The 144,179-nt window shown below is 43.3% G+C and overlaps 3 protein-coding genes, 1 long non-coding RNA gene, 1 other non-coding gene and 2 pseudogenes across 9 annotated transcripts; 1 reads left to right on the top strand and 6 right to left on the bottom strand.

The window, feature by feature from the left end:
* Positions 1 to 6,645: 6,645 nt before the first annotated feature.
* LOC129528951 (testis-expressed protein 264-like) lies at positions 6,646 to 10,666 on the bottom strand. 3 transcript variants are annotated; one of them, XR_010131925.1, is made up of 4 exons: positions 10,415 to 10,666; positions 8,390 to 8,463; positions 7,099 to 7,224; positions 6,646 to 6,699 (listed from the first exon to the last, which is right to left on the bottom strand). XR_010131925.1 is itself a non-coding variant. In XM_055372319.1 (3 exons), exons 2-3 carry the CDS (start codon positions 8,400 to 8,402, stop codon positions 6,965 to 6,967), a joined length of 273 nt encoding a protein of 90 aa, XP_055228294.1. In that variant the 5' UTR covers positions 8,403 to 8,463; positions 10,415 to 10,666; the 3' UTR covers positions 6,646 to 6,964. The 3 variants fall into 3 exon arrangements, 1 of the variants encoding a protein (XP_055228294.1); XM_055372319.1 differs by having other exon boundaries at positions 6,646 to 7,224; XR_010131924.1 differs by lacking the exon at positions 8,390 to 8,463 and having other exon boundaries at positions 6,646 to 7,224.
* Positions 10,667 to 11,624: 958 nt separating this feature from the next.
* LOC101148789 (golgin subfamily A member 2-like) lies at positions 11,625 to 18,896 on the bottom strand (annotated as a pseudogene).
* A 9,017-nt stretch (positions 18,897 to 27,913) lies between these two features.
* LOC129528949 (large ribosomal subunit protein eL34-like) lies at positions 27,914 to 123,089 on the top strand. Of its 3 annotated transcripts, none has more exons than XM_055372317.1 (3): positions 27,914 to 28,001; positions 28,861 to 28,999; positions 121,362 to 123,089. In XM_055372317.1, exon 3 carries the CDS (start codon positions 122,526 to 122,528, stop codon positions 122,874 to 122,876), a length of 351 nt encoding a protein of 116 aa, XP_055228292.1. In that variant the 5' UTR covers positions 27,914 to 28,001; positions 28,861 to 28,999; positions 121,362 to 122,525; the 3' UTR covers positions 122,877 to 123,089. The 3 variants fall into 3 exon arrangements, with proteins under 3 accessions (XP_055228292.1, XP_055228291.1, XP_055228290.1); XM_055372316.1 differs by lacking the exon at positions 27,914 to 28,001 and adding an exon at positions 28,433 to 28,588; XM_055372315.2 differs by lacking the exons at positions 27,914 to 28,001; positions 28,861 to 28,999 and adding an exon at positions 90,780 to 90,922.
* Positions 43,264 to 43,961, bottom strand: LOC129528948 (endogenous retrovirus group K member 5 Env polyprotein-like). The gene has a single exon (XM_063701178.1). It carries the CDS (start codon positions 43,959 to 43,961, stop codon positions 43,329 to 43,331), a length of 633 nt encoding a protein of 210 aa, XP_063557248.1. The 3' UTR covers positions 43,264 to 43,328.
* LOC129528784 (endogenous retrovirus group K member 8 Gag polyprotein-like) lies at positions 44,432 to 47,169 on the bottom strand (annotated as a pseudogene).
* LOC115931670 (U6 spliceosomal RNA) lies at positions 68,248 to 68,354 on the bottom strand. The gene has a single exon (XR_004068118.1). It is a non-coding gene; the product is annotated as a U6 spliceosomal RNA (small nuclear RNA).
* On the bottom strand, positions 81,703 to 90,634 carry LOC109024115 (uncharacterized). Its single transcript, XR_002003561.3, has 3 exons — positions 90,349 to 90,634; positions 89,768 to 90,047; positions 81,703 to 81,842 (listed from the first exon to the last, which is right to left on the bottom strand). It is a non-coding gene; the product is annotated as an uncharacterized lncRNA (long non-coding RNA).
* Positions 123,090 to 144,179: the final 21,090 nt, after the last annotated feature.

Below are 144,179 nucleotides of genomic sequence, written 5' to 3'. Positions count from 1 at the left end.
AAAAGAGAAATAAGGAAAACCGATAGGCAGCTATACTGACTTAACAATTGTTCTGCTTGCTTTTTTTCAAAAACGTGACATGAAACACAAGTAAAAATAAATATGTCACAGAAAGAGCCAGTTGTTCAGTCTCTGGACCAGGAATTCCGGCCCTGCTGAGAGGAGGGAAGCCCATGATCACCCCAGCAGCTGGATCGCCAAGCCACAGATGCTCCTCAAAGCCACGCACAGGTCCCAGTCCTCAGGGGCATCCTGAGGAAAGAAGACGGAAAACCAAAGCCAGTTGCCTGGACCCTGGGGCTACCTCATCATCCCCCACTCCTCCTGGTAGCCTTCTGGCCTTAGTGATTAATCATTTGTGGCACCCCCGCCTTTGCCCACTTGGACCCTCTTTCCCTGACCTCTCTGAAGAGGGTACAAGGAAAAAACCTGTCTTGGGCAGACTGGGGGGATTCTTCCAGTGAGTCCCCAGCCCACCCTGAGTAACACAACCAGCTAACAGTCATTTTACACCCAGGTGCACATGAGCACAGCACACACATAACTCTCTCTCTCACACACACACACACCACACACACACACACATGCACGCATACCACACACACACACACACACACACACACACACACACACACAGCTGGACTGAGCTGTCTTCCAGGGAGGGTCCTGGGTCTGTTCACAGTATGAGGTCCTCTCTCTTTTGAATATCATCCCAGTAGTGGTGGCAGAGAGAACCCAAACCTCCCCAAGCCCCTGCATTGCAGACTCTGTAGCTGGCCTGGCTACCCCTCCCCAGCACACTGGATTACTATGTCCAATAGACCTGCAAAAGGGAAAGGAGCACACTCAGGCCCCTGAAGAGCAAAGAAGGTGGACACTGTCTGCTCAGGACACTCTTCGTTGTAAGACTCGGGTATTCATAAAAGGCCCAGGGCCAAGCTAGTGGCACAGAACAGACATTAAGGGGGTCACTGCTGAATACACAGGGCAGAAGAGAAGAATATACATGGCAGCAGGGAAACAGAGTCTGAAGGTGACCAATGGAGAGCACAGCATTCTCAAACAGTCCTTGAGGTGCTGATTCCAGGGAGCAGTCAGCAGAGGGCCAGAATATCTCGTGGGGGTCCTTTTGGGGAGGGATGACTTCTCTTAGGAGTTTTGGTGGGGAAAGAGCCACTGAGCTCGGTGCACAGAAGGCCACGGTTCAGAGGGAGACACTGGTCTTCTGAGAAATCAAAAAAGAAAGTGGGAAGCAGGAAGTTATATCCAGAACACTAGTAAAAAGGAATGAAAAGCCCCCAGAGACCTTCCCCCATGGGATGAGGACTCAATTTCAGAGCAATACCGGGCTTGAATTGACTGACACAGAGGCCCTTTCTCTGCTGACAGCTTTGGGAGTGATGGTCCCACCCAGGCCGCTTAAGTTTGGCTAAGTGTTTCAACCAGTCTGCACATCTTTACCCCAGCTCTTTGCTGTCTCCTCCTGGATTGGGAAATTTCATATTTAGCTGTGATCACAAGTATATAGAGACTCCACCCACTAATTCCTAGGGAAGAGGGCTCCAAGCACCAGAGAGAATCATCCCTAAATCAAGAGATGATGAGATAGAGGCTTAAGAAGCATAACTCAGGGCCGGGTGCGGTGGCTCACGCTTGTAATCCCAGACTTTGGTAGGCCGAGATGTGCAGATCATGAGGTCAAGAGATCAAGACCATCCTGGCCAACATGGTGAAACCCTGTCTCTACTAAAAATACAAAAATTAGCTGGGCATGCTGGGGCACACCTGTAGTACCAGTTACTCAGGAGGCTGAGGGGGGAGAATCGCTTGAACCCCTGAATCAGAGGTTGCAGTGAGCCTAGATTTTGTCACTATACTCCAGCCTGGCGATAGAGTGAGACTCCCTCTTAAACAAAAAAAAAAAAAAAAGAAAGAAAGAAAAGAAAAGAAAAAAAGCGTAACTCAGAGGGGTGAGGACTTCACAGATATCCAATCTAAAGAAAATCATAAGACCCACCATGGTTCATTGCCTTTCTTAAATAGCTACTTTGTCCCTGTTCAGTTTTTATCTACAAATATATTAAGAAAAGGAAATCAAGCATCACTACAAATGGCAAACCTGAATCATTAAGTAGTACTGCGTTCCCCAGGCTGAGAACTTGGCTAAACCAGATGGATGGGGCTTGAGAGGCCCTTGAAAAAATTCCATGGAAGACAATAGCGAGGGGAAATTCCTCAGTCAGATCCTCTGCATTCCCGCACCTGGCCCCACATTTTTTGTTTTGTTTTTTTTGTGTGTGAGTGTTTTTTTTAATAAAAGCAAAAACCAGGGACCTGGTAGCACTCCAATTTCCCATGATCCCACCTCCACCCCTCTACACAATAGAAACTGCATGTATAAGAGAAAGCTTTCTCTAGTCAGGTGAGTCTCCCAGAATGATGGCCTCTGCTGAGTAGAAGCAAGACCCAGTCCCTGGAACATGGGTAGCGAGTGGCCATGTGGTGCCTCTCAGAATACCCATTTCCTCTCTGGCAATTTCACAAGTCTATGCCTCCAGTGACTGGTTTCAGTTCCCTGCTGAGAAGGTTTTCTGGATTCTTACCCCAGAGTCTGCTATGGCCCTCCAGTGATGGAACCAGGCTGGTCAGAGGGCTGCAGGAGCTAGTATAGGGATGACCTGACTAAGCTGCCTTCTGGGCTAGGAAGAGGCAAGTCCAGCATCTGCCCAGTAAGGAGGGAGCCAAGGTGAGGTGGTAAAGCTCTAAAGTCAGACTAACTTTCTTCATCATAAAGAACCATCTGGTAAAGCCTTGGGGTATGGGGAGTGGGGGATGCAGAGGGAGTGGGGACCCTAATAGGAATAGGAAGACAGCCAGTGTTTGTACTTAAGGACTAGATGCCTCTTCCCTGGCATTGGCAATAAGGGGAGACCCAGAATGACTAATGTGTTCTTTTAAGAAAAAACCCAAACTTATGACTCCTACAGAGAAAGGGCTTCTCCATGGTCCTTTGAAGATGGAGGCAGCAGACTCCAGGCCCATGTGGGTCATCCGAAGACATTTCCTAACAAGAAATCAAAAGTCCCTCAACGCAGCAACCACCTATCCACAGCTTCACTCTTCAGCATAGACAGCCAGCCTCTAAGATCATCCCAGGAGGACACAGCTCCAAATCTGGGCTTCCTGACTTCTCAATTGTAAACTCTGATCCCAACTTTCAGTTTCTGTGGAATGAGTCTCACCTCCCACTAACTATCCAGTCTCAGGATTCCTTGATCTTTCTGAAAAGCAATCTCTCAAAAATATAGTTGTTTAATCCAAACCTTGATCAAACAAACTCTTTCCCTCATCAATATCCATCCACCCAGGATTGTTTTTCACCAGTAGCTATGGAGTCTGGGATATCTGAAAACATCTCTATCTCCTACTCTCTTTTCCCCTAACCTCCCCGCACCCCACCCCCAAACAAACAAGACACATGAAAAGCCCAAGTAAGAAGTAATTGCCCATAAGAAATAAATTAACATGGAGCTCTCTAAAGGGGAAGGAAAGGAACAGGAAAGACACCAGGATAGGCAGCTGGGGGCTCAGGTCCCACCGGTGAAAAACGTCTTTTCCAGCCACAGCTCCAGGGCCTCCCCCTCCCAGCCTCTGCACACAGACAACCTTCCACGCTGCTCACAGAGAGCCACGGGGGTTAAGAGACACAGATTGGTAATGCCCATTTTCTCTCATGATTTCCCCCAAATTCTCAAACAAATGTGGCTCTTAAAACCAGGGACTTGAGTTAGCTGGGCCTTCTCTTCCCCCAGCCAGAAGGAAACTCGTAATTTCCATGGTTCTTCACCTGGGCTCACCCTGCTGTTCACACTAATAGGTGCCATGAACCACCAAACTCTGATTTCCATTAGAAGAAAAATTTATTTCAGTTTCCCCCTTTGTTCCTCCCTCCCTCCCCTCCCACCTTTACTCCTGCTGTTACAAACATACATCAACACACACAGACTCACAAACACACAAGCCTGGTCAGCTTCCTTCCACCCCCTAAAAAGACCCCACTTCACCTGGGATCACAGTTTTCCTCCCCTGCCCACCCTCCTTCTCTCACTCGCTCTTCCCTCTTCCTCCCTTCCCTCCCCTCCCCAGGCCAAGCTAAATCACTCAGTAAGGCAGGTCTCTTTGGAAAGAATGATCCTAGAGACAGAAATGGGATGTGAGCTTTTGCACTTTGATGGGCGAGCGAGCAAGCAAGCAGACAGCATGAGCAAGGCAGGGAGTGGGAGAGGCTGCGCAGTTCTCCAGCCCTGCTTTTGGCCTCCGATTTCCTGCTGTTGCTGCCCTGTTGGGCTTTTTTTTTTTTTTTTTTTTTGCCTCTTTTGTTAAACAGCAACACAGCTCTGCCACCATGGCCAACCACCCTCCTTTGTCCCCTTTGTGTTCTCTCCTGCCAAGTTTCCTATTCTGCAGAAGTCCAAATCATTGCCTTCCAGCTTGGTGGGCAACCTCCTGGGGACCCCGATTGAAGAGCAGAGGAGCTCCCCAGCTATTTCCCAGTGACCTCTATCACATCATCGTCCCTATTCTCATCATCACTGGAGCCGAACCCCACTTCAGCAACCTCATGAGAGTGAAATAGAGGCACCTGGAATGGAAGGAGGCCACCAGCTGGGTAGCCTGCCCATGGGGACATGTAGCCTGGGTAGATAGACATGCCCCATGAAAGGTTGCTTGGCACGACAGGGGAAGGAAAAGGTGCAAACATCCTCAGCTCAGTCAGGAGTCACTGTGAGAATGGAAGTGGAGAGCTGGGTGGTTTCCCTGGCACAGAAGGGCTGAGCATGAAGGAGGGGCTGCTGGCAGTGACGGAAGTAGCTTAGAAGAGGAATGGACAGGGCCTGCTGGCTGGCACCAGAGGGTCAGTAGTCACTGGAAACACCAGGTGGGCACCTGCCAGCAAATTGGACAGCTGGCAGTAAGAGGGGGCACTGCCCATAAACAGAGTGTTGTCCCCAGCTTAGGAGGTGAAGGGGTGGTGAGATTATGATGTAAGGAGACAGGTGGCTTGGCAAACCCTCCAGAGACTGGACACCTGTGTTCATGCAGCTGCACAGGGGCTGGCAGATAGCCCTTCCTGGACCACCAGCAGGCTGACTCCTGGGCAGAAGATGGTATGGTCAACTTCCACTTGTGGCCCCTTCAGTCCAGCACTGGGTGCCTATGACCACAGAACTGCCAGTCACCCAGAGGGAACTATGGAGGCAATGACCACCGAGTCCAGGCTCAGTTCTGAGAGCTGTCCTGGGAACAGCAGTGCAGTCCACAAGGTGGGCCGGGGGCCAGGCAGGGCAGCATTGGTACTTGGGGAACTCTGATGGGATTCCCAGGCAGCAGCCACATCTGCCCACTGCTGAAGCTCACTGATGATCTCCAGGCTGTTGGGAGAGATGGGCCTGGGCAGCCCTGCAGGGTCAGGGTCTTTGGGTGATGAAGCACTTGTCTGACGTTGCTTGTGGACTGACGAGAAGATACCTGGGAACCTGGAGACAAAATGTAGGTAACAGAGAACCAGAATGTCCAGGGAGCAGAGGGTAGAGGAGAAAATTCCATTAAAAAATTCCCGACCTGTGGTCCCCGAAATTCTGTTAGTCTGATGTATAACAACATTTCCCAGTCAACCTTTTCCAGTCACAAAGAAAAAAATTATTTGAAATGTCTATCCATGACAAGGCAGTCCCCCAATGTGTAAAATGATACCAAAGTGAATCCTATGAGATAAGGAATATAAAACGCTAAGACATCATTCTTAAAACTGGTCGGACTTTTTCTTGCAGTAAGAGACAGTGATCTGGGTGGGAGAGAGAGGAAAATAAAACTAAAAAGCAGTTCCTTCTGATTTAAAAACAAAACAAAATCCATAGCTATGAAAGACAGCTGAGACAAACAGGAAGTCTGAATTTCAGCCTGAATACTAGGTAATTCTGTGGAATTGTTAGCTTTTTCTAAGTGTAATAATGATATTGCGGCTAGAACAGAATATTCTTAATTTTAAAGGAGGCATGTTGAAGTACTTAGAGATAAAATGACATGATGTCTTCGACTTACAAATGACTCAGATAATAGAAAGGGAGGGAGAGAAAGAAGAAGGCTTATGAAAACTGGTAATCATTACGTCTAGGTGCAGGGTACATGGGTGCTCATGGTGCTGTTTTTCAACTTCTCTCTATGTATGAAAATTTAAAATTTCTATAATACAAAGCTAGGAACGAGAGCATTGCAGCTCTCATGTCTCAGTGCTGGGAGGATACATGAGAACCACTTCCACTGAGGGGAGCTTGGCGAGAGTTCTTAACCCTGTTCATGGCCACACATACACCCTTAGACCTGGCAATCCCACTTTAAGGAACATATCCTAGAGATATAACCACCTCTGTGAAAAAGTGCTGCAGTGGAGGGCGGCTGGCCGCTGGGGGTCACCGAGCAGGACGTGGAGGATCTCCACGACCCCTCCTCCCCCACCCCAGTACTTGGCATGGTCCCTCCTTTCCTTGTCCTGGGGAGAGGAGGCTCCTTCCTACTCCCGGCCTGTCTATACAGGGGTCCCCACAAAGGTGAAACTGTCAAACAAATACGCAGCCCAAATCCAGGTGAAACAAGTAAGTCATTGGCTTTATTCTGGGTCCTGGAAGCTCCAGTGATGGTCTGAAAAAGAGATACAACAGGAGTGGCGGCCCACAGGGCTGGTGCAGGAAATAGTCTTTGGCTGCTTTGGCCCTGGGAGCCTAAAGGACAGTGAGGAGAAGGCTTCACAAGAGGCCTAGAGCAGGGGGAGTCAGGTCCCCTGGGAACCCCTCGCCCCCAGGAGAAGGAGGAAGATGGCTGGAGAGTCTGCTCGGTTCCGCAGCACTGCCCCGCAGGAGGGGGCTGGTCATGGGTTACTCCTTGCCCTTCTCCGGGTACTGGGCTCTCAGGGCCACTTGGTAGCCCCCAGGGGCTCAGTCTCAGGGTCCAGCCGTGGTTCCTCCAAGGGCCCCTCACCCTCCAGGTCCAGCTCCTCAAAAGAGGAGCCGCTGGCGCCTGACTCTCTGTAGCCGCACTCACTGCAGGTGTCACTATCCTCCCAGCCGCGGCCGCTCTCCCCAGGTGACATGGTAGCAAATGAAGTCTCCCGGCTGCCAGGGCTCACCTCCAAGCTTCCAGAACTCGTGTCACTCATCATGTCAGTTCCTATGGCCAGGAAAAGGGAGCCCAGGTTAGCCAGGTCCACTCCGCCTTCTCCTCCAGGAAAAGGCAGCTCTGCACACACAGCACAGTCATGAAGAATGCAGCCACCCAGTCCCAGGGCACTCACTGCAGCTGCCTTCTGCCCTGATGGGGCAGTGGGAAAAAGGCAGAGGGAAGGCCAGGCACGGTGATTCACGCCTGTAATCCCAGCACTTTGGGAGAGCTTCCATTTCCATTCCCATCGCCCTGTCCCTTTTCCCAGCCTGCTCTGGTGAACAAAGTTGCAAGGATCCTCCAAGTGTTCCAAGCTCCACTCCCACAGACTCTACTGTCCTGTTCCCTGACCCCAGTCACACTGACCATGCCCTCTGCCCAGCCCTTGCTGCCCCAGGCTGTCCATGGCCTACCTGGCCCCACCGAGGCAGGGGGCACAGGGCAGCTGGTCAAATACTGCCAGCAGGCTGATGTCCCCAAACATATCCACCAGCCCAGCCCTTTCTGAACTCCAGACCACACATCCCATTGCCCACTCCACACCCCTAACTTGGATGTCTCTCAGGCAGCTCCCCTGAGATAGCCCAATAACATGGCTTCCCCCCAAAACCAGGGCCTCCCTCAGTTCCCCACACATCAGTGAAAAGCATCACTACATGCTTGCCCACCTGCCCAGGCCAGAGAGAAGTGGAGCCCGCTGTGACTCCCTCACTGCCTCTCCCCACAACAGCCAATCCACCTGAAGTCCGTGAGTTCTGTTCCAAAAGTGCCTGTAAATCTCCACCCTTGTCTGCGTCTCTACGGCCACTGGGCCTGCCCAAGCCACTGCCACTCACACAGGGATTCATGACAGCCTCCTAAGCACCTCTACCTCGCCCCAGTTCTGTGGTCCAGCCCCTTCCTGCCTGGGAATGGGACAGCCCACCTTGCATACACAGCTGCTCCAACTGTGTTATTTTCCTGGTTGGAACACTGCAGTGACTTCCTGCTGCATTTAGACCAAAGCTCTGCCTAGAATGTTCTTACCTCTTCTCCAAAGGCTCCTCTAGGACTCTGCCTTGAGGTGATCTCCCCTGAGAGGTTGTCCCTGATCATTCTGTTCAAGTCAGTTCCCTGACTTTTCTCACCCTCTCCTTCTCTAGCACATGTCCCATTTTTGTCTGACATTGATTACCTGTCTTCACCATCTCATTGTAAATGCCTGTTTCATGCACCAAAGTTTCATTCACATTGTGCCCATTATAGCACCTGGCACACAGAAAATAAACAAGTTAAATGAATGAATCAACAGTCACTTCCAAGCCCCAATGGGTCATTTCCTTGGTTTCCAGGTTTACAAAACATTTAGAGGAGGAGGGATGCGTAAAAGGGCAAGTTTTAAAAAAATCTCTGTAGACACACAGACCTCTGTCAGACAACCTGGTGGCTGGCTCTCCTTCCTCCAGGAAGGTTGTGCTGCTAGCATGGCCAGTGACCAGGTTAGGAAGTAAAGGAGAAGGGCCTGCCATTGCTGCCCCAGCCCTGGGCTCAGGGAGCAGGTGCATAGCAGAGGCAGGGCCAAGGGCAACACGTGATTACCTGGGGACTGCCCAGCCACGGGGAGCCTCAGGTCCTTGCTTTGCAGGCCTCTAGCAGTGGGAGAGAAAAGTGGACTGTCCTTCCATCTGAGCCAGGAGTGTGGGATTAGCACTAAGGATGTCTTTGGTCAAAGCCAGAGCCAAACCAACCAGACCAGGTTCATGAACAAGCTCTCCATGCTCTTGGGAGATGCTCTGGCTCCCATAAGGTCTTGGGCATCTGAAAGAGATGCCAACAACCTTGGCCCATCTTCCTGGCTCCACAGGTACCTGTTCCATGAGGGCCCCAGAGTGCTGCTCTCCCCAAACCACCTCTTCCTCCCACTCTGGGCAATCCTACTCAGCTCCACCCAAGGGACCTGGCTGTCCCCAACACACACACTCCAGGCCTGTGCATCAACTTGATGTAGGTGTCCAAGGCAGAATGGATATGGCAGGCAGCCACCCAGAGGGACAGCATGGTGGTGTAGGGGAAGGTGGCTGTCACCAGGTGGCTGGGTGCCTGGAAGGAGAACGCCTTGAAGTCAAATTTCTGGTAGATGTGGATGAGCTCAGGGGAGGGAGATTCCTCACCTTCACTCAGGAGGCTGCCCAGGACACAACAGCACTTGTCAAGAGGAACCGGGGAAAGGAAAGCATGTGCATGAGAGCTGATCAAAGGAAGGAGGCCCTGAGACCAGGACACAGCTGGCCGTTTTCCTACTGGAACCCACCTGTGCCCCCACCCGTGGCATCCTACTGCAGGACTCTCGGCCATTCCTTTATTTATTCCTTCCACAAACATGCCACACCCTCTGGAGAACCAGGGATTCTAGTGAGGGGTTAGACTCATTCTTTGCCCTCCAGGAGGCCAGGAGTAGGAAGGACAGAGAAGACCTGTGAACCATCACCCTCCACATGTCCACTGACAGCACCGCTGAGGAGGCGCTTCCATCTCCTGATGAGACCTTCTGTCAGCCCCACTCCCCAGGGCAGGACTGCAGGGGAACTGACCCTGCAGCCTGGGCCCAGCACATCCCTATTAGCTCACGTTCCTCCTATCTCCTGAAGAAGAGCAGGCTTCACGGGCAGAGAAATTATGGCAGGAAAGGGAGCAAAATGGAGGAGTGGGAATAAAGAGCTCAGAACCCTGCAAGGTGCTGCCGGAGGAAAGCAGGAACATATGTGTGTGTTTACACATGTGCTTGCAGGGTCAGGACCTGGCAAGTGGTGGTGGAGGGGCTGCAGGAGGCACCTGTCAGGACATGGGATGGGGATCGCTGACCTCAGGGCTGCTGATGAATTTCTGTGAAGAGATCACCCTCCCCATCCCTCAGGGAGGTCAGCGACCATCCCGAGTCTCTAGAGTTCTCCAAACCATGACCCACCCAGGAAACTATCCACTTCCTAAGTCCCTTCCTGGCTAAAAGCCGAGACTGCTGGCTCCCTCCAAGTCTCCAGGCTGCTAGTACCTGTGCTTCCCACTCTGCTCCCTCCCGACCTAACTTCCCTCCTCTGGCTCCCAGAAACCCCAGCCAGGCAGGGCTCTTGTGTGAACCTCCAGCACTTCCTAGGATGGACCCAAGGCCGCAAGGCCCAGCACTCACTTCTCCTCCTGGCATCAAGGACCCACTTTGTCTCACCTGCTACCTGTTTCCCATGTCAGCTTTCCAGGTGCCCAGGTGTGTTCCAGCCTTCCAGCTGGGCCCTCAGGGGATATAATCCTGAATCCAGGAGATTCAGCACAGACCTTGTACCCTCAATCCTGGGTTTCGCTCACTTTAAAGGCTTGTTTCTCCCCTATGAAGGGCCTACTGACCCCTAAGTTTATTAAGTTTTTCTTTTAAAAAAATTTTTTTTGCCAGTAGTTCATGTTCATAGGGATGAGCTCCAGGTTTAAACAGGCTACTCCCTCCACCTCCACTTACTCCCTCCCCAGCCCCCCTGCTCAGCACTGTGATATCATCATTCCCTGTTCTCACCTCTGCCCTCCCATTATGGCCCTTTCCACGCTCCCTCCGAGATCCCCTGGGGATTCTCAGCACTCAGCCTCCTCTATTCTGGCCAACCCAGCCCTTCCTTTTAGTCACAGTTTGCCTTGTACATGGTCACCTACTCCAGGATCTTGCCTGAGCAGACCCCAATGGTCACCCTCAGCTGTCTGCAGCTCTGGACCCCTTGCTGCCCCCTTGAATCCTACGGCATCCAAACCTGGCTCAGAGCTTTCATGGTTGTCGGAAGCGGTGAAAAGTTCACATGCTTTCCAAGGAACTCTTTTCCCGGAAAGACTCTGGAGCTTAGCTGGCTCATCCTGCAAGCCAGCTCTGGCCACTAGGAGCAGAGCCATGAGCGCAGCCTGGAGGGAGCCTGTGGGGCACCTGCACTCTGGAGGGAGGGATGCAACAGGCCACCAGGCACAGGCAGGTAAGGTAGACAGGGGGATGGGACTGAAGTTGCCTGGGCTGGACGGAAGGCACAGAACAGGCTACCAGGCACAGGCAGGTGAGGCAGGCAGGGGGATGAGACTGAAGTTGCCTGGGCTGGATGAAAGTCAGTGCCCTTGGGTGCTGGCACCCTGCCTTCCCAGCCACCGAGAGATCAGGCTTCTGAGCCTGTTGGCCATTAGGGCCAGACTGTCCCCCATGGGTGCCATTCTACCTGTGGAATCCCCCAGGTGTCACCAGGCAGCATGCAGGTAACAGGCCTGGAAGGTCCCCAGCAGCCCAGCTCGACATGCTCAGACATTCTGGGGCCCCCATTCAGTGGCACAAACCCCAGGACCCAGTGAGGGAAACAGGATACGCCAGGCCAAGCAGTATGGCTAAATCCATTTACTTTAAGGGTAAAGGGGTGACTGCAAAGGGGTGGGAGGGACATGGGGGGGCGGAGCCTCCCACCCCCCTTCTCCTGGCTTTGCTGAAGGCAACTGGCTTTCAGATGAGGGTGATCTTCACCTGGTGGTTTTTGTCAGCCTGGTAGGAAAACAGAATGCAGGGGATGCTGGCCAAGCCTGGGCGCTCCTGAGGGTTCTGCATCTCACCAAACAGCTGCACGATCTGCTGTGCAGTGGGGTTGTCGAGGGGAGAACCCTCCCCGGCCTCTCCTTGCGCAGGCTCCACGCTGCTGGTGAGGGTCACCTGGCAAAGATCTTTGGAGAGAGGGAGGAGGGCTCTGAGCACACTGCCAGCCTCCCTTGCTCTTGCCTGCCCAACCCGCCTGAGGGCACTACTCATCACCCTGCTTGTCGGCAGCCCTGAGCTCCGGGGGACTGGGGCCCCTGGAGCTGGCTCATGAGCAGGGCTCTGGGCAGCTGCCAGGAATCTGCCATGGCCCTTGGTCCTGTCGCCCACAAGCCGCAACACCAGCTCCTGCAGCTCCAGCAGCTTCACCTGGAGGAGAGGGTGTTCAGCTGCCATGCCTGAACCTGCACCCTCCTCGCAGCTCCCCCCCGGGCAGAGAAGCTCCACGCCCTGCCTTCATCTCCTCCTTGTCCTGGGCTAGCCTGTGGATGTGCTCCTCCTCCTCTCGGTGCTGCTCCTTCAGTGCTGCCCCCTGGCTGAGAGAGGGCGGTGTAGACTCCTGCGAGAGGACAGGGCTCAGACGCTGGGTTCCCTTCACCCACTGGGCAGCTCCCCTGGCAGCTCCCCTGCCGTGCCCTGGCCTCCGCCTCACCGATGGTGTCTGTCTCTCCAGAGAGCTGTATGCAGCGATGTTCCAGCTCCTCCACCTGCTCTTTCAGGTCCACCTTTTCCTGCATCGGCTGCATAAAGCAGCTCTGGAGCCAAAAGAATGGGGTCACATCTCGGCAGTGAACTGCCTCGCTCGCACCCTTCTTGGCCCATGCCAAGGGAGAGACTCACTCACCTGCAGTTTCTCCATGGCCCCCTGCAGGGCCCGGTGGGTCCCCCCCCCCACAGAATCCATCCCAGTCCCTGGGGCTGGGGCTGCTGCCTCTGGCTGCTTCTGGGCCCAGGCCAGCAGGTGAGCCAGGCACTGGCAGCGCAGCCTTTGCTCCTTCAGCTGCCCACGGAGCCGAGCCTGCTCACCGTCTGCACTGGCTACAGCTGATGTTAAAAATGCCACCTGCAGGCAAGAGGTGTGCATTCTTCTTGGGGGATATACAGGACCAACGGGGCAGGGAGGTGGAGAGGAGCCCTTCGCTTGGGGCCTCAGAGTGTGCACCTGTTGGTCACAGGTCAAATGGTATCTGACCACTGGCTCCCAGGAAAGGGGTGAGGATCCAGAGAAATAAGAAAGCAGGAAACCAAAAGCATAAGAGGGTCTGGGAGGGACCACAGAGGGAGGGGGCAAAGGTGGGGCAGGGGGAGTAGGCTCACCATGGACTCCTGGCTTTCCAGGTCCTGCAGGATGCTCGGCATGGGCCGAGGCGCCTCCTCCTCCTTCTCCTTCTCCTCCTTCTTCTTTTTCTTCTTCTTCTCCTCCTCATCCTCATCCTCATCCTCATCCTCCTCCCCCTCTCCCCTCCTTCTCCCCCACCCCCCGTCCAGTCTACCTCCTAGGGCGCAGAGCTAAAGGGGTCTTCACGCGACCCAACAAGGGAAGTAGGGTGGGCCCACCTCTGCCTCAACCGTCACTGTATAACCCTGGGCCAGTCCCTCCCCAGAGGGGAATGAGCAGCTGTAATTTATTTTTATCTTTTTTTGAGAACCAAAGTCGCACTATGTTGCCCAAGCTCAGTTCCACTACTGCCCGGCAGGGGAGTTCTGACCTGCTTCATTTCTGACTTGGGCCAGTTCACCCATCCTTAGGCAACCTGGTGGCCCCTCTACTCCCAGGTCACCGTTTTGATGCCGAACTTAATGCAGAAACCCGGTCGGCATAGTGACCAGCTGTTCTAAACTCCTCACTCCTATGCTGCTAACAGTCCCCCCTTCCTCCTGGGCTCCCTCCTCTTCCTCTGAGTGGTCTCCCGTACCTTCCTCAGGGAGAGCCATGAGGCTCAGCTGGGCCTGTAGCTGCTGGTTCTCTGGCTGGCAGCTTCCAGGTGCTCCTAAGAGGCGGGGAAAGAGAGTTGAAGGCACAGAGGCTGCCAGGTCGTCCCCCTTGGGACCCGGCCTCAGCAACTCCCACACCTGGGTCTCCCGCAACTCTTGGTGGGCCATCTCGGCCATCGCTTTGCCCTAAGCTTCCTGCTGCTGCAGCTGGTCCATGAGCTGGGTCTGCAGCAGTAACTGCCTGTGCAGCGCCTCCATCTCAGAGCTCAGCTGCTGACAAGCGGCCATGTACTGCTGCAGGGGACCCAGGGACTGGTCTTGCTGCTGCTGCAGACTCTGAGCCTCTTGGCTCTTCATCTCTACCTGCAGGAAGACCTGCAGGTGGTGGCCTGCTTTCAAATTCTGGGCCTATGAATAGGGTACCTAGGGAACTGCAGGGCTGTGTCTCCTGCCCACGCCCGTGGCCCCTTGCTCCAGGCCTGAGTGACTGCCTAGAGCCCCATGCCTCCTTCCCTGCATGAAATCTCACACTCTTCTTCCCACCACTTAAACTGTAGGCCACAGAATGGTGGAAAAGCAGGAGCCAGCCATCATCTGCTAAGTGTCTGACATGCCTAATTCTCTCCACGTATTATCTCATTTAATCCTTGGCACCTCTGCGAAGAAGATGCTAACTTCATTGCAGCTGGAGAGCCCAGAACTTGGTGTCTGCCTCCCATGGCACCGGGAAGGGTGAAGTCAGGTTAGAAAAATCATCCCCACCTCCCCACAGCCATTGGAGCAGGGCTCTGGCTCACAGGTGCCCTCAGAAGTGCCATTTCACGTGAGGGCTACACGGCCCCATTTGACAGGTGGGAAAACAAAGGCCCAAAGGGCTAGGGAGGAGGGCTGGCTCCCCAGGTGGGGCCGTGCACCAGCTTTATGAAGCCACTCTGTAGCTCGGCCAGCTGTTCCTTGACCTCACAGGTCTGGGAGAGCACGCGGCTGACAGCGGTGTGGTCTCCATGGTCTACAGGATTTGTCTCTGTGCCTCCACTTGCTTCCCCCAGAGCTCAGCTGCCCGCTCCAGCTCCAGCAGCCTCTCCTCCTGCTCCCGGTTCAGGCAACTCAAGCCCTCATTGTCCTGTACCTGGGCTTGGAGCTGTCCTGCCAGACTCTCCAGCTCCTCCCTCAGGTGCTCAGCCTCCTCTTGTAGCTGCTGCTCCACCTCGGAGGGCCTTGCTGGGGGTGCCAGGGCTGGGAGTTCAGCTGAGGAAAAAAAGCAGACAATAAGGGCCTCTGGAATCTTAAAAAAAATCTTCCTCTTGGTCCACAGCTCCTCTCAGGCTCCACAAACTTGGTCTCCCTGCTAATGATTCCCCACACCTGGATGGTAGCCAATCTTCTAAGCCACTTACAGATACAGACATGTGTGGGTGGCTGACAATGGGCACTCCTCCCTCTTTGCTGACTGGGAAACTAAGGCTCATGGAGATTACCAGACTTGTCATCTCCTGGCACATACCTCTTTTCCTCTGCCTCAAAGTCCTTCCATCCACCCACCTCCCTAGGACATTCTAACCCACCCTCCATGGCCCTCTGATGTTAGCCCTCCTACCAGGTCACCCCGGCCTCAGCTTACTCAACTGTTTTCTCAATTCCACCAAGCTTGTCTCCAGCTCCTGTAACCGATTCATAATACACTCCTTCTCCTCCCTCAGTGTGTGCATCTGCACAAAGCACAGGGGGAAAGGGCCCTGGAGAGGGGTGCTGCTGGCTGGACAGGCTACCATCTCCCTCTCTGCCCCCTCCTCCACAAAGCCCAGACTCATGACCACCCCTCCCATTTTACAGATGCCCAGAAAGATCTAAAGTGGGGGCTGAAGTGTCAGGTCTCACCTGCTCCGACATCTGATTCATCCTCTGCTGCCATGTGGCTCTCTCTCCTTTAAGAATCTCAGCAAATGTATCTCTCTCCAGTTGTATTTGTCTACATGCCTCCATTACCTGCAAGAATGGGTGCGGAAGTTAGGAAGGACTGTCACTGGTCCTCACCTGCTCCTAGCCACCTGGGGTCATCTTCCTTCACATCCCTCCCTCTGCAAAGCCTCACTGCCCCAGGTGTGCTTCCAGCTGTGCTCGCTCCTCCATGGCCTGTCATAACTGCTGGTTAGCATCAGGGGCTTCACACCGGCTTGAAAACTGGATGGTGAAGAGTGAGAAGTTTAGGTCTGGGGACCCCGGGCTGTTCCACACAGTGCCCCTTAAAAGGGCTAGGGCTAGGCTCAATTTACAGCTCGGTCAATAAAGATCTCTACTGTCAAGTTAGTTTGCTTTAGAAATAAAAACTTAAATAATTTTAAAAAGATCTCAGGCTGGGTATGGTGGCTCATGCCTGTAATGTTAACACTTTGGGAAGCTGAGGCGGGTGGACCACCTGAGCTCAGGAGTTCAAGATCAGACTGGCCAAAATGGTGAAACCCTGTCTCTACTAAAAATACAAAAATTAGCCAGGTGTGGTGGCAGGTGCCTGTAATCCCAGCTACCCAGGAGGCTGAGACAGGAGAATTGCTTGAACTTGTGAAGTGGATGTTGCAGTGAGCTGAGATCACACCACTACACTCCAGCCTGGGCGAGAGAGTGAGACTTTGTCTCTAAGAAAAAAAGCCCCAAATTCCATATGCCTGCTCTTAAAGTTATTCCCAAATTACCTCTAACTTTTAAGATATGTCTCACTTTCTCCAAGATAATAAAAGATGTGGGTGAAGGAAAAAAACCCAATCAATCAAACAGGTGAAGAAGCAGACATAAACAGTCAGAAGGGAAATGGCAGCAACATAAAATAAGCCAGAGGCAAAGTATCCCCCCAACCAGAGGAGCCTCAGGGGCATGCACAGCTGGAGAGCATCTGGAAATGTAGGGTGTGAGGGTGGGGCCCTCCTGGAGCTCCTGTCTTCTGGACTCCTGGGGCTTGGGTGAGGAGGCTCTTCCGTCTCTGAGTTGGCACTGTGGGTGTCAGGCTATGCTTGGCAGAGGGAGGAAGGAGAATCCACAGGAGGCCAAAAGGGTAGAACAAGGGCAGGTGGACAAAGACAGAAGAGGCTTAGAGAGAGGCAAGAGATTCAGGGGAAGAGGAAGAGGTGGCTTCAGGGAAGCGAAATGTTGAAGAAGAGCAGAGGAGATCAAGACCAGGGCCTGTGCCTTCCAAACGGCTGCCTGCTGCCTTGCCAGGGGCAGAAACAAATAGATGGAAAAGTCCCCTGAGTGGTGCAGTCACACAGGGTGGAGTCACCTGACAAAGCTGCTCTGAATACTCTCATTGGACCCCTCTCCTCAGGCCCAGGATATGGGGATAAATCTGGTAGAGCACTAGACCTCCACCTCCATTTTAAAAACCAGACTTTTGAGTAAGGGTTCGCTTCAACATAGGAGGCTCCAGCTAAAAAACAAGTCTGAAAGACACTGATCTTATCCAGTGTCATCTTACAGAGGAGTTAAAGAGGCCAAGGGGAAGAAGTGATTTTTCTGTGGTCACCCAGCATGCTGGAGGCAAAGATGAGCTCAAAAGTTAGATCTTCTCCCAATCTTAGTGCTTGGGGCTCTCCTCATCGCACCCTTGGGCCCTTTCAGTCACTCCAAAAGAGACAGCCTGATGGCAAGTGGCTGTTCCCATTAGCCTGGCTTTCCCTTGAGACTGGGGATGAGGAAAATGAAACAGCAACTACCATTTCCTGGGTGTCCTGGGTGTTTACGGCAGGCCCTGTACTTGGCATTAACATAAAAATAATAACAAATCTCATTTAAGCTTCACAAGTGAAAGTCAAACAATACCACCCTTATTTTACAGATGTGAAAAGAGAGGCCCAAAGAGCTCAAGCAATTTGCCTTACATCATATCCCTAGCAGATGGAGAGATAGGATTCAAACCCAGAATTCTTAACCAGGACCCAACAGTTCTTCCACAATCTTAACAAGTACCCTCTACTTTCCTTGGGCCCCCTGTCCCCAGGAGCCTGGCCAACTAAGACTCACATCTCCAGGTGAGTGGCAACCACCAGAAGTGGTTGTCTCGGGGTTACTGCAATTTTTAATTTTCTTTTTCTCTCCTGTAGGAACACCAGGGCTGTTCCTCCACTGATAGTCTCTCAACTGTGGAAAAGAAAAGCAGGAATTCTCATGAGAAGTCCCTACAGTCACATCTGCCTTTACAGTTTTTACAGAACTTTCTTTTATGCCATCTGATTTATTGCCACAAACAACTGTACAAGGTGTTGTCTTAATGACTTAATGACTGAGAGGGATTGATACCACGGCTTTAAAAAGGCAATAATTGAACTTGAACTCTGTCTTCTGACTCCAAGCTCTGGGGTTGTGCCACAAATCAGCAGCTGCCAGGGCCCAATACCAGAGGCAGAGGTAGAAAAACAGACACTAAGTAGGCAGGAACTGGGTACTGTGTGGTTTAGAGTCACACATCATCACATGTCTGTTAGTGTAGGAAGTGCAGCAGCCCCTCTCAAACTCTTACATCAATGAGTCCTCATGGCAGAAGGCAGCCTTTCTGTTACATCTGGGAATTGAACAGAAAGAGGACAACCCAAGCCTCTTTTCAGAGTGAATTTTGGTATACTCTTAGAAATCTATGGGACTGTCATCCCTAAGTCCATGAACGTTTTTTCTCTGTCAAGAGAATCAAGGGAAACTGATGCTTCAGAAAGATGCCCCATATTACCCTGTGGCACTCAAAGTCACCTAGGTTGAGATATGAGGAAGATTCAAGTGTCAAGTTCAGTTTCCCAAGATCTGTTTCATGGTAAATAAGCAAATCTCACTCCAGGCAGGATCTGGGCTGTTGAGGGGAGGGGCTCACTGACAAGACTTTGGTAGAGGGAGCCCAGAGGCAGCTGGGGGCCCAGCCCAGTGAGCCTCGGGAGTGGCATGAGCTCTGGCCGCGGTCCTGCCATCAGACGGCACCCGGGGCTGGGTCGTTGGGCTGCCACCAGACGATTGTACCTTTTTCTTTGCTGCTGCCAATTTGCTCGTCGGGTTTCTTCCGACATGGCAGGGCGGGAAGGGAGGTGGGGTTGGGGCCACATCAGCTCTATCCCAGTTACCACTGTGGAACAAGTCCTGTCTGCCACCGCGCAGCTGTGAGACTGACCAGAGGAGGTGTAACCAGGGCCAACTAGAGCGGGGGGGGGGGGGGGGGGGCGTGGCCTCCATGCTCCAAGCCCATTGGTCGATGAGAAAGATGACAGAAAAAGGAAGCGCAGCCAGGCAACAGCGCACCCAGGGGGATGTGAGGCGTCACAAGGAAAGCTGAGCAGGCAGTTGAGGCCCCGCCCACTCTGGCAAGAGGGGCGTGGCCGCTGACTCCGGGATCGGGCGAGGGGCGGGGCCGCAGGCTCCAGTGGGAGGAAAGGGGCGGGGCCGCCGGCTTTAAGGGTGAGAGAGGGGCGGTGCCTCCTGCTCCAGGGGCAGAACGGCGGGCGGACTTTCTCTGGGTGAAGTCGAAGCTTCCTGGGCTACCCTCATGCTCTGAGTCAGAGTTCCTTTACAGGTGGACCTGAGAGGTGACTCACCAACTCCTGCCCTGGACCCTCCTGCGCCACTGAACCCCCTGATCTGGGGGCCTCGGAACCTAGGGCTCAGGAAGTGGGTGAGGAACGGACTCAACAGTTTCTTTCCTGACTCCTCACAGCCCTGCCCCAGACCTTCCCTTCCCAGAAATCACCTCCAAGGACCCCTAGCCAATGTTCCAGACACGCACCCCTCTCGGAACGTCCCATTCCTAGAGGGTACCTACCCTGATTCCGGGAGAGCATCTGCCCCCTTTCCAGCTAGATCCAGTCCCGGGAGCTCCTGCTTCCCAGCTCCTCCTCCTCCCGCACCCCACAGCACCCCTTCTCAGGGCGGCCGTGGATCCCATCAGGCTTTCCCCTCGGATCCTCTCCAGGATGAACCAGGACTTACCCGAGGTTACCAAGTGAACTTCTGGGAAAAGTCCAATTCTCAGATGCTAGATGTCTTCCAAAAATGAAGCGAATTTGTAACTTAGTAGCTGAGTCAAGTATTCCTGTTAGATGGCCAACATTAATTTTTTATTTTATTTTAGTATTTTTAAGTGGCAACTCTAGTGTGTAAGAAAAGGAATGCGACAGCTGAATTTGTAGAAAGCGTCTCTGACTCTCTTGGGCTCTGTCATAAGCCCTGGAACGAAATAAAAGTCTAGTGAATACAGGGAAGCCCCCTTCTTTTTCTCCATATTTACCCCTCACCTTAACCACAATTTCACATAATTAACCACATTTAAGGTGGTTGATAATAAAGTGGCAATGTACAGGATTCTTTTTAACCCTGAATTAGCAATCCAAAAATTAGAATTTGTTGCATTCCTAGAACTAAGTTTAGGGTTCCTGAGCAGGTACTCAAGCAGACACAAAGACAAAACTTCCATTTTATTTCAGAAGAACCTCCATAATCCCGTGAGTCAGTTCCCTTAGTAAATTATCTTGTCTATCTATCTATCTGTCTCCTATTGGTACTGTTTCTTTGGAGAACCCTAATACACACACTCTTTTTTCCTGGCTCTTTGAGTATAAGATGATTGGCCAGGATTAAGAATGTAGCCTCCTGGGAGGTAGCAGTGAGCTGAGATAGCGCCACTGCACTCCAGCCTGGGTGAAAGAGGAGACTCTGTCAAAAAAAAAAAAAAAAAAAAAAGAATGTAGCCTCCTGTAGCCACTAGCTCATTCCTTCTTTAATGAGTCCCCCCACCCTCCCAGAGCACCACACTTTTTGTCAATTGATCATTTGCCTTGATATACTTGAGAAATGTCATTGTCATGCATGAAACACCTCCATATACAATAGTATGTATACTAAAAATAACTCTTCTTCCTCTTCCATTCAAAAAAGAAGAATTCTAATATAATGGTTATATATAAGGAACATTTTGAATCTGAGTTTACTTTTAAATTATCTTAAACATTCACAAAGTGCAATACTTTATTTTTTATAACAGATTATTGGTGAGGCACCCTTACCACAAAATAGGACAGTCCATTGTGTCCTATCTAACCCAAAGATTAAAATAAAATAAATATATCTCAGCAAAAAGAACTATAGACAATGAATGCTGTTTGTCAGGAAGATACAAGTTCATATAAGGAAGTTTTTTTTTTTTCCTGATTATTTTACTCCAGGGTAAAATAATTTTCTCAACCAAAATCAGTTTCTACTGGAATACAGTTTGTCATGTTTAAGTCATGGCAGCTGAGCCAGGACTATATTCTTCACTACATCAAGCAAGATGAATGAGCTCCAGAAATACTTTAAAGCAGGAATTTGAAGTTTGGGTAGGATGGCTACCATTTAAGTCATATTCAAGCTGCTCCTTTATGAGACTTGCAAGGCCCTTTGGAATCTGACTTCTACATCCTTCCTTTCCAACCTCATTCCTCATCAGTTCCCCAACCTCACTCCTCATCAATTCCCCAACCTCACTCCTCATCAATTCCCCACTTCCCTCCTCTAACAACCTTCATCCATCCACATCATGCACTTCAGCTATTCTGAACTTCCCTCCTGAAACCAGCCACTCACAGAGCAACACTATTCAAATCCTGGCCCAACTTGTGTAACCCAAGGCAGGTTTCCAAACTCTCTATGTCCCAGTTTCCTCATCCTCATTCCTCAATTTGGAACAGTAACATCCAAGTCATAGGGCCACTTGGAAGTAATAAGATATATCTTTCTGTATTACTTTCTTCCTTCTAAATTTGTGGTTTCCAAATGCAACTTTCCACAGACCAATTACTTTAAATACATTTCATTATATAAGCCTCTTCCTTGTGTTATATTATATGCTCCCGTTCCATGAAGGTTGAATATAATTCAGGGTTTGATAGTGTCTCAAGTTTATTAAAACAGGACTTAATTTTTACATAATACAGTCTTCTCTGAAAACCAGACTGTTTTCAAATAGCTGTGTGTGGTCAGTGAGCCAGGCCCAGGAGCTAAGAACCACACAGGATGGATTATTTTCCTTAGGGCTGTTATATCTGCCTTGAGCCATGGAGAATCCACAAACACTTGCCCAGCTGAGACTCTATCCACCTTGCATCAAGGCCTTGCACATAGTAGGTACTCAAGAAATATTTTTTCTTAATTAGCCCTGAGGTAATTTTACAAATGCTTCAATTGTCTTATGGTTTTGCTCATTCTGTTCAAAATCTGTGCTTCTCAAACTTTAATTGCATACAATATACATCACCTAAAAATCTTGCTAAAAAGCAGATTCTATTTCAGTGGTGCAGGGTGTGGCCTGAGATTCTGCATTCCTTACAAGCTCCTAAGTGATGTATGTACTCTTGGTCCATGATACACACGATGAGTAGCAAAGTTATAAATCTTATTTCAAAACACATTAATGTTTATATCGTTGTCCTCCTGGAGCACCCTGTACCTTCCCTAACTTAACCATACTATTTATAATCTTGTATTTATTTTTCGATATACCTTTCTAAACTATAATCTCTCTGGTGACAGGCACTAAATATACCTGGTTTCCTGTTGTATTCTCAGTGCCTAACAGATAATTAACACTCAATAAATACTTCTTGAATGTCAATTGACCAAATGAATGAATATATACCAAAGACATACTTTTATACTCACCCTTGATCACATGCAAACACTCCCCTGCTACCTATTCATAAAAATTTCACCATAGCTTTGGGAATTTTTCAAGGTCAGAGTAAAATTTATCATTATGATCATGGCTAACATTTATTGAGTACATTATGCATTCACTCGCTGAGTTCGCACTACAGCCATATAAGGTAAAATTATTATAATTCCCATTTTATTTATTTAGTATGGTTTTTGACATTTTTTAAGTTGACAAATAATAATTGTACATATTCATGGGGTACATAGTAATGTTTTATTACATACAATGTATAGAGATCAGATTGGGGAAATTAGGATATCCAACATCTCCAACAGCCATCATCTCTCTGTGTTGGGAGCATTTAATATCCTCCTTCTAGCTATTTGAAACACATATTATTGTTAACTGTAGTCACCCTACTGTGGTATAGAACCCTAGCACTGATTTGCCCTATCTAGCTATAATTTTGTATCCTTTAACACAGGGATCCCCAACCTCCTGGCCATGGACCAGTCCCTGTCTATGGCCTATTAGGAACCGGCCACACAGCAGGAGGTGAGCAGGGGGCGGGAGAGTGAGTGAAGCTTCATCTATGTTCACAGCTGCTCCCCATTGCCCGCATTCCCACCTGAGCTCTACCTCCTGTCAGATCAGCTGCAGCTTTAGATTCTTGTAGGAGTGTGAACCCTATTGTGAACTGCACATAGGAGGGGTCCAGGTTATGTGCTCTTTATGAGAATCTAACTAACGCCTGATGAGTTGAAGTGAAACAGTTTCATCCCAAAACCATCCCCATCCCCATCCAAGGAAAATTTGTCTTCCACAAAACCAGTCCCAGGTGCCAAAAAGGTTGAGGATGGCTGCTTTAACATATCTCTCCCTCTCACTTCCTTCCCCTTAATTCCCATTTTAAAGGTGGAAATAGAGGCACAGAAATGCCAAGTATCTTATCCAAGTTGACATAGCTAGTAAATGCCACTGCTAGGAGTCAGGCTCCACAGTCCATTCAGCTAACGTCTACACCATGAAGATGAAAAAACTGAGTCACTCTGTGACTTAGTCAAATTCTTTAACCTTAATGCACTTTAAATCTGCAGAACAGAGATTAGATCCCATTCTAAAGAGTACCCTGCCGAATTCCATATCTAGTCGTCACTCAGGCATTCTCAGATTCAGTTCTCTTCTTGAGCAACCCCACAGGTTTATGTCACAAAGTAATGTGTAATGTTGCTGGGATACAAATGTGATTGACAAACTCTGTGCAAGGCTGGTCCACCAGAATAGGATGCTGGCTGGTACAGGAAGGGCAACGAATGAGGAACCCAACATCTCCATGAGCATGTAGCTTTATGTTCCTCCCCTCTTGGTGCACATTGAAATTCCAGAAAAATGGTGTGCCACAGTAGTATTCTCAAATTTGGAATTTGTAAAGGTTGTCAGATGTACCCCAGACAAATGTCAAGAACCCACTCTATGTTCCTGTTCCTGGGTGACATTCTCTGCTATGGTCACTCACCTGAATTATAAACTTTTCCACAACTAAGGAAAAGCAGATATTATATGCATTTAAACATATCATCTCTATTTACAGAGTGATAATGCATAGCAATTTTTATGAAGGGAACAAAATAATACAACTACATAAGAGGCGAGTTGCTATGGTAACAATTTCTCGGCTTAAATTTAGAGAGGCAATGCCTTCCACTACTGAAAGATTCTCTCAGCTTTTAACAGCAAGTATTATGTATTATTTTATATATTGGGCCTGGTTTTTGTCTTATACTAGATAAGTTTCCATGTTACCTTACTAAATAGGAAATGCTATATCATTTCATAAAATAAGTCATATTGGATATTTAATCATTAAATGGTAATCTCATTGGGTGGTGCATCCTCAATGACAAATAAAAATTATGACCAAATTTATCACCCAGAATGTTAATAGATGGTCATACATAGCTTGAAACAACTGTGTGGTTCTATCAATACTTTCAATTGTCTGTAAATGTTATTTATTTCCAGAAAACAATTTCCTAAATTAATAGAGAAAAGTTAACGCATAAAACTCTGTATTTCACACCAAGATAATTTTTGAACCCACAGTGTTTTCTTACATATCATTGGCAGATCCCCTTCCTGCTTTCCCATTCAGTGATGGATGTATTATACTAAAAAAAGCTTTCCTAATCAGTGGCAAATACTTTCCAGATTTCCTGCAAACAGGAAAGATAGTAAATTTTGTTATACTTTAACAATACTTCCTCCAACCACTTTTAGCCACTGACCCAGAGAACTACAATTTCAGAACCATAATAACAGCAGTAATAATAATATCACCCATTAAGCTCTTGCTTAGTATCAGGTCTGGTTCTAAGCACTTCACATGGGACACCAAATATACAAACTTAGCACAACCAAGGGAATCTAGAGACAGTATGCATTTAAAGATCTCATATTTGTTTATAAAAAAGAGATAAGACCGGGTGCGGTGGCTCATGCCTGTAATCCCAGCACTTTGGGAGGCCAAGGCGGGGGGATCACGAGGTCAAGAGATCGAGACCATCCTGGCCAACATGGTGAAACCCCATCTCTACTAAAAATACAAAAATTAGCTGGGCATGGTGGCGCTCACCTGTAGTCCCAGCTACTCGGGAGGCTGAGGCAGGAGAATCGCTTGAACCCGGGAGGCAGAGGTTGCAGTGAGCTGAGAGCATGCCACTGCACTCCAGCCTGGTGACCGAGCAGACTCTGTCTAAAAAAAAAAAAAAGTAAAAATAATAATAATAATAATATGTAGCATTGACTATAAGGGTTTCTCTTTTAATCCTTACAACAACCCTATGAGCTTGCTTGCTAATGGATACTTTGGATACTGTACAAATCAGCTTCCATGTCCTGTAAGTCCTCCCTGATTTGTACAGATTAAGAAACCCAGTCATTTTCACTCAGGTGTCATAGTTTATGAAATGAAATAAACAATACACTGAATGTAAATGTATTAATAAGATTCAAGAATAAATGGCTGCTACCAAATAAAGACAGAAAATTGGCAAGTGAAACATGTCATAAACATTCAATGCTCCAAATCACAAATGCACAAGATACCAACATTTCCTGTAATAATACATTAAAGCATAATTTCTGCTTTTTGTCTTTGAAGTATTCCTGGTGTTGTGCATTTATACTTTATGTAAACGATGACATTATGAATACTCTGCTTATACCTGAGGAAGCCTAGAACTTAAATATTTCATATACATCAGAGGAACATAGTGCTGCCAGTTGTTACTGAGATCTCATTTTCTTTTTGTAAAAAGGTAGATGAGTAAATCATAGTGATAAAAAAGCGGCCAGGCACAGTGGCTCACACCTGTAATCCCAGCACTTTGGGAGGCCAAGGCGGGTGGATCACAAGGTCAGGAGTTTGAGACTAGCCTGGGCAACATGGTGAAACCTCATCTCTACTAAAAATTAGCTGAGTGTGATGGCATGTGCCTGTAATCCCAGCTACTTGGGAGGCTGAGGAAGGAGAATTGCTTGAACCTGGGAGGCAGAGGTTGCAGTGAGCCAAGATCGCGCCATTGCACTCCAGCCTGGGTGACAGAGCAAGACTCTGTCTCCAAAAAAAAAAAAAAAATTAAAGGCTTTGCTTATGATTTGGATAGTTTGTTATAATATAATGCATTGGTGTATGAAAGGAAATCAAATTATTTAACTGACTAGATTTTCTATTCGTCGTGACTATTTCCAGTAAGCACCCCCACAAACTGTTTATACAGTATTAGTGAGAGGATATAGTGAAAGAGCAATAAAATAAACTTATCATTGCACTTACTAAACACCTGAAGCGCCCCAATGTGAGGAACTTTCAGTGATAAATGATTCACTGTATCCACAGCATTTTCAAAATAGCTGATAGACTGTGTCACCTCACAGTTAGACTATTATGGCACTTAGTTTTTCCTAATTCTTCTCCAGGCTTCAGTTTTAAAAAAAGTAGTCAGTTCTGTTTAACCCTGTGAAGAGGCAGACTGGGGATAGAATGGATTTTCTAGGCTTTTAAGTAGATAAAAAGAGACACGTTTAACTATTCCAGGTGTATGTTTTACCTCAATCATTCCTCATACCCTATAAGCCCTGATAGTGAGGCCCATTCAGCCAAAAAGATATTATTTGAAGTCTTTTGTACATAGGTAAATTGTTTTCTGCAGTCAAATTCCAAAGAGCTTTGCAAGATTTCAGCTACTCAGGTAAGCCAAGAGTAACTACTACTTTTTGTAAGTTCCAATAATCTTTCTGGCCCTATGGGAGCATTTAATTTATGAGTTAGGCCTTAAATACCCTAAGGAAATGGAAATGAGTAATTTATTTATTTCACTAGTATTGGTTCAGATCACTCATTATGTTAATTGTAATAATTCTCCCTGGAGGCAGGGAAGAGGCAGCCTCATTAGTAATACTGCCCAGACAAGGGCAAGAGGCTCTGCTGCCTGCGCGGGGACTGACTGCCAGGCAGCTGGCATCTGACACCTGACCAGAGGCCCGTGCATTGGTCCTGAACACACTAGCCACTGACACCGCTGTTTAATTGGCTTAAATGGGCTTGTTTATTTTTCATTATTCTGTTTATTGAAGTAGAAGTGGAAATCGGCCTTCAAAGACCAGCCTCTCAGCATCTCCTTCCTTGGCTCTCCTGACCTTCAGGCAGTGCAGCTACCCGAACTGAGTTAAAAATGGACTGTCAAGCTGGCTTTAATTTCTCTTGCTCTGCCTGCAAATGTCCTCCCACTGATCTGCTTCTCACACCTTTCATACCCCTCTGCTGTTGTTTCTTTAATAAGAGTTTTATGCCAGGACAGCTGAAACTGCCTTTCAAGACTGTAACCTGCAGGTCCTTCTACAGGTGATCCTAGAGGAGCTGGGAGCCAGCACCAGAATCTCTGCGCTAGGCACAACCTCCCCTCCAGGCATCCCTAACCCACCCCAAGCTCACTGGGAATTCCCACTCTGAACAGACCGTGTCCTATTGGCAAACCGCAGCAGGAAAACCGTGGTTTAGTCACTTTGGAAGAAATAAGATTTGGCTTCTTGCTCATGGGTTGTGCGGGCACGTTGCCTCTTTCCAGAACTCCTCTGTGCCTCCGAGTGTTCCTGCGCGGGACCACGCGGGAGTCCTCACAGGGATTCTCTCCAGCAGAATACAACGCTCTTTATCTTCCTTCTCTGAAACCTCTTCAAAACATCCCAAATCCAAGATCCTCCCCACAAGGCTCGCCAGAAACTTCTGCCTCCAGAAATGGCAATGGCTCCCAATGATGCACGGATGGAAGAAGTACTAAGGTCCCACTCACGGTTTTGCTTCGCTTCTTGGCCAACTCCCTCTCAATTCAAGCTCCCCACACTCTGGGGCAAGGTCTAATGAGAAGAGCGCCAGACTCGCCCTTCCTGCGGAGAAAACGCTTTAGTCACACGCGGAAGAGCAGGAAGGATGCGGGGAGCAAGGGAGTGCAAGGGGTGAATAAATGCTGGGAGTGCTTCGATGCGGGAAGGAAAGCTAGACCTGACCTGGCGTACAGGAGAGGAGGACCCAGAAACCCTGGGAGGCGGAGTAGAGTTGACCAGGTTAGAGGCTGGAATAAGTGCATCAATGATGCCCAGTGAACGCTGCAACAGATTGAAGCCACGTGTTCACGACGACACAGCAGAGCCTCGGGTTATGGAAACACACACACATCGCTGGAAGCTTCCCGCTGCCTGCCGGGGGCAGCCTGGGTGTGGAAGCGCGCGCTCGGGGAGGGTCGGGTGGCACTGGAGCATCAGGGTCAGGCTTGGGCCAGTCGGGCCCCGGAATTGCGGTCACAGTGATCGGGGCCTACCCTGGAAACAGCAGGTGTCTGCCCTACGGCAGGCTCATCCTCAACACCCAGGGCAGCCTCGGGACCGCTGGAAGTGTCGGGGTTGAAAGGGTCCCTACTCCAGAGGGGAGGAGAGGGGAGGGCGGCGCAGGGCGGGGAGAGGGAGCTGGACCTTGAAAGTGCTCGCTGCCCCCCGGGAGACCTGCTGCAACGTAGAGCCGGCGCTGGTGGGCGGAGTGAGCAGGGGCCGCTGGCTGCGGGGTCTGCAGGTCCCCGAGCCCCAGGAGAGGGGATCCTGAGAGACCTGCCCGTGTGTCCTTGCAGCGGGCGCTTGGCCCCGCGGGCTCCCGGCAGGTGAGCGAAGCTGCGGCCTCGGCGGGGGCAGCGCGGCCAGGGCAGCTCCGCGGGGCCAGTGGCTTCCCAGTTTGCGACCTGTGGAGAGAGTTTCAGGTTGTGGCTGCAGCTGGAGGCGCCGCTCCCAGGGTTTGTCAACTTGCGCTGCAGAGGCCGATGCCTCCCCTTTGGAAAAGGAGCTCCTCCCCTCTTTCGCTCCCGACGCTGGCATTTTAGGAGCCTCTGCACGACCCTGCTTTACAAATCCGTCCCTTCTGGCCTCTTTTTTCCAGCGCCCAGGAAAGGCCGTTTCGCCCTGCGAGGGACACAGAGCCGTTGACCGTGGTTGCAACTGGCAGTTGGCGCAGTAAGGACCCAGCCAGCGTTTCAGATTTGCTGGGCTGTGGCTGTCACCCAGGGAGCTGCTAAGGGGTGAGTGTCCCCGCTGCCCGCCCTCTCCCCCCAAAGGTCTGGGCCCTCGGTCTATGGGGTTGGCGGGCCTGCGACCTCCTCCCTTCCTCCATGTAGAGGGTGCCACAAAATCCATCTGAGGACACTCCTTTCCAAATTTCCTAACATCTTCTGTCCATGATAGAAACAAAAGCAGCAAAAGTACAATACCCTAGGGCTATCTCTCTAGTCTGGTGCCAGTAGGCTCTGTGGGATGAAGTTCCTTATCTTACGTGATTGTGAGGAACACAGTTCTGTGTATTTTAGCAAATGTATTTGTCCCTGGAATCAACATCACCCCTTCCCCCGAATTCCCACGCACCCACGTGCGTCTGTTCCTCAGTCTCCCCTGACCCCAGGGAGCTGCTCATCTGATTTTTACCACTCCAAGTTCGTGTCGCCTTTTGGTAACTGCAATCATACAGTAGGTAGTCTTTTGTATCTGATTTCTTTCTCGAAATGCAGCGGGATAATTTAGGAATCAGAGAGACCGAGGGGTTGAGGAGGATTTATTATTATTATTATTATTATTATTATTATTATTATTATTATTATTATTTAGGTGCACCAGCCCAGTCAGATTAACATCTAAAAAGACTGAGCCCCAAACAAAGAGTCAGGTTACCTTTTAAGCATTTCGTGGGGTCGGGGGAGATCTGTGCAGGGGGAAGCATATTACAGAAGCGAGAAACAAAGACAGTTCTTCAACTGAGACATGCATTGCATCATTTCTTACTTTTCAAGGAAAAACATGTTTTATGACTTGAGTTTATCTGCCTAGTGACCTTGCAGCTGCACAGCTAGAGAAACAGGGTCTTCACAATGTCTGGGAAAGGGAGAGATAAGGCTCACTAGCCACAGGCTGAAAAACAGACAGTTAATTTTTAAACGACTCCACCTCTTTTTCTTCCTCAGGGGGAATTGGGTTTTCTTACATACAACTGAGTTTTTACTTACACATTCTTTAATTTATTTTAATTCCTGTTTCAGCAGCCTAATGTTTTTGAGCTCCTTTTATGTTACTGCTTAAATCAGTGTGTTCATGTTTATTACTGAGTAGGATTTCAGTCATGGATACACCCATTATTCATTTTTAGTGTGAGAAGGAAACTGTTGAACAGCAGCAGTGCTGGACTTGCTGTCACTGCCTATTTTATTTCATTTTATTTTGAGATGGAGTCTCACTCTGTCGCCAGGCTGGAGTGCAGTGGTGCAATCTTGGCTCACTGCAACCTCCGCCTCCTGTATTCTAGCCATTCTCCTGCCTCTGCCTCCTGAGTAGCTGGGATTACAGGTGCCACCACTGTGCCCGGCTAATTTTTGTATTTTTAGTAGAGACGGGGTTTCACCATCTTGGCCAGGCTGGTCTTGAACTGCTGACCTCATGATCCGCCCACCTCGACCTCCCAAAGTGCTGGGATTAGAGGTGTGAGCCACTGCGCCCGGCTGTCACTGGCTATTTTAAACAGCAGTTTCTAAGTGAACACACTGCTCTGCCACTAAGGACTGTAAGAGCGTACATAAATTGCCCAAGCATTTCGTGTTTTCCTCCTCTCCAGGTGATGTGGTTGATCACCTGATTTATAGGCCAGAACTCTAAAAGTCCCTATCTTCAATACACATTGAACATGGAGCCCTTATTCTTTGGAATGCATTTCTTTCATTTAGTTGTAACATGTTTAAAAATGACCTAAGTGCCGAGGCGGGTGGAACACTTGAGGTTGGGAGTTCAAGACCACCCTGCCCAACGTGGTGAAACCCCATCTCTACTAAAAATACAAAAATTAGCCAGGCGTGGTGGCGGGTGCCTGTAATCCCAGCTACTTGGGAGGCTGAGGCAGAAGAATCGCTTGAACCTGGGAGGCGGAGGTTGCAGTGAGCTGAGATTGTGCCACTGCACTCCTGCCTGGGTGACAAGAGCGAGACTCCGTCTTCCAAAAAAAAAAAAAAAAAAAAATGACCTAAGCGAATACATGAAGTGGAGAGGAAAGCACAATAGGTGCTGAGGTGGAACAGGCTTAGGGAGCCACAGGGCGTGTGACTGTGTGTGGGGTGGCATCCTGCCACGTGGTAGGGTTGAGGGGCAGGTGACCAAATGCAGAGCTTTTCCTTTGGGCCAATCTAATTTTATTGCCCTAGGATTCGTTTGTTTTGCTTGGCTAAGAAAATCATCTCAGCCAGTTATAAATATCCTCATGAACCTCAACGATCTTCTGTGCACAATTTTCAATCAAAGAAGTTAAAGTTAAAATTGAGATCTACAGGTCACTCCAGTAAAGACTTTTTTAAAAAAGACACAAATTTGATGGATCTTTAATATAACTCTTCAAGCTCATGGACTCATTTAAGAACAATAGCAAAAATTTTTTATTTTACAATACATATATTCCTACAGTTAAAAAGTAACAGCGTTTTAGTCCAAAAAAGAAGTTATAATGATTTTTATTCCAGAAGTAATGCATGATTTCTGTAAAACAAAATTAGAAAGCACCCAGAAGCAAGTAGTCAAGAAAGAAAAAAAAATCACCAGTAATCTAAGATAATCACAAGTAGATTTTTGATGCACGGTCCTTATAATCGTGTGTGTGTTTTGTGTACACATATAAATTTAAAGAAAAATGGTTATATCCTATCCACTCTATTTATCTAAACCTTTATTTCATACATGAACTTTCAGTCATGAGATGCTAAATGATTCGCTGTATTACTTAGCTAGTTAACAGCAAATTGAGGTCAGCTGACTGAAACAAATCCTAGGAACAGGCAGGCATGGTAGAGAGAGTAACCAATGTTGATATCTTGGTGTGTTTTTTTCTATTTCAAAATTATTTTTTATTTTATCTAAAAAGAAAACTCCATTTCCTACAGATTTTGACTACTGGGATTATATTGTTTCTGAACTCAACCTCAACGAGGTAATATTTGAGAAATCAATGTACCCGAATTTGTTTAAAATGCTGGAGAACTGTCTGTCCAAATGAAAGCAAATCAAACTTGATTGCTCAAAAATCCTTGTGCAAATAGTTTGAAAGGAGACCTCAGAAATGCCTTGCAGAGGAGAATTTAGTAAAAAAAAAATGCTAATTGACTCTAACAAAATAGAAAGTCAGTCATCAATTTTAATAACTCTCTAATGTTAGTAGTCTAAGGTGTGAGCATGCCTCAGAACTAGAACCAGTTCATGCTATACTAAGAAATAAATATTTTCTAAATGATGATATGGTGTTATTAGGTTACATTCAAATGAGGAAGACTCATATTGCTTCAATTATAATTATCATCATCAAGTCATTCACCACAAAAATATCTGGAATTGATTCATACAGATACTTACATTAGTTGCCAAACAGTCACTCATTTAGATAGTCAGCTGCATTAAAGAAAAAATATATATTATAAAGATTACCTTAATTACTGGAAACACATGCTAGGGTATTTCTGCTTTCATGAAACAAATAGCCAATAAAAAGTTTCCAGATTTTGGAAGGCCCAACACACTATGATATTGTAGTCAATAGAGAAAATAAGCCCCTGGTGTTTCCTTCTGTATCATAATTATGTTGCATTTTAATTATTATTGTAATAAATCATTAAACAGGTGCTTTAGGTTTTGCTGTGATGGTAGAATTGATTTTCACATTGCTTTGCTGGCCCATGAACATGACCTCATCCCTCATCAGTGTAGCTCTAACCTTGAGATGTCTCTTCATTTCCTTTTTTTTTTTTTTTTTTTGAGATGGAGTCTCACTCTGTTGCCCAGGCTGGAGTGCAGTGGCACAATCTTGGCTCACTGCAACCTCCACCTTCCAAGTCCAAGCGATTCTTCTGCCTCAGCCTCCTGAGTAGCTGGGATTACAGGTGCGCACCACCACACCTGGCTAATTTTTGTATTTTAGTAGAGACAGGGTTTCACCATGTTGGTCAGGCTGGTCTCAAACTCATGACTTTGTGATCCATCTGCCTCGGCCTCCCAAAGTGCCGGAATTATAGGCCCGAGCCACTGTGCCCAGCCCATTTCCTTTTAGTAACTAGAGTCTAAATCTCTCAGACACATTCTGGAATCCAATGCTCTATATGTATAATGGGTTACAAGCTCTATTAGGATGTAATAAGATTTTAGCCACATTCCGCACAGCACTTTAGGGTACTGCTGCTTCATGAGATTTTTTCTCTGAAGTAACCTTTCAAAGTCAGCCACAAAAGCTCTTATTCTAGATCATGCTGGCATCTGATCTTTGTAAACTTACAAGAAAAAAATAGGAAAAAGGTAGATGCTAAGGGAGACACAGTTATCTATTTCAAAATGAAGCTCTACCCACAAGCTACGGAGACATCATGACCTATAAATTTCAGAGCTGTGTTGATTCTAACAGTTACCCACAGCTATTATGATTTCCTCCCATCACTAAAACTGTCATTGCTAAGATAATCGCTCCAGTTAGAGAAGGTAGAAGATTTAACAAGTAACTAATATGTAAAGGGCAGGGAAGAGAAGGGGAGAGGTTGGTATGATCCCTGGCCTTTCACACTGTTAATATGCCAGGTGATAAAATGTCTCATTCACTTGGAAACTCTGTCACTAGTCAGGCACTCCTTACAGTGTTTGTTCTCATATGTGTCCTCATATTTTTTCTTTTACATTGGCTCTGAGAAATGGCTTATGTACAATCTAATCATGTGAAAATAAGTGTTAATGACAGTATTATCAGATGATAACTGGGCTTCATTAACGTGTCTCATTATGATTCTCAGTCGCTTGTGGAAGATTGTGAAGAAAGGACCTTGGGTATTCTAGATTAAATTTGACTGTAGCAGTTATGGAGCCCATATCCAGAGAGAAAGGAAGATATCAGAGACACCCTTAAGCTCTTTCTCTAACCTTTGCTTCCCCAAACCTAAACATCCATCAATCACTTCTTAAAATTCACCATATACCAGCCGGGTGCAGTGGCTCACGCCTGTAATCCCAGCACTTTGGGAGGCCAAGGTGGGCAGATCACGAGGTCAAGAGATCAAGACCATGCTGGCCAACATGGTGAAACCCCATCTCTACTAAAAAAAATACAAAAAAATTAGCTGGGCATGGTGGTATGCACCTGTAGTCCCAGCTACTCGGGAGGCTGAGGCAGGAAAAATTACTTGAACCTGAGAGGCAGAGGTTGCAGTGAGCCGAGATTGCGCCATTGCACCCCAGCCTGGCAACAAAGTGAGATTCCATCTCAAAAAAAAAAAAACAAAAAATTCACCATATACCTTCAGCATAATAAAAATAGTATAAGTCCTGATATGACAAATAATATGTAAGATCATTTTAATTATAATTGCTGATATATTCTGGTATAAGTAAACAGGTGTTTATGTCCAAAACATTACAACCTTAATTATCCATAAGCAGGTTCAAATCGTTTAGAGAGGATACATTTATGTAAAGGTTTGAACATGTTAAACTTTGGTTCAGCTATACTATTCTTAATATAGGGTAGTATTGTCAATCTATCACCCAGATTCCATTTCAATTATTTTTAATTTTTATATATCTACCCCCCATTCTATGTAAATTTATGGAATGTTTTAATATTTGAGAGCACAAATCTACTGTCACAGTTATTTAATCTTTTGCAATTTTTTCTTAATTATTATTTTATTTTTTAAATTGACATATAATAATTGTACATATTTATGGGGTATGTAGTGATGTTTGGATACATACAATGAATAGTTAAGAGATTAATTAGCATATGCATCATGTCAAACATTTATCATTTCTTTGTGATGGGAACATTCAATATACTCCTTCTAGCAATTTGAAGCTATATATTATTGTCAACTATAGTCATCTCACAGTGCTATAGAACACTAGAACTTATTTCTCCTGTCTAGCTGTAGTTTTGTATTTTTTAACAAATCTCTCCTTATCCATCTCTCACCCACCTCTCCAGCCTCTAGTATCCTCTGTTCTACTTTTTCCTTCCATGAGATCTTCTATTTTTTAGCATCCACATACGGTGAGAACATGCACTATTTAACTTTCTGTTCTTAGCTTATTTTGCTTAACATAATGTCCTCTGGATTCATCCTGGCTGCTTCTTATGGTTTGTATTTGAAATATATATGTGTGCACGTGTGTATGTGTGCACATATGTGTAGGTGTGTGCCTGTGTGTGTATTACGTAGCAAATATTAGGTAAACAACTAAATAATTGTAAATAAGACTAAATCTTATGGAGTATGTAGTGATGTTTGGATATATGCAATGAATAGTTATGTTACAAAATAAGCATAAGACATATCTGTCCCACACTTTTATATCTTTAGCATTTTGAGAAATAGTGTTGATGTCAGGCCCAATACTTTGTTCAATTGTAACTGAACCAGCAAAGATGTCATGATGCCATAATGGATCCACTCTAAATACGATGTTAAATGGAATATATCATTATATTTTAAAAGTAAGGACTAGTTTGAGATTTATATTTAAGTTTCTGAGTATCTGTGCTTGCATTCTTATATCTAATAGAGTATTTAATTGTCTTACACTTAACATTCTTAAGGCCTAGGGCAAGAATAATAATAAAAACCTATATAGTACATGTTTAAATATTTAAAAGTTATAAATCATGTTAACAAACTGTTAAGTATGCTTTGTTCTCCCACTTTGACACATGTAGCTTCCTAATGAAATTCAAGTTTAGAGCTGGAATTCTTGGGCCCTCAAAGTCCAGTACCAGAATATAAGGGCATGGGGAGAGCTGGTCCCCCAATGTGGTCTCACACCATGACAGGCCTTGTGTGTACACATTTTGGGTACCTCTGTGGATGTGTCCAAGCTCTGTCTACCACTGTACCTCTGGTAAACAGCTTTGCATTGGCCCACAGGGCCTCTAGTTGTGCGCTCTCTATACATGGCTCACCATGAAAGACAGAACTGGAGGAGAGAAACATGAACCCTGGAAGCCATATCCAAGCCCTTTGAAGAGAGAATTCTAAGTCTTTATGTCCCACAGCATTATCTAAAAGGTGGTAGGTGGGGGTGAGTAATTTATAAAGGAAAAAGGTATAATTGACTCACAGTTCAGCATGGCTGGGGAGGCCTCAGGAAACTTAGTCATAGCAGAAGGTGAAGGGGAAGCAAGCCACCTTCTTCACAGAGTGGCAGGACAGAGTCAGTGAGTGCAAGCAGGGGAAATGCCAGATGCCCATAAAACCATCAGATCTTGTGAGAACTCACTCAATATCACAAGAACAGCATGGGAGAAACCACCCACCTGATCCAGTTACCTCCACCTGGTCCCGCCCTTGACATGTGGGATTATGGGAATTATAATTCGAGGTGAGATTTGTTTGGGGACACAGTGTCAAACCATATCAATGTCAAAGGATTTTCAGCTATGTTTTAAATTTGCCTCAGTATACAACTTTATGTTAACAACTGAGGATCAGGAATGAACACACATAATTGATTTCCCTGGATTTTTCAAGGGAGAAATCTTGGTAAGAAAAGTGAGATGAGAAATGCAATCTTTGAGAGGCAGTAGTCTGTACTAGGAAAGGCTTTTTGTAGTGGGGATCGATGGATCCATATCTTGTATTCTATGCTTGAGATTTTTGACTTTGAGAATCAGTTTTCCTGTGAGGGCTAATAAAACCCTTCAATCTCCATGGTAGGCAGGAAAGCCAATGAGATAACACAGAGACCAATACATGGCTTCTATTAACATGCCAGATCATCAAGGCAAACCTAAGGCAAGAAAACAAATCAAAAGGCAATAGTCACTTGATACTTAGTCTTGATTTAGCTTAATGAATCATAGGTTCCCTTTCTAGAAGGGAAACTATGACAATCCGATGGCATTGTAAAGTTCAATTTTGTGAGAAGCCCTGTGATGGTCAATTGCAAATGTGTCACTGTTTTAAAGACCTAGGTCACCCTTCAGGCAAATCATGTATTATAAGCACATTTCAGATTTATCTAGAGCATAAAGCATAGCAAAATAACAGCAAACATTTATTAAGAGCTTATTATGTGCCGGGTATTATGCTAAGTACTTTGTATGGATTTAATCATAACGACCGTATTATTATCTACTTGTTAGCATGGGGAAAATGAAGTTTATAGAGATTACATACTTGATGAAGATCTGGAAGCTCATAAGAAATGAGCTGGAATTTGAATCCACCCTTGTATACGTTATACTGCCTAATGACACAAAACTTAGCCTGTTTGATAGCTTTTTTAGGATTATGCTAACATAACATCAAATTAAATTCTGATCTAGTCTAATTAATTTAATTCAATATATATGTATTGGACACTCTTCAATCTAACCGAACTAATATTTAGTGAGAGGTTAATATAAACTAGGCATTGGTGTATAGATTTGACAAGATGAAAATTTCGCCTTCAAGTAGATCCCACAGTTATCAGCAGAGAAAAACATACAAATAACTGTAATATTGAGTGGTATATTCCAACCTAGTTTTAAACATTGTATTGGTGTATTTCTAAGGAAGTTAGAAAAACAAACCAGACACAAAATCTGCCCACAAGTGCTTGTAATTTACTTGAAGAATTTAATTCTAACACAGTTTCATCAGGTAATTCAGGTAACTATTCACTCTAGGCCCAGATTTATGGTAATTGATAATTATTGATAATTTCTTTAGATTTGTTGATATTCTACTTGATGAAACATTCAAATTTTACTTTATGTAAATGTGGCCAAAAGTGTCAGAAAATAACCAATTGTGCTTTTTATAGAAAAACAATGAACAACGCTTGACTAAAGCCACCACACAGAGTGACTGTCATTATGGGTAGGTTGTCTTTGAATTTTAAGGTATTAATCACAGAAGAGGAAACTCAGTCCTGAGAATTGCCTGTTGGGTGGTTAATCATTTCTGTTAGTTACATTTTGACTAATCATCCATCCATCCATCCATCCATCCATTTATCCATCCATCACATCCATCCATCCATCCATCCATTTATCCATCCATCCATCCATCCATCCATTTATCCATCCATCCATCCAGCCAGCCAGCCAGCTAATATCCCATCCCACTCCACAGGAATATGGTGGGCATCTTAATATTAGCTGTAAGCTGAAGCTGGCTCATATAGGCTTGTGAGGGACGATTGTTAAATTTCTGAAAACTTTACATGCTTTCCATACAACCATTAAAAAACTAAACTTTATAAACTTAAATAAATTATATTAAAAATAAAGTTAATAGATACACAAAACTCATCATTTCCTAATAATTTTACTATATTTTGGTATTATCTGTGCTCTTAAGGTTATTCACATTTACTGTATCTGTATGATGAAGTTACTATAATAATGGTGTCTTACTTTGCATCTCTTCTCAACTCCACATTCTGTGATGTCATGTTAGTAGCTTGAAATAAACTGTAATGGGACTATTTATACCTCAGGAATTAGCAAACACACTTCAGTGTATGTCATAGAGTAAAAACAGCTGGAGCAAGTGTTTTAAGTAATGGAGATCTTTGAAAGTACCGCTTAGTTCTTTATTTATTTTGTAATGCATACCTTTTACTTTACTAAACATTTTAAATAAACCAAGTACATTTAATAATTTTAAAAAGTAAATTATCTCTGGTGGTTTTATAATTTTTACAAAAACCCAGTCTGATACACAGTCATACTCTGTGTGGCAATCCCTTTAACTCTTAACTGTTTCTTCTGGTAGTTGTTTTAACATTTAGAAACAATATTCTTACATTGCTTTTATTTGAATTACCAATTCTGGACATTATATATTAATTTCCTATTACAATAAATGAAAACATTGCTCTTTCAAATTCCATTCTTTTCTTCATACCATCTTCCTAAAGTCAGTGACCTCAGTATTTTTAGTTAAATCTATCATTGCTCATCTTATTATTACTATATGTATTTTGGTAATGGTAGGTGCAACTAGTGTATGCCAAATCATTTTTCCATTTTATAAAGCATTTTTTCCCTAAATTTAATAATTGAGTCCTTGTATAATGTTTTTAGTTGCATAATTCTCTCTACCAATGTATGTTAGCCATTATCACTGTTGTTTCTCTTGTTTTCCATATATCCTTAATTATATTGGAATGTTTAATCATATCATTTATTTTAACAATTAGTTCAATATACATTAACCATTATCACTGTTGTTGATTCTCTTATTGTTTTCCATATATCCTTAATTGTATCGGAATGTTTTATCATATCATCTATTTTAACAATTCCTGAAGTCCTCCTTCCTGAAATCTTCCACCCTTCTCCAATTTGTGCTGGTTTCTCTCTAGCCTTGCTGCACTGGTGTCATCCTAGGACATATTTAGGCTTTGTAGTTGGAGCTATTATGTTTGGAAAACATGTCTTCCTCTTTCTTAGTTTAAGCCATTGCTTTACTGTATTACATCTACCAGTAGTTTTCTAAGAAAGTGTACGTAGGAGATAGATTTTATGAGACATCGAAATACTTCATTCTACCACATTTGATTCCAGAAATTGAAATTGAAATTATTTTCTCCTGGAATTTTGAAAGCACTTCTTTGTATTTTAGCAGCCCATGTTGTTATTAGAATATCTGTTGTCTGGTACCTTTGAATTTGACCTACTTTCGTGTGTGTGTGTGTATATGTGTGTGTGTTTTAATTCCATGACCTGGACATTTATTGAGCATTTTCATTTTCCTTTAATTTTATCATGGTACCTTGACTTTATCTTCCAACCATGGTATTATTATTATTTTTTAATTTCAGGAACCATATTTTAAAATTTCTAAAGGGCTTTATAAGTCACTTTGTTGTAAATGACTCATGTGCTACATTTACTTATATTTTACTCTATGTCCACTCTGAGAGTCTTTGTATTATAATAGGTGATTTCTATACCATTTATTTATTAATATAATATATACGGATAATTAAATTTGACCTTTTATTTTATATTATGCTCTTTACTTTTCATTCATTTTGCTAAACACTTGATGGGATTCTTCAATCTGCACATGATGCCTCCAAAAAATACTGCATGATATTCAAGTTTGTTAATTTCATAATCTAAGAACTCAATCTTCTTTTATTTCTCCGTAGTTCTTCCACCAACCCTACAGTCTTGGAATAATACTGAATTTATATTGTATATATTTAATAAATACTGTTTATTTGACATTCCACCGTGTGTTTGCTATATAGAGACTGTCAGGAACCTAATTTATTTAATTTCCTCAAGTACACGGTGTTATTAGACATTATTAAAATATTTACTGAATAAATCAATGGTAGGATTACCTCATCCAGAGAATAGAACCTATTGCTCCAAATTAAATTTTACTTGTGTAATATATGGTGGAAATACATTAGAAAACCCTACCTCTTAGGCTGTAACATTATGATCTAGGAGAAAGGTAGTTGTAGGCCCTTCTTGAGTTATATTTTTTTGAAAGGAGATGCTATTCTCACTTACCATCGTATTATTATTTTTCTTTGGGACTACTTCTCCGATTTATAATAGAGGTCAGTGAGGGAAAATAGTCTTTCCCTTATAGAAATTTATTTTATGATCAAAATCAATAGAGTCTATCTGTTCAATAAAAATAAGATGCCTACAAAAAAAACCCAAAAAATATCCATTACACAATTTTCATTCTTATTACTAGATTTCTTTCAAACAAGAGATGGTTAAATAACACAGCTTAAAATATATCCTAAGACTTCCCAATTTAGTCCTATTTTGCTTTTTTTTCAGGCTTCCTTTAATTAGCCTGACGGAGCAAATTTGAAATCATAAGTCTCATAGGAGCCTGAGCCAAGTTCCCAGCTCATCAATGTCAGTATTTTTGAATTTCTCACAGTGTTCTTTAAATGTAATACAGGTCTGTATATCAAACTTTTTAGAAGGAAGAGATCTAACACAGTTCACATTTAGATTTTAGTGGATTCAAAATAATGTGCTGTGTAGAGTTTATTAAGGCTTTTTACGTGAAAGTGATTAGCACTTGTAACTAGGTAAATACTTGGCAAAGTTCTACACAATTATCTCCAGGATTGATCTAGAGAATTTTACTTGTCTATCATTTTCTTCTTTCACATTCCTTCCTTCATGTTTAAATGAGAAGAGACCAATTAACCCCTGACTCAGTCATCGACAATGTTTCCTTCACTTTTCCTTGTTTTCCTGAGACTGGGTGTAGTCTGACTGAGTAATAAGGCAATACAGGGAAGTTGGCAAGGAGGTAAGGGTAAGGTGAGTGGGTTGCATGTATGCCAGTCCTCAAAAGACTCATCAATAGCCCGTGCCAGGCTGGGCATATCATTTATTATGGATTTAAATGGACATTACATGAAGGGTGGGTTGCCCCTCCACACCTGTGGATGTTTCTCGTTAGGTGGAAGGAGAGACTTGGAAAAGAAAAAGACACAGAGACAAAGTATAGAGAAAGAAATAAGGGTGCCCAGGGGACCAGCGTTCAGCATACGGAGGATCCCACCAGCCTCTGAGTTCCCTTAGTATTTATTCATCATTATTGGGTGTTTCTCGGAGAGGGGGATGTGGCAGGGTCATAGGATAATAGTGGAGAGAAGGTCAGCAGGTAAACACGTGAACAAAGGTCTCTGCATCATAGACAAGGTAAAGAATTAAGTGCTGTGCTTTAGATATGTATATACATAAACATCTCAATGCCTTAAAGAGCAGTATTCCTGCCGGCATGTCCCACCTCTAGCCCTAAGGCTGTTTTCCCCTATCTCAGTAGATGGAACATACAATCCGGTTTTATACTGAGACATTCCATTGCCCAGGGACAGGTAGGAGACAGATGCCTTCCTCTTGTCTCAACTGCAAAGAGACATTCTTTCCTCTTATACTAATCCTCCTCATCACAGACCCTTTATGGGTGTCAGGCTGGGGGATGGTCAGGTCTTTCCCTTCCCATGAGGCCATATTTCAGACTATCACATGGGGAGAAACCTTGGACAATACCTGGCTTTCCTAGGCAGAGGCCCCTGCGGCCTTCCCCAGTGTTTGTGTCCCTGGGTACTTGAGATTAGGGAGTGGCAATGACTCTTAAGGAGCATGCTGCCTTCAAGCATCTGTTTAACAAAGCACATCCTGCACAGCCCTTAATCCATTTAACCCTGAGATGACACAGCACATGTCTCAGGGAGCACAGGGTTGGGGGTAGGGTTACAGATTAATAGCATCTCAAGGCAGAAGAATTTTTCTTAGTACAGAACAAAATGGAGTCTCCTATGTCTACTTCTTTCTACACAGACACAGTAGCAATCTGATCTCTCTTTCTTTTCCCTACATTTCCCCCTTTTCTTTTCGACAAAACCGCCATCGTCATCATGGCCCGTTCTTGATGGTCGCTGTCTCTTCGGAGCTGTTGGGTACACCTGCAGACTAACAACAGACAAAACAGCCACACAAGGATTAATATGAGATTTATAATCGTAGTACTTCCAATGGTCTTAACCCAAGTGACAGGGTTAAGATTTGCGAGGCCAGCAGCAACTCCTGCGATTGCCTCAGTTCCCGGCACCAAATTTAAATGGGCTTTTGATGTTTTGAAAATTTGTTCTTTTAATTTGGAAATGTCTAAAGTGAGATTATCTTCTCCTCCCTGTAGATGGCATCTAACCATGTCCCAGTGATGCTCAGACTCATTATAAATTTGGGGTGTAATACAAAAATATGAGATATTCTAGTCACATCGTAACTGGAAATGATGTTCTAAGCTCATGAGTCTGTCTCCCATCCAAATGACAGTTTGTCTAAGATCATTAATTTGACTTGCCAATTTTTGATCAATACCAGATTGTGAATTCCACAATCTTGTAGAATTCTTTTGCCACATTAACAAAGTTTACTGACTGAACAGAAGAGTGCAGCGCAACTCCTGCCACAGCAGCCGTAGCTGTGACTGCAATTAATCCCATAGTCACTGCAATTAAAGTAAAAATGAATCTTTTGGATCTATTTAAAATGCCTTTTAATACTACAGTCAAAATATGGATGGATGGCGAGGCCGCCCATGGTCGGTCCATGGACACAGGGATCCACACGCCCTCTCTTGTTCTCACCAGCAGAATACGGTGCTGCCAATTAAAAGTTGAATCAATGCAAGTAAACAATCTACAGTTTTCACAGGTTATAGTTTGAGAGTCTGGTTTAATAACTATATTTCCTACAACTAGCATATAAGGGGGCTTTATGCAACTTTGTAAAGGAACCGTTAGACTGGAATTTAGGTCGATAGTATAAAATGGCTTACGATCTCTTGTTTCTAAAGTTTGATTTCCAGATCAAATCCTAATGTGGTATGAGGCTACAGTAAGCCTCCATAATTTTGGATGTTCATGACCAGAAATATTTAAACTTTCTGTTAAGTTGCTATCAACAGCTGGACTCACTTGTGCACCGGGACACGACTGAGTTTGCCCTGAGCAACTGTGGTAGAATTGACCTCGAGATGCCCAATCTATAATAGTTCTGAATTCATTGTTTTGTAATATTACTGAACTATTGGCCACACATTCTTCCCAAACTAAAACTTCTGTATTTTTTGATCCTTTGGGAATTTCCTCGGGGCAAGGTTGCCCTTTAGGTCTAAATTTTAATGATCTTTGATAAGAAAAGTCTTGTAAATTATTTACCCGTGGCCTGAGTGACATCCCGCTTACCATGTGATAAGTGAATCTACTGATGGGACTGACAGTAGGTACTTCTACCAACCAATTTTGGACTGCAGGCATTAAGCATCCTGGTGCTCTCCCTAGGCAAATAGGAGGATAACGGTACCAAGTGGAAATATTTATCATCATCCCTTCTTCCTCAGGTTTGGCAGGGCAGTGATCATCTGTGGGGCCATGTACCCATACACTATCATTAACATATACTTCAATAGGATGATCCATCCATGTGAGTGGTGTTTCCATCTCCATGGAGGCACTTTTCTTTGCATCTCCAATGGGTTCATTGTAGAACTTCAAATGTCTAGTGGGTATCCAAACAGGAAGCTGATTTTCTCCTCGTGAAACATAAGCAAAACCTCTCCCCCACGTTATCACCTTCCCTATTTCCCATGTCTTATTTTTATTATCTTTCCACCAAATCAGTTTTCCTTCATGTGGGCTGTTCTTTTTACCAGTAAGATGTTGTTCTGCAGAAGTAGTAGTCTGATTTCTATAAATGTTTAAAAAATTTAAAGTATAGAGTGCTAGATTAAGTTGCATCTGAGGAGTGGTACACTCCTTACTGTCTCCCCCTTCTTTTTGTTTAACTGAGTTTTGAGTGTTCTATTAGTTCTTTCAACTATGGCCTGTCCTTGGGAATTATAGGGAATTCCTGTTGTATGTGAAATTTTCCACTGATTTAAGAATTTTTGGAAAGCTTTACTACAATATCCTCATCCATTGTCAGTTTTAATTTTTTCTGGAGCTCCCATTACAGCAAAACAAGATAATAAATGTTTTTTAACATGGGAAGTACTTTCTTGATTATCTGGCTCTAAAAAATGTAAAATCCTAGTACTTTGATACACTTCTGAGGCTGTGCCTATGCTGACAAGCCCCGTAACAGCCTTTTGTTTAGGCCAATTTTTTGGCCACTGATTTAAAGCAATGATGGAGACATCTGGTCCAGTGTCTACTAATCCTTCAAACTGTTTTCCTTGAATGATGGCCTTACACACAGGTCTGTTCTCTGAGACCTGACTTGCCCAATATGCAGCCTTTCCTGTCAGATCAGTGCTTCCAAACCCTCCTGTTCTTTTTATCTCACTATTTCCAACCTTAATATAAGGCAAGAGTAATAATTGAGCAATCCTGTCTCCTGAACTGGCACTGCAAGGAATTGAAGAGCTAATGATCAATTGAATTTCACCTTTATAGTCTGAATCAACCACACCAGTATGAATTTGAACTCCCTTTGGATTTAGACTTGATCTTCCCAAGATTAGTCCTACAGTCCCCTCAGGCAGCGGGTCATATACCCCTGTGGGGATTTTTTGTGGGGGCTCCCCTGGAAGCAGAGAGACTGCTTGTATAGTACATAAATCTACTGCTGCACTGCCACTTGTGGTGGGGGACAATTGTTGTGTTGTGGTAACTGGCTTATTCCCTGAGGTACTAGGGACAGTGGGGGTTGTTGTCCCTGAAAACCCTTGAGGAACAAAGGGCTGAATTGGGAATGCCCCAGTTTGTTGTGGGGCCTGAGGCTAGCCCCTTTGCTTGTTTCCCGACAATGGTTGCTCATTTCTATCAAATTTAGAAAGACATTGACTAGCCCAATGTTTTCCTTTTTTACATGTTGGACATAAGTCAGGTGGCTTTTTACCTGTTGTCGTAGTAGCTTGAATAGTTATATTCTGTTTATTTGAGACTGGGCAATTCCTTTTTAAATGACCAATTTGACCACAATTATAACATTTCCCTCCAAATGTTCTAACTTGTCCTCCTAAAACAACTCCTTTATTGCTTGAGCCATAAGCATAGCTTTATGCATACCTCTTCCAGTTCCATCACAGGCTTTTACATACTCTGAGATTACATCTGATCCTGTGGGAACCTTTCCTTTTAATGGCTTAATGGCTGATTGACACTCAGGATTGGTGTCTTCATATGCCATCAACTCCACTATGACCTTACGGGCATTTTCATCAGCAATTGACTTTTGAGCAACATCTTGTAGCCTTGCCACAAAATCAGGGTAGGGCTCTTTTGAACCTTGTCTTACTGTATTAAATGAGGGGCAGGCAGTTCCTGGGTCTTGGATTTTTTCCCAGGCTCTAAGGCAGGTAGCTCTAACTTGCTCAATGGCCTCATTTTGCATTAATGCTTGTTGACTAATAGTGCTCCAATTTTGACCTATTCCTAATAGTTGATCTGCATCTATGTTAACTGGAGGATTGGCAGCCCTATTTCTTTGGACATGTTCTTGTGCCCCATCAATCCACCAAGTCTTAAATTGTAAAAATTGAGAGGGTGAGAGAGACGATTTTGCCAGAATCTCCCAATCATAAGGAATGAGTCTATGTCCATGAGCAATGGAATCTAATAATGTCCTCATATAAGGAGAGTTGGGTCCATACTGTTTTACTCCCTCTTTCGTATCTTTTAGCATTTTTATCGAAAAAGACTTGGATCTGGCCTCAACTGTGAGAGGCTCTCCCTCTCGGGCTCCTTCTCCAGGTGGTTCTAACATTACTGGGAATTGCCATGCCTCAATATCTCCTTCCTTTCTTGACTTTTCAATAATTTCATGTAATTCACTACCCTGTCTACTAGGTGGTGCCGTAGGATTAAGTCTCCTAGTGGGCGGCTGAGGGTATGGCACCCTGCCCTGTGGTGCTGGGAGCGTTCCTGGATATCCATACTGACTTTCTGGGGGTGGCCGATACTGAAGTTCGGCTGGCGGCCAGTATTGATAAGCTGCTGGTGGTTGGGTCTTATTTTCTCTAAACTGCGTTTGAGGTTGTAATGTTACAGGCATCTGACCTGCTGGAAGAGGACATGGCCCTCGTGGTTTAGACTCTGATGACCCCACTAATTCTGAACCTTTTCCTTCTAATTTTAACGTTTCAGGATATATCACCTCCTGTAATTGATTATAGTCAACACTTTGTGTTGACTGAGCCATTACTGGCTCTGCTACATATTCGCAATGTAAACTTTCTGTTTCTCTCTGAGATTTTCTCCCTGTCTTTTCTTTACAATCTATTACACAGCTTCCAGGGGCATCAGAAACTGAAACGCTATCTTCTTCTGTTTGAAATGGTTCTAAAGCTGCTTTAATAATGGCCCAATCATTCCATACTGTAAGTGGGATGATATTACCCTTCCTACCTGCTTGTTTTAGTTCTTTGCCAATTCTTTTCTAATCTTTTAGATCTAAAGTTCCTTGTTCTGGAAACCATGGGCAAAATTGTTCTATTGTTTGAAATAGCTTGATTAGATTTTTTGTGGATACTCTAACTCCCCCTCTTTTTAAAAGAATTTTAATAAAGCTGAGATAAGAGGCATATTTACTTTTAGTTTTACTTTTAGTTTGCCCCATTGTCACCCTAGTTTCTGAGCGCACGAGCTTACCATAAGGCTGACTGTAGATGTACTCAGGATCTCTCATGGACTTGTCCTCAATAACCACACTCGAGCCTACCTTCACTCTAGAGAAAAGCCCCCACGTTGGGCACCAGATGAAGGGGTGGGTTGCCCCTCCATGCCTGTGGGTGTTTCTCGTTAGGTGGAACGAGAGACTTGGAAAAGAAAAAGACACAGAGACAAAGTATAGAGAAAGAAATAAGGGGGCCCAGGGGAGCAGCATTCAGCATACGGAGGATACCGCCAGCCTCTGAGTTCCCTTGGTATTTATTGATCATTCTTGGGTGTTTTTTGGAAAGGGGGATGTGGCAGGGTCATAGGATAATAGTGGAGAGAAGGTCAGCAGATAAACACGTGAACAAAGGTCTCTGCATCATAGACAAGGTAAAGAATTAAGTGCTGTGCTTTAGATATGTATACACATAAACATCTCAATGCCTTAAAGAGCAGTATTGTTGCTCGCATGTCCCAACTCCAGCCCTAAGGCTGTTTTCCCCTATCTCAGTAGATGGAACATACAATCGGGTTTTATACCGAGACATTCCATTGCCCAGGGACGGGCAGGAGACAGATGCCTTCCTCTTGTCTCAACTGCAAAGAGACATTCTTTCCTCTTATACTAATCCTACTTAGCACAGAACTTTCATGGGTGTCAGGCTGGGGGATGGTCAGGTCTTTCCCTTCCCATGAGGCCATATTTCAGACTATCACACGGGGAGAAACCTTGGACAATACCTGGCTTTCCTAGGCAGAGGTCCCTGCAGCCTTCCCCAGTGTTTGTGTCCCTGGGTACTTGAGATTAGGGAGTGGTGATGACTCTTAAGGAGCATGCTGCCTTCAAGCATCTGTTTAACAAAGCACATCTTGCACCGCCCTTAATCCATTTAACTCTGAGTTGACACAGCACGTTTCAGAGACCACGGGGTTGGGGATAAGGTTATAGATTAACAGCATCTCAAGGCAGAAGAATTTTTCTTAGTTTCATGCGCGTCCATGTGAAGAGACCACCAAACAGGCTTTGTGTGAGCAACATGGCTGTTTATTTCACCTGGGTGCAGGCGGGCTGAGTCCGAAAACAGTCAGCGAAGGGAGATAAGGGTGGGGCCATTTTATAGGATTTGGGTAGGTAAAGGAAAATTACAGTCAAAGGGGGTTTGTTCTCTGGCGGGTAGGAGTGGGGGTCGCAAGGTGCTCAGCGGGCAGGAGTAGGGGTCGCAAGGTGCTCAGTGGGGGTGCTTTTTGAGCCAGGATGAGCCAGGAAAAGGACTTTCACAAGGTAATGTCATCAGTTAAGGCAAGGACCGGCCATTTACACTTCTTTTGTGGTGGAATGTCATCAGTTAAGGTGGGGCAGGGCATATTCACTTCTTTTGTGATTCTTTAGTTACTTCAGGCCATCTGGGTGTATACGTGCAAGTCATAGGGTATGCGATGGCTTGGCTTGGGCTCAGAGGCCTGATATTCCTGCCTTCTTATATTAATAAGAAAAATAAAATAGTGTTGAAGTGTTGGGGTGGTGAAAATTTTTGGGGGGTGGTATGGAGAAAGAATGGGTGGTGTTTCTCAGGGCTGCTTCAAGCTGGATTGGGGCGGCGTGGGAACCTAGAGTGGGAAAGATTAAGCTGAAGGGAGGTCTTGTGGTAAGGGGTGATATGTGGGGATGTTAGAAGAAACATTTGTCATATAGAATGACTGGTGATGGCCTGGGTACGGTTTTGTATGAATTGAAAAACTAAATGGAATAAGAGAAGGAGAAAAACAGGTATAAAAGGACTAAGAATTGGGAGGACCTAGGACATCTAATTAGAGAGTGCCTAAGGAGATTCGGCATAGTCCTGCCAGCAAAGATTATTTATTTACTTCAAGAGTTAAGAGTGGCAGTTTGGGGATAGCACCAGGAGATATCAGCTTTGATGGCTTGGAAAAACAGTGTAAACCGGCGGTGTAAACAAGAGTAGGGCATTTATAAGTAGTTGAGAATGGAGAATAGGAGTATGACCGGACAGAAGATAGTAGGGATGACTAGTTTTTTGGGGCTTGGCCTAAGTGGTGGGGTGACTTTGTAAAGCCCTGTTGCAAAAAGTAGGGTAAGGACGAACAGACCTAATAGAATGAAGGGATGTATTAGGCTCATAAGGGTTATTACTGTTCTTCAGAAATACAAGTGAGTTTAAGGGAAGTGGGGGAGAGTACTTGTGACTTCCAGGAGGAAGAGGAGGGATTAGGCTGGCTGTCCGATGGACACAGCTTTATTCTGGAATGGTGAACCCAGTGGGGAGGATCCTGCAGGTGGACGGCAGTCGGGGTACTATAGATGACTAAGTAGGGTCCGGTCCATCGAGGTTGTAGAGTTTGAGGGGTCAGATTCTTAACAAGAACTGATCATCCAGCTAGGTTGTCTTCATATGGCTGGGGATCTGGAGTAGGCAAGAGAAGATTAGCAGCCTGGCAAATTTCCTGTCTAGCCTGCTGGAGTACTGGAAGATAGTCGCCTAGAGGGCTGGTGTCTGGGATGAGGTTGGGGCCAAGCAAGAAAGTGCGTCCATATAAAAGTTCAAATGGACTGTACCCTGTAGCATCTCGAGGACAGGCTCTGATTCTGAGAAAAGCAAGAGGTAAAAGTACTGTCTAATCCTTTTTAAGTTGGAGGCTGAGCTTGGTGAGGTGTGCCTTTAAAAGACCATTAGTCCGTTCTACCTTTCCTGAAGATTGAGGACGGTAAGGGGTATGAAGGTTCCGCTGAATACCAAGAGCCTGAGAAACTGCTTGGGTGATTTGGCTAGTAAAGGCTGGTCCGTTATCAGACTGTATAGAGGTGGGAAGGCCAAACCAGGGAATTATGTCTGACAGAAGGGAAGAAATGACCACGGTGGCCTTCTCAGACCCCGTGGGGAAGGCCTCTACCCATCCAGTGAAAGTGTCTACCCAAACTAAGAGATATTTTAGTTTTCTGACTCGAGGCATGTGAGTAAAGTCAATTTCCCAGTCCTGGGCAGGAGCAAATCCCCGAGCTTGATGTGTAGGAAAGGGAGGAGGCCTGAACAATCCCTGAGGGGTAGTAGAATAGCAGATGGAACACTGAGAAGTGATCTCCTTGAGGATAGATTTCCATGATGGAAAGGAAATGAGAGGTTCTAAGAGACGGTCTAGTGGCTTGTAACCTACATGGAAGAGGTTATGAAATGACGACAGAATAGAATGGGGCTGTGAGGCTGGAAGAAGATATTTTCCTTGGTCTAAGAACCATTTGCCTTGTGTGGGAAGAGATTGATAGGTGGAAGTTTCAGTGGGGGAGTAGGTGGGAGTGACTGAAGTGAAGGAGAAAAACTGGCCATGAGGGACAGAAACTGGAGAGCTAGCTGCTTGTCTAGCCAGCTTATCAGCATAAGCATTGCCTAGAGCAATGGGATCTGATGCCTTTTGATGCCCCTTGCAGTGAATGACCCCAGCTTCTTTTGGAAGTAAAGCGGCTTTGAGCAGAGTTTTTATTAAAGAGGCATTAGTGATGGAGGACCCTTGTGTAGTGAGGAAACCTCTTTCAGCCCATATGACTGCATGGTGGTGCAGAATATGAAAGGCATATTTAGAATCAGTATAGATATTGATGCATAGTCCTTTTGCAAGAGTGAGGGCTTGAGTTAAGGCAACTAGTTCAGCTTGCTGAGAGGTAGTGGAGGGAGGCAGAGCGGTAGCCTCAATGATAGGTGTGGAAGATACTATAGCATAGCCTGCCTTTGCTGGTGACTGGCGATTAGGCCTGGTGGAACTGCCATCAATAAATCAAGCGTGATCAGGGTGAGGAACAGGAAAGAAGGAAATTTGGGGAAATGGGGTGAATGTCAGGTGGATCAGAGAGATACAGTCATGGGGGTCAGGTGTGGTATCAGGAATATGGTGGGAGGCCGGATTGAAGTCCAGGCGAGGAACGATGGTAATTGTGGAAGACTCAACAAAGAGTGAGTATAGCTGAAGGAGCCGGGGAGCAGAAAGTATATGCATCAGGTATGAGGAAGAAAATAGATTTTGGAAGTTATGAGAACTGTAGAGACTGAGTTGAGCACAGTTTGTGATTTTGAGGGCCTCTAAAAGTATTAAAGCAGCGGCAGCTGCTGCACACAGACATGAGGGCTAGGCTAAAACAGTAAGGTCAAGTTGTTTGGACAGAAAGGTACAGGGTGTGGTCCTGGCTCTTGTGTAAGAATTCTGACCACGCTAACCATGCCTAGGAAGGAAAGGAGTTGTTGTTTTATAGAAGGTGCTGGGGTTTGAGAGATCAGTCAGACACGATTGGCAGGGAGAGCACGTGTGTTTTTATGAGAATTATGCCAAGATAGGTAACAGATGAGGAAGAAATTTGGGCTTGATTGAAGTAATGGGGGCTGTCTGTGAAGCTTTGCAGCAGTACAGCCTTGGTAATTTGCTGAGCCTAATGGGTGTGTTATGCCTAGATCATTAGTTCCCCAAAGAAGACCACCAGAGTCCAGAGTCAAAGCCAAGCGGCAAGGATCTTTACTACAAGTTCGAACCTGGTCCCTCCATTCCACAGCATACAAGAGGGCCCTGAACAATGCGAGTGTTTGCTTTTTATAGCCTGAGAGTTACAGGGGAACAAAGGAATTCTTTTGGTTCCCGCTTTTTCAGTAAAACTTTGAACGGCTGTCTCCTTATCGGAGACTTTCCTGGTGGTGTTTGTACTGGGCTCAGGAAGTTTGAGAGATATATGGCGATATGTGGTGAGATGGGAGGATGGGATGTGTTTGTACTGGGCTTGTTTGTTTTGAGCCTGGGGCTGAGGAATGTGCCCAGCTCCTTTCAGGTGTCAGGGTCAGTCTAAGTGAAAGCAAAGAGAGGCTGGGACGAGGGGTGCAGGGGAATAGTGAAAAAAGCATCTTTAAGATCAAGCATGGAATAGTGAGTTGTGGAGGAAGGTATTGAGGACAAAAGAGTGTACGGGTTGGGCACCACAGGGTGGATAGGCAAAACAATTTGGTTGATAAGGCGCAGATCCTGAACTAACTTGTAAGGCTTGTCTGGTTTTAGGACAGGTAAAATGGGGGAATTGTAAGGAGAGTTTATAGGGTTTAAAAGGCCATGCTGTGGCAGGCAAGTGATAACAGGCTTTAATCTTTTTAAAGCGTGCTGCAGAATGGGATATTGGTGTTGAGTGGGGTAAGGGTGATTAGGTTTTAAAGAGATGGTAAGAGGTGCATGATCAGTCACCAAGGAGGGAGTAGAGGTATCTTATACTTGTGGGTTAAGGTGGGGGGATACAAGAGGAGGACGCAAAGGAGGCTTTGGATTGGGAAGAAGGGCGGCAATGAGATATAGCTGTAGTCCAGGAATAGTCAGGGAAGCAGATAATTTAGTTAAAGGGTCTCAGCCTAATAAGGGAACTGGGCAGGTGGGGATAACTAAAAAGGAGTGCTTAAAAGAGTATTGTCTAAGTTGGCACCAGAGTTGGGGAGTTTTAAGAGGTTTAGAAGCCTGGCCGTCAATACCCACAACAGTTATGGAGGCAAGGGAAACAGGCCCTTGAAAAGAAGGTAATGTGGAGTGGGTAGCGTCCATATTGATTAAGAAGGGGACGGGCTCACCTTCCACTGTGAGAGTTACCCAAAGCTCAGCGTCCGTGATGGTCTAGGGGGCTTCCGAGGTGTTCGAGCAGTGTCAGTCTTCAGCTGCTAAGCTGAGAAGATCTGGGAAGGAGTCAGTCAGAGAGCCTTGGGCCAGAGTTCCAGGGGCTCTGGGAGTGGCTGACAGGTGAGTTGAACAGTCCAATTTTCAGTGGGGTCCCACACAGATGGGACGTGGCTTAGGAGGAATCCTGGGCTGCAGGCATTCCTTGGCCCAGTGGCCAGATTTCTGGCCTGTGTAGCAAGCTCCTGTGGGAGGAGGTTCTGGGGGAATGCCTGGCCACTGCAGGTCAGGCATGTGGAAGTTCTTGTGTGCTGGAGATGTGGCTGGGGTTTTTCTCACAGTGGAGGCAGGGAATTGCAACTTTTTTCTACTATTGTACACCTTGAAGGTGAGGTTAATTAAATCCTGTTGTGGGGTTTGAGGGCCGGAATTTAATTTTTGGAGTTTTATTTAATGTCGGGAGCAGATTGGGTAATAAAATGTATTTTGAGAATAAGACGGCCTTTTGACCTTTTAGGGTCTAGGGCTGTAAAGTGTCTCAGGGTTGCTGCCAAACAAGTCATGAACTGGGCTGGATTTTTATATTTGATGAAAAAGAACCTAAACGCTATCTGATTTGGGATAAAGAAAAAGGAGCATTAACCTTGACTATGCCTTTGGCTCCAGCCACCTTTTTAAGAGTAAATTGCTGGGCAGGTTGGGGAGGGCTAGTCACGGAATGAAACTATAAGCTGGACCAGGTGTGAGGAGGGGAGGTGATAAAAAGATTATAGGGTGGAGGAGCAGAGGCTGAGGAAGAATTGGGACCTAGCTTGGCCTGGTGAGGAGCAGCCTGGGGAGGAAGGGAGAGGTCAGATGGGTCTGTAGAAAAGGAAGATTAGAAAGACTCAGCAATGCTTGGGGTTGGTATGGAGGGGACAGGCGGGAGGGAAAAAAGGAAGATTTGAGAGGAGTTGCACTGGGCACAGGGACTAGGAAGGGACTGAGTGTGTAAAAGAATGCCTGGACGTCAGGCACCTCAGACCGTTTGCCTATTTTATGACAAGAATTATTTAGATCTTGCAGGACGGAAAAATTCAAAGTGCCATTTTCTGGCTATTTGGAACTACTGTCGAGTTTGTATTGGGGTCAAGCAGCATTGCAGAAGAAAATAAGGCATTTAGGTTTTAGGTCAGGTGTGAGTTGAAGAGGTTTTAAGTTTTTGAGAACACAGGCTAAGGGAGAAGAAGGAGGAATGGAAGGTGGAAGCTTAACCATACTGAAGGAGGCAAGCCCAGAGAAAAGAGTAGAGACACGGAGAAGGGGTGGGGGGTTCTTGCCCTCCAGAAAAGCAGAGAAGGGTTTGGGGCACGGAAATAAGGGATTGGGGCACAGAGATAAGAGGTCAGGGTGCGGAAATAACGGATTTGGGGCACAGAGATAAGAGGTTGGGGTGCGGAAATAAGCAATTGGGGGCTTCTTGCCCCCTAGGAAAGCGGGACTTGCCGCTAAGGGTGAAGGAGAAGGGGTTGAGGGGTACTTGCCCCTGCCCCAGGAAAGCGGGACTTGCCACTAAGGGTGAAGGACCAAGACAGGCATCCCTGCGTGGTCTGACACCCTTGAAATGTGAGTGTATAATCAGAGAGGTGTCCCGGCAATGATTAAACACCAAGGGAATGCTGCCTTCCTAGTCTGTGACCGGCGCCGGAGTTTTGGGTTCATGGATAAAACATGTCTCTTTTGTCACTACCAGAAAATGAAAGGAATTGAAATTAAAGAGAAGGGAGAGATTGAAGTGTGGCACCAAGATTGAAAGGAGAAAGAGGTTGAGGGATAGTGAGGGAGGTTGGAGAAGAGAGTAAAAAGAGGCCGCTTACCAGATTTGAAATTGGTGAGATGTTTCTTGGGCTGGTCGGTCTGAGGACCTGAGGTCGTAGGTGGATGTTTCTCATGGAGCAAAAAGCAGGAGGACAGGGCATTGATCTCCCAAGGGAGGTCCCCCAATCCGAGTCATGGCACCAAATTTCATGCATGCCCGCGTGAAGAGACCACCAAACAGGCTTTGTGTGAGCAACATGGCTGTTTATTTCACCTGGGTGCAGGTGGGCTGAGTCCAAAAAGAGAGTCAGCGAAGGGAGATAAAGGTGGGACCATTTTATAGGATTTGGGTAGGTAAAGGAAAATTACAGTCAAAGGGGGTTTGTTCTCTGGCGGGTAGGAGTGGGGGTCGCAAGGTGCTCAGTGGGCAGGAGTGGGGGTCGCAAGGTGGTCAGTGGGGGTGCTTTTTGAGCCAGGATGAGCCAGGAAAAGGGCTTTCACAAGGTAATGTCATCAGTTAAGGCAAGCACCGGCCATTTACACTTCTTTTGTGGTGGAATGTCATCAGTTAAGGTGGGGCAGGGCATATTTACTTCTTTTGTGATTCTTTAGTTACTTCAGGCCATCTGGGTGTATACCTGCAAGTCACAGGGGATGCGATGGCTTGGCTTGGGCTCAGAGGCCTGACACTTAGTACAGAACAAAATGGAGTCTCCTATGTCTACTTCTTTCTACACAGACACAGTAACAATCTGATCTCTCTTTCTTTTCCCCACACTGGGAACTCTGGATACCGTATTTGCTGCAGATAATTATACCAGCAAAATGCCAAGACCCCTGGAGCAATATGCCTCAACAGAGTATCAATATACTTTAATAATTATCTTCATAAAGTAAAGGTCTGCTTCAAAAGATAACCTTAAAACTCCATATCTTTGATTCTGTTAGTTCCTAAGATAAAAAAGAAAATGCTGGTCAGTGTGTATGAGTACATAGTAGAAGAGGCTGATGTGTTTGTGTGGGAAGGGATGGGACATTTCTCAGGATTCTGGTTTTAAAGGTTTATTAAATATATGAAGAACCAGAGGAAGATCACAATGCTGACTGTGAGAATACAATTGTTCTGTGTGAACTTACTTTTTTAAGCCTGAGAGGCTGTTAGCAACTTGGGGCTCTGCCCTGGAAAGCACCAGGTTTACTGTTATGAGATCCTGTTGGTCTCTGGCTGCCAGAGTCTGTGTGACAGCAGACTGAAATTGATCTCCATTCTTGCAGACAATGATGGGCCTTATTGGCTCGAGCCAGGACTTCTCAAGAACATGGGATGGACATGCTCTCTTGCTCCTTCTCATAATTCAGGAAATATACTTGTCCCTGGGGTGGAACATGGGCTTACTTGTGGGGCAAGAATATGAAACGCTCACCTTCCAAACCAACAGAACCTTTGTGTGACTACAACTGTCCAGCTACAGCACTCATCTTTCCATGCTACAAATCACTAAGCTTGGCACCCTCATATCAGACTAAGAAGACAGAGTTTATAATGTCAGGACAGTTTACAAATTGTTTCTTTAACAAAGAAGAGTCTCAGAGGGTATTTCATAAAATATGATATTATTCCCTTTTCTTTCATGCTATTTTTACATAAAGTCGAGCCAGCAAAGCTCTTTTAAAATTAGTCTTTATTTGGCCGGGCACAGTGGCTCACGCCTGTAATCCAGCACTTTGGGAGGTGGAGGCGGGTGGATCACGAGATCAGGAGATCGAGACCATCCTGGCTAACATGGTGAAACCCCGTCTCTACTAAAATACAAAAAATTAGCCAGGCGAGGTGGCGGGCTTCTGTAGTCCCAGCTACGTGGGAGGCTGAGGCAGGAGAATGGCTTGAACCCCACGGGGCGGAGCCTGCAGTGAGCCAAGATCATGCCACTGCACTCTAGCCTGGGCGACAGAGAGACTCCATCTCAAAAAAAAAAACACAAAAAACATAAAATAAAATTAGTCTTTATTTATTAAACATATCATTAATCCTTTTCAATGAGAGAGAAGTAAACTTCAAATGATCAGAAGTGGGAAATGAATTAGTACAATTCTAGAAGAATACATTATTCCTGAATCTAATAATTTCACAAGCATCATTATTGCATTTTCCACAGCCCATTAGTAAGACAGTAGTGTCCATTCAGATTTGGTTTTTAATCACTCCTTGGGAGAAATGTTATTACAGTTGGGATCTTTTTTGAAAAATTTGTCTATGGGGATAGAATATAAACTTATAAACAGTCACAGAACCAATCTGTCTGAAGGCATTTTTTTCTATAAAAGATGACAGTCGTAGGAACTTGTTGGCAAGATGGGTGAACAGGAACAGCTCCAGTCTGCAGCTCCCAGTGAGATCAGTGCAGAAGGCGGGTGATTTCTGCATTTCCAACTGAGGTACCCAGTTCATCTCATTGGGACTGATTGGACAGTGGGTCCAGCCCATGGAGAGTGAGCTGAAGCAGGGTGGGGCATTACCTCACCCAGGAAGCACAAGAGGTCAGGGGATTTCCTGTTCCGAGCCAAGAGAAGCCATGAGAGACTGTACTGGGAGGAACAGTGAACTCCTGCCCAGATACTGCACTTTTCCCATGGTCTTTACAACCAGCAGACCAGGAGATTCCCTCCGGTGCCTGGCTCAGTGGGTCCCACCCCCATGGAGCCCAGCAAGCTAAGATCCACTGGCTTGAAATTCTCACTGCCAGCACAGCAGTCTGAGGTCCACCTGGGATGCTCAAGCTTGGTGGGGGAGGGGTGTATGCCATTGCTGAGGTTTGAGTAGGCAGTTTTACCTTCACAGTATAAACAAAGCTGCAGGGAAGTTTGAACTGGATGGAGCCCACCACAGCCCAGCAAGGCTGCTGAGGCCAGTCTGCCTCTCTAGGCAGGGCACCTCTGATTAAAAAGGCACCAGCCCCAGCCAGGGACTTATAGATAAAACCCCCATCTCTCTGGGGGTGACTGTGGTCACAACTTCAGCAGACTTAAACATCCCTGCCTCACAGCTCTTAAGAGAGCAGTGGATCTCCCAGCACAGCATTCAAGCTCTGATAAGGGACAGGCTGCTTCCTCAAGTGGGGCCCAGACACTCATGTGTCCTGACTGGGAGATGCCTCCCAGTAAGGGCCAACAGACACCTCATACAGGAGAACTCTTGCTGGCATCTGGCAGGTGCTGCTCTAGGACAAAGCTTCCAGAGGAAGGAACAGGCAGCAATCTTACTGTTCTGTAGCCTCCACTGTTGATACTCAGGCAAACAGGGTCTGGAATGGACCTCCAGCAAATTCCAGCAGACCTGCAGAAGAGGGGCCTTACTGTTAGAAGGAAAACTAACAAACAGAAAGGAATAGTAGCAACATCAACAAAAAAGACGTCCACTCAGAGACCCCCATCCGAAGATTACCAACATCAAAGACCAAAGGTAGATAAATCCATGAAGATGGGGAGAAACCAGTGTAAAAAGGCTGAAAACTCCAAAAACCAGAATGCCTCTTCTCCTCCAAAGGATCACAACTCCTTGCCAGCATGGGAACAAAACTGGACGGAGAATGAGTTTGACAAATTGACAGAAGTAGGCTTCAGAAGGTGGGTAATAACAAACTCCTGTGAGCTAAAGGAGCATGTTCTAATGCAATGCAAGGAAGTTAAGAACCTTGAAAAATGGTTAGATGAATTGCTAACTAGAGTAACCTGTTTAGAGAAGAACATAAATGACCTGATGGAGCTGAAAAACACAGCATGAGAACTTCATGAAGCACACACAAGTATCAATAGCCAAATGAATCAAGAAGAAGAAAGGATATCAGAGATTGAAGATCAACTCAATGAAATAAAGCGAGAAGACAAGATTATAGAAAAAAAGAGAGACAAGTCATGAAGAAAGCCTCCAAGAAATACAGGACTATGTGAAAAGGACAAATCTACGTGTGATTGGTGTACCTGAAATTTATGGGGAGAATGGAACTAAGTTGGAAAACACTCTTCAGGATATTATCCAGCAGAACTTCCCCAACCTAATAAGGCTGGCCAACATTCAAATTCAGGAAATACAGAGAGCACCACAGAGATATTCCTTGAGAAGAGCAATGCCAAGACACATAATCATCAGATTCATCAACGTTGAAATGAAGGAAAAAATGTTAAGGGCAGCCAGAGAGAAAGGTCAGGTTATTCACAAAGGGAAGCCCATCAGACTAACAGTGGATCTCTCAGCAGGAATCCTGCAAGCCAGAAGGGAGTGGGGGCCAATATTCAACATTCTTAAAGAAAACAATTTTCAACCCAGAATTTCATATCCAGCCAAACTAAGCTTCATAAGCAAAGGAGAAATACAATTCTTTACAGACAAGCAAATGCTGAGAGATTTTGTCACCACCAGGCCTGCCTTACAGGAGGCCCTGAAGGAAGCACTAAACGTGGAAAGGAACAACTGGTACCAGCCACTGAAAAAACATACCAAACTGTAAAGACCATTGATGCTATGAAGAAACTGCATCAACCAATGGGCAAAATAACCAGCTAGCATCATAATGACAGGATCAGATTCACACATAATAATATTAACCATAAAGGTAAATGGGCTAAATGTCCCAATTAAAAGACACAGACTGGCAAATTGGATAAAGAGTCAAGACCCATCGGTGTGCTGTATTCAGGAGACACATCTCACATGAAAAGACATACATAGGCTCAAAATAAAGGCATGAAGGAATATTTACCAAGCCAACCAGAAAGCAAAAAAAAGCAAGGGTTGCAATCCTAGTCTCTGATAAAACAGACTTTAACTCAACAAAGATGAAAAGAGACAAAGAAGGCCATTGCGTAATGGTAAAGGGATCAATGGAACAAGAAAAGCTAACTATCCTAAATATATATGCACCCAATACAGGAGCACCCAAATTCATAAAGCAAGTTCTTAGAGACCTACAAAGAGACTTAGACTCCCACACAATAATAGTGGGAGACTTTAACACCCCACTCTCAACACTAGACATATCAACGAGACAGAAAATTAACAAGGATATCCAGGACTTGTACTCAGCTCTGGACCAAGCACACCTAATAGACATCTACAGAACTCTCCATCCCAAATCAACAGAATATGCATTCTTCTCAGCACATCCACATCCCACTTATTCTAAAATTGACCACATAATTGGAAGTAAAACAATCCTCAGCAAATGTGAAAGAAAAGAAATCATAACAAACAGTCTCTCAGACCACAGTGCAATCGAATTAGAACTCAGATTAAGAAACTCACTCAAAACCACACAACTACATGGAAACTGAACAACCTGATCCTGAATGACTACTGGGTAAATAATGAAATGAAGGCATAAAGAAAGATTTTCTTTGAAACCAGTGAGAACAAAGACACAATGTAGCAGAATCTCTGGGATGCAGCTAAAGCAGTGTTTAGAGGGAAATTTATAGCACTAAGTGTCCACAAGAGAAAGCAGGAAAGATCTAAAATCAACACCCAAACATCACAATTAAAAGCATTAGAGAAGTAAGAGCAAACAAATTCAAAAGCTAGCAGAAGACAAGAAATAACTACCATCAGAGATGAACTGAAGGAGATAGAGACACAAAAATCCTTCAAAAAAATCAATGATTCCAGGACCCATTTTTTTAAACAGATTGACAAAATAGACCACTAGCAGACTAATAAACAAGAAAAAGAGAAGAATCAAGTAGACACAATAAAAAAATGATAAAGGGGATATCACCACTGATCCCACAGAAATACAAACTACCATCAGAGAATACTATGAATACCTCTATGCAAATAAACTAGAAAATCTAGAAGAAATGGATAAATTCCTGGACATATACACCCTCCCAAGACTAAACCAGGAAGAATTCAAATCCCTGAATAGACCAATAATAAGTTCTGAAATTGAGGCAGTAATTAATAGCCTACCAACCAAAAAAAGTCCAGGACCAGATGGATTCACAGCCAAATTCTACCAGAGGTACAAAGAGGAGCTGGTACCATTCCTTCTGAAACTGTTCCAATCAATAGAAAAAGAGGGAATCCTCCATAACTCATTTTATGAGGCCAGCATTTTCCTGATACCAAAACCAGGCAGAGACACAACAAAAAAAGAAAATTTTAGACCAATATCCCTGATGAACATCAATGCAAAAATCCTCAGCAAAATACTGGCAAACTGAATCCAGCAGCACATCAAAAAGCTTATCCACCACGATCAAGTCGGCTTCATCCCTGGGATGCAAGGCTGGTTCAACATATGCAAATCAATAAATGTAATCCATCACATAAACAGAACCAATGACAAAAACCACATGATTATCTCAACAGATGCAGAAAATGCCTTTGACAAAATTCAACAGCCCTTCATGCTAAAAACTCTCAATAAACTAGGTACTGATGGAACATACCTCAAAATAATAAGAGCTATTGATGACAAACCCACAGCCAATATCACACTGAACTAGCAAAAATTGGAAGCATTCCCTTTGAAAACTGGCAGAAGACAAGGTGCCCTCTCTCACCACTCCTATTCAACATAGTATTGGAAGTTCTGGCCAGGGCAATCAGGCAAGAAAAAGAAATAAAGAGTATTCAATTAGTAAAAGAGGAAGTCAAATGGTCTCTGTTGGCAGGTGGCATGATTGTATATCTAGGAAACCCCCCATCATCTCAGCCTCAAATCTCCTTAAGCTGATAAGCAGCTTCAGCAAAGTTTCAGGTTATAAAATCAAAGTGCAAAAATCACAAGCATTCCTATACACCAATAACAGACAAACAGAGAGCCAAATCATGAGTGAACTCCCATTCACTATTGCTACAAAGAGAATAAAATACCTAGGAATACAACTTAAAAGGGATATGAAGGACTTCTTCAAGGAGAACTACAAACCACTGCTCAAGGAAATAAGAGAGGACAAAAACAAATGGAAAAACATTCCATGCTCATGGATAGGAAGAATCAGTATTGTGAAAATGGCCATACTGCCCAAAGTAATTCATAGATCCAATGCTACCCCCATCAAGTTACCATTGACTTTCTTCACAGAATTGGAAAAAACTACTTTAAATTTCATATGGAACCAAAAAAGAGCCCACATAGCCAAGACAACCCTAAGCAAAAAGAAAAAAGCTGGAGGCATCATGTTACTTGACTTCAAACTATACTACAAGGCTATAGTAATAAAAACAGCATGGTACTGGTACCAAAACAGATATATAGACCAATGGAACAGAATAGAGGCCTCAGAAACAACACTACCCATCTCCAACCATCTGATCTTTGACAAACCTGACAAAAACAAGCAATGGGGAAAAGATTCCCTATTTAATAAATGGTGTCAGAAAAACTGGCTAGCCATATGCAGAAAGCTGAAACTGGATCCTTTCCTTACACCTTATAGAAAAATTAACTCAAGATGGATTAAGAACTTAAACATAAGACCTAAAACCATAAAAACCCTAGAAGAAAACATAGGCAATACCATTCAGGACATAGGCATGGGCAAAGACTTCCTGACTAAAACACCAAGAGCAATGGCAACCAAAGCCAAAATAGACAAATGGACTCTAATTAATCTAAAGAGCTTCTGAACAGCAAAAGAAACTATCATCAGAGTGAACAGGCAACCTACAGAATGGGAGAAAATTTTTGCAATGTATCCATCTGACAAAGGGCTAATATCCAGAATCTACAGAGAACTTACACAAATTTACAAGAAAAAACAAACCACCCCATCAAAAAGTGGGCAAAGGATGTGAACAGACACTTCTCAAAAGAAGACATTTATGCAGCCAACAAACATATGAAAAAATGCTTATCATCACTGGTCATTAGAGAAATGCAAATCAAAACCACAATGAGATACCATCTCATGTCAGTTATAATGGCGATCATTAACAAGTCAGGAAACAACAGATGCTGGAGAGGATATGGAGAAATAGAAGCACTTTTACACTGTTAGTTTAAGAGTGTAAATTCGTTCAACCATTGTGGAAGACAGTGTAGTGACTCCTTAAGGATCTAGAACTAGAAATACCATTTGACCCAGCAATCCCATTACTGGCTATATACCCAAAAGCTTATAAATCATTCAACTATAAAGACACATGCACACATATGTTTATTACAGCACTGTTCACAATAGCAAAGACTTGGAACCAACCCAAATACCCATCAATGATAGACTGGATAAAGAAAGTGTGGCACATATATACCGTGGAACACTATACAGCCATAAAAAAGGATGAGTTCATGACCTTTGCAGGGACATGGATGAAGCTGGGAACCATCATTCTCAGCAAACTATCACAAGAAGAGAAAACCAAACACCACATATTGTCATTAATAAGTGGGAGTTGAACAATGAGAACACATGGACACAGGGAGGGGAACAACACACACTGGGGCCTGCCGAGTGGTGGGAGGCTAGGGAAGGGATAGCATTAGGAGAAATACCTAATGTAGATGACAGGTTGTTGGGTGCAGCAAACCACCACGGCACATATGTACCTATGTAACAAACCTCACCGTTCTGCACAGGTACCCCAGGACTTAAAGTATAATAATAATTAAAATAAAGATTATAGTCCTATTCAGTAAAGCAATTTACTTAAAATGTACACAGGATAAAGCACTATGGGAGGGGTAAAGGGAAGGAGGGGAAAAACCACCAACATAAGCTGAGGTCTGACTTTATACTTGACAGGCCCTCAGACTCACTGGGGAGGGCCATGCATGAATAGTTCACAATTAAATGGTAAAGCAAGGAAGCGTTGGAGGATTTCCTGCCAGAGAAATGGTGGAGGCAGAAAGAGTTTTGGGAATGGATGACAGCCAGCCAGATCAGTTTCTTGGTGTAGTAGGAGTTAAAAATACATCTTCCTGAGGCCTTTGGGTGTGGTTGAAAACTAAGGGTGAATGGACTCAAGCAGGTGGAAAGTGCTGTGAGCTTTATGGACTTGAACTTGGCATAGCAATACCTCTGAGGACTTTCAGATCCTAAATGCCATGGTGGGGGTTTTCCTCAAGCTGTGCTTAACCCTTCCGAGTCTCTTAGGAGACTGACACAATCCCTTCATATACCTAAGTGGGCATCTTTTTCTCTGTAACTAAAGCCAAATTCATATCAATGATGAACTGAACAGTACAATGACTGTTTCTCTGCTGAATACTACCAATAGGGTGAAATGAATCACTCTGAGTCTAACTCATGAAAGCAAGCGTTCTGGGAGAAATGATTCCCATTTCCTTTCATCCTACCCATGATGGCAAGTGTGCAAATCCCTACATAGCAACCAAATGTGTGCTCTTTAAAAATAAATTAACCTGAATTACTCTGAAAGTCAAATTGAAACCTCACTGACTTCACCTCTTATTAAAAGAAGTTGCCCTAGACCAAATCTGGAAGAAATGCTTAATTTTCCTTGACTCTAGAGTCAGTAACAGAAGATCTATTATTAGATGCATTTCAGAGATTGTTAGAAGTTAAAAAAAATCTATAGAGCACACAGTATCCAAACAAATTCAGGATTCAGTGGTTCTAACACCTGTGGGTATTAGAAGATTGCTACTGAGCATAGCCTTCAACAAGGTAAGACACAAAAACTTTTTTTCAAGTTATTGAAAGTTTGTTCCTCTTGGCATGCTTAGCTATATCTTAGAGCTCAGTGATGAAAACCACTGAACTAAAATACATTGTCAGCTGGAGTCATGTATGGGGCTCCCTGACACCATGTGAAGCTATGCATCTTTCTTGTGTGACTTAGCCATTTCCTATAGAGGTTGATGGCCATTGCAAGACACTATGGAATCATGTCACACAGCCCATCCTGAATGATCTAAAGAGGTACCGTTAACCTCCTCTTGGCTCTTCCTAGTCACTAGCTCTCATGGAAGAGCCTGGTGTTTCATTAGATAGCTAGGCCGTCTTGCCTGATGTTTTTGATTACAACCTTTATTTATTATTCATATCCTATAATTTTAATAATATTTGAGATGATTTTGAGACTCTTTAAGGCCATCTTGCCTGATGTTTTTGATTACAACCTTTATTTATTATTCATATCCTATAATTTTAATAATATTTGAGATGATTTTGAGACTCTTTAAGTCCTTATAAAGATGGTTCTTGCTTAAAAGAGTAGGCAGTAACCCTTTTCCTTTCAAACTTGATGTTTCCTACCTTGACCTTGACTCAGAAAAAAGGCCAGAGATTGTTGTAATGTAAGGGAACATGCTGCAACATCATTCTGAAATAACAAAACCAGGTGACAATGCTTATAGTCATTAGCAACTGAAACCAATAGAAAGTCCTTTGTAATAAGCCACCTACACTAACATAAAACTTTTAACAGAGAAAGTGTTAACATATGCTTTGTTATTGCTTGGAATTTGGAAGTTTTTTAAAAATTTTTTTTCCAGGCATGATTTTCTACTTTTAAGGAAATAGCCCTTTCCAATTTGCATTCATGTAGTACTTACTACAGTATATAGTAAAAAATGTAGAACTTTCCTGTATTTAAATTAAAATTCCTTCATTTCTCTAAGTGAAGAAAACCAAAGGGAATTCACATTTTAATTGCAATGAAAATATATATTACAGTTTAGAAAAAAGTTATCCTCAAATAAATTTCATTGCCAAGTTCTAGACATTTTATTTCGCTTACAAAATTTTGTGTCAACATAAGAGATTTGAAAGACACAAAAGCAAAGAAAAGAGAAAGAGAAAATATATGTCAGAAATTGCTGAAAGAAAAATCCACATTTCACATATGGTTATGTGAAAAAACACCTATTCTCCCCTGTGGGCCATTGAAACAAATTGTTAAGAACAGGACCTTGTCTTGGTAAAAGGACAATATATATTCTACACTTTAGGTGGAAGTTGAAAATGATAAACAATGTGTCCAGGGAAGAAGTGGGAGAAATTTTGTTGCTTCCATATGAATATGTCCATGCCATACAGATTGCGGGCCTTAGGGGTGGTGCAGAAGGAAAGAAATTCATCTGTTATCAGGGGCACAGCAGCACCCAGGGTCAGAGCAAAAGTCTCCCTCTAAAGATGTTTATTGACATACATGATGATGAATATGTTGACTTTATGAACTCTGCTTTTTGGGGAGCATGATAAGTGCAGTTTCCTCTGTGTACTCATGCCTCAGTTTCTGGAAATTTTACATCCAGAGATTAATGATCCATCACATAATCTATCAGGCCAATGGATTTATTTTTCAAAAGACTTGCTGGATGATCCTGATTTAAGTCATTCACCTAAAATTCTGATTCACAGCCTCAATTTGATCATTAAGCTATTACCACTGCATCCCCAAATGGGTTTGCTGGTCATCTCCGCAGTGAAGCCCAGTAAGATTCTTTCCTTTTTATTGCTTTCTTGTCTGGCAATACCTGACTGTTCTAACCAGGCCTGCGAGAGGCCTACATCTAGCAATAATGCTCAGTCAGCACACTCAAAAGGATGTGTCTCTTCCATGGAAACCTGTGACACTTCAAATGCTTAGCAACTTCTATTAGATTACCATATTACTATATTAGAAGATTAGACTTATAAGTGATTTTTAGTATATTCAGATGATTAGTAACATATTAATATCTTCATGGTATATTAGATTATTCATTCAGCAATTTTTGAATACCTACTATTTGTCAGACACTCTTTTAGTCCTATGAACAAAACCATTAACAAAACAGACACAAATCTTTGTGATGTAGAAGGTTACATTCTATTAGGGGAAAACAAAATAAACCATAACTGTAATAAATAAGTAAATTAAATGCTATGGAAACAAAAGTAGAACAGGACAGGTAAACCAGTCATGCTGGAGGGGTGGTTATAGGAGGTAGATGACAGTTTTAAATAAGGTAATCACCATTGAGAAACTGAGTTTTGAGCAAAGGCTGAAGAGGATGAGGGAGATACCCTGAGGGACAAAAAATATCCAAGTAGAAGGAACAGCCCCTGCAAAGATCTTAAGGCAAAGAACTACCTGGCATATTCAACAAACAGCAAGGAGGCTCTACAGCTGGAGCAGAGGGAGCTAGGTGAGGCTGATGGAAGATGAGGTCAGGAACTAGAAAAGAACAAAATCTATTTCTTACAGTTCTGGAGGCTGGAAGTCCAAGATCAAGGGGTCAGCCAATTCAGTTGCAGGTGAGGGCTCTCTTCCCGGTGTGCAGGTGGATGCCTTCTTGCTGTGTTCTCATGTGGTCATTCCTTGGTCTGTTGGAGTGCAGAGCAAAGGAGAAAGCTCTGGTCTCGTTCTCCCTACTTATAAGGACTCTAAGACTGTCTGATCAGGGCTCCACCCTATAACCTCATTTATCTTTCATTACTTCAGTAACAGTTCTATCTCCAAATAAAGTCACAACGGGGATCAGGGATTCAATCTATGAATTTGGTGGTGGTGAGGGGGTGGGGGGAGAAGAAGCACAATTTAGTCTATGGCAGGGTCTGTATTGTGATTTGTCTTGAAACTGGGATCTATTTATTGAATTATTGAATATAAATTTTCTTTATCTGTAGGATAATGCTCTGACTAGTAATTATTTAGGAGTGATAGATCTATTTCTGGAATAGCTGTGTGCTGTATTATTCTCATTTTAAGATGAAATAATAATTTTAATGATAAAGGCAGATGTTTAAAATTAGCCTTGGGGGACTGACTGCTACTGTGTAGGGTGTCATTAGCAAATCTTATTAACAATTTAGAAGGTGCTTAAAATAATAAGTTAAATCTATTCTACTATGAGCTCTAGGATAGAAAGAATTGTTTTCAAGTATACTAATTTCCTTTATTGAACACACATTATATGATACTACTATTCCAAACTAGCTTATAATAACAATTTAACTAAAACTACCATATCCTTTGCTTTATAATATAGTCAAAATAAAGTCAGGTCACTAAGCCAGGAATGTTAGGAGGAAAAAGAGTATTGTTGATCCCTATTTAGGGATCTAAACTAAAACCATCTTTACCTCACCTAATTTATGTCTACATGACTTTCTAAACAACAGATTAGTTTTAGTCAATTTAGGGAAGTAGGTTGCCAATACAATAAGAGGGAAAATAAGAGTAAACAGTTTTTTTGATCCAATACATGTGGTAATGACCGTACTCTTTATTAATCTACTTGAGTCAGACACATAAATTGTGACTTTAATGGCACATTTGGAATATGAGCTGCCAAAATCAGATGCTTTTGATAGCATTCTGGAAAAGGAAGAAACTACAGAAGCTTCGGGCTCAACCCCTTTTTGGTGATTAAAGCCATTACTCTAGAGGGACAATAGGAATGTAGGAGGTCATGCCTAGCAGAGTCTGGACTAGAATTTGAGACTAAGCCTTTTGTTTTTTAAGTAAATTTTAAGTTTATTTTAAAATTTAAAGTATTTTTTTCATTGTTTTAAGCTTTACTTTGAGTTCTGGGATACATGTACAGAACATGCAGGTTTGTTACCTAGGTATTCATGTGCCATGGTGGTTTGCTGCACCTATCAACCCGTCATTTAGGTTTTAAGTCCTGTATGCATTAGGAATTTGTACTAATGCTCTCCCTCCCCTTGCCTCCCATCCCCTGACAGGCACCAATGTGTGATGTTCCCCTCCCTGTTTCCATGTGTTATCATTGTTCAAAAACATATGGAACAGTTCACAAATTTGCTTGTCATCCTTGCGCAGAGGCCATGCTGATCTTCACTGTATTGTTCCAATTTTAGTATATGTGCTGCCAAAGCGAGCACCAGACTAGGTCTTTTTAAGTTGTATCAAACTTCTCACATGTACCACCCCACTGTAGATTTGGATTATATCCAAAATATACTGCCATGTTCTCTACCTAATAAAACATTGCTAAGCAAAGATTACCTGAGGTATTTCTTGACAAAAAGGATCTAAAAATCCATAGAAGGATTCTTCAAAGAATATCAGAAGTAGCCTTCCTTGTCCTAAGAACTATGTAGGCACAATGCTAAAAATTGCTATATTGAAATTTTAAGAAACTTACAGTAACAAGAGTTATCATTTTTTAGTGTAAAGAATTTTCGGCAGGGTGTGGTGGCTCATGCCTGCAATCCCAGCACTTTGGGAGGCTGAGGTGGGTGGATCCCGAGGTCAGGAGATCAAGACCATCCTGGTCAACATGGTGAAACCCTGTCTCTACTAAAAATACCAAAAATTAGCCAGCATGGTGGCATGCACCTGTAATCCCAGCTACTCGGGAGGCTGAGGCAAGAGAATCGCTTTAACCCGGGAGGTGGAGGTTGCAGTGAGCCAGGATTGTGCTACTGCACTCCAGCCTAGGCGACAGAGCGAGACTCTGTCTCAAAAAAAAAAAAGAATTTTCCTGGAAGAGTATCTTATGTTTTCTTTACTAGTTCCAGTCCTCCATTTTAACTATTTTGCTTTACATTTCTTTCTTGAATTTGTGAAATGTTACTTCCTTCTCTCACTGGCCCTAAAGAGTTTACTCTTACTAACCAGGTACCATGATCAGTGCAGGTGAGAAAACCATGTGTGCCTATGCGCATGTTTTCAGCAAGGAAGTGGTAAATTGTCATCATTTTCTTTTGAAACTTATAGAAGTACAAGAATATACCTGCATACCATATTTTTAAAACCATACTGCAATCATTTCCTACTTCTAAGTAGCATGTGATGTGAAACAGCTGAAATGTTTCAAAACACAGGTACACGAAATGCTTACATTTTGTATCGAGTTTGATAAATACCCTGAGACCTTGGGAAAGTCAGAATGTTTTCCAATGTGTCTGATATGTCAAGTGCTGTCATATTCATGTGGTTGCATGGTCAAATTTGAGTGTGAGAAATGGCTTGGTTTTCTCATGCAGAATGGTAGAGTCAAAACATTGTGTAATTGATTAAGACATGGTATATACTAAATGTATACATACACACATATACATCCATATGCACATACAACTATACATATACATATAAATATAAATCTACACACACATAAAAATATATATAACCTACTATGTATAAACAAGGATACTAAATCCTATGAGAGCTACAAAGACAAATAAGACAGTGTCCTGGAGAAGACAGCATGTAAATGTTTAAATAACATTGGTTAGAAAATGTTCAGGCCTATGACAACAGGCCAGGAGACTTTAGATGATTTTAAGGAAGTTCTAGAAAGGGTAAGGAGACATGAAGATCAATGTTATCAAACAACAAACAAACCCTCCAAACAAAACAAAACAAAATAAAATCCACTGCGTCTCCTTCACAACTTGTTTCCTGGGACTGTTGGTCAAGCCAGGTAAGGACAATCCCTAGGAGCCATGAACTCCAGGGCTGCCTGGAATCAAATTCTTGCTCTACCCTTACTAACTATGAGACCAGGGAAAACTACTTACCTTCACTGCCGGTTTCTTCATTTGTAGAATGGAGTTGACAATCGTGCATACTTAATGGTATTGTCATGAGGACGAAGTGGGTAAATATATGTAAAATACTCCAAAGCATGGAAGCGACGCACAGCTTAGAAGGTTGAACTAGGCCTAAACACAGGGATGGGATCACTTGGTGTCGGGAGAGGGAAAGGAAGTACTTTCTCTTGCTATTCCCAAGGTCAGTACATTTTCCGGCTTTAAAGTCTATAAAAAATAAAGTGAGAAATACTACATTGGTTCAACCTCAAGCTTACAACTTCAAAGTTAAAAAGTCCTACAAAGTTTGAGTACAATGAATCTCATAATAGTTATGTCACAGAGGCTCCCTGTGTGCTTTATTGGAGTTAATAATAACAACTTAATTATTTTCCAAATCAAATTATGAGGAACAGATGAGTTAACATTGTTTTGTAGACTTTTTCACTTCCTGACATTTGGGTCAGGAAAAAGAAAACACCTGCCTTTATGTTGCGTTCCTCCTGCCCCCATCCCCAGGCCTTCTCTGAGGACAGCAATGCTCCTTCTCAGGTTAGTTGTGATCTCTGAGTGTACAAAGTGCTTCCTGGGCTGGTGGGCACTTTCAGAAGCAGCCTTTAGGTTATTACAGCAAAACACAATGAGATTTTTTTTTTAACTGATGTACTTTATAAGTAGCTGCCACAAGCATTATAAAAATTCTGTTCTTTTAAGATGTAGACATCTCAGAGCGCTTTCTTTTCAAGATTTTTTCTACAGAGTACTTTGAAAAAACATAACAAAAACAACCACAAAACCCTTTCAGTGATTTCCAGGTAAGTACTTCCATTAATGTTTGTGCTTAGGTCTTTGAGGCTGTGTCACTAAACTGGAAATTATTTTCTCCTTCAAAGATGCTAGAGTTGTTTTTTGTTTATTTTTCAGTTTTATTCCTCTCTCTCCTTAACATGTCAGACTGAAACAATAGATGTTTTATGCCTTTATGATATTGAAAAGGCATCAATAGTTTCTTTCCCTGGTGGACCTATCTTGTTTCATTGATTAATATTTCCCCCAGGGAGTCCAATAGGGGTAGGAAAGTACTGTAGAGGGACTGGCCAGGCCTAAGCAACAGTGCAGGTAAGCTTGCCTGAAAGATCAAGTTGAGTCTCACACTATTCTAGAATGGGGCACTCAGTAATTTAGAACTGCAGGAATTAGGGGAAGAGCCTTTGCATTGTTAAAAGACTGAGTCACCTGAAAAGACAGAAATTGACTTTTGTAGTAAACAAGTTACATTTCTATGCACCCAGGTCGTCGGCAAACTGTTAACACCTTTCGTTTTTTTTTTTTTTTTTTTGTCTGAATTCTCTTTGATTGCTCGGGAGGCTGAAAGTAAAGGGAAATTACTGCTTCCAGGAAAGGCAAATTATTTTTCTCAACCAGTCACTGATGTGGCTTGGTGGAAAAATGCCCACCTACCTCACCTTTTGAGTGATAACTCTGAGGTGAGTGTTCTATACCAATTCCTGGTGCTCCAATTGCCTATGGTGGAAACTGGCATGATCATGCCCTCTTAATTGGCTTCCTTCCCTTCCTTGCCTCTTTTCTCTGTACCCTACCAGCGTTTTCCTGTAGCACCTCCCAAGTAAACTATTGGCACATAAATCTTGTCTCAGAGTTGCCTTCTGGCAGAACCCAGACTAAGGCAACTCAATCCACCAAAATACTTGGAGAAGAAGAAAGCATTTTATGTCAGAAGTTAGAAAATGGCAATGTTCCCAAGTTTTCTTCTTTCTCTCCAAGAAGACCACCGATGGGTACAGATGGAAAAAAATCGATAGCATCAAAGTTTAATTTTTCCCTAGGTGCTATTGAAGAATAATTGACAAACAAAAATTGTATATGTTTATGGTATACAGTGTGATGGTTTGATATACATATGCATCATGAAATAATCATCACAGTCAAGCTAATTCATGTATCTATTACCTCATATATTTGTCCCCCCCTTTTTTATTATACTTTAAGTTCTGGAGTACACGTGCAAAACGTGCAGTTTTGTTACATAGGTATACACGTGCCATGGTGGTTTGCTGTACCCATCAACCCCATCAACCTGTCACCTCCATTAGGTATTTCTCCTAATGGTATCCCACCCCCAGCTCCCCACCCCCTGACAGGCCCTGGTGTGTGATGTTCCCCTCCCTGTGTCCATGTGTTTTCACTGTTAAACTCCCATTTATGAGTAAGAACATGCGGTGTTTGGTTTTCTGTTCTTGTGATAGTTTGCTAAGAATGATGGTTTCCAGCTTCATCCATGTCCCTGCAAAGGACATTAACTTATCCTTTTTTATGGCTGCATAGTATTCCATGGTGTATATGTGCCACATTTTCTTTATCCAGTCTATTATTGCTGGACATTTGGGTTGGTTCCAAGTCTTTGCTATTGTGAATAGTGCCGCAATAAACATATGTGTGCATGTGTCTTTACAGTTGAATGATTTATAATCTTTTGGGTATATACCCAGTAATGGGATTGCTGGGTCAAATGGTATTTCTAGTTCTAGATCCTTGAGGAATCACCACACTGTCTTCCACAATGGTTGTACTAATTTATACTCCCACCAACAGTGTAAAAGTGTTCCTATTTCTCCACATCCTCTCCAGCATCTGTTGTTTTCTGACTTTTTAATGACCACCATTCTAACTTTGCCTTCCTTTTTGTGTTGATAATACTTAAGATCTACTATCTTAGCAAATTTCAAGTATGCATTACTATTAACCATGCTGTACATTAGGTCTCTAGAACTTATTTATCTTATAACTGAAAATTTATGCCCTTAGGCTAACATCTTCTCATTTCCCACACCCCTAGTCCCTAATAACCATCATTCTAATATCTGTTTTTACCACACGTAAGTGAGTTCATGCAGTACATGTCTTTCTGCATCTGGCTATTTCACTTCGCATAATGTCCTTCAGGTTCATCCATGTTGTCTCAGCTGGCAGGATCTCCTTCTTTTTAAGGTGGAATAATATTCCATTGTATACATACATACCATCCTATTCATCTGTCACCAGACACTTAGGTTGATTCCATATCTTGGTTATTGTGTATAATGCTACAATGAGCATGGGAGTGCAGACATTTCTTCAACACACTGATTTAATTTCCTTTGGGTATATACCCAATAGTGGAATTGCTGGATCCTACGGTATTTCTATTTTTAGTTTTCTGAGAAAACTACTGTTTTCTTCACTCTGTTTTCTGTAATGGCTACACCAATTTACATTGCCACTGACGGTGTGGAAGGGCTCCCCTTTCTCCATATCCTTCCCAACACTTATCTTTTAACTTTTTGGTAATAGCCAACCTAACATGTGTGAGGTAATATCTCATTGTGGTTTTGACTTTCATTTCTCTGATGATTAGTGATATTGATCATCATTTCATATACCTGTTTGCCATTTGTATGTCTTCTTTGGGAATATGTCTACTCAGGTCCTTTGCTCATTTTTGAATTGGGTTGTTCTATTGCCATAGAGCTGTATTCCTAAGATAGTTTAGATATTAACTACTTATCAGATAGAGGATGCATACATATTTCTTGCATTCCATATGTCTTTTCATTTTGTTGATTGTTTTCTTTGCTGTGTAGAAACTTTTTAGTTTGATGCAGTTCCATTTGTTTATTTTCGCTTTTGTTGCCTGTGATTTTGGTATGATAACCAAACAAGTCATTGCCAAGACCAATGTCATGGAGTTTTTCCCATGTTTTCTTCAAGGAGTTTTATGATTTCAGGTCTTACACTTGTCTTTAATCCATTTTGAATTGGTTTTTGTGTATGGTGTAACATAAAGATCCAATATCATTTCTTTGAATATGGATATCCAGTTGTCCCACCTTTTATTGAAAAGACTATCCTTTCCTTATTGGGTATTTTTGGTGCCTTTGCCAAAAATTTGTTACTATGGGTGGGATTATTTCCAGGCTCTCTATTTTGTTCTATTGGTCTATATGTCTACATTTATGCTAGTGCCACACTGTTTTGATTACTATAGCTTTGAATTATAATTTGAAATCAGGAAGTGTGATGCCTCCAGCTTTGTTCTTCCTTTTCAATATTGTTTTAGCTATTCAGGGTTTTTGTGGTTCCATATGAATTTTAGGATTTTTTTACATTTCTGTGAAAAATGCAATTAGAACTTTGATAGGGATTGCATTGACTCTGTAGATCACTTTGGTTAGTATTTAACGATATTAATTCTTCCAATCCATGAACTCAGTATATCCTTTCTTTTTTTGTACCTCAGAATTTCTTTTACTCTTTAACATAAACCATTTATTGGTTTTGTTTTTGTTTGCTTGTTTAGATTCAGGGGGTACATGTGCAAGTTTGTTACATGAATATATTGTATAATGTTGAGGTTTGGGCTTGGTATCCCATCACTCAAATAGTGAACATAGTACCCAGCAGGTAGTTTTTCAACCCTTGATCCCACTCGCGTAAGCCTTTTGGAGTCTCCATTGTCTATTGTTTTCATGTTTATGTCCATGTGTACTCAATGTTTAGCTCCCACTTATAAGTGAGAATGTGGGATATTTGGTTTTCTGTTTCTGTGTTAACTCATGTAGGATAATGGCTCCCAACTGCATCCACGTTGCTGTAAAGGTCATGATTTTGTCATAAACACAGTGTATCTTTCCATTTGTCTTCTTAAATCTTTTAAAATTAATATTTTATAGTTTTCACCATACAGTTCTTTTACTTACTTGGTTAAATATATTCATAAGTATTTTATTCTTTTTGATGTGATTGTAAGTGGGATTCATTCTGAGCTGTAACCCTTCTAATTCTCTCCCTTTAGTACAAAAGGGGTGATTTCTCTTTACAGTCATTCAGCTTTTTCCTTCCATGCCTAGCTGGCTGAGATATGCTTCAGGCTGCCTGCCCTGCCATCACCTAGGAAACTCATTTTGCTGCCTCTGTCCCTGCTAGTGTGTCTATTGCCTTGAATGACAGCTGGGCACCAGCAGTACCTTCAGGGATTTGTGTGGCTGGGAGCACAGGTCGCTGCATACTTCTGCCCCAGGCAGACTGTTGTGCACTGTCGTGTGTGCGTGAGGTGTGTGGCTCCCGTTTTCTGCAGCCAGGCCCACCACTGCTCAGGAAATTGTCACTGATGCTGTGAAAACCAGAGATGTATTCCTCTGCTCCTGAGTCAAAGAGTTAAGGGTCTCACAGCCCTCACCTATTCTCCCAGCTCTGAGAAACCTGGTATCTGGCAGGCAGAGTATCACCTGTGTGTTTTTAGGCTGAGGTTGGCTGTAGTATCTTCACAGGTTTGGATACATTTCACTCCCTCTACCTCTCCCCGAAGTTCCTGCTCTTTGGCCTCAAGCATAGCATGAAAACATTGTTTGAAAGGCACTGATGGCTTCATGTGATGGTGGTTGGTCATATGGCTTCACTAGTTATTGATACTGTTGCAGCACAAAGAATATTGTGACATTTCACTGTTATATACGTGATGTCATTAAATTGGACAACTTTGTCTTCTTTCACGAGATAAAGAAAAAAGGTTTCCTTCTTTTGGAACTACAGGTGGGTGGGGATGAGGAGGGGCATGCTCTTCTCTCCTCATTATACTTACGTCTCAACCACTCCTTGTTGATTCTCTCACCTCACATCCCCTGGGAAACTTTATAGGCTGCTCCACATCAATCCAGGACTTCCCCTTTTGGAGTCCTAGGCAATGAAGCAATCTCCTAGTGCTGCCTAATACTCAGGATTTGCAGTGTTAGCAGGAGATGAGCAGATAGCCAAGGGCGTGACAGAAGCCACAGGGTTGCTGTTGGGTCCTCTAGTGGAGTGGGGGGCAGGTGGAGTAAGTAGGCAGACTGAGGCCCCAAAGGGGCTGGGGAGATAAGGGTATGGGTGTACTAGGGCACCAAGCAACGCAGGGCCCCAAGTAGGAAGATGCCATGGGAATGAAAGAAAAGTCATTGTAAAGTGTTGAGACTATAAGGCACTAGTCTAGCAAACAGCAGCTGTATTTCCTGCCCAGGTCCCAAACAAGTTGAAAAATAGAAGAGAAATGAGAGAGGCCAAAAATATCACTTTCATTTCTGATAGAATGAGAAGACCACCTTCCCTGCCATATAAAAAGTCTGGCTACCCTGAGGACTCCATGCTGGAAAGCCCATATGGAAAAATCACATAAGGATAGAGAGAGAGGCTGCAGGTGCCACTTCGGCTGTGTCAATGAGTGAGACTGCAGGTGATTCCAGTCCCAGATACTATTTGACTGCATGCAGAATCACTGAGCCAAGCCCTTTCCATATTTTTAACCTGTAGAAATGATGATTCATGTTAAATAATTATTTTAAGCCATCGAATTTTGTTATTTTTAGTTACACAGAAATGGGTACCCAAATCCTACATTCTCATTTTGAAAACAAATTGGTTATCATCATTTATTGGATAAAACATTTTGCAGTTAGTATTAGCAAGCCCTATGTTTGTGTGTGTGCCTGTGTGTAGGTGAGTGTTTATTTTTCACTTTAGTGCATGTTTATGAATTATTATCGTATGTTTTGTAGGCTAGCTAACAAATAACATCCACGAAAGGCTTGAAATTCTGCATTTCTAACAAGCTCCCAGGAGATGCTGATGCTACCCAGCCAGGGACCACACTTTGAGCAGTTAGGCACTAAACTATATTGTTTCAAATACCAGCTGGTGGGCCGCATGTCTCCTGGTAGACTGTAGGTTGTGGTTGGGATAATGAACTCTCGCTGCCTCACTAGACTGCATTACAGAATTTAAAATTGGATCAGAACCTCCTGTAACAAAATGCCAGCCCAAATGCACTAGCGGGTTTTTCAGGCCCTTCTTCCTTCGGTTCTGTCTGTTCTGTTGCTACCAACCCTTGTGCCAGGCCACATGATAGAGAATGTTTTTCCAATGTAACATGGCCTTGAATTGTGGCCAATATGCTCTTCTGTTTTTGTAGGTTGGATAGATTTAAAATGAATACAGGGGTTTATGCTTATTGAAGTTTATTTTAAGGCCTTTTGATAATAGAAATTTCCACCAGATAAAAGGTTTTAGGAAACTATAATTAAGTTTGCTATAATCCTTATTATTGAGGAAGCAGTATGTTACCAATATTTAAGTAGCCAATAAGCACAATGTTAGGTTTACGCATCTTTATCAATTGAAACAACGTATCTTGAAGTGTCCCATCCATGCCTTTCAGAATCCCCTGCTAACCTGTCAATCTTCTGAGCATCCCCGAACTCACCATCGGTGTCCACGTGACTACCTTTCCTACTTAGCTCATTGTTGTACCTAAACTTTTCTCCTTCCCCTCTTTGCAAAAAACCTTCCCATATTTTATCTCAGTGTGCAAAGGTGGTGAGTTGTGTTCAATCGGCCTCTTGGTTGCACCAAAGTATTTTCTCTGTCATTAAGAGGCTGTATTCCTGTCCCATAGACCCCTAGTAATCCCCTTATGCCCGTACCTCTGACCAACTTGCCTCTCAGGGAACCAGTTTTCCAGGGGTAAAGTTCCCCTTCTTTCCATCCACGGCTTTTCAGCCCAACCACAGAGCCTCATGGAGTTTGGGGTGAAAGACCAGGACACCGACATGGCCCATTTTGGCCACCAGGTGGCAGACAAGGATAACATTAAGCCCGGGCTGACTCAAACTTGAGGGAGGGAAGAGGCTTTCCTTTTAGTGGACACTCACTGGTGCATAATGTTTCCCCGACAGTCTGAAAGCATTTTTTGAGCACAGGCTGCATGCATGTCTCTGTTCCCAAAGTGGGTTTCCAGGATTACCGTTTAGACTTAATAGTTATTTTTTTAACAGCTTTATGGTAAAATAACTTACAATTAAATTTACCCCCTACCCCCTCTTTTTTTTTGAGACAAAGTCTTATTCTGTCACCCAGGCTGGAATGCAGTGGCACGATTACAGCTCACTTCAGCCTCCACCTCCTGGACTCAAGTCATCCCTCACTTCAGCCTCCCAACTAGCTGGGACCACTGGCACACACCACCATGGCTGGCTAACTTTTAAAAATGTTTCTTTTGTAGGGACGAAGTCTCACTATGTTGCCCAGCTGGTCTCCAACTTCTGGAATCAATCGATCCTCCCATCTTGGCCTCCCAAACTGATGGGATTACAGGCAGGCGTGAGCCACCATGCTCAGCCTAAACTCACCCATTTTAAGTGTATAGTTTGATCACTTTGAGTAAATGTATAAGACATGCAAACACCATCACGAGAAGTTTTAGAATGTTTCTATCATTCCAAAAATTCCCGCACACCCTTTTGCAGTGAGTCATTGTCCTGACCCACACTTCTAGGCAACCACCAAATTGCTTTTCATTGCTATAGTTTCCCTTTTCTAGAATATAAATGAAATATAAATTATAAATTAATAGAATAATACTAATTATGTAAATAAAATAATTTGTGATTGGCTCTGTCAATCGTGTTGTTGAGATTCAACCAGTAGTTCAGTTCTTTTTTTTTTTTTTTGAGGTGTAGTCTTACTCTGTCACTCAGGCTGGAGTGCAATGGCGTGATCTCAGCTCACTGCAACCTCCACCTCCACCTCCCGGGTTCAAGCAGTTCTCCTGCCTTAGCCTCCAGAGTAGCTGGGATTCCAGGCACCCACCGGCGCACTGGCTAATTTTTGTATTTTTAGTAGAGATGGAGTTTCGCCATGTTGGCCAGGCTGGTTTCGAACTCCTGACCTCAGGTGATCCGCACCCCCCCGGCCTCCCAAATTGCTGGGATTACAGGCATGAGCCACCGCGCGCAGCCCAGTAGTTCTTTTCTTTTATATCGCTGAGTGGTATTCCAGACCATCTTTCCTTTTCTTTAGAGACAGGGTCTTGCTATGTTGCTGAGGCTGGTCTTGAACTCCTGGGCTTAAACAATCCTCCTGCCTCAGCCTCCCAGAATTCTGGGATTATAGATGTAAGCCACTGTGCCTGACCAATATACCCCCATTTTTTCCATCCATCAGTTGATGCACATTTGAGTGATTTCCATTCTTTGGGTATTTTTATAAAGCTGCCTTGAACATTTTCAGACAGTCTTTCATTTCTTTGGTGTAGATACCTAGATACCTGAATGGACATTCACCACATGGCACCATTGCTGGGTGATGTGGCGAGTGTGTGTTTAACTTTTAAAGAAAATACCTCGTATTTAAAGATCTACACTAGGCCAGGTAGGGTGGCTCACGCCTGTAGTCCCAGCACTTTGAGAGGCCGAGGTAGGCAGACAGCTTGACAGGAGTTTGAGACCAGCCTGGCCAACATGGCAAAACCCTGTCTCTACTAAAAATACAAAAATTAGTTGGGCGTGGTGGCACATGCCTGTAATCTCAGCTTCTTGGGAGGCTGAGGCACAAGAATCGCTTGAACCTGGGAGGCGGAGGTTGGAGTGAGCCAAGATGGCGCCACTGCACTCCAGCCTGGGCTACAGAGCAGACTCTATCTCAAAACAAACAAATAAATAAAGATCTACACTAGCCAATAAATAAGTAGAATTAAAAAAAAAAAGTCTAACTATTTTCCAAAATGACTGTATGATTTTTGCATCCCCATCAGCTACCTATGAGGGTTCCAGATGCTTCCTATCCTCCCCAACATTTGCTCTTGTGGGCCTTAAATCTGACTTTTTCAGTTTTCGTTTTTTTCTAGAATTGGGGTCTGGCTCTGTCGCCAAGGCTAGAGTGCAGTGGCACGATCAGAGCTCACTGTAACCTTAAACTTCTGGGCTCAAAGGAATCCTTTCACCTCAGCCTCCTGAGTAGCTAGGACTGCAGGCACTTTAAAAAATTTTGTAGAAATGGGATCTCATTATGTTGCCCAGGCTAGTCTTGAACTCCTGGGCTCAAGTGATCCTCTTGCCTGAGCCTCCCAAATTGCTAGGATTACAGGTGTGAGCCATCATGACTGACTGATTTATTTTTAATGGGTATTTAGTGGCATCTCATTGCAATTGGTTCCTTGGGCTTTTAGCCTCTGCTTTAGACTCGTTCTCTCTCTCTGTGAGTCTCTGTCGCTCTACATATACTATATATGTAACATTTCCTCACACACACAGAGGAACGTGCTCCTGAGACGACTCTTTCTTCATTTTGCATTTTTTTTGTTTGTTATTTGTTTGGGTTTTTGAAACAGGCTGGTTTTTATTACCCAGGCTGGAGTGCAGTGGCAGGATCATGGCTCACTGCAGCCTTGACTTCCTGGGCTCAGGTAATCCTCCCACCTCAGATTCTTGAGTAGCTGGAACTACAGGCATGCACCACCAGCCCAGCTGAAAAAAAAAAAAAAAAAGAAAAAAAATCTGTAGAGACAGGTTCTCACTATGTTACCCAGGCTGGTCTTGAGCTCTGGGCTCAAGTGATCCTTCTGCCTCAGCTTCCCAAAGTGCTGGGATTACAGGCATGAGCCACAATGCCTGGCCTTCGTTTAACATTTTTATGATTCCCTTAATCATCATCAATGACAAGACCTCTGAATGATAGCACAGTAAGTGGTGGAGTACATGGCGACGTTCACCCCAGCAGTCATACACAGCAGCCCAGGGATTTGGAAGAAGTTGCCCTGTTAACATAAAGGAGATTTGTCACTGGATTCTGAGCTGGGAGGAGCTGGGTACCTCTTAGCACCCACAGCCTGGGTATTAATTAGGGCATGAGAACTAAGGGCAGAGATAGTATCTACCAAGGCAGGAGGCTGGGAGGATGGCTGGGGCCACAGCCATGTTGGATGGGAGACACTGAATCAACAACAGGCTGTGCTGTTGGGTGGAGCTCAAGAGCAACTTCTTGGGGAGACTGGAAGGAGAGAAAGTAGAGACATCAAAGGTGGATGACTTTAGCTTTGCTAGAAATAAGAACAGAAGGGCCAGTCATGGTGGTTCACACCTATAATCCTAGCACTTTGGGAGGTGGAGGCAGGAGGATTGCTTGAGCCCAGGAGTTCGGACCATCCTGGGCAAAATGGGGAGACCCCCATCTCTACAAAAAAATAAAAAAATAAAAAAAATAAAAAATTAGCCAGTCATGATGGCACACACCTGTAGTCCCAGCTACTTGGGAGGCTGAGGTGGGAGGATCACTTGGACCCAGGAGGTCAAGGCGGCAGTGAGCCAAGATCATGCCACTGCACTGAAGCCTGGGTGACAGAGCAAGACCTGGTCAAAAACTAAAAAAAAAAAAAAAACTTAAAAAAAAAAAGGAAAGAAAGAAGAACAGAAGAATGGAGCAATAGCTGGAGGGCAAAGTGGGTCAAGGCCGGCTTTGTATGGTGGTATTTACACTGGATCTGTTTGCAGCTGATGGGAGGGATGCCACAAAAGAGACAGCCCTGAGGAAGTGGGAGGGGACCAGAGCCTTGTGTTCATAGGCAGGTCCCAGAGCTGGGACTACAGCAAGGCGAGCAAGTGTAAAATTTAGGAGGCACTCATTCTCAGGTGCCAACTCTCTACTGGTATGACCCTGGGGATGTGTGCCTCTTTAACCTTTATGCCCTGGGTGCCTTGCTGGCCTGTTTCATCCTAGTCCTGGACCTGGCAGGCCCATCTACAATGCTAGGAGGAAGGGCAGACCTTGCTGCAGGGTGTTGGGAAACTTGGCCTTGGGAGCAGATGGAGATCTCTCCTGACAGCATCCATACCTGAAGGCGGAAGGCAGGATTGCCGGTGGAGAAGAGATCCAGGTGCCTTGATGTGAGTGTTGACTGTGGAAAGCAGGCCAGAGCCAGGTACTAAAATCTTCAGCAAATGATCAATGGGGTGTGGCTTGAGGGTGGCGGGGCTGTGATGGAAACAAGAAGAGGAGGGTGGAGGAGGGAAGGAGGAAGGATGAAGGTCTGGAGGCAGCTCTGAAAAGCAGAGCGCCCCACCCCAGGCTGCCGGGGAAGATTCAGGAAGCTGCAATAGTTTTTAATTGATTGTTTTTTTAGAGACAGAGTCTTGCTATGTTGCCTAGACTGGCTTCAAGCTCCCAGGCTTAAACAGTCCTCCTGCCTCAGCCTCCTGAGTAGTTGGGACTATAGACTTGTGCCACCATGCCCAGCTTGCACTGGTTATTTTTGGCAGAAGGGAAGTTTCATCATAAAGCCTTTCTCTTCAGCCCCGGGTGCCAGCTGGAGCCTCAGAAGAGGATCAGGCATCGTGTTTAGGCACAACCCCCACTCCTTCATTGGGCCAGCAAATATCTATCCATCTTCCCACCGTCTACTCGCAGCCAACCATGTTCCTGACACTGAAGCCAGAGGTGAGTCCTGCCCTCCATTGGGGTAGGAGCCTCCTAAGCCAGCAGGGAGATGGACGCCCCAACTTGATGAGGGAGATGCCGCCATCAAGAACAGGGTTCCATGGCTCTGGTTCCAAGCCTCATTTCCTTCCCTTCCTTCCGCCCCTCCCCTCCGCTCCCTCTCCCCTCTCCTCCTCCTCCCCCTCCCCTCCCTCCTTCCCTCCCTTCCTTCCCTTCTATCTTTTTTCTTTCTTTCTCTCTCTTTTTCTTTAAGACAGGGTCTTGCTCTATAGCCCAGGCTAGAGTGCAGTGGAACAATCAGAGCTCACTGCAGCGTCGACATCCTGGGCTCATGTGATCTTCTCACCTCAGCCTTCCAAGTAGTTGGGACCACAGGTGTGCACCATTGCACCTGGCTAATTTTTTTATTTTTTATTTTAATTTTTTTTTGAGCCAGAGTCTCGCTCTGTTGCCCAGGCTGGAGTGCAGTGGCGTGATCTCGGCTCACTGCAACCTCCGCCTCCAGGGTTCAAGTGATTCTCCTGCCTCAGCCTCCGGAGTAGCTGGGATTACAGGCGTGCGCCATCACACCCGGCTAATTATTTGTACTTTTAGTAGAGATGGGCTTTCCCCATGTTAGCCAGGCTGTCTTGAACACCTAACCTCAAGTGATCTGCCGGCCTCGACCTCCCAAAGTGCTGGATTACAGGCGTAAGCCATCGCACCGGGCCACTTTGCGTGTATTTCTAATTAACTCCTCACTCCATTCCCAGCCCTTGCCAAACAGTGATCTCTTCCAGAGTGACACGTAAATGTGATTAAACAAGTATATAAATTTTTGAATCTGGTTTCTTTCACTAAGTGTTATACATTTGAGATTCATCCAGATTGTTGTGGGTATTGGTAGTTCTTTTTATTTCTGAGTATAATTTCATTGCACAGATCCACCACAATTTGTTTATCTGTTTACCAGTTGAAAGGCATTTGAGTTGTTTCCAGTTTTTGATATTATGAATAAACTCATTATGTATATATTTGCTTATAGGTTTGTATATGGACATAATATGTTCATTTCTCCGGGATAAATACCTAGCAGTAAAATTGCTGTGTCTTATGCTAAGGTGTGTTTAATTTTTAAGAAACTTAGCTGGGTGTGGTGGCATGTGCCTGTAGTCTCAGCTACTCTAGAGGCTGAGGCATGAGGAAGCTTGAGCCCGGGAGGTCAAGGCTGGATTCAACTGTGATCGCACCGCTGTACTCCAGCCTGTGTGACAGAGCAAGACCCTATCCCAATACTACTACTACTACTACTAAACAATTTTATAAGAAACTGCTAAAATGTTTTTCAAAATGGCTGTTCCATTTTGTAGTCCACCAGCAATGTATGAGTGTTCCAGGTGCACTATATCCTGGTCACAACTTGGTGCTGTCATCATTTTTTTTTTTTTTTTTTTTTTTTTTGAGATGGAGTCTCACTTTGTTGCCCAGGCTGGAGTGCAGTGGTGCAATCTCCACTCACTGCAACCTCCGCCTCCCAGGTTCAAGCGATTCTTCTGCCTCAGCCTCCTGAGTAGCTGGGATTACAGATGTCTTCCACCCCACCTGGCTAATTTTTATATTTTTAGTAGAGACAGGGTTTCACCATGTTGGCCAGGCTGGTCTCAAACTCCTGACCTCAGGTGATCCACCTGCCTTGGACTCCCAAAGTGCTGGGATTACAGGTGTGAGCCACTGCGCCTGGCCAGTGCTCTCATTTAAAAAAATTTTTTCTTTAAATTTAGGCTCTTTTAATAGAATGTAATGGTATATCATTGTGGCTTTAATTTCTCCAATGACACCTGATGTTCAACATCTTATTATGAGCTTTTTTGCCATCCTTATATCTTCTTTGTTGAACTCTATACTCAAGTCTGTTGCCTATGTATTTTTATGAAATTATTTGTTTCCTTATTATTGAGCTCAAGAGGTCTTTACATATCCTGGATACAAGCCCTTTATTAGATTTGTGTTTTGCAAATGTTTTCTCCAAGTTTCTGGTTTGTGTTTTTATTCTAACAGTATCTTTTGGAGAAAAACTTTTAAATTATGATAATGTTTAATTTATCATAATTTTATGGATCATATTTTTGGTGTCATGTCCAAGAAATTTTTGTCTAAGTTAAGGTCACAAAGATTTTTATTATAGGTTCTCCTCTATGTGTTTTATAGTTTTATATTTATGAATACGATCTATTTTAGTTTTGGTATATGATACAAGGTATGAATTAAAACTCTTTTTTTTTTACATACAGATGTCCAATTGTTCCAGCACCATTTGTTAAAAACCTATACTTTCTCTATTGAATTGCATTTTGCATTTTTGTGAAAAATTGTCTGTGTGTAGTTACTGTATTTCTAGTATTTATTCTATTTCATTAATCTACATGTCTGTCTTTTCACCAGAATTACACTCTGTTATAATAAATCCTGAAGTCAGATAGTAGGAGTCTTCTAAATTTGTTCTCTTTCAGAAGTATTTTGGCTTTTTTATTCTTTTGAATGTTCGTGTGGATTTAGAAACAGCTTGTGGATTTTAAAAGAAAATGTCTGCTTGGATTTGAATGGAATTGTGTTGCATCCAGATCACTTTGAGGAAATTTGCATCTTAATTCTATTGAATTTTCCAACAATAGACATGATGTAGCTCTCTATTCAGCTCTTCTTTGATTTTTTAAATAGAGATTTACAGTTTTTGGCACAGAATCTGGATATATTTTGTTAGATTTATAGCTAAGCATTTTATGTTTTTGATGCTGTTTTAAAATTTTAATTTCCAACTCTTCATTGCTGCCATACAGAAATAAAATAGAAATACAGAAATACAGGGTACAAAATAAACTTGACCTTGTTTCTTTCACTCTTGATAGTATTGCTTATTAGTTCTACTAAGTTTTTGTTAAGTTCTTTGAGATTTTTCTCCACAAGCAATCATGCTAACTAAAAATAAAAACAATTTCGGTTTTATTTTATTTATTCCAATCTGGATGCCTTTATTGTATTTTTTTTTCCTTTTATTGCACTGACAAGGACCTCAAGCAAAATCTTGAATATAAGTTGTGAGAGAGGACATCCTTGCTTTGTTCTCGCATTCAGAGAGAAAGCATCCAGTCTTTCCTCACTAACTGAGAAGTTAGCTAGAAGTATTTCAGAGATGCTCACTATCAAGTTGAGGAAGTTCTCCACTATCCCTCTATGCTGAGAGATTTTATCATGAGTGGATATTAAATTTTGTCAAATATTTTTTCTACATCCTGTGGGATGATTATATGGTTTTCTGCTTTCACCTGTTAATACGATAAATTACATCTATTAATTTTAAAATGTTCAACCAGATTTACAATTCCTGATATATTTAATCATAGCATGTTATCTTCTTTTTATTCCTGAATTCAACTTGCTCATATTTTCTTGAGGATTTTCACATCAATTTCAATACTATGTCTCCTGTTTTATGAGGAATATTATTGGGAGTTTCCTTTCCTTGCTTTCTTTCTTGTAGTATCTTTGTCTGGTTTGGGTGTCAGTAGAGTGCTGGCCTTACTGAATGATTTTCATGCAGTGTTCCCTCCTCTTGTATTTTCTGGAATAGTTTGTGTAGAATTGGTTTTCATTCTTTTTAGCTTAATTTACAATACCATATCCTTGGAAAGACTTTCCTGGCATTCCAATCTAAATTAGATTCCCTCTGCTATGATCTCTTTTAGTGTCTTTTTTTTCTTTGTAGGTTTTATTGTGATTTATAATTATAAATATATAAATGTGTTTTAGACTTATTCCTGTAATGTTTTCATCTTGTTCCAAGAGTCCAGTCCCATTTCTTTGTTCATCATGATATACTCATTGCTTAGCACAGTATCTGATACATAATAAATATTGCCTGAATAAATAAATGAATATCTGGGGTTTAACAAATGTCATTATTTATTATTCATCATTACAGTTGTAAGCATTATACCTATAATTGCTTACTATGTATGTAACTTTATGATAGAGACAAGGAAAGCACTTAACACACAATAATAATGGATATTAAAACAACATAATATTGTAATATAACTAGATCATCACTTAAATAGTTGTAGAGTTAGAATTTCCATAAATTACTTTAATCCTGATAAAAATGCTTTTGTGCTTTGTCATTGTTTTGAAAGAAAACACAAAATTTTGTAAAATGTTAGTTCTCACATTTAGCCTTAGCATGAAAAAAAGAATAATTTAGTAGAAATGAGATTTTAGTTATTTAGCTTTCAAAAATTAAATATGACAAATTTAAACAAAGAACTTATGTAATACTGTCAATATTTTCTAACTTTCTTTTTTCAAATAAAATCTACTAAATATACTTTGGTAACGCAAATAGCAAATTGGTTATAACAGGAAACTACAGAGCATAAGGTCCAAATTTGGGGGCACTGGAGCAGCCTTATCTGCAGAGGCACACAAAGGAGAAAGATGACAGAAGTGTTTACAATTCTAGTGGCTTCCATTTCAAATAAATTTTCAACTTGTTCCCAGGTAAACAGCTGCTGGAAGTTCTCTTTTGCAGCAGCATTAGTGGTTTTGGAGGGTAGAAGAGAAGTGACGCCTATGGTTAGCTAACTGAACACGATCTAGAAATGTGACATTAAGTTTAGCCCACAGCTAAACAACTTTACAATTTTAAGTTCAGCCTAAAGGTTTCTTTGTACATAGTGAAATGTAAGTTAAGTAGACATGTAAACAGGCTGTCACCTACTCTTGTACCAATCACTGAGTTTCAGCCAATCCAAGGCAGACAACTTTGAAAACCATGTTTAAGTAAGGCAAACGCCAAGCTGGAACCAATCCTACTGTTTCTGTACTTCACTTCTGTTTTCTGCATATTTTCCTTTTTTCTGTCCATAATCTTTGACCATCTAGTGCTGGACTCTCTCTGAATCTATTCTGTTTCAGGGACTGCACCATTAGTGAATTGTTCTTTGCTTAATTAAACTCTGTAAAATTGAATATGTCTAGATTTTATCTTTTAGCAGAAGAGCTCATGACTATGTTGAAAATAAAACAAAAAACCCCAAATCTAAATGAAAGCCAAAGTAACTTTCCCTTGCCAGCTGAGTTTCATTCATTCATTTTTTTTCAACAAACATAGAAGGCATAATATGTAGCAAGTGTTATGACAGGGGATAGAGATGAAATGCGGATCCCAATACATGTAGCACTTGTCTTCAAGGAGCTTTCAGTATAATGAAAAAATATGAACAACATACAAGAGATGACAGAAAGTGACATTAAGTCCTTTGATATGGGATGTGCAGGGATTACGGTCATACAAACAGGAGGAATATTCACCTAGGTAGGGAGGAGTTATTTGGGGAAGGTTTCCTATTTAAGCTGATGTTTGAAAGATGTGTAGGAACTAAGTATACAAAAGGAGGTGAGGAGGGGAATGAGTGTTATGAGCAGACACATCAACACTGTTAACGACAACCAGTATTTTGGGGGCATATCCTAAATGAAAGGTACTATGCTAAGAATTTCACATGAGTAGTTGTAATCTCATTTGATCTTTACAGTGACCCTATGACTTGAGTGTTATTGTTCCAAATTTAGGAATGAGGATGAGGAAACTGGGACACACAGAATTTGGAAACCTGCCTCAGGTTACACAGGTAGAGCCAGGATTTGAAAAGTGTTGCTCTGTAAGTGGCTGGTTTCAGGAGGGAAGTTCAGAATAGCTGAAGTGCATGATGTGGATGAATGGAGGTTGTTAGAGGAGGGAAAAGGGGAAATGATGAGAAATGATGTTGGAAAGGAAGGATGTAGAAGTCAGATTCCAAAGGGCCTTGCAAGCCTCATAAGGGAGAAACTTAAATATCACTTAAATGGTAGCCATCCTATCCGCACTTTAAATTCCTGCTTCAAAAGTATTTCTGGAGCTCCTTCATCCTACTTGATGTAGTGAAGAATATAGTCCTGGCTCAGCTGCTATGACTTAAACATGACAGACTGTATTCCAGTACAAACTGATTTTTGTTGAGGAGTTTTTACACCCTAGAGTAAAACAATCAGAAACAAACTTCCTTACATGAACTTATATCTTCCTGACAAACAGCATTCATTGACTATAGTTCTTTTTGCTGAAGTATATTTCTTTTATTTTAATCTTTGCATTAGATAGGACACAATGGACTGTCCTATTTTGTGGTAAGGGTAACTTGCAAATAATCTGTTATAAAAAATAAAGTGTTGTACTTTGTGAATGTTTTAATATAATTTAAAAAGTAAACTCAGATTTAAAATTTTCCTTATATATAACCATTATATTAGAATTCTCTTTTGAGTGGAAGAGGAAGAAGCGTTATTTTTAATACACATACTATTGGCTACGGAGGTGTTTCATGCATGACAATGACATTTGTCAAGTATATCAAGACAAATGATCAATGGACAAAAAGCGTGGCACTCTGGGAGGGTGGGGGGGATCCATTTAAATAAGGAATGAGCTAGTGGTTACAGGAGGCTACATTCTTTTTTTGTTGTTTTTTTGATGAAATCTCGCTCTTTCACCCATGCTGGAGTGCAGTGGTGCGATCTCAACTCGCTGCAGCCTACCAGGAGGCTACATTCTTAACCCTAGCAAATCACCTTATACTCAAAGAGCCAGGAAAAAGAGTATATGTACTAGGGGTTCTCCAAAGAAACAGTACTAATAGAGGAGAGAGAGAGAGACATAATAAATAGATAGATGATATATAGATAGATAGGTGATAGATAGATGATCAATATATGATAGATGACAGAGATGATAGATAATAGATGAATGATTGATACACGATAGATGATAGGTTATCAATATATGATAGATAGATGATAAATAGATGAATGATAGATGATCGACAGATGAATAATAGATGATAGATGAATGATTGATACGATAGACGATAGATGAATTATCGATATATGATAGATGATAGGTGATAGATGAATGATAGATGACAGATGAATGATAGATGACAGATGAATGATCAATACATGATAGATGATAGATGAATGATCGATATATGATACATAGATGATAGATGGATTATAGACAGATGAATGATAGATGATAGATGAATTATCGTTATATGATAGATAACAGATGACAGATAGATAGATGATAGATAGATGAAAGATAGATGGATGAGATGAGATGATTTATGATGGGAATTAATGCATGGGATTATGGAGGTTCTTCTGAAATAAAATGGAAGTTTTGTCTTTGTGTCTGCTTGAGTACCTGCTCAGGAACCCTGACCTTAGTTCTAAGAATGCAACAAATTCTAATTTTTGGATTGCTAATTCAGGATTAAAGAGAATCCTGTACATTTCCACTTTATTATCAACCACCTTGAATGTGGAAAAAGGGACCTGTGAAATTATAGTTGAAGTGAGGGGTAAATATGGAGAAAAAGAAGGGAGCTTACCTGTATTCACTAGACTTTTATTTAGTTCCAGGGCTTATGAAGGGGCCCAAGAGAGTCAAAGCAGCTTTCTACAAATTCAGCTGTCACATTAATTTTCTCACACACTAGAGTTGCCACTTAAAAATATTAAAATAAAAAAATCAGTGTTGACCATCTAACAGGATTAGTTGACTCAGCTACTAAGTTACTAATTTGCTTCATTTTTGGAAGACATCCAGCATCTGAGAATTGGACTTTTCCTAGAAGTTCACTTGGTACCTTCGGATAAGTCCTGGTTCATCTGCAGAGGATCCGAGGGGAAAGCCTGATGGGACCCACGGCCGCTCTGAGAGGAAAGGGGTGCTGTGGGGTGCGGGAGGAGGAGATGGGAAGCAGGAGAGCCCGGGACTGGATCCAGCTGGAAAGGGGGGCAAATGTGCTCCCGGAATCAGGGTAGGGACCCTCTAGGAATGGGGCGTTCCGAGAGGTAGGCGTCTGGAACATTGGCTAGGGGTCCTTGGAGGTGATTTCTGGGAAGGGAAGGTCTGGGGCAGGGCTGTGAGGAGTCACCAAAGAAACTGTGGAGTCCGTTCCTCACCCACCTCCTGAGCCCTAGGTTCCGAGGCTCCCAGGTCAGGGGGTTCAGTGGCGCAGGAGGGTCCAGGGCAGGAGTCGGTGAGTTGCCTCTCAGGTCCGTCTGTAAAGGAACTCTGACCCAGAGCGTGAGGGGGACCCAGGAAGCCGCTGCGCCCACCCAAGGAAAGCCCGCCCCACCCCATTGTCCCTGGATCCGGCGGCCCCGCCGCTTCGGTCCCTCTGGAGCCGGCGGCCCCGCCCCTCTTCCCAGAGTGGGCGGGGCAGCAATTGCCTGCTCAGCTTTCCTTGTGAGCCTCACACCCACCTGGACGTGCTGCTGCCTGGCCACGCCTCCTTTCTCTGTCATCTTTCTCATCGACCAATGGGCTTGGAGGATGGCGGCCACGCCCCCTATTCTGCGCCGTAGTAGGCCCTGGTTACGCCTCCTCTGGTCAGTCGCACAGTTGCGCGGTGGCCGACAGGACTTGTTCCCCAGTGGTAAGCCGCAATCTGGCTGATGTGGCCCCAACCCACCTTCCTTCCCGCCCTGCAATGTCTGAAGAAACCCTACAGAGCAAATTGGCGGCTGCAAAGAAAAAGGTACTATCGCCAGGTGATGGCCTCCCCCACCCAGCCCCAAAATCCCTCTGATGGCAGGACTGCGGCCAGAGCTCATGCCACTCCCGAGGCTTACTGGGCTGGGCTCCCAAGTGCCACGGGGCTCCCCCCATCAAAGTCTTGTCAGTCAGCCCCTCCCCTCAACAGCCCAGACCCTGCCTGGAGTGAGATTTGCTTATTTACCGAAACAGATCTTGGGAAACTGAACTTGACAGCTTGAATCTTCCTCATGTCTCAATCTGGGGGACTTTGAGTGTCACAGGGTAATATGGGGCATCTTTCTGAAGCATCAGTTTCCCTTGATTCTCTTCAGAGAGAAAAAACATTAATGGATTTAGGGATGACCGTATCATAGATTTCTAAGAGTATACCAGCCCTCTTTGAAATGAGGCTTGGGCTTTCGTCTTTCTGTTCAATTCCTAGATGTAACAGAAAAGCTGCCTTCTGCCGTTAGGACGCATGGGAAAAGAGTTAACAGTAAAAGAATCTGGGGTTTTTTTTTTTTTTTAACCTTGCTCTGGAAGGGATGGGGTGTCCGGAGCCCATTCCTTTGGCCTTGGCTATTTGGACAGCGTTATTTTATAACTGTCCTTGAAATGATCTTGCTAGGTAGAGGAAAACTTGTTCTTTTCTTTGTTTTTTTTAAACTCCTGCCCTGCCACATTCTGGGCCTTAGCTTTTACTTTTCTTGGAGTGAATACATGTAGTACTTATTATTATTTTTAAATTTTTGCCTCAGTTTCCCCGTTTGATGATTTTTATGAAAGAAGTTTAATAGAAAGCATTACTATTACTTAGTTTTGCCTGAAGAGACAAGTTTTTTTTTTTTTTAACACAAAGGTTGATATTTACGCAGAGCTATTAGCTGAGTGTTGATTTGTCTAGCTACTATTGCCTCTATAGTTGATTGAATACTTCTAACAAGGAGAGGTAAGAGACAAGGGAGTATTAGGAAACTTTTTAGTGTGGCTAAAACCACTCCTATTAAAGTTTTGAACCCTCCAAAAAATGAAAACTAGCCTCCAAAGAGAGAATCTGGAGACTACTCTTTCCAAGTTTGAACTGGAACGTGGGCTAATTTTTTTATTTTTGTAGTTATTTTTATAATTGCTTTTTAATTATTTTTGATTTTCAGGCAACAATTAGTTAGATTGAATTTTTTACATACTCCTCCTTCGTGGGCTAGGGGGCAGTCTAAAGTTAATTTGTTCTGATAGCGTTTTTTATTTTTGTGGTTTGCTGGGTTAGTAAACTGAATGCATTTGCTGTCTTATTAGTGATGATTTTAAGTACTGCCTGCAACCTTATGATGTGGTTAAGCATGTAAATAGGACTGCGGTATGCTTATGACTTATTTTGTGTCCAGGTAGCTGGCCTATAGTATTGAATTTTTTTTTTAGGGTGCCAATTTGTGCCTTTTTAATTTTTAATTTTTATATTTCTTTTTATATCTGTATTTTTTCAACTTTATTATAGATAAGATACCCTAAAGTTTCTCTCTGTTGCAGTGGGAGTAGGAAGAAAGACAGTCTAATTGTTCCAAGCACACAGGCCCCTGTTCATTTAGCTAGCAACTGTTGATATGCCCATGGCCCACAGATCTAATAAAGACCAGGGGATGCTTGCCAAGTATTTGGATCTTCCAAATACTTGCAAATACTTCCAAATACTTGCTAAGTATTTGGATATTAAGTGTGGTTTAGAGAAGAGAAGCGTGAGAATGGGTTTGGATGGGGTGTTTTGTAGTTATCTCTGCCCTGCTACAACGTTTTGTTTAATGTTTTATTATAATATTGCTGTTTTAAGCAGGTTAGTTCTCCTACTGGGTCTGTAAAAACTTTTCCCCAATGAGCAATACAGTATCTTTTAATAATAGAAGTTTTTAAGAGCCAGACGCTTGAACTCGTGGGCATCAGTTTGGGGAAAGAGTCAGTTAAAGTTATCTTGAGGCGTTAACTCTTGCTTCCCAAGGCCATTGGTTTCCCATGTTAGTCCCTTTACAAACATAACATGAGGAAATGCCTAGGCTGCTGGCAATGTTTTCAGCCAGCTGAGCAAATAGGTTTTTGGTTAAAGGAGGAGGCTCTGGTAACTTCTGGTTTATATGTTCAAAGAATGACGTAAAGACTCGGAATTGCTGCTGGGCTGACTGCTTGGTTTGAGTCCTCTTTATAACGTATAAAGCTATTTTAGCTTTTTGACTGTAGCTTCGTAATGTCATGGAGTAACCTGTAGTCCATATAGGTATATCTGGCTTTAAGATAGTAAGATTTATAGGACTGTAAGTGCTTGTCTTACAATTTGGTTTTGCTGGCATTTTGATGAGCAAGATTGGCTTTGGCCTCAGTGATGATCCGTCAGTGAACTGCGGTTTGCAGTTCCAGCAAACTATTGCTAGGGCCTTGGAGGGACAAACAGGCGGTGTATATATAATTTTGTACTGGCAGTTTGTATAGTACCCTGTAGGACCAGAGACTGTGAAATAGGTTGGGTTCATGGATGTGAACTGACAAATATTAAAGTATATGGATATAGCCCCCCGCCACTGGGGAAGAGAGGCTTGGGTTTGACTTATAAGACTTCCTTCCTTTGACTTGGTATGAATTTTAAACCAAGTCCCAGGTAAAGACTTAGGGTTATAGCATATATAAGGCTGGCCATTTCCAGGGTTATTAATTGAATAGGTGGTCTGATTGTAAGTACAAGTTTCTAAGCGAGTCTCTGTACATTTATAATACATATAGTATAATAGGGTTTTAGTTGTACTGTTCCCTGACCGTGTAGTATGTGTACAGTGGGGACACCCTTCTATAGGTGTTTTTTTAGTATGGTTAAGGGGGGGTAACAACAGCAAAACAATGTACAGCATACTTATGTTTAGTAAGGACAAAGGAGGTCTTTACTTGGGGGAGGAGGTTGAGCACAGTGACAGAACAATAGGAAAATAGTATTACAGAAAAACTATTAGTTTTAAGACTTTTAATTACATTTACTTGCTTGACGAGTCATCAAGCTTTGGCCATGCGTAGACTAGTCAGCTTCCGGTGTGTGATTAGAACAGGGCTTGTTTCCTCAAGCTTCAGCCGTGTGTAGACTGGTCAGCCTCCGGAGTGACCAGAGCAGGGCTGTTGTCCTCAGCAGCAGCTTGGTCTCGTCTCAGGATTAGCCGGGTTGAATGTTCTGGGTCCTGCTGGTTGGTTTACTTGTCCTGAGCTGCCGGTTTTAGCTGCCTGTGATGGATTCAAGGCACGATTCCTGTAACTTTAGCAGCAGTGGGAGTGGACAAGATTACTGTATGGGGCCCATCCCACATGGGTCTTAGAGAAGTTGGGTTTTACTTTTTAACTGAAATAGAGTTACTAGGTTTAAAGGGGTGTGCTGGGTCTGTTAGACTTATAGGCACTTTTTCCCATACCCAGTCATGGACTTCTTGCATGGCTATTTTTAAAGCCTGCATTTTTTTTTAAAGGTTAATTCCCCTAGTTCTTGGAGATTACCTTTAATTTGATTTATGATTTGGGGGTGGCCGACCGAACAAAATTTTATAGGGCAAATACCCAGTTTGTTCGGTGGGGGTGTACCTGACTCAGAGGAGGATCATAGGTAAAACCTGATTTTATTATAGATTAATTTCCTGGCAATAATTTTTTAGTAGCTGCTTGAGTGTCTGGTTCATGCCTTCCACTTTTCCTGAACTTTGTGGCCGATAGGCTGTGTGTAACTTCTATTTTATTTTTAACAGTTTTGTTAAATTTTGCACTATTTTAGCTATAAATGCTGGCCATTGTCTGACTTTAAAGTTAGAGGGAGTTCAAACTTGGGGATAAAGTCTTTTAGCAGTACTTCGGTCACTTCTTGTGCTTTTTTTGTCATGGTGGGGAAAGCCTCAATCCACCCTGAAAAGGTGTAAATAAGCACTAGCATGTACCGATAGCCTCTGGCATGGGGCAATTTTATGAAGTTTATAAGCAAGTTTTCATAAAGCATGGCTCTTTCTCCTGTTTAGTTTCTCAGAGGAGGGGTTCCCCCCACTTTGTAACTTCATATAGTGACTTAGCCATTAGTGAGAAATTGGAATCCAGATATGGCAGAATCCTGCTGCCTTTAACTGTTAATGTGACTGTGGGCTTCTGGAAGCCTAATGAAAAGGTGCTCAGTCTGTCTCTAGTCTTTATATTTTTTAGCCCCTGCCAGCCCGGATTAGATGAGTATTTGTTTTTTTTTTGTTTGTTTGTTTTTAGGGTGTGACAGCTTTTAGCTGGTGACTTTTTTATACCACAGCTTTTACTACTCTCTTTATTACCTTCTGGACATTTATTTTTTTTTAGTGTCCTTTTTTTTGCATCTCACACATTGATCCTTTTTTTTAACCTTGTCTGGCTCTCGAATCCTTGCTTAACTAGACCTCTTTCATGTCTATGCCCGCGTCCACGTCCTCTCATTGTTAATTTCTCTTTTTATAAGAGCTGTTGCCAACAGATTGGCTTTTTTCTTAAGCCTTTAATTTACATTTTTCTTTTTCTTTTTGAGTTCTCCTGCTCCTGCGGCTGGCTGGTGGGGCCGCACAACAGCACGGGCACTGCCCCTACGCACTGCCTTCTATTTTTTCAATTTTTTTCCAATTTTTTTTTTCTTTTTCCTTTCCTTTTTTACACTTTTATTTTTTTCTTTTCTTTGCTCTTCTCCTGGCGCTGGTTCCCGCCCCCTCTTTTTCTAGATAGAGCTGGGCTGGGGAGAGGGACTTAACCCTTGGCGTGCCTAGCTTGTTGCTTTTGCTCTTTCCCATTTTGTTCCTTGGTTACAGTTAACATATACCTTGGTGGCCACTTTTATAAGCTGGGTGGCATTCATGTCTGCAGCTTCCGCTTGATGTTACCCTGGGCTTGCCTGACAAATGCTGTGTTCACCACGTGCTGATTTTTGGCAGCCTTAGGGTCAAATGGGGTGTAAAGCCAGAATGTTTTACAGAGTCTTTTATAAAACTAACTTGGGCTCTCGTTAGCTCTCTGAAGCACTTTTGAAATTTTCCTTATATTAATTGTTTTCTTTTTACCAGCTCTTTACCCCTGTAAAAGCGACCTCTTTGTACCTCTGCAGGCGCTGAAGCTGGGTCCTGATTGGGGTCTGCTTCTGGGAACCGGCCTTGAGCATATGCTTGAGCATTCACTGCGTCTGCTAGTGCATGGGCTTCTAGCTAGCGGAGAGCTGCTTATGTCATTCTCTGGCACTCTTTAATGTTAAACAACGTTAGGAAAAGCTGCCTGCAATTTGGCCAGGTTAGATTATGTGTCAGAAAGATGGAATGCATCAGATTTATAAGAGCTTGGGGCTTCTCCGTGTAGGAGGGTGTGTGGTGTTTTCAGTTTGGTAGATGAGTGGTTGAAAAGGGCTGATAGAAGAAAGTCCGTTGCCCCCCCGCCCACTGGGATGTGGCCCTGGTCGTTATAATAAATGGTCTTCGTATCTCCCTGAGAGGCATTTGTATAGGTCGAGCACGACCAGATTTGGGACGGCCTGCTTGACTATTTTGATTTCCTTCCTTAGCCTCTTGAGGCTCCAGTCTTTCCCTTTGGGGTGAGACTTGGAGCATGCTGGCTCCTGAATCTGGTTTCTGGAGAGCTGGAGCTGTTGGCCTCGGTAAAGGGGGGGTAGGCTGGGACATATGGAAGGAGAATTTTTGTTCCCTCTGGTGGCTCCTATAAACTAACTTCTTTTGCTTTTTCTGGGACTTTAACTCTGCGTCTGCCGGCGAAGCTGTTTTTATTTTTATTTTTGGTTTTTTGTAATAAGCCATTAAACAGGGCTGGATTTATGTCGGTTTTGTTTATATTATATTTAACCATGAGTCAATTTAAAAGAATTTGGTCTGGGTACCCTGGCTGTCCTCTGACCCCTGTCACCACCTTAAATATATGGCTAATTGTTTTTTAGTTTACAGTTCCTTTGGTTGGCTATTTAATACTAAAAGAGGGTTATTTTAATTTACAGAGAGTTTTTAACTTTTGGGGGGTTAACTTAACTTTATAATTTTCTGTAAAAGTTTTAAGTTTTTAGCTATATATTTTAAGGGACTAGGTTTTGATGAGTTTTTTCCCATTTTCTCCCAGTTATGATGCTGCACATTTACTTTTGTACAGTTATTTTTCTTCTCATTTTGGCCGACTATATGCTGTCTCCTATTACAGGAGTTTTCAGACGCTGCTTGGCTTTGGAGAGTTTTTTATTTTTGTTATAACTTGGAGTTGTAGGGCAGCTCCTATTAGTCATATGTGGATTGTTATTAGTCTCAGTTTGCCCCACGATTTTCTTGGAGCATACAGTTTACGTTAAGAGATTTGTGATTTCTTATTTTGCGACTGATGAGCCTAATTAGGCCTCTCCATTTACACACTTTTATATACTTTTAGTTCTCATGTTTGTACCTGGGGTGGCAAGCCACTTTTGCTACCTCTAGTTTTGCAGTTGGGGTGGTAAGCCACTCTCGTCAGTTTTCTAGCTGACTTAGTGAGCTACTTTCATGTCCTGTGTCAGCTGGGGTGTGAGTTTTATCTGAATTGATGAGCCACTCCTGTTGCCCCCAGCCCCTCTGGGTCGGACTATTTGGCACACCCCGGGAGGCGATTAGCTTTCTTTCTGTCCCTATGGGACGGGTCCTGCCTTGGGCCCCCAAAACCTTACTGTGGTTCCTGAAGTGCTCTGTTTCTGAAATTGTCCTGTAGTTCTTTTCAGGTTTTGTCGCGCTGCTGTGTAGGGGGAACCAGGTCAGGGGAAAGCTGATTTCCCCTCCGGGCTGAAGATTTTCTGGTGGCACCTGGGGTCACAGGTTTCCCCTGGCCCAGGGCTCCAGACCCCAGAGGCAAAGGAGACAGTAAGCCTGCAGTCTCCGGTCCCTTCATGGTTGCCAAAAATCTGGTAAACTGAGGAACGGAGAGACCAATATGGAGTACAGGAGGATTGTTGTTTATTTTAGGTACGCACCGGCTCAGTGGATTTATATTTAAAAAGCTGAATATTGAACAAAGTCAGAGTGGGGTTTTCGTAAGCAGCCTTACAGAAGCAAAACAAAAGCAGTTAATTATACAGTCATAGGTCATGTAATCTATAGCATAACATAAGTTGTGACCTTGTATAGTTGGTGACCTTGTAGCTGCATTGAAAGAAAAACAAGTCCTGGCTAAATATAGACATTTGTAAAACATAATAATGCTTAAGAAGCCTGGGAAAAGAGTAACAGTAAAATAATCTTTTTTTTTTTTTTTTTTTTTTTTTTTTTTAGCCTTGCTCTCGAAGGGATGGGGTGCCTGGAGCCCATTCCTCTGGCCTTGGCTATTTGGACAGTATTATAACTGTCCTTGAAGTGAGCTTGCTAGGTAGAGGAAAACTTGTTCTTTTTTTTTTTTAACCCTTGCCTTGCCACATTCTAGGCCTTAGCTTTTACTTTTCTTGAAGTAAATAAACGTAGTACTTATTATTATTTTTAAATTTTTGCCTCAGTAAAAACTGTAAAGTCAGATGCGACCGTAGCGACTTCTCATGAGAATTCCTGCTCTTCTTTTCCACAGATAAGAAACTATCAGTGGAGGAACAGCCTTGGTGTTCCTAGAGGAGCGAAAGACAAAATTAAAAATGGCAGTAACCCTGAGACAACCATTTCTGGTGGTTGCCACTCACCTGGGGATGTGAGTCTTGGCTGGCCAGGCTCCTGGGGACAGGGGGCCCAAGGGCAGTAGAGGGTAGTTGTTAAGATTGTGGAAGAACTGTTGGGTCCTGGTTAAGAATTCTGTGTTTGAATCCTACCTCTCCAGCTGCTAAGGATATGATGTAGGGCAAATTACTTGAGCTCTTTGGGCCTCTCTTTTCACATCTGTAAAATAGGGGTGGTATTGTTTGACTTACACTTGTGAAGCTTAAATGAGATTTGTTATTGTTGTTTTTAGGTTAATGCCAAGTACAGGGCTTGCTGTAAACACCCAAGGCACCCAGGAAATGACAGTTGCTGTTTCATTTTTCTCATCCCCAGTCTCAAGGGGAAGCCAGGCCAATGGGAACAGCCACTTGCCATCAGGCTGTCTCTTTTGGAGTCACTGAAAGGGCCCCAGGATGTGGTGAGGAGGGCCCCAGGCACTAAGATTAGGAGAAGATCTAACTTTTAATCTCATCTTTGCCGCCAGCATGCTGGGTGACCACAGAAAAGTCACTTCTTCCCCTGGGCCTCAGTTACCTCCTCTGTAAGATGACATTGGATAAGATCAGTGTGTTTCAAACTTGTTTTTTAGCGGGAGTCCCCTTTGTTCAAGTGAACCCTTACTCAAAAGTCTGGTTTTTAAAATGGAAGTGGAGGTCTGGTGCTCTGCCAGATTCATCCCCACATCCTGGGTCTGAGGAGAGGGGTCCAATGAGAGTATTCAGAGCGGCATCAGTCAGGTGACTCCACCCTGTGTGACTGCATCGCTCAGGGTACTTTTCCATCTATTTGTTTCTGCCCCTGGCAAGGCAGCAGGCAGCCATTTTGAAGGCCAGACCATGGTCTTGATCTCCTCCGCTCTTCTTCAGCATTTCGTTTCCCTAAAGCCACTTCTTCCTCCTCCTCTGAATCTCTTGCCTCTCTCTAAGCCACTTCTGTCTTTCTCGTCTTGCCCTTGTTCTACCCTTTTCGCCTCCTGTAGATTCAGGACATTCTGAATGTCCTGGTTTCTGACCTTAACTGTTCCAGTGGGGTAGCGCTCCCCGCATTGGACAAGTGGAAGGTGAGGCAGTGCTAAGACCCCTCTCTGACTTGCTCTCTCCCGCTGTGCATGCCCCTGAGGCTCTGGTTTGGGGGATACTTTGCCTCTGGCTTATTTTATGTTGCTGCCATTTCCCTTCTGCCTGTTTATGTCTGCTTCTTCACCTGCTTGATTGATTGGGTTTTTTTCCTTCACCCACATCTTTTATTATCTTGGAGAAAGTGAGACATATCTTAAAGGTTAGAGGTAATTTGGGAATAACTTTAAGAGCAGGCATATGGAACTTGGGGCTTTTTTTCTTAGAGACAAAGTCTCACTCTCTTGCCCAGACTGGAGTGTAGTGGTGTGATCTCAGCTCACTGCAACCTCCACAAGTTCAAGCAATTCTCCTGTCTCAGCCTCCTGAGTAGCTGGGATTACAGGCGCCCGCCACCACACCTGGCTAATTTTTGTATTTTTAGTAGAGACGGGGTTTCACCATGTTGGCCAGGATGGTCTTGATCTCTTGACCTCATGATCTGCCCACCTTGGCCTCCCAAAGTCTGGGATTACAGGTGTGAGCCACTGCACTTGGCCCTGAGTTATGCTTCTTAAGCGTCTATCTCATCATCTCTTGATTTAGGGATAATTCTATCTGGTGCTTGTGTAACAGGACAAGCCGCAGACGAAACCCTTCAGACACCGAGTTAAAGAAGGAACCGGTTTTTTTGGCTGGGAGCATCGGCAAGACTCCCGTCTCAAGAACTGAGCTCCCTGAGTGAGCAATTCCTGTCCCTTTTAAGGGCTCACAACTCTAAGGGGGTGCGTGTGAGATGGTCGTGACTGAGCAAGGAGGGGGTACATGACTGGGGGCTGCATGCACCACTAGTAACCGATTAGGTCAGGGGTCAGTCTTTAACTACCAGGCCCAGGGTGTGGCGCTGGGCTGTCTGCTTGTGGATTTCATTTCTGCCTTTTAGTTTTTACTTCTTCTTTTTTTGGAGGCAGAAATTGGGCATAAGACAATATGAGGGGTGGTCTTCTTCCTTATTCAGAGTTCTCTTCTCTAGGAATTAGTGTGTGGAGACTCTGTATACTTGTGATTCACAGCTAAATATGAAATTTCCCAATCCAGGAGCAGATAGCAAAGAGCTGGGTTACAGTTGTGCAGATTGGTTGAAACACTTAGCCAAACTTAAGCGGCCTGGGTGGGACCATCACTCCCAAAGCTGTCAGCAGAGAAAGGCCCTCTGTGTCAGTCAATTCAAGCCTGGTATTGCTTTGCAATTGAGTCCTCATCCCATGGGGGAAGGTCTCTGGGGGCTTTTCATTCCTTTATACTAGTGTTCTGGATATAACTTCCTGCTTCCCACTTTCTTTTTTGATTTCTCAGAAGACCAGTGTCTCCCTCTGAACTGTGGCCTTCTGTGCACCGAGCTCAGTGGCTCTTTCCCCACCAAAACTCCTAAGAGAAGTCATCTCTCCCCAAAAAGGACCCCCACAAGATATTCTGGCCCTCTGCTGACTGCTCCCTGGAATTAGCACTTTGAGAATGCTGTGCTCTCCATTGGTCACCTTCAGACTCTGTTTCCCTGCTGCCATGTGTATTCTTCTCTTCTGCCCTGTGTATTCCATGGTGACCCCCTTAATGTCTGTTCTGTGCCACTAGCTTGGCCCTGGGCCTTTTATTTATACCCAAGTCTTACAACGATGAACGACCTGAGCAGACAGTGTCCACCTTCTTTGCTCTTCCGGGTCCTGAGTGTGCTCCTTTCCCTTTTGCAGGTCTATTGGGCATAGTAATCCAGTGCGCTGGGGAGGGGTAGCCAGGCTGGCTACAGAGTCTGCAATGCAGGGGCTTGGGGAGGTTTGGATTCTGTCAGCACTATTGAGATGATATTCAGAAGAGAGAGGACCTCATACTGTGACCAGACCCAGGACCCTTCCTGGAAGACAGCTCAGTCCAGCTGTGGGTGTGTGTGTGTGTGTGTGAGAGAGAGAGAGAGTTATGTGTGTGCTGTGCTCATGTGCACCTGGGTGTAAAATGACAGTTAGCTGGTTGTGTTACTCAGGGTGGGCTGGGGACTCACTGGAAGAATCCCCCCAGCCTGCCCAAGACAGGTTTTTTCCTTGTGCCCTCTTCAGAGAGGGTCAGAGGAAGAGGGTCCAGGTGGGCAAAGGCGGAGATGCCACAAATGATTAACCACTAAGGCCAGAGGGAAAAAAAAAAAAACCAGAGGCCTCCTATTACCTGATTTAAAATTGTACTACAAGCTACAGTAACCAGTATTACATGGTTCTGGTATGAAAATATACATTTAGATCAATGGAGAAGAGAAAGCCCTGAAATCTGCACTTTTACAACCAAGTTAATTTTCACAAAGCCCACAGAAATTAACAAAGGGAAAATAACTGCCTATTTAATAAGTGGGGGCTGGATGCAGTGGCTCACCTGTAATCCCAGAACTTTGGGAGGCTAAGGCTGGTGGATCACGAGGTCAGGAGTTCGAGGCCAGCCTGGCCAACAGGGTGAAACCCTGTCTACTAAAAATACAAAAATTAGCCAGGCATGGTAGCAGGCACCTGTAGTCCCAGCTACTCGGGAGGCTGAGGCAGAAGAATCACTTGAACCTGGGAGGTGGAGATTGCAGTGAGCCAAGATGGCGCCACTGCACTCCAGCCTGGGTGACAGAGTGAGACTTTGTTTCAAAAGTAATAATAATAATAAATGGTACAGGGAAAACTGGTTATGTGCAGAAAAAAGTGGACTCCTACCTCTTTCCATATAGAAAATGCAATTCAAGATACATTAAGGACTTATCTGTGAGTCTTCAAGCTACACAAATCCTAGAAGAACATTTAGAAAGGACTGCTGTAGACACTGGCCTCTGGAATGAATTTATGAATAACATCTTAAAAGTGCAACAACAATAAAAATCAAAAATTTGCATCTAATTAAACTAAAGAGCTTCTGCACAGCCAAAGAAACTATCAACAAAGGAAACAGATACCTTACAATATGAAATAAAATATTTGCAAAGTGCATGCAACTGATTAATATATCGAATCTTAAGAAATTTAATTTGACAAAGCAGAAAATATCGACACTTCTCAAAGGAAGACGTAAGAGTTGCCAATAAACATTCAAAAAATGCTTAACATCTGTAATCATCAGAGATGTGAATCAAAATGACAATATGATACCATTTCACACCAGTTAGAATGGCTGTTATCATAAGTCAAAAAATTACATGTTGAAGTTGTGGAGAAACAGCTTTCTGTTTCAACTTCATCCTGACTTCAGGAGAAATGGGTGCCTATAAATCTTAGATTGGATCAGAAAAATGAGGTACTTACAGACTGCAATACTATGCAGTAACAGAAAAGAATGAAATAATGTCCTTTGTGGCGACATGAATGCAGCAGAAGGCCATTAATGTAAGCAAATTAACAGAGATCAGTAAAACAAATACCACATGTTCTCACTTATATGTGGGAGGTAAACATTGGGTGCTCATGGAAACAAAGATGAAAACAATAAACACTGGGAATTCCAAAAAGATGGAAGAAGAAAGGGAGACAAATGCTGAAAAACTACTTACCAGGTGTAGTGTACACTGCTTGGGCAATGGGATAGTTAAAAGTGTCCAAACTTCAACACCATACAGTATACCTATGCTACCAATCTGCAGGTGTATTCCCTGAATCTAAAATAGAAATAACAAGATGTTTTGTGGCATAATGAAATGTTATATTTCTGTAGTTCCAAGTTAATAGTTGGAATTGGCAGTGAAAGAATTATTTACTCCTTAAGGCATAGGGGTAAATGTTTCTATACCCAGTCTCCCCACATTTTGTAAGCTATCTTCTCTGTAAGCTCTTGGCCTATAGCCCAAGATGTCTTTTATTCCCAAGTGTGCAGTTAAAATAGATGACTCTGGATTTAAGGGAGGTTCCAAGATGGCCAAATAGGAACAGCTCCAGTCTACAGCTCTCAGCTTGAGTGACACAGAAGACGGGTGATTTTCTGCATTTCCAACTGAGGTACTGGGTTCATCTCACTGGGGCTTGTCGGACAGTGGGTGCAGCCCACGGAGAGTGAGCCAAAGCAGGGCAGGGCATCACCTCACCCGGGAAATGCAAGGGGTTGGGGAATTCCCTTTCCTAGCTAAGGGAAGCCATGACAGATGGTACGTGGAAAATCAGGACACTCCTACCCTAATACTGTGCTTTTCCAATGGTCTTAGCAAACAGCACACCAGGAGATTATATCCCACGCATGGCTCAGAGGGTCCTGTGCCCATGAAGCCTCGCTCACTGCTAGCACAGAAGTCTGAGATCAAACTGCAAGGCTGTAGTGAGGCTGGGCAAGGGGCATCTGTCGTTGCTGAGGCTTCAGTAGGTAAAGTGGCTGGGAAGCTCAAACTGGGTGGAGCCTACCACAGCTCAAGGAGGCCTGCCTGCCTCTGTAGAATCCCACCTCTGGGGCCAAGGCGTAGCCGAAAAAAAGGCAGCAGAAACTTCTGCAGACTTAAACGTCCCTGTCTGACAGCTTTGAAGAGAGTAGTGGTTCTCCCAGCACAGAGTTTGAGATCTGAGAATGGACAGACTGCCTCCTCAAGTGGGTCCCTGACCCCCAAGTAGCCTAACTAGGCAACACCTCCCAGTAGGGAGTGAGTGACACCTCATATGGCCGGGTGCCCCTCTGAGACGAAGCTTCCAGAGGAAGGATCAGGCAGCAACATTTGCTATTCTGCAATATTTGCTGTTCTGCAGCCTCCGCTGGTGATACCCAGGCAAACTCCAACAGACCTGCAGCTGAGGCCTGACTGTTAGAAGGAAAGCTAACAAACAGAAAGGACATCCACACCAAAACCCCATCTGTACGTCACCATCATCAAAGACCAAAGGTAGATAAAACCCACAAAGATGGGGAGAAACCACAGCAGAAAAGCTGAAAATTCTAAAAACCAGAGCGCCTCTTCTCCTCCAAAGGAAAGCAGCTCCTTGCCAGCAATGGAACAAAGTTGGATGGAGAATGACTTTCACAAGTTGAGAGAAGACTTCAGACGATGGGTAGTAATAAACTTCTTCGAGCTAAAGGAGGATGTTCCAACCCATCACAAAGAAGCTAAAAACCTTGAAAAAAGATTAGATGAATGGCTAACTAGAATAACCAGCATAGAGAAGACCTTAAATGACTTGATGGAGCTGAAAACCATGGCAAGAGAACTACGTGACACATGCACAAGCTTCAGTAGCTGATTTGATCAAGTGGAAGAAAGAGTATCAGTGATCAAAGATCAAATGAATGAAATGAAGTGAGAAGTTTAGAGAAAAAAGAGTAAAAAGAAATGAACAAAGCCTCCAAGAAATAAGGACTATGTGAAAAGACCAAATCTACGTCTGATTGGTGTACCTGAAAGTGACGGAGAGAATGGAACCAAGTTGGAAAACACTCTTCAGGGTATTATCCAGGAGAACTTCCCCAACCTAGCAAGGCAGGCCAACATTCAAATTCAGGAAATACAGAGAACACCAGAAAGATACTCCTCAAGAAGAGCAACTCCAAGACAAATAATCGTCAGGTTCGCCAAAGTTGAAATAAAGGAAAAAATGTTAAGGGCAGCCAGAGAGAAAGGTCAGCTTACCCACAAAGGGAAGCCCATCAGACTAACAGTGGATCACTCGGCAGAAACTCTACAAGCCAGAAGAGACTGGGGGCCAATATTCAACATTTTTTTTTTTTTTTGAGATGGAATCTTGCTCTGTTGCCCAGGCTGGAGTGCAGTGGCATGATGTCGGCTCACTGCAAGATCCGCCTCCCGGGTTCACGCCATTCTTCTGCCTCAGCCTCCTGAGTAGCTGGGACTACAGGCACCACCAACATGCCCAGCTAATTTTTTGTATTTTTAGTAGAGATGGGGTTTCACTGTGTTAGCTAGGATGGTCTCGATCTCTTGACCTCATGATCCACCCACCTCAGCCTTCCATAGTGCTGGGATTACAGATGTGAGCCACCGTGCCCAACTCAACATTCTCAAAAGAATTTTCAGCCCAGAATTTCATATCCAGCCAAGCTAAGCTTCATAAGTGAAGGAGAAATAAAATCCTTTACAGACAAACAAATGCTGAGAGATTTTGTCACCACCAGGCCTGCCTTACAAGAGCTCCTGAAGGAAGCACTAAACATGGAAAGGAACAACCGGTATCAGCCACTGCAAAAACATGCCAAATTGTAAAGACCATCAATGCTAGGCAGAAACTGCATCAACTAACCAGCAAAATAACCAGCTAACATCATAATGACAGGATCAAATTACAATATTAACCTTAAATGTAAATGGGATAAATGCCCCCAATTAAAAGACACAGACTGGCTAATTGGATAAAGAGTCAAGACCCATCAGTGTGCTGTATTCAGGAGACCCATCTCACCTACAGAGACACACATAGGCTCAAAATAAAGGGATGGAGGAAGATCTACCAAGCAAATGGAAAACAAACAAAAAAAGCGGGTTGCAATCCTAGTCTCTGATGAAACAGACTTTAAACCAACAAAGAGCAATAGAGACAAAGAAGGCCATTACATAATGGTAAAGGGATCAATGCAATTAGGAGAGCTAACTATCCTAAATATATATGCACCCAATAAAGGAGCACTCATATTCATAAAGCAAGTCCTTAGAGACCTACAAAGAGACTTAGACTCCCACACAATAATGGGAGTCTTTAACACCCCCCTGTTGACATTAGATCAATGAGACAGAAAATTAACAAGGATATGCAGGAATTGAACTCAGCTCTCCACCAAGCATACCTAATAGACATCTACAGAACTCTCCGCCCCAAATCAACGGAATATACATTCTTCTCAACACTACATCACACTTATTCCAAAACTGACCACATAGTTGGAAGTAAAGCACTCCTCAGCAAATGTAAAAGAATAGAAATTATAACAAACTGTCTCTCAGACCACAGTGCAATCAAACTAGAACTCAGGATTAAGAAACTCACTTAAAACTGCTCAACTACATGGAAACTGAACAACCTGCTCCTGAATGACTACTGGGTACATAACAAAATGAAGGCAGAAATAAAGATGTTCTTTGAAACAAATGAGAACAAAGACACAACAGACCAGAATCTCTGGGTCACATTTAAAGCAGTGTGTAGAGGGAAATTTATAGAACTAAATGCCCACAAGAGAAAGCAGGAAAGATCTAAAATTGACACCCTATTGTCACAATTAAAAGAACTAGAGAAGCAGCTGGGTGCAGTGGCTCATGCCTGTAATCCCAGCACTTTGGGAGGCCGAAGCGGGCAGATCACGAGATCAGGAGATCGAGACCATCCTGGCTAACAGAGTGAAACCCCATCTCTACTAAAAATACAAAAAAAAAATTGGCCACACGTGGTGGCAGGCGCCTGTAGTCCCAGCTACTTGGGAGGCTGAGGCAGGACAATGGTGTGAACCCAGGAGGCGGAGCTTGCAGTGAGCCGAGATCGTGCCACTGCACTCCAACCTTGGCGACAGAGCGAGACTCCATCTCAAAAAAAAAAAAAAAAAAAAAAAAAAAAAAAACTAGAGAAGAGCAAACACATTCAAAAGTTAGCAGAAGTCAAGAAAGAACGAAGATCAGAGCAGAATTAAAGGAGATAGAGACATAAAAAAACCCTTTAAAAAAATCAATGAATCCAGGAGCTGGTTTTTTGAAAAGATCAACAAAATTGATAGACCGCTAGCAAGACTAATAAGAAAAGAGAGTAGATGCAATAAAAGATGATAAAGGCGATATCACCACAGATCCCACAGAAATACAAACTACCATCAGAGAATACTATGAACACCTCTACACAAATAAACTAGAAAATCTAGAAGAAATGGATAAATTCCTGGACACATGCACCCTCCCAAGACTAAACCGGGAAGAAGTTGAATCCCTGAATAGACCAATAACTGGCTCTGAAATTGAGGCAATAATTAATAGCCTACCAACCAAAAAAAGTCCAGGACCAGATGGATTCACAGCCGAATTCTACCAGAGGTACAAAGAGGAGCTGGTACCATTCCTTCTGAAACTGTTCCAATCAATAGAAAAAGAGGGAATCCTCCCTAACTCATTTTATGAGGTCAGCAGCATCCTGATACCAAAGCCTGACAGACACAACAAAAAAAGAGAATTTAGACCATTATCCCTGATGAACATTGATGCAAAAATCCTCAATAAAATACTGGCTAAACGAATCCAGTAGCACATCAAAAAGCTTATCCACCATGATCAAGTTAGTTTCATCCCTGGGATGCAAGGCTGGTTCATCATATGTAAATCAATAAATGTAATCCATCATATAAACAGAACCAAAGACAAAAACCACATGATTATCTCAATACATGCAGAAAAGACTTTTGACAAAATTCAACAGCTCTTCATGCTAAAAACTCTCAATTGACTAGGTATTGATGGGATGTATCTCAAAGTAAGAGCTATTTATGACAAACCCACAGCCAATATCATACTGAATGGGCAAAAACTGGAAGCATTCCCTTTGAAAACTGGCACAAGACAGGAATGCCCTCTCTCACCCCTCTTATTCAACATAGTGTTGGAAGTTCTGGCCTGGGCAATCAGGCAAGAGAAAGAAATAATGTGTATTCAAATAGGAAACAAGGAAGTCAAATTGTCCCTGTTTGCAGATGACATGATTGTATATTGGTCTCAGCCCAAAATCTCCTTAAGCTGATAAGCAACTTCAGCAAAGTCTCAGGATACTAATGTGCAGAAATCACAAGCATTCCTATACACTATTAACAGACGAACAGCCAAATCATGAGTGAAATCTCATTCACAATTGCTTCAAAGGGAATAAAATACCTAGGAATCCAACTTACAAGGGATGTGAAGGACCTCTTCAAGGAAAACTACAAACCACTGCTCAACGAAATAAAAGAGGACACAAATGGAAGAACATTCCAGGCTCATGGATAGGAAGAATCAATATCGTGAAAATGGCCATACTGCCCAAAGTAATTTATAGATTCAATGCCATACTCATCAAGCTACCAATGACTTTCTGCACAGAATTGGAAAAAACTACTTTAAAGTTCACATGGAACCAAAATAGAGCCCACATTGCCAAGACAATCCTAAGCCAAAAGAACAAAGCTGGAGGCATCACGCTACCTGACTTCAAACTATACTACAAGGCTACAGTAACCAAAACAACATGGTACTAGTACCAAAACAGAGATATAGACCAATGGAACAGAACAGAGCCTTCAGAAATAATACCACACATCTACAAGCATCTGATCTTTGACAAACCTGATGAAAACAAGAAATAGGGAAAGGATTCCCTATTTAATAAATGGTGCTGGGAAAACTGGCTAGCCATATGTAGAAAGCTGAAACTGCATCCCCTCCTTACACCTTATACAAAAATTAATTCAAGATGGATTAAAGACTTAAATGTTAGACCTAAAACCATAAAAACCCTAGAGGAAAACCTAGGTAATACCATTCAGGACATGGGCATGGGCAAGGACTTCATGACTAAAACACCGAAAGCAATGGCAACAAAAGCCAAAATTGACAAATGGGATCTAATTAAACTAAAGAGCTTCTGCACAGCAAAAGAAAACACCATCAGAGTGAACAGGCAACTTACAGAATGGGAGAAAATTTTTACAACCTACTCATCTGACAAAGGGCTAATATCCAGAATCTACAAAGAATTTAAATTTACAAGAAAAGATCAAACAACCCCATCAAAAAGTGGGTGAAGGATATGAACAGACACTTTTCAGAAGAAGACATTTATGCAGCCAACAGACACATGAAAAAATGCTCATCATCACTGGCCATCAGAGAAATGCAAATCAAAACCACAATGAGATACCATCTCACACCAGTTAGAATGGCAATCATTAAAAAGTCAGGAAAAAACAGGTGCTGGAGGGGATGTGGAGAAATAGGAACACTTTTACACTGTTGGTGGGAGTGTAAACTAGTTCAACCATTGCAGAAGACAGTGTTGCGATTCCTCAATTACCATTTGACCCAGCCATCCCATTACTGGGTATATACCCAAAGGATTATAAATCATGCTGGTATAAAGACACATGCACACATATGTTTATTGTGGCACTATTCACAATAGCAAAGACTTGGAACCAACCCATATGTCCATCAATGATAGACTGGATTAAGAAAACGTGGCACATATACACCATGGAATACTCTGCAGCCATAAAAAAGGATGAGTTCATGTCCTTTGTAGGGACATGGATGAAGCTGGAAACATCATTCTGAGCAAACTATCGCAAGGACAGAAAATCAAACACCGCATGTTCTCACTCATAGGTGGGAATTGAACAATGTGAACACTTGGACACAGGATGGGGAACATCACACACTGTGGCCTGTCGTGGGGAGGGGGGAGTGTTGAGGCATAGCATTAGGAGATATACCTAATGTAAATGACGAGTTAATGGGTGCAGCATGCCAACATGGCACATGTATACATATGTAACAAACCTGCACGTTGTGCACATGTACCATAGAATTTAAAATATAATAATAATAATGTCAGGAAATAACAGGTGCTGGAGAGGATGTGGAGAATTAGGAACACTTTTCGGTGTTGATGGGAGTGTAAACTAGTTCAACCATTGTGGAAGACAGTGTGGCAATTCCTCAAGGATCTAGAACTAGAACTATCATTTGACCAAGTCATTCCATTACTGGGTATATACCCAAAGGATTATAAATCATGCTGCTATAAAGACATATGCACACATATGTTTATTGCGGCACTATTCACAACAGCAAAGACTTGGAGCCAATCCAGATGTCCATCAGTGATAGACTGGATTAAGAAAATGTGGCACATATACATCATGGAATACTATGCAGCCATAAAAAAGGACACGTTCATGTCCTTTGTAGAGACATGGATGAAGCTGGAAACCATCATTCTGAGCAAACTATCAGAAGGACAGAAAACCAAACACCACATGTTCTCACTCATAGGTGGGAATTGAAGAATGAGAACACTTGGACACAGGGTGGGGAACATCACACACTGGAGCCTGTCATGGGGTGACGGGAGCCGGGAGGGATAGCATTAGGAGATATACCTAATGTAAATGATGAGTTAACTGGTGCAGCACGCCAACATGGCACATGTATACATATGTAACAAACCTTCATATTGTGCACATGTACCATAGAACTTAAAGTATAATGATAATAATAATAGTGATAAGGTCAGGAAACAACAGGTGCTGGAGAGGATGTGGAGAATTAGGAAAACTTTTACACTGTTGGTGGGACTGTAAACTAGTTCAACCATTGCAGATGACAGTGTGGCGATTCCTCAAGGATCTAGAACTAGAACACCATTTGACTAGGTATATACCCAACGGATTATAAATCATGCTGCTATAAATACACATGCACAAGTATGTTTATTGCAGCACTATTCACAATAGCAAAGAGTTGGAACCAATCCAAATGTCCATCAATGATAGACTGAATGAAGAAAATGTGGCACATACACACCATGGAATACTGTGCAGCCATAAAAAAGGATGAGGTCATGTCCATTGTAGGGACATGGATGAAGCTGGAAACCATCATTCTGAGCAAACAATCACAAGGACAGAAAACCAAGCACCGCATGTTCTCACTCATAGGTGGGAATTGAAGAATGAGAACACTTGGACACAGAGTGGGGAACATCACACACCGGGGACTCTTGTGGGGTGTGGGGAAGGGGGAGGTATAGCATTAGGAGATATACCTAATGTAAATGACAAGTTAATGGGTGCAGCACACCAACATGGCACATGTATACATATGTAACAAACATGCACGCTATGCACACGTACCATAGAACTTGAAGTATAATTTTAAAAAAGATGACTCTACATCTGTATTTTTTATGTATTAACTATACACTAGACTATATGATTAATTTGTTACTCTTTTTGAGGAAAAGTGGTAGGTGATTTAATCACTTTTTTTAAAGAATAAACTATTTTTGAAAATATGAGGCTTTGAAGATCATGCTAAATTACTGAGTTAACAAGAGAAAATATTTTTCTTAAAAAAAGCATAAAAGTCTTATGACCATAGCCAAAGAAGGATGAAACAGAGATTGTGTGTTAAAACCACACTGCTGCAACCATTCCATCACAATCATTCTCAGGAAAAAACAATAATGGGTCAGAAGGAATTTTTAGAATTTTTTTGATTCTATATTTGCTTCATTCTTTTTCTTTTTTCTTTTTATGAGTTGGAATTTCGCTCTTGTCACCCAGGTTGGAGTGCAATAACATGATCTCAGCTCACTGCAACCTCCACCTCCTGGGTTCAAGCAATTCTACATCAGCCTCCCAAGTAGCTAGGATTACAGCTGCTCGCCACCATACACGGCTAATTTTTGTATTTTCAGTAGAGACAGGGTTTCACCATGTTGTTCAGGCTGGTCTCGAACTCCTGACTTCAGGTGATCCACCTGCCTTGGCTTCCCAAATTACTGGGATTACAAGCATGAGCCACTGCACGCAGCCCATTATTTTTCATATAGAAGTCCGTACTTCAACAAAAGAAGCCATGAATTTCAAGTTAACATGCGCACACATATATATTCTCCCTAGAAAGCTACTGCTGTGTTTACAATAATGGTGTAACATTTCTGATCTTTGGGCTGCTGTGTTTGTGTGAAATAAGAAGGCAGCAAGTAAAGCAGAGTCAACCATGACTTTCTAGTTTCAACAGCCACAGCTCTGAAATTTAATGTTATGTCAACTGGAAATAATGACAGTATTTCAAAACTGAAAAAAATTGATAACTTTATATTTTTAGTTATTTATATTTCATAAAAACTAGTTTCTGAATTGTTATATGTTAAACAACTTGAAAATGCAGATACCTAAAAGTTTCATCTAGATGATAGTATTAATATTTTAATAGCTTTTAATTGTGAATCAAATTTGCTTCTTTGTGTTTACTGGAAAGCAGTTATTTATCTTCTACTTGTAAATAAAGTAAAGGCTTTCTGTAATCCTAATCATACAGATCTCCTAAAATTAGCACTATGTTTAGATTTGAATAAAATTCATAGGCCTGTAAGTAATGTAAATGTTAATATTTCTTTCTAATAAAAGTGAAATAGCAATAGAAGTAAGTTGTTAAAATGAGTTTAAAAAGCTTCAAGTATTTATTAAATAACATTTAATGCCACATTATAAGTGACTAATCAGTAATTTCAATCTATTTTATTCACTGAGAAGACTTAATATTCTTAAATTATTCAATCAAAAAAAGTTATACTCTTTCTGAAACTTTCAGAAACTGTAGATCACTCAATATACAATAATGTACATGGATACCACAAATTATATAATAATAGGCTCATTCTTGCTTTTAATACAAAAATTCAGTATATTTCAAAAGTAAAATTGGTGGCTCCTAGAAATCATGAGAGGAAAACCATTGTTAGTATCTATTTACCAAAGTGTGTTAAGGTTAGCAATGGGTACTTTTTTTTTTCTTTTTTTGAGATGGAGTCTCGCTTTGTTTCCCAGGCTGGAGTGCAGTGGCGGTATCTCAGCTCACTGCAGTCTCCACCTCCTGGGCTCAAGCAATTCTCCTGCCTCAGCCTCCTGGGTAGCTGGGATTACAGGCGCCCACCACCACGCCCAGCTAATTTTTTGTATTTTTAGTAGACGGGGTTTTACCATGTTGGCCAGCCTGGTCTCAAACTCCTGACCTCAAGTGATCTGTCCACCTCTGCCTCCCAAAATGCTGGGATTACAGGTGTGAGCCACTGTGACCGGCCAGTAATGAGTACTTTAAACCAAAAATCGATTTGTAAATACTACCTATGGTAAAAAGAAGTGGTTTTTAAATTCCTATGTATTTCTGTTAAATTTAAATTTTATTTTTTTCTTTTTTTTTTCTTTTTTTATTTTTTATTGATCATTCTTGGGTGTTTCTCGCAGAGGGGGATTTGGCAGGGTTACAGGACAATAGTGGAGGGAAGGTCAGCAGATAAGCAAGTGAACAAAGTTCTCTGGTTTTCCTAGGCAGAGGACCCTGCGGCCTTCCGCAGTGTTTGTGTCCCTGGGTACTTGAGATTAGGGAGTGGTGATGGCTCTTAAGGAGCATGCTGCCTTCAAGCATCTGGTTAACAAAGCACATCTTGCACTGCCCTTAATCCATTCAACCCTGAGTGGATACAGCACATGTTTCAGAGAGCACAGGGTTGGGGGTAGGGTCACAGATCAATAGGATCCCAAGGCAGAAGAATTTTTTCTTAGTACAGAACAAAATGAAAAGTCTCCCATGTCTACCTCTTTCTACACAGACACGGCAACCATCCGATTTCTCAATCTTTTCCCCACCTTTCCCCCCTTTCCATTCCACAAAACCGCCATTGTCATCATGGCCCGTTCTCAATGAGCTGTTCGGTACACCTCCAAGACGGGGTGGTGGCTGGGCAGAGGGGCTCCTCACTTCCCCGTAGGGGCGGCCGGGCAGAGGTGCCCCTCACCTCCCGGACGGGGCGGCTGGCCTGGCAGGGGGCTGACCCCCCCCACCTCCCTCCTGGACGGGGTGGCTGGCCGGGCAGAGGGGCTCCTCACTTCCCAGTAGGGGCGGCCGGGCAGAGGCGCCCCTCACCTCCCGGATGGGGCTGCTGGCCAGGCGGGGGGCCGAACCCCCACCTCCCTCCCGGACAGGGCGGCAGGCTGGGCGGTGGGCTGACCCCCCACCTCCCTCCCGGACAGGGCGGCAGGCTGGGCGGTGGGCTGACCCCCCCACCTCCCTCCCGGACGGGGCGGCTGGCCGGGCTGAGGGGCTCCTCACTTCCCAGTAGGGGCGGCCGGGCAGAGGCGCCCCTCACCTCCCGGACAGGGCGGCTGGCCGGGCGGGGGGCTGACCCCCCCCACCTCCCTCCCTGACAGAGCAGCTGGCCGGGCAGAGGGGCTCCTCACTTCCCAGTAGGGGCGGCCGGGCAGAGGCGCCCCTCACCTCCCAGACGGGGCGGCTGGCCAGGCGGGGGGCTGACCCCCCCACCTCCCTCCCGGACGGAGCGGCTGGCCGGGCAGAGGGGCTCCTCACTTCCCAGTAGGGGCGGCCGGGCAGAGGCGCCCCTAACCTCACAGACGGGGCGGCTGGCCAGGCGGGGGGCTAACCCCCCACCTCCCTCCCGGATGGGGCGGCTGGCCAGGCGGGGGGCTGACCCCCCCACCTCCCCCACCTCCCTCCCAGACGGGGCGGCTGGCCGGGTGGGGGGGCTCCTCACTTCCCAGTAGGGGCGGCCGGGTAGAGGTGCCCCTCACCTCCCGGACGGGGCGGCTGGCCAGGCGGGGGGCTAACCCCCCCACCTCCCTCCCGGACGGGGCGGCTGGCCGGGCGGGGGGCTGGCCCCCCCACCTCCCTCCCGGACGGAGCGGCTGGCCGGGCAGAGGGGCTCCTCACTTCCCAGTAGGGGCGGCCGGGCAGAGGCGCCCCTCACCTCTCAGACCAGGTGGCCGGCCAGGCGGGGGGCCGAACCCCCACCTCCCTCCCGGACAGGGCGGCAGGCTGGGCGGTGGGCTAACCCCCCCACCTCCCTCCCGGACGGGGCGGCTGGCCAGGCGGGGGGCTGACCCCCCCCACCTCCCTCCCGGACGGGGCGGCTGGCTGGGCGTGGGGCTGGCCCCCCACCTCCCTCCTGGATGGGGTGGCTGGCCGGGCAGGGGGCTGACCCCCCCACCTCCCTCCCGGATGAGGTGGCTGCCGGGCGGAGATGCTCCTCACTTCCCAGACGGGGTGGCTGCTGGGCGGAGGGGCTCCTCACTTCTCGGGCGGGGCAGCTGCCGGGCGGAGGGGCTCCTCACTTCTCAGACGGGGCGGTTGCCAGGCAGAGGGTCTTCTCACTTCTCAGATGGGGCGGCCGGGCAGAGACGCTCCTCACATCCCGGACGGGGCGGCAGGGCAGAGGTGCTCCCCACATCTCAGACGATGGGTGGCCGGGCAGAGACGCTCCTCACTTCCCAGATGTGATGGCGGCCGGGAAGAGGCGCTCCTTGTTTCCTAGATGGGATGGCGGCCGGGCAGAGATGCTCCTCACTTTCCAGACTGGGCAGCCAGGCAGAGGGGCTCCTCACATCCCGGACGATGGGCGGCCAGGCGGAGACGCTCCTCACTTCCCAGACGGGGCGGCAGCCGGGCAGAGGCTGCAATCTCGGCACTTTGGGAGGCCAAGGCAGGCGGCTGGGAGGTGGTTGTAGCGGGCCGAGATCACGCCACTGCACTCCAGCCTGGGCACCATTGAGCACCGAGTGAACGAGACTCCGTCTGCAATCCTGGCACCTCGGGAGGCCGAGGCTGGCCGATCACTCGCGGTTAGGAGCTGGGGACCAGCCCGGCCAACACAGCGAAACCCCGTCTCCACCAAAAAAATACGAGAACCAGTCAGGCGGTGCGGCGCGCGCCTGCAATCGCAGGCACTCGGCAGGCTGAGGCAGGAGAATCAGGCAGGGAGGTTGCAGTGAGCTGAGATGGCAGCAGTACAGTCCGGCTTTGGCTTGGCATCAGAGGGAGATCGTGGAAAGAGAGGGAGAGGGGAGATGGCAGCAGTACAGTCCGGCTTTGGCTCGGCATCAGAGGGAGATCGTGGAAAGAGAGGGAGAGGGAGAGGGAGAGGGAGAGGGAGAGCTAAATTTAAATTTTAAAGCCAAAATATTAGGTCAAGAATAAAAACAAACATTGGTTGAGGTGGGGTTGAGCCTAATGGTTAAAATTGAAACTCAGTGTTTGGTTGTCCCAGTTCGGCCACTTAACAGTTGTATGACCTAAACACAGTTTCTTGCCTGTCTGTGCATGACTCTTCAGCTGTACAGTGAGGATAATAGGGCCTAAATCCTAGGGTTTTGGTAAAATTAAAGCAGTTAATGCAAATAAAGGAGCCATAAAAATGCCCAGCACATAGCTAATGTACGGGAAATTTATTAGCTCTTATTTGTTGATTCTGTTAGATCATGACAAATGTTAAGCCTGAAAACAAGATGGCCATACCACTGGCTTGTAAACCATGTTCATTCTAATTCTTCCATCTGGGGCTATAATAGTAGTTGAATGTTTCTAACACTATCCTTGGCAAATTCCCGTATATTCACATACAGCATGGATATAAATATTATAAAAAAATGTCTCGTTGAGAACTGCTGTCTAGTACACTAGTAACACTAGATATACAACCACTTAAATGCTGAGTGTCAGTTTTATAATTAGAGAATGAAGCAAATTGTTTCATTACTTGTTTAATAAACTTGTGATTTATGTTTATTTGGTTAAATTTATTTATTTATTTATTCATTTATTTATTTAGAAACAGAGTCTCACCCTGTCACCCAGGCTGGAGTGCAGTGGTGTGATCTTGACACACTGCAGCCTCCACATCCCAGGTTCAAGCAATTCTCCTGCCTCAGCCTCCCGAGTAGCTGGGATTACAGGCGCCCGCCAACACACCTGGCTAATATTTGTATTTTTAGTAGAGACAGGGTTTCACCATGTTGACCAGGCTGGTCTCAAACTCCTCACCTTAGGCTATCCACCCACCTCGGCCTCCCAAAGTGCTGCGATTACAGACGTGAGCCACCACACCCGGCCTAAATGTATTTAAAATATATATACTTAAAGAACTTTTTTTGTCTAACAAGTGAAAAAAATTATTTATTTACAAATTTAGAGAGGTTTTACTCCAATTGTTTAGAGTCTGTCTTTTAAGGTATATTATTTTGAACATTAAAAATCAACATACTTTATTTGAGTGTTGGTTCAGACTATTCATAGTTTTAAAAGTTTACTAACTTGCATCACTAACTGAGCAAGCCATTGAAATAAAATATGTATATGTTTTCTGAAATTTTAAGATGAATGAACACTTTTTTCTCTGGTGCAATTTCTTAAAGTTTCTCTCACTTAAAAAAACCCAATATTAATAGTATTTTTGATTGGCAAATCAGAGTTGTATAATGTATGGGGTAAAATGTGATGTTTCAATATATGCATACATATAATATAAGTCGAGTTTAATAACATATCAACTTGCTTACCAATCATTTTTTTGTGGTGATACATTTGAAATTTAGTTATTTTGAAATAACAGTACTTGGCCAGGTGCCGTAGCTCATGCCTGTAATCCCAGCACTTTGAGAGGCTGAGTGGGGCAGGTGGATCACCTGAGGTTGGGAGTTCAAGACTCAGCCTGACCAACATGGAGAAACCCCGTCCCTACTAAAAATACAAAATTAGCCAGGCATGGTGGTGCATGCCTGTAATTCCAGCTACTCGGGAGGCTACAGCAGGAGAATCGATTGAACCCAGGAGGTGGAGGTTACAGTGAGCCAAGATCGTGCCATTGCACTCCAGTCTGGGCAACAAGAGCAAAACTCCATCAAAAAAAAAAAAAAAAAAAAAAAAAGAAAGAAAGAAAGGAAAGGGAAGGAAGGAAAAGAAAAGAAAGAAAGAAAGAAAAAGAACTTTATAGTTTACTGTCATCATCCTGCTGTGCAATAGATCTGGAAATCTACTTATCCTTTCTATTTAAAACCTTGTACACTTTGATCAACAACTTCCTATTTCCTTCCCACCACACCCAGCTTCCAGTAACCATTATTCCACTTTCTGCTTTTTTGAGGTAGAATTTATTAAATTCTAGATGTAAATGAGATCATGCAGTATTTGTCTTTTTGTGTCAGTCTTATTTCAGCTAGCATAATGTCTTCCAAATTTATCTATATCGTTTTAAAGGGCTGGATTTATCCCTTTTTATGGCTGAATAGTATTCCATTGTGTATTTATACTTTTTTTTTTTTTTTGAGACTCACTCTGTCACCCAGGCTGGAGAGCAGTGGCATGATCTTGGCTCACTGCAACCTCTGCCTCCCAAGTTCAAGTGATTCTCCTGCCTCAACATCCCAAGTAGCTGGGACTACAGGTGCCCGCCACCACGCCTGGCTAATTTTTCTATTTTTTAGTAGAAACATGGTTTTCCCATTTTGGCCAGGCTGGTCTTGAACTCCTGACCTCAGATGATCCACCCACCTTGGCCTCCCAAAGTGCTGGCATTACAGGCGTGAGCCACTGCACCCAGCCTAACAATCATTTTTAATAAAATGATTGATATGCTTCAATTGTATTCAATTGAATAGTTGAATACATTTTCATTGTTATATATGAGTGTAAATGTATAAAATGATACATGAAAAAGAAATAAGCCAGAAAAAAGATGTTAATATTTGTAATAAAATGGGAAGGTAGTTAATTATTATTTGCAAATGATATCTTTGTTTACTTAGATAACAAAAGAAAATACAAAACTACTTTAATAGTCTATTCAGGTGGGTAGGCAAAATTCTAAGATGATCGCCAGGATTCCCAATCTGTTGCACACCAGCTGTGTAATCCTCTCCTTTGGAGTGTAAAAAAAATGTGACTTACTGTGGTGGAAAATCACTCATGAAATTAGGCTGCTAATATGTTCTGTTCATCAAAAGGAAGATTATCCTGATTGGGCTAAAATTAGTCAGAGGTGCTTTTATGAGAAAGAGACACATCGTAGAAAAACCCCCCTGCTGGCCTGGAAGTGAGTGACTTCTAGGTGGAACATGTAAGCTGCTATGGTGACCACATGGAAGAAAATATATTTGTATATTATCATCATTCCTGCCTCCCACATGTTGCTTCCAGTAGGGAGGAAGGGAGGATCTCATGACAGAGATAAAAAGGGGATATCCTTCATTCAAGAAATAATCACCTCTCATCTGGGATAGCTTCAGATAAAGAGAGGAGACCACAACATGAGCAAATCAATGGGAGGAAAAGGGCAACCTGGTTGAAAGGGCTCACTGGCATGTTGGAGCAGCATTTACTAATTCGTAGTGAATGATCAGCCTCTGGGATAGCAATAGTCAGCCAAGGAGGCTGAACTCATTTTTATTCTCATTAAATCAGCATATCTGCACCATTGTGGTGGCCCAGTGTTACACTACACATTACAGAAATAACGTGGAGACCAGTGGGTAACTTCATAGAATTGAGCTTATCATGAAAAAGCATATCTTATTATTTGTTTTCACAATTGAAAAACCTCGAAATCATAATGAATTTATTAATAATGAACTCATTTTAGAGGATTCCATGCTGTGATATAATATTAAACTTTAAACACTTTAATATTAATTGTTTAATACAGTTTCCCCTGAGTGACTCAGGGTGAATACTGGGAACTGATAATGCTGTGTTTAAAGTGATTACTAGGAACATGATTAACACATTTCTTTCATATTATAAAAATTTCATGATCGGTCGGGCGCGGTAGCTCACGCTTATAATCCTAGTACTTTGGGAGGCCTAGGTGGGCAGATCTTTAATATTAATATGTCTTGAATGCATACTCAGTATGCATATAGTTTCTCTTAGATTAACATGATAAAAGTGACAATTAGAAAAACGATTTGAGCCAGGCGCGGTGGCTCAGGCTTGTAATCCCAGCACTTTGGGAGGCCAAGGCAGGCTGATCACGAGGTCAAGAGATCAAGACCATCCTGGCCAACATGGTGAAACCCAGTCTCTACTAAAAAAAATAAAAAAAATCAGCTGGGCGTGATGGCACACGCCTGTAGTCCCAGCTACTCAGGAGGCTGAGGCAGGAGAACGGCGTGAACCCGGGAGGCGGAGCTTGCAGTGATCCCAGCACTTTGGGAGGCCTAGGCATGCAGATCATGAGGTCTAGAGATGGAGACCATACTGGCCAACAAGGTGAAACCCCGTCTCTACTAAAAATAGAAAAATTAGGTTAGCATGGTGATGCACGCCTGTAGTCCCAGCTACTTGGGAGGCTGAGGCAGGAGAATCGCTTGAACCCGGGAGGCAGAGTTTGCAGTGAGCTGAGATTGTGTCACTGCACTCCAGCCTGGTGACAGAGCCAGACACCATCTCAAAAAAAAAAAAACTAAAAAAAAAAATGAATCTTATTCTGACTCACAAAGGCTTTTAGTAAAAGATTGCTTATAGTACTCAATTTGGATTCATAAAAATTTCAATATTCTAGATAAATCAGTGGCACTTAAATGTCAACCAAATTTCATAAAACATATTTCAATGAGATAGAGTCTTTTTAGCTAAGAATTTTATTTTATTTGTAAATGTAGAGAAAAACAGAAAACCAGTACTTTGAGCCAAATAACAGTGTTTAGCATGAGAGCACCACCCAAACAAGTGCTCTTCATCATCGTCATTAACATAGCAATGCACCACATGCTCTCCTTGAGCAGGCTGGCCTGTTTCCACTGATATAAAGTGGAGACGGCATTGAAATAGTGAACGAGGGTGATATAAATGGAATGTTGATATAAAGTACAGTTTTTAATAAAAAGCATTTGATGTTGTACAACTATAGATGAAATTATTAGTATGATGCCATAATATTTTTACGTCTGTTGACAGGATAACTTAATTCACAATATTCTTATTTCAAATAATATTCCTTTTTTTGCTGTATATTTGCTAGGTTTTGGTCAAATATTACCGGAACTCAATAGAAATCAATAAAATTCATCTTTATTTTACCACAAGCATTTTATTATTGATGCATATGCTTATTTTGCTTAAAATCCATTAGCTTTTGATGAAAGATATATACTTTTCTTTCAGTGTGTTGTTTATTGCTGATAAGTGGCTGTCCTGCCAGGAAACTGCTATTCTCGGCTCTATCCACACTGAGTAATAGTGAGTGGAAGTGAAGTCTGAATAAGAACCAAATGTGTCTTCTCTGCATCTATTTTTTCATCCATTGGCTGAAGAAAGAGAAGGACGCAGAAAGAAGATGAAAGAAGATATGATCCCCGAAAGATCATATAGAAGTCCTCTTAATGAGAAAAAAATTGTTATGTGACCATAAAATATATTATTTTACTAAGCCTCTGAAATTTTAGTATACAACTTGCATTGCTTTAATTAATATATTATTCCTCCCGTTTTGATTCTTCAGGATATGACACAATTCCCTGGTGAATCAAAACTGAGAAAAGAATAACTTACTTATTAAAGTAAGAGATATAGGAAAGACCCATTACCTTTGACCAATATCTCCACCCCCAGCCAATCATCATTCTATTCTCTGCTTCTATGAGTTAAATTTTTTTTTTATTTTTCAAGACGGAGTTTTGCTCTGGTCACCCAGGCTGGAGTGCAATGGGGTGATCTCTGCTCACGGCAACCTCCGCCGACTGGGTTCAAGCTATTCTGCCTCAGCCTTCCGAGTAGCTGGGAGTCATGCGCCACCACTCCTGGCTAATTTTGTATTTTTAGAAGAGATGGGGTTTCTCCATGTTGGTCAGGCTGGTCTCGAACCCCCAACCTCAGGTGATCTGCCCGCCTTGGCTTCCCAAAGTGCTGGGATTACAGTCGTGAGCCACCATGCCCGGCCTTTTTTTGAGGCGGGGGGAGGGCGGGGCAGGGGGACGGAGTTTCGCTCTGTTGCCCAGGCTGGAGTGCAATTGAGCGATCTCGGCTCACCACAACCTCCGCCTCCCTGGTTCAAGGGATTCTCCCGCCTCAGCCTCCCAAGTAGCTGGGACTACAGGCGCCCACCACCCCGCCCAGCTAATTTTTGTATTTTTAGTAGAGACGGGGTTTCACCATGTTGGCCAGACTGTTCTTGAACTCCTGACCTCAGGCGATCCACCCACCTCAGCCTCCCAAAGTGCTGGGATTACAGGTGAGCCACTGCGCCTGGCCGAATTAGAATTTTTTTCTACCTTACAGAGAAATGAGATCATGTGGCTCTTCCAGTGACGTTGTCTGTAGGCACTCAGAATGGTCCAGCGTTTGACATACCAATGTAGGCTTTCCTACAATACAGCGTCCAACAAAACTAGACTGCCCCGGACCCCTGGTAATAGAATTGTTTACCTTTATACCAAGAAGGTTGGGAAAGCACCAAGATCTGCAAGTGGCATGTGCCCAGGCAGACTTCGAGGGGTTCGTGCTGTAAGACCTAAAGTTCTTATGAAATTGTCAAAAAGAAAGAAACATGTCAGCAGGGCCTATGGTGGTTCCATGTGTGCTAAATGTGTTCGTGGCAGGATCAAGCGTGCTTTCCTTATCGAGGAGCAGAAAATCGTTGTGAAAATGTTGAAGGCACAAGTACAAAGTCACAAAGCTTAATAAAATTGAAACTTTTTTGAGAAAAAAAAAGAAACGAGATCATGTGGTATGTTTTTGTTTTCCTTTTTTCTTTGCGCCAGCTCTTTTTACTTAGCCTAATGTCCTCCAGATTCATCAACGTTGTTGCAAATAACAAGATTTCTTTATTTTTAAGGGCTGAATAGCAGTCCATTGTGTAAATACACGAAATTTTCTTCATCCATTCACCTGTTGATGGACACTTAGGTTGATTCTCTATCTTAGCTATTGTGAGTAACTTACTTCCTTCTCTTTCATTTGTTTTTATATATTTTTTCTTTTTTATTTCTAAAAGTATTTTAATTTAAAATACAAATTATGGCTGTTAATATCTTCATTTTTCTGCCTTATGGATAATATTTTGTCTAATTTTAAAAATAAATTTTTAAAAAAGTTCTTGGCGGCTGGGCGCGGTAGCTCACGCCTGTAATCCAGCACTTTGGGAAGCCAAGGCCGGTGGATCACGAGGTCGGGAGATTCAGACCATGTTGGCTAACATGGTGCAACCCTGTCTCTACTAAAAATACAGAAAATTAGCCGGGCGTGGTAGCATGCACGTGTAGTCCCAGCTACTAGGGACGCTGAGGCAGGAGAATCGCTTGAACCCGGGAGGTGGAGTTTGTAGTGAACCGAGATCGCGCTACTGCACTCCAGCTTGGGTGACAGAGTGAGACTCCATCTCAAAAAAGAAAAAAAATTCTTGGATCAAGGCCATTACTTCATTATTAACATAATTTGAGACAAAATAGCAATAAAAATCAACATTGATTAGTGAAACAACAATTATCTAGCCCCTGGTGATCATTTCTTCTCTCACCCAACATGAAAGCTGCATCTTTATGTCATCTCTCCCAGTGTGAGAAAGAAGTTTCTGATTAAATTGCAATAAATTTTGCAAGATTTTACTCAGGGTGTGAAAATTAAACTGCTCTATTAATAGAAAAGTTTACCTTTTGATAAGTATAATTTTACTCATTTTATTTAAATTCTTCAGAAAAACCTGACAGAATGCACTTACATTTTTTGAAAATTAAAAATGCTTAAACATTTTTTATATAAACTAAAACAAAATAATTTTAGAGTCTTAGAGAACATCTTTCAAATACTTTAAGTTACCTTCCTCTAGCTGTGTGCCCAGGATAATTTATTTTACATTTCTGAAGCTTCAATCTTCATTATTAATAAAAAATACTATCTCCCTCAGGGCTGTTTTAATTAACACATGGTAGCTGTAAGTATTTTTCACTCAAAGTTTTGTCTAAATATTACAGTAAATATTTAAGAATATTCATATTTCAAATATATTACGTAAGTTGCTATATTTTGTCATGTTTACTGTATTTATCCTTTCCAGAAAATGCCACAGTAAGAATTTTTTATTTTCTCTGGAATAAAAGACTAAGGGTTTCTGCATTGTGACTGTGCTGATATTTGCATAGGGTTTTGACTGTTACTGTTGAATTTAGGTTGAATTTCAAATCCACTGTTGTTTAGCTTGTGTGGTTTCTGGTTCATTTGGGGAACCAAATATATTAGACATGAGCTGTTTGGAGTAACTTGGCATCATTTCTGCTGTCTTTCTGCTATTACATCTGGGGCTTTAGAAATGACTAGGATTCAAATAAAGTTGGTTTGAAATCAAGCAATAGAAATTTCCCCAAAATACTGAGGGAATTAGCTACTGAATAATGCATTTCAGTGAGATTTATACATGAAACAGAGTTTAATGAAATTCATGAAATTATTGAAAGTTTTCTAAATTTAGACACTGACTGCAAACAACATATTAGGCACTTGTTGTAGTTTGTCTATAGCATCTGTAGCTTGGGGAAGCTGACATTACAGAAAAGCATATTGCTACTGTAATAAGATTTGGAACAAAAATGTACATGCTTGTAAACACTCCCCCTTAGTAATCCTTAGATACTTGTCACTCTGGGTCAATCTTTTTGGCGCAACTGTTTATGATTTCAGAGATTCTATCTCACCAATTTCAAGCCATGGTGTTTTCAGCTGTTAATGTTTACTTGTATGCAGTAAGCTTCACAGTTACATCATACTGGAGTCCTCCGGGCAATCCCTGAGTCTCAGAGCTGACCATCCTACCTCATCCTTTTTGCTTCAAATGCTGTTATTGAGTCCCTTTCACTCCATATTTGAGCCTTAATGAGGCTTCCGTTTAAAGACACCAGAGGAAAGGGTTGCCCATATATGTTGAGTTGAGAATCAGGATTCTCTTGAGTATAAAGACTTTATAGCCAGGCGCGGTGGCTCACACCTGTAATTCCAGCACTTTGGGAGGCCAAGGCAGGTGGATTAGGAGGTCAGGAGTTTGACACCAACCTGACCAACATGGTGAAACCCGTCTCTACTAAAAATACAAAAATTAGCCAGGTGTGGTGGTGTGCGCCTGCAGTCCCAGCTGCTCGGGAGGCTGAGGCAGAGGTTGCAGTGAGCCGAGATCACTGCCACTGCACTCCAGCCTGGGCTACAGTGCAAGAATGTCTCAAAATAAATTAAAAATAAATAAGTAAATAAAAAGATTTTACATTTATTATTCGTAGTACAAAGCAGTATTTTTTTTAATATGCGGTCTCACTCTCTCACCCAGGCTGGAGTGCAGTGATGAGATCTCGACTCACTGCAGCCTCCACCTCCTGGGTTCAAGCATTTCTCCTGACTCAGCCTCCTGAGTAGCTGGGACTACAGGCACAAGCCACCACGCATGACTAATTTCTGCATTTTTAGTAGAGATGGGTTGCACTATGTTGGCCAGGATGGTCTTGAACTCTTGACCTCGTAATCTGCCCACCTCAGCCTCCCAAAGTGCTGAGATTACAGATGTGAGCCACCACTCCCAGCTACAAAGCAGTGTTTTTAAGATGTGAACATGCTTTACTCAAATTAAATATAAATGATTTTATCAGTATTCCAATGTGGTGAAAATAACTGCATGAAGTTCACCAAATGTTCTGCTTCAGACTTTTTTGAAACAGAGATCAATATGTATGCAATAGTGGATGTTAGTTTTTTTGGTGTCGGTTTTCATTTGTTTTCATTTTTAAAGATCTTTTCCTACTTTATGCTGATGTTTAGCTGCACAAAGCTTACTAAAAGTTATACTTTACCACACTTTTTACCAAAATTTCAAATATTTAAATATTGAAAGTGACATTCTTGATTACCATTTTTTATGTGATGTAGTCTGCATTTATTAGTACTACATTGCATTTTTTTATGTGGTGCAAGGTTATAAAAATGCCTTCCAGTTGATTTCTTAGGTAACAGTAGAATCTGTTTTCTTAGAAAATAACATGAGAATTCTTTGTATACTACCTTTGGAGGTACTAAAAGCAACTGGTTAAATGTACTGAAATCTGTCCTTATTAATGGAAATTTAATTCAAAGACTATGCAAAGAAAAGTCATTCAGGCACCCTGAAACTAAATTGGAATTTGGCACCTGACACTGATGAACAGGTTGAGCAGATTAGAGTAGACCTACGTCCCTTTAAACAACATTAAAGACTTTTTTTTTTTCTGAGACAGAGTCTTGCTCTGTCGCCCAGCCTGGAGTCCAGTGGCACAATCTCGGCTCACTGCAACCTCCACCTCCTGAGTTCAAGCAATTCTTGTGCCTCAGACTCTCGAGTAGCTGGGATTACAGGCACATGCTACCATGCCTGGCTAATTTTTTGTATTTTTAGTAGAGTCAGGGTTCCACCATGTTGGCCAGGCTGGTCTTGAACTCCTGACCGCAAGTGATCCACCTGCCTTGGCCTCCCAAAGTGCTGGGATTACAGGTGGGAGCCACCAGGCTCGGCCCAAAATTTTTAAATTAAAAATATCTTCAGCAATTTAATAGGCCTTAGATTTGAAAGAAAAATTGCTTACTCATCATTAATTGCTATTAGGTTAAACTAGAACATTTTGAACATACTGTACAAAAAATTAAATAAGATTAGTCAACTTTCCCCAGACTTAATCTGATTAAAATGGGACATCTGGGTATTTAAAAACACCAAATTAGGCCAGGCGTGGTGGCTCACGCCTGTAATCCCAGCACTTTGGGAGGCCAAGGCAGGCAGATCACGAGGTCAGGAGATCGAGACCAGCCTGGCTAACATGGTGAAACCCCGTCCCTACTAAAAAAATACAAAAAAATAAGCTGGGCGTGGTGGCAGGTGCCTGTAGTCCCAGCTACTCAGGAGGCTGAGGCAGGAGAATGGCATGAACCTGGGAGGCAGAGCTTGCAGTGAGCCAAGATCAAGCCACTGCACTCCAGCCTGGGCGACAGAGTGAGACTCCATCTCAAAAACAAAACAAAACAACAAACAAAAAAACACACCAAATTAGCGATGAAAAATATTTATCTTTAACAGATTTTTGATCTTATGTGTATATCAACACTAAATCAAACCTAATACTAATAGATTTGAGGGTTTTTTTTGAGATAGAGTCTCACTCTGTTGCCCAAGCTGGAGTGCAGTGGTGCAGTCTTGGCTCACTGCAACCTCCGCTTCCCAGGTTCAAGCAATTCTCCTGCCTCAGCCTCCTGAGTAGCTGGGATTACAGGTGCCTGTCACCATGCCTGGCTAATTTTTTGTATTTTCAGTAGAGATGGGGTTTCACCATGTTGGCCAGGCTGGTCTCAAACTCCTAACCTCATGATCCATCTGCCTCAGCCTCCCAAAGTGCTGGGATTATAGGTGTGAGCCACTGCGTCCAGCCAGATTTGATTTTTTAAATGTTTGTGAATGTCTATCACTGAAGTGAAAAACCAAATTATTTAAATCTACTTTCCAAATAATTTTGATTAAAATATTCTGTATTTTAATTGAGTGCCAGTATTCATATAGTATGCCAAACCACCCATTTCTTTACTATTTTGCCATTTTATAAAATAAGCCTGTGTTTGTGGAGACATTTTTAAAGAAACCAATTTTTTCTACAAAAAGATTTAGACATCAAAAATAGATATATTAGTTTCACATTATATACATGGTTTGCTAAATGCTACAGTAATTTCTAAAGTTTGTGTACATCAATCTTAGATTTTCTAAAACAAGAGGAAGGGTTTTGTTTATGTTACATTTAATATACAAAGTCCAAAATATATCCAGACAGACAAAAAGTGTGGCTGCCTCTTTAAAGAGCAAATGTTTTAGCACGCTACACTGTTCTGTGTATGTACAGATGGAAAACCAAACTTCAAAGTTTTCAAATCATAAACAGGAGCATTATTTGTGAGCCTGAGCCTTAAATATGTATAACACATACAGTTTACTCTTCTTAATTTAAAATATACTGTACTTTGAACAATTCAAGTACTGTAAGACTATCGAAAACTTCTTAAATCATACAAGTGTCAACTGAATTTTCAAAATTATAAGAACTTTCAAAAAGTAAACAAAACCATGGCAGTTTAGTTTTAAAAAATGACTTTTGGCTGGGCACGGTGGCTCATACCTGTAATCCCAGCACTTTGGGAGACCAAGGTGGGTGGATCACGAGGTCAGGAGATCAAGACCATCCTGGCTAACACAGTGAAACCCCATCTCTACTAAAAATACAAAAAGATTAGCTGGACGTGGTGGCAAGATGCCTGTTATCCCAGCTACTCAGGAGGCTGAGGCACGAGAATGGTGTGAACCCAGGAGGCAGAGCTTGCAGTGAGCCGACATTGCACCAGTGTGCTCTAGCCTGGGTGACTGAGAGAGACTCCATCTCAAAAAAAAAAAAAAAAAATCACTTTTTATTTGCCCTTGTGATAAGAATCACCTTTATTCATTTTGGAACAAACAGGAAATGATGCAGTTGTAGCTTGCTGGGTGGTGACTGTCCTAGGGATGGTGGGATCCAGTGGACCAGAATTGTCAGCACCTTGCCATGTTCGCTTATGTCCTTTCTTGCTGTGACTAAGATTCATTTCCCAGACTCCTTCATCAACTCCGTTTCCATTGTGGCATGAACAGTTTTGCACTGCTTTAGCATCTGCCTTTGGTTTTAAGGGAGGAGACCACCCCTCATATTGTCTTATGCCCAATTTCTGCCTCCAAAGATAAAAGAAGAAGTAAAAACTAAAAGGAAGAAATGAAATCCACAGGCAGACAGCCCGGCACTGTGCCCTGGGCCTGGTAGTTAAAGACCGGCCCCTGACCTAATCGATTATGTTATCTATAGATTCCAGACATAGTATGGAAAAGCACTGTGAAAATCCCTGTCCTGTTCTGTTCTGATTACCAGTGCATGCAGCCCTCAGTCACATACCCCCTGCTTGCTCAATCAATCACCACCCTCTCACATGGACCCCCTTAGAGCTGTAAGCCCTTAAAAGGGACAGTAATTGCTCACTCAGGGAGCTCGGTTTTTGGAGATGTGAGTCCACCGATGCTCCCAGAGCTGAATAAAGTAAAGCCCTTTCCTTCCACAACTCAGTGTCTGAGGGGTTCTTTTCTGTGGCTCATCCTGCTACATTTCTTGGTTCTCTGACCAGGAAGTGAGGTGATTGGTGGACTGTCGAGGCAGCCCCTTAGGTGACGTAGGCCTGCCCTGTGGATCATCCCTGTAGGGGACTCCAATCAGCCTGAACGATGCAGATCCAAAGAGCGCTCCCAGGTAGGCAGTTGCCCTGGTGGGACACTTTACTAGAGAAGCATGTGGCAGGCCCTCATGGAAGATCAACACAGTGGATGAACACCAGGAAGGAATTGGCACTTAGAGTCTGGACGTATGAAATTTGGTAAGACTGGTCTTTGGAACTTGCCCACTCCATTTGAGTGGAAGCATGGCCTGATCACCCATGGTGTGCCTGTACCGGCACTTTGGTGTTTGTTTTTGACTTGACTTGGATGGCTTGATACTTTGGTTTTGGTTTTGACCTGGATTGGATTTCTTGATACTCTGATTTTGGTTTTGATTCTGATTTGGTGTAAACTGTAAAAGTGTGTGTGTGCCCTTTTTACCTGTTCTTGTTTTGTGGTGTGTGTGTGGTGTGAGCAGGTGTTTTGTCTTAAGGAAGCATGGATCAGGCACAAAGTAAGCCCACCCCACTAGGAATTATGTTGAAAAATTTCAAGAAAGGATTTAAAGGAGACTATGGAATATTATGACACCAGGAAAACTTAAAACTTTGTGTAACTTAGACTGGCCAGCATTAGAGATGGGTTGGCCATCAGAAGGAAGCCTTGACAGGTCCCTTGTTTCAGAGGTATGTCACAAGGTAACCTGTAAGCCAGGTGACCCAGACCAGTTCCCATACATAGACACTTAGTTACAGCTGGTTTTAGACTCCCCCCACCCCTCCCACAGTGGTTGAGAGAACAGCAGCATAAGCAGCTGGCAGAGACAAGGAAAGACCAGCAGAGAGAGAGAGAGAGAGAGAGAGAGAGAAAAGAGACAGAGAGGAAAAGAGGCAAAGAGAGAGAGGAAGAGACAGACAAAGATGGAGTCAAGGAGAGAGAGAGAAAAAAAGAGAGAGGCAGAGAGGAAGAGACAGAGGTGAAAGGAAAGTCAAAGAGAGAGAGAGAAAAGCAAAGAGAGAAAGAAAGAGAGAAAGAGAGAGATACACAAGTAGTTAAGAAAAAAAGTGTACTCTATTCCAGGATAAATTTAAAACCTTTAATTGATAATTGAAGGTCTTCTCCGTGACCCTACAACTCTCCAATACCACCTTGTTGTGACTGTAAACAAGGGCATAGCCTGAAAGCACTGAGGCCACTGACAAGCTGTAGCCTTCCTATCAAAAATCCTTAACCTAGTAATCTGCAGATGGCCCAAATGCATTTAATCTGTAGTGGCAACTGCTTTGCTAACAGAAGAAAGTAGAAAAATAACTTTTAGAGAAAACCTCATTGTGAGCACTCCCCAATGGTTCAGAAGTATCCTAAGGAAAAAAAAAAAAAAAGCAAGAAGGTAGCTTACTAACTTAAAAAATCTTAAAGTATAGGGCTATTCTGTTAAAAAAAAAAAAAAAAAAGATGACAACATTAACCACTGAAAATCCCCTAATGGGGGATCTAAATCTTAATTACCATACAAAGGTCCGACCAAACCTAGGAGGAACTCCCTTCAGGACAGGATGATAGATGGTTCCTCCTGGGTAAACAAACAAACAAAAAAAGCCATCTATACCAATTCTAAGTTAATTTGGACTAAACAAGGTCTTATTAATAGCAAAGGATAATGGAAATCCCAAACTTACAAGGTTTTCAACAAAAGTAAACTTTGCTAAAAGTTAACAGTGTAACATGTATTATAGTAACTTCTAATCTTGTGGCCTTAGTCTAGTCCACAGACATAAAGGAAGTTCGCTTTGGAAAAGAATGGTTATCTTAGAAAAAACAAAAAGGGAAAAAAAATAGACGGCAGAATTTTTGTAAAAAGAATATTATACGGTAAATTCTTGTCCTGAAATAAATGAACTGGTTGCTTAAAGAAAGAAATGTTTGTAATAAGTCAGAAAGTTGAGACATGTCAAATAATTGTCTGTGAAAGTTGTGAAAAAAAGTTATAAAAAAAGTTATAAAAAAAGAATTTATGCAAGAAATGTATAATTTAAAAGTAACTAGGCCTCCTGAATGTAAAACTATTGAAAAAAACAGTTTATGTGCAAGGTGTATAAGGAAAGTAAAATATACCTCTGGTAAAAAGATTATAAGGAGGCATAAGAATGTGGATTTTTACCTACATGAAAAGGTTAAAAAAATTTGTTTTGAAGGTTTAAGCAGGTTTTAAAATGTTAATTGTAAACGAAATTCTGTGTGTAAACATATTGGCTAAAGTTAAAGGGGTATCATCCAGTTTTTCTGTGAATGGAACATTAAAAGAAAAACATAACAGGTTTTTCTTAAAGCACTAATCTGCTGTTTAGCAAAAATTATAAAAGGTTAAAAACAGTCTATAAAAATCTTACCTTATGGTCAGAAATTAAAAATTGGATAAATGTGTCTACAAAGTTTTATTAAAACTAAGTTAACATTAATAACACAAATATAAACGTGAAATTTAGCTTATCTGGTATAAAAATCATACAAGAAGCATTGTCAAATATAAAATGGTGTTTGGCTTTCTTTGGTCTAAAAACTAATAAAAATAGGCGCTAAAGGAAATTTCTCAGTAAAAAGGCACCAAGGACTATAAAATCCACTACTGATGTCCTCACATTTAAAACAAAAGGTCAGTTTCTTAAAAATTATATACTTGGTTTAGCACATGTACCGCCCCTAGAATTTTCGGTAAACCAGCACCAGCCTGAAGATCATGTTCTCATCAAAGGGTGGAAAGAAGAAAAACTTGAGCCAGCCTGGGAAGGGCTCTACCTTGTGCTGCTAACCACTGAGACTGTTGTTCATACAGCAAAAAGGGGATGGACTCATCACACCTGAGTCAAGAAAGCGCCACCCCCTCCAGAGTCGTGGGCCATAGTCCCAGGGGAAAACCCTACCAAACTAAAGCTAAGAAAAATTTAACTCTCTTTCATCTATCCTATTACTCTTTCTTCTTTCCTTGCTCTATTGCTGATCATCTAGTTATTAACATAACCAAGTCAATTTTGCCTCAAACTGTTGCACTTAATGCTTGCCTTGTTATACCCTGTGGGGACTTGCCAAATCAGAGACAGCTCTCTACTTCAGAAAAGTACCTCTGTCCCTCCTGACTCTCCTCAGACTGGGCATTAGTAAATTAGGACCATTTAATCCACGGAGATTTTGATAAAGACCCCAGTGTCAACCACAATTCTTGCCCCCCAATGTAGAGCTTTTATGCCATAGTTGATCCAACGTTCTGTGGACCACTAAAGAGCAAGGATGGACTGCCCCAACCATTTTTGTAATTTCCTAAAATCATGCATTCATTTTACTGGAGGATCATAGAAGTTAAAAACCTAAAACAAACTTTGGCAATTAAGACAGGATACCAAGATGTAAATGCCTGGTTGGAGTGGATCAAATATTCCATCCGCACATTAAACAAAAGCAGTTGTTATGCTTGAGCACATGGCAGGCCAGAGGCCCAGATTGTCCCCTTTCCACTAGGGTGGTCCTCCAGTCAAGTGGGCCTGGGTTACACTGTAGCTCTTTTCCAAGATTCTACAGCCTAGGGTAACAAGTCATGCCAAGCTCTCTCTCTGCTATATCCCGAAATCCAGCACCCTGCGGGTCAGCCCCTGAGGGCCATCCAGCCTCCATTTCACAACACTAAGTTCACTTCGTGTCTCTCAGGACAGGGAGGAAAGTGTTCCTTGGAGACCTGAAGGGATGCAGTGAGCTTAAGAATTTTCAAGAGCTGGGCTGGGTGCAGGGGCTCATGCCTGTAATCCCAGCACTTTGGGAGGCCAAGGTGGGCAGATCACAAGGTCAGGAGTTCGAGACCAGCCTGGCCAACATGTTGAAACCTCATCTCTGCTAAAAATACAAAAATTAGCCAGGCGTAGTGGCAGGTGTCTGTAGTCCCAGCTACTTGGGAGGCTGAGGCAGGAGAATAGCTTGAACCCGGGAGGCAGAGGTTGCAGTGAACCAAGATTGCACCACTGCACTCCAGCCTGGGTGACAGAGTGATACTCTGTCTCAAAAAAAAAAAAGAATTTTCGAGAGCTTATCAATCAGTCAGCCCTTGTTCATCCCTGGAGGATGTGTGGTGGTATTGTGGTGGATCTTTATTGGGCACTCTGCCAAATAACTGGAGTGGCACTTGTGCTTTTGTCCAATTAGCTATCCCTTTCACCCTGGCATTTCATCAACGAGAGGGAGGAAAAATAAAACATCATAAAGTGGGAGAAGCCCCTTATGGGTCTTCTGATGCTCACGTCTATTTAGACACAGTTGGAGTCCCACAGGGAATACCAGGTCAGTTTAAAGCCCAAAATCAAATAGCTGCAGGATTTGAGTGAAGATTTTGGTGGGTGACAGTTAATAAAAATGTAGATTGGATAAACTACATCTATTACAACCAACAGCAGCAAGCTTTTCATGAGTTAAAAAGAAAAACTCATGTCGGCCCCAGCCCTGGGGCTACCTGACCTGACAAAACCTTTTACACTATATGTGTCAGAGAGAGACAAAAATTAGTGGTTAGAGTTTTGGCCCAGACTGTGGGGTCCTGGCCAAGGCTGGTGGCCTACATCTCTAAACAACTAGATGGGGTTTCTTAGGGTTGGCCCCCATGTTTGAGGGCCTTGGCAGCAACAGCCCAGCTAGCACAGGAAGTGGATAAGCTAACTCGAATGCAAAACCTAAACATAAAGGACCCCCATGCTGTAGTGACTTTAATAAATACCAAAGGCCATCATTGGCTAACGAATGCTAGGCTAACTAAATACCAAACTTGCTCTGTGAAAATTCCCGTATAACCATTGAAGATTGCAACACTCTGAACCCTGCCACTTTGCTCCCGGTATCAGAGAGCCCAGTTGAACATAACTGTGTAGAGGTGTTGGACTCAGTTTATTCTAGCAGGCCCAACCTCCAAGACCATCCTTAAACATCAGTAGACTGGGTACATGGATGGGAGCAGCTTCACCAACCCTTGCAAAGTGATTCAGAAGAAGACGACAAGCCCTGCTCCAGTCATACCCAGAAGCTGACTGATCCACGCATGGCCAAAGCTTGAGGAAACTCATTTTGGGACTCATTTTCCTTAAAATTTGGACTTGTACAGTAAGGACTTCAACTGACCTTCCTCAGACTGAGGACTGTTCCCTATATATACATCAAGTCACTGAGGTAGGACAAAAGGTTGCTACAGCCCTATTATTTTATGGTTATTGTAAGTGTACCAGGACTCTAAGAGGAACTTATTTGTATAATGCTATACAGGGTATGTAGCCCAGGAAGTGACCAGCCTGATGTGTGCTATAACCCATCTGAGCCCCCTATGACTACAATTTTTAAAATAAGATTAAAGACTGGCAACTTCTGGGTTCTGAAAAACCTCAATTATTAGACAATACTGTATAGCACGGGTGAGGAAGGACTTCACCCTTCCTGTGGGAAGACAGCTGCCTTGGGCAAAAACTGTACACTACAAAAGCAGCCACCTGGTGGAGTTCAAACCACACTGAAAGAAATCCGTTTAGTAAATTTCCAAAGTTGCAAACTGTGTGGAGCCACCCGGAGTCCCATCAGGTCTGGACAGCCTCCTCTGAATTATACCGAATATGTGGGCATAGAGCCTATGCCAAGTTACCTGACCAATGGGCAGGTAGTTGTGTTATTGGCATCATTAAACCTTCGTTTTTCCTACTGCCCATAAAAACAGGCAAGCTCCTAGGCTGTCATGTCTATGCTCCCCGAGAAAAGAGAAGGATAGCTATAGGCGACTGGAAAGATGACGAGTGGCCCCCTGAAAGAATCATACAGTACTATGGGCCTGCCACTTGGGCACAAGATTGCTAGTAGGGATACTGAACCCCCTTTTATATGCTCAACCGAATCACACAGTTACAAGCTGTTTTGGAAATAGTCACTAATAAAACTGGCAGAGCTTTAACTGTTTTAGCCCTGCAAGAAATCCAGATGAGAAATGCTATCTATAAAAGTAGACTAGCCCTAGACTACTTGCTAGCAGCTGAAGGAGGGATCTGTGGAAAATTTAACATGACCAATTGCTGTCTGCGCATAGATGACCAAGGGCAAATAGTTGAAGATATAATTAAAATAACAAAGCTGGCACATGTTCCTATGCAGGTGTGGCATGGGTTTAATCCTAGGTCCATGTTTGGAAAATGGTTTCCAGCACTAGGGGGATTTAAAACTACTATAATAGGAATTATAATAGTAATAGAAACCTGCATGTTGCTTCCCTGTGTGCTGCCTTTGCTCCTTCAAGTAATGAAAAGTTTTGTTACTACTTTAGTGCATCAAAATGCTTCAGCACAAGTGTACTATATGAATCACTATCAATCTGTCTTGCAAGAAGACATGGGTAGTGAGGATGAAAGTGAGAACTCCCACTAATGAGTGAGGTTCTCAAAGTGGGGGAATAAGGGAGGAGACCACCCCTCATATTGTCTTATGCCCAATTTCTGCCTCCAAAGAAAGAAGAAGTAAAAACTAAAAAGCAGAAATGAAACACACAGGCAGGCAGCCCGGCACCATACCCTGTGCCTTGTAGTTAAAGATCGACCCCTGACCTAACCAATTATGTTATCTATAGATTCCAGACATTGTATGGAAAAGCATTGTGAAAATCCCTGTCCTGTTCTGTTCTGTTCTGTTCTGATTACCGGTGCATGCAGCCCCCAGTCAGGTACCCCCTGCTTGCTCAGTCGATCACGGCCCTCTCATGTGGACCCCTTTAGAGTTGTAAGCCCTTAAAAGGAACAGTAATTGCTCACTCGGGGAGCTCAGTTTTTGGAGATGTGAGTCTGCTGATGCTCCTAGCTCAATAAAGCCCTTTCCTTCCACAACTTGGTGTCTGAGGGGTTCTTGTCTGTGGCTCCTCCTGCTACAGTTTCTGCTAATTTTTTTGTTTTATTTTTCTTGTCCATCTCTGATGCTTGCTTTGCTACTCCACTTTGAGGATTTCGGGCAGCTTCACCCTCAGCCATTCCAACAGTCCATCCATTTGCCTCAAGCTCTAGGCAGTTTCTCCTGGTTCTTCTGTTCCTGGCATCTAAGATTTGTCAGCAGGGCCTGGTTTCCAGGAACCATGCATGGCTATGGCCTCCTCCCACCTGGAGGGCTGCTCCTGCACCTTTGACTGGCAATGGTTCCAGCTGTGGCCCAGCTGAGCACAGCAGGAATGGCAGCAGCAGCTGGAGCATCCATGCCCAGGGTCACCCAGCCCAGGGACGCCTTAGCTACAACCCAGGGTTGAGGTCCAGCTCCATGCACCAAAAGCTGAGGCCAACCAGAGCATTTCCTGGATGAGATCTCTCAGCCTGCAGGGCCAGTTCCTCCTACTGGCTTCCTGCTGCCACCTCCCTTTCCATCAAAGGGATGCTGAGGATGGCACAGGAGCCTGGAGACACTGTGAAGAGTCCAAGGGAGTGAGGAGGGGCTGGGCGGGGCAGCCTCAGACCCAGCACAGGGCAGCACTTCTCATGCCTGAGCAGAGATCAGCCACCGCCACAGTGGAAGGACAGAGGGACCCAGGCTCCCCAGCCTCCCTCTGCACCAGGAGTATGGGAAACTATTTCAAAAAAAAAAAAAAAGTATGGAATAGAACTTGCAGATCTAACCCAACCAAGTTTTCATTCTTTTTCCTGTTTTTTCTTTATTTTTAAATGTATTTTTCTCTCAAATTATGCTCACCTGATGGAAGATTTTATGTTCCATCCTCACATGGAAATTTAAATGTAATTATAATGGTCACAAATTTAGAAACTATAAATTTTACTTTATTTTGCCTAAGAATGCTGGGGTAACATTAAATTTTGAATAGTGCTTTCTGAATCTTAACTTTGATTACCTTTTATTTGATTCTATTAACTAAACTGTAGTAAGTAATAAAAATAAATTCTTGATTTGCATAGGGCTTGACAGTTTACAAAGGGCATGTATTCATTCATTTAACCGATAAATGTGCATTGAGCATACACGTTGTGCTATACTTTTTGCTAGCCTTGGGAGATAAAATTAAGAAAAGAAAGTATTGGCCTGGCGTGGTGGCTCATGCCTGTAATCCCAGCACTTTGGGAGGCCGAGGTGGGCAGATCATGAGGTCAGGAGTTCGAGACCAGCTTGGCCAACATAGTGAAACCCTGTCTCTACTAAAAATACAAAAATTAGCTGGGCCCAGGCACCTGTATCCTGGGCAGCAGAGTGAGACTCCGTCTCAAAAAATAAAAAGAAGTTTTGATCTCTACTCTCAGGAAACTTTCAGTCTGGCTTTATATAATCCTCACATACTCTCATAAAGTACATACCTCTAAAGTCTTCTATAAGCCTACTTCCCAAAAGTGACCACTATCTGAATTTTACTGCTTGTGGTTTGCATATTTATTGATTTACAATATGACATCATATAAATACACTACAATTTATTTATTCAACTGTTCATGAACATTTTGGTAATTTTCCAGATTTTTCAGTGCTTCTATAGGCTGTCTTGTGCTTTATTTATTTTTATTTTTATTTTTTGAGACAGAATTTCACTCTCGTTACCCAGGCTGGATTGCAGTGGCATGATCTCAGCTCACTCCAATTTGCAATTTTTTTATTTTATTTTTTGAGATGGAGTCTTGCCCTGTTGCCCAGGCTGGAGTGCAATGGCATGGTCTTGGCTCACTGCAACCTCTGCCTTCCGGTTTCAAGTGATTCTTCTGCCTCAGCCTCCCAAATAGCTGGGATTACAGATGCCTGCCAACACGCCTGGCTAATTTTTTGTATCTTTAGTAGAGACAGGGTTTCTCCATGTTGGCCAGGCTGGTCTCAAACTCCTGACTTCATGATCCGCCCACCTTGGCCTCCCAAAGTGCTGGGATTACAGGCATGAGCCACCACACCCAGTGTCTGCAATTTTTAATTAAATAAATTTTATTTGACTTTGAAGAATCAGTTTATTTATTTTTATTTTTATTTTTTTTGAGATGGAGTCTCACTCTGTCCCCCAGGCTGGAGTGCAATGGTGTGATCTCAGCTCACTGCAACCTCTGCCTCCTGGGTTCGGGTAATTCTCTTGCCTCAGCCTCCCAAGTAGCTGGGATTACAGGCACGTGCCACCATCCTCAGCTAATTTTTTGTATATTTAGTAGAGACAGGGTTTCACCATGCAGGCCAGTCTGGTCTCGAACTCCCGACCTCGTCATCTGCCAACTCAGCCTCTCAAAGTGCTGGGATTACAGGAGTGAGCCACTGCACCCGGCCTAAAGCATTTACTGTCTTAAAAATAACTGTGGTAAAATTGATTTATTTATCCTTCTCTGAACATTTTTTTCCACATCTCTGTTTCTTTACACGTAAGATTTATCTGCCAAAATTTTTTTTCTTATTTTGACCATTCTCAGTGAGGGCCATTTCACCCCAGGAGATACTGTAACCAAGCAGGTGCAATTGAAGGCAGGCCTTGGCTGACCAGGTGAGCTCTAAGCAATTGTAAATAACTACCTTCCAAATATGTATAATTTATATTTTTTATTTAGATACCATAAACATTTATTAAGCTATAATATTTACAATATTCTGTTTTGAGGTCCACAACTATATCTGCATAACACCCATGACAATATTTTAATAAATAGGAGGAATATATATATATAGCTTTACAAAAAAAAGCCTGATACATTTGCATCTGTATAAGATACTGTAGAATCAATTTCCAAAGCTCAAAGAACTAAAACACACACACACACGCACGCGCACAACATCCTAATACAAGATTCAACATTTCTCCTCTTTGCTGGGTCCAGGTATGAGAGTCATCACTGTGTCTGTGAGCTGAGTCCAGAAATAAGACACCCACCTGTGGCAATATCCACATATAAAAGTCACAATACAAACTGTGAGCTATATCCACAAGTGAGACTCAGAACCTCAGCAGTGGGCTCCGTCCATGTGTGAGGGTGATAATCCTGTCAGCTGGGTGTGCATAGAAGAGTCACAAACTCAACTTTGTACTGGGCCCTGATGTGAAACTCAGTGAAACGTAAGGGCTTTATATTATGTGCATGAGTGTGGTAATCTTCTGAGAACTTTCTGCAAGCAGAAAACTCAGAACCTTGCCCATTGCCCTAAGCCTGTCTACAAGAATCAACATCTCTTCTATTGGCTAAATCCAAGTATGAGAGTCATCATTGCACCTGTTAGCTTGGTCCAGAAATGAGTCATCATCTCACACATTGCTGAATTTACATAGGACAGTCACAACTCTAACTGTGGACCATGTCTACATGTGAGATTCAGGACCTCAACAGCGGGTTCTGTCCATGTGTGAGAGTGACAATTCTAATTGTCAGGTGGGTGTGCCTGTGGGATGCACAATCTCACCTGTGTGCTGAGTCCTGTTAGGACACTCTCTGTGTCACTCAAGGATGTTATAGGATATGCATGAGTGTCATCATCTTCTGTGACATTACCACAAGTAGGAAACAGAAGATCTTACCTATTCCCCTAATTCTAGCCATGAGAGTCAAAATCTTTTCTATTGGTTGGGTCCACATATGAGAGTCATCATCACACCTGTGAGCTAGGCCTAGGTATGTCATAATCCCACCTGTGGGAAGACCAGACAGGAGAGTCACATTGCTTGAATGTTGGTCTAGGAATATTTCAATAACCCCCTGTGTTCAGGGCCCTGGCAAGAAAGTCACATTACTTGAGTGCTGAGCTCAGCAATATGTCAAAATGCCTCTGTGGGAAGGGCTTAGCCTAGAGAACCACATCGCCTGGGTTCTGTGTAAAGCAATATTTCACAATTAACTCTGTTTACAGGGCTCAGGAAGGAGAGGAAAGTCATGTAGGTTCTGGCCTACTGGATAGGTCACAATCCCTCCTTTGACAGAACTCAGGCAGCAGAGTCACATCATTTGTGTGTAGGGCCCAGTAATATTGTCAAAATCCTCACTGCAGTCAGGGCCCATGCAGGAAGAAAGAGTCATGTCACCTAGGTTCTGGGCAAGGAATACATCACAATCCACCTGTGGACTCAGCTCTGGCCCCAGGGTCACATCTCCTGAGCACTAAATTCAGGAATATGTCACAGTGCCCTTTGTGGTACAGGCCAGAGCAGATGTATCACATCACCTAGGTGCTATGCCCAGCAATATGTCACTTTATTTTGTGGGCAAGGCCCAAGCAAAAGAAGAATTACAACATCTAGGTGATGAGCCCCATGATATATCACAGTGCCCCCTTTGTGTAGGGTCCAAGTGGAAGTGAAAAGTCACATCATTGTGTCCTGGGCCTAGGAACACATCACAATGGCTTGTGTAAGCAGTGCTTAGGCAGAAGAGTCCCATTACCTAGGTGCTGGGCCCAGAGATACATGGAAATCTTCCTGTGGGCAGAGCACAAGCAGGTGAGGAAGGTCACATCACCTAGGTGGTAGGCCCAGAGATATGTCACAATTTCCCCTTTAGGCCAGGCCAATGCAGAAGAGTCACATCACCTGGGAGATAGTCCCCACACTATGTCACCTTGCCCCTTGTAGACAGGGCCCTGGTGGGAGCTGAAAATCGCATGACCTAAGGGCTAGTCTCAGTGATATCTTACAATTCTCTTTTAGGACAGAGTCCAGACAGGAGAGGAGAGTCACATCACCTAGGTACTGAGCCCAGTGACATGTCACCATTCTCTTTTATGGCAGGGACCAGGAGAGTCACATCACCAAGGTGCTGGGTTCAGTCATATGTCAAAATCCCCCCTATGGACAGGGGCCAGGCAGGAGAAAACACTGATATGGTTTGGCTGTGTCCCCACCCAAATCTCCCCTTAAATTTTAACAATCCCTATATGTTAAGAGTAAGGACAGGTAAATATAATTGGATTATGGAGGTGGTTCTCCTATATTCTTCTTGGGGTAGTGAATAAGTCTCGTGGGATCTAATGGTTTTATAAAAGGGAGTTCCCCTGCCCTTATGCCTTCCACCGTGTAAGATACCTTTTGCTCTTCATCTTTTACCAAGATTCTGAGGCCTCCTTAGCCATGTGGAACTGTGAGTCCATTAAACCTATTTCTTTTATAAATTACCCAGTGTTGAGTATGACTTTATTCATAGTATGAGAACAGACTAATGTAGAAAGTCACAATTTTAGTTGATGGGCCCACACATATATCACAATGCCCTCTGTGGGCAGGGCCCATGCAGCAGAGTCAAACCACTTGAGTGCTGGGCCCAGCATTTTGTTACAATCACAGCTGTGGGCAGCACCTATTCAGCCAAGAGGATAGTCACTTCACCCAGGTGATGGGGCCAGAGATGTGTCACAATGCCCCTGTAAGGGGTTCACCCAGGTAGTAGAGGAGAGTCACCTCACCTAGTTCTGGGGCCCAGTGATATTTTTTATTTTTTTTGCATGTAAGGCACAGGAAAAAAGTCACATCACCTAGGTTCTGGGTTCAGTGATATGTCACAATTCTTCCTGTGGGCAATGCATAGGCAGAGGAGTCACCTCACCTACATGCCAGATACAGTAATATGTCACAGTTTTCCCTAAGAACAGGGCTCTGGCAGGTAAAAAGACTCCCATTATTTGGGTGATGAGCACAAAGATGTATCACAATGCCTTTTGTAGGCAGGCAAGACCAGGCAGGAGACTAACATCATCTGGGTCCTGGGCTCAGCAACATGTCACAATCTCCCCTTGGACATTGCCCAGGCATGAAAAGAGAGTTACATCATCTAAGTGATACATCCAAATATATGTCAAAAATTTACCCTAAAAGCAGGGTCTAAGAGAAAATAGAGATACATTACCTAGGTGCTGGGTCCAGTGATATGTTACATTCCCTTCTTTGAGCCAGAACCAGACAGGAGAGGAGAGTCACTTCACCTAGATGATGGGTGCAGAGATATGTCACAGAGTTCTCCATAGGCAAAGCCCAGATAGTAGAGTTAAATCATCTTGGTTCAAGGCCAAGCTAAATGTCACAATGCCCCCTATAAGCAGGGCTCAATCAGCAGAAAACAGTCACATCATTTAGCTGTTGATCATGGTAATATGTCACAATACCCACTGTGGGTGGGTCAATAAAGGGAAGAAGCATTACATCATCTAGGTGATGAGCCCAGTGACATCTCACATTTCCCACTGTTGGGATGGCCCAAACAGGAGGGGAGAGTCACATTACCTGTGTGCTGGGCCCAGTGATATGTAACTCTCCACCTCTGAGCAGATTCCAGGCAGGAGAGCAAAGTGACATCATCTGGTTGCTGGGCTCAGCAATATGTTACCATTCATCCTGTGGATGGGGTCCAGGCAGTAGAGGAGAAAAAAAAATCACCTAGGTTCTGGATTCAGTGATATGTCATAATCCCCGATTCAGTGATATGTCATAATCCCCCCTGAGGGAATGACCCAGGGATGAGAGGGGAGTCCCTTAATCTAGTTAATGTTCCCAGAGATATGTCACAATGTCCCTGTAGGAACAGGGAGGAATGTCACAATGTCCCATATTCTAGGGAAGAATATGTCACAATGTCCCTGGAGGAAGAGTCATATCGCCTAAATGCTGGGCTTAGCAATATGTCACAATCTTTTCTGTTTGCAGATCCCAGGCAAAAGAAGAAAGTCACAGCATTTAGGTGTTTGGCCCAGGTATATGTCACAATTCCAGTTTTGGGCTGGGCCCAGGCAGGAAAGTCAAATTGCTAAGGGGCTGGGCAAACGCATATGTCATAATCACATTCGTGGGAAGGTACAGGGATGAGATTGACAAACCTTTATATGTCCCAGCTCTAGGTATGAGATTCAACATCTGTGTGTTGGGTCCTCGTACAAGAGTCACAAACTCAATGGTGGACTGGGCATGTGCATGAGACCTCAATCTCACCAGCAGACTATATCCCAGTAGGGAACTTGCGGCCTCACAGGCGTGCTAAATCCAGGTCAGAGAGTCATTATCTCACTTGTGGACTGGATTCTTGTCTGAGACACAATTCCAAATTTTGACTGTCTCCAGCTATGAGATTTAGGACTTCAACAGTGTGCTGTATTCAAGTGGGAAGATGACGATTCTTACTGGCAGCTGGGTGTGCATGCAAGAGTCACAATCTCATCAGTGTGCTGGGTCCTATTATGACACACTGTACAACTTGAGGGCTTTAAAATATACACCTGAGGGCTGGGTGTGGTGGCTCATTCCTGTAATCCCAGCACTTTGGGAGGCTGAGGTGAGCAGATCACGAGGTCAGGAAATCGAGACCACCCTGGTTAACACGGTGAAACACCGTCTCTACTAAAAAAATACAAAAAAATTAGCCAGCTGTGGTGGCGGGCACCCGTAGTCCCAGCTACTCGGGAAGCTGAGGCAGGAGAATGGCGTGAACCCGGGAGGTGGAGCTTGCAGTGAGCCAAGGTCACACCACTGGACCCCAGCCTGGGAGACAGAGACTCCATCTCAAAAAAAAAAAAAAAATAATAATATATATATATATATACACACACATATATATATGTGTGTGTGTGTGCATATATATATATATATATATGTATATGTATATATATCTACACCTGAGAGTCGCAATCTGCTCTGAGACCTTCATGCTTGTATGAATCCTTGATCTTACTCATTGCCCTAGATTCAGGTACGAGATTGAACATCTCTTATTGGCTGGATCCAGGTATGAGAGTTATCACCATTCCTGTGATCTGAGTCCATAAGTGAGTAATCATTGGAACTGTGG

The sequence above is a fragment of the Gorilla gorilla genome, chromosome 20 (assembly GCF_029281585.2).
Source record: "Gorilla gorilla gorilla isolate KB3781 chromosome 20, NHGRI_mGorGor1-v2.1_pri, whole genome shotgun sequence".
NCBI lineage: Eukaryota > Metazoa > Chordata > Mammalia > Primates > Hominidae > Gorilla > Gorilla gorilla.
This window is presented reverse-complemented; position numbering and strand designations above follow the sequence as displayed.

What these genes read in the sequence shown, in the direction of transcription:
- LOC129528948 (XM_063701178.1), bottom strand. Translation starts at nt 43,961, where the DNA reads ATGGAAACACCACTCACATGGATGGATCATCCTATTGAAGTATATGTT.
- LOC129528949 (XM_055372317.1), top strand. Translation starts at nt 122,526, where the DNA reads ATGGTCCAGCGTTTGACATACCAATGTAGGCTTTCCTACAATACAGCG.